Source organism: Pecten maximus, chromosome 5 (genome assembly GCF_902652985.1).
Source record: "Pecten maximus chromosome 5, xPecMax1.1, whole genome shotgun sequence".
Classification (NCBI taxonomy): domain Eukaryota; kingdom Metazoa; phylum Mollusca; class Bivalvia; order Pectinida; family Pectinidae; genus Pecten; species Pecten maximus.
Window position 1 is genome coordinate 46,074,948 of NC_047019.1, and position 144,179 is coordinate 46,219,126.

At 36.2% G+C, this 144,179-nt stretch overlaps 2 protein-coding genes across 3 annotated transcripts; both read right to left on the bottom strand.

Annotated features, from left to right (window-relative positions):
• Window positions 1-31,754: 31,754 nt before the first annotated feature.
• Window positions 31,755-105,608, bottom strand: LOC117328184 (single-minded homolog 2-like). 2 transcript variants are annotated; one of them, XR_004532913.1, is made up of 11 exons: window positions 104,285-105,608; window positions 93,974-94,158; window positions 59,017-59,096; window positions 47,392-47,481; window positions 46,919-47,027; window positions 41,888-41,973; window positions 40,013-40,212; window positions 39,793-39,899; window positions 35,380-35,527; window positions 33,436-35,147; window positions 31,755-33,381 (listed from the first exon to the last, which is right to left on the bottom strand). XR_004532913.1 is itself a non-coding variant. In XM_033885597.1 (10 exons), exons 2-10 carry the CDS (start codon window positions 94,146-94,148, stop codon window positions 33,914-33,916), a joined length of 2,229 nt encoding a protein of 742 aa, XP_033741488.1. In that variant the 5' UTR covers window positions 94,149-94,158; window positions 104,285-105,608; the 3' UTR covers window positions 31,755-33,913. The 2 variants fall into 2 exon arrangements, 1 of the variants encoding a protein (XP_033741488.1); XM_033885597.1 differs by having other exon boundaries at window positions 31,755-35,147.
• Window positions 105,609-137,279: 31,671 nt separating this feature from the next.
• On the bottom strand, window positions 137,280-138,500 carry LOC117328483 (putative uncharacterized protein DDB_G0286901). The gene has a single exon (XM_033886018.1). It carries the CDS (start codon window positions 138,498-138,500, stop codon window positions 137,280-137,282), a length of 1,221 nt encoding a protein of 406 aa, XP_033741909.1.
• Between the last annotated feature and the right edge of the window lie 5,679 nt (window positions 138,501-144,179).

Consider the following 144,179-nt stretch of genomic DNA (forward strand, 5'->3'; position numbering starts at 1 on the left):
TACCATGAACCCCACAATGTACATGACAACTTAACCATGAACCCCACAATGTACAGGATAACTTACTATGAACCCCACAATGTACATGACAACTTACCATGAACCCCACAATATACAGGACAACTTACCATGAACCCCACAATGTACAGGACAACTTACCATGAACCCCACAATGTACATGACAACTTAACCATGAACCCCACAATGTACAGGATAACTTACTATGAACCCCACAATGTACATGACAACTTACCATGAACCCCACAATGTACAGGACAACTTACCATGAACCCCACAATGGAACTTCACAATGTACAGGACAACTTACCATGAACCCCACAATGTACAGGACAACTTACTATGAACCCCACAATGTACAGGACAACTTACCATGAACCCCACAATGTACAGGACAACTTACCATGAACCCCACAATGTACAGGACAACTTACCATGAACCCCACAATGTACAGGACAACTTACCATGAACCCCACAATGTACAGGACAACTTAACATGCACCCAACAATATACAGGACAACTTAACATGAACCCAACAATGTACAGAACAACTTACCATGAACCCCACAATGTACAGGACAACTTAACATGAACCCAACAATGTATATAGTCGATTTCTTTTTGACAGTTAATATATATGTTTTAGTTTTTGTAAAACACAATGAAGTGGCTTGTTCTAACCAAGCACAAGTATTACTACCGTTAACCATACCGGATTAGTCCACGTTTGTATCTGGTGGCGATGTACTATATTTAGGATTACATACATAGAGTCGTTAACTGTTTACATTGTAGTATTTACAGGCAAGGATAATGTGTCTACAAGCTTGTAGAGGATAGGTACATATTCTACCAGTTTGCTGTTGAGCGGGTGACCAACTCATATACGTCATGAGTTGTTCATCCTCTCAACACTATTTACACAATAGAACACAAACTTGTACTTGATACTTGTATTCGCGATAGCTTTGCATACACGGAAACATGGCTGTCCGTTTTTGCAAAAGGCTGATCTGCGTGGAAATCTGAAGTAGTAGGGTTTATAATGTAAATTTAAAAGTAATATAAGTACCAACATTTCAAACGCGCGCCCAAATCGAATACGGCGATATTCCAATATAAATCATTTTGACATACAGTCCTGATTTTTGCCTTCCTTTGATTGTTTTCCCCCCTGATCTTTCTTGTTATCTCTAAGTTTGGTTTACCGACTTGGTGGTCTCTGTTTTGGACTTAAATTGTTTATCTTTTTGTTTTTGACTTTCTATTGTTTTGGCGTCTTCCTGTTTTTGGTTTTCCTTGTTTTGGAGACTTGTTTGTCCCCGTTGTCTGTTTTTTGTCTGTTTTTATGACCAGTATTACCCTGTGTATCTAGCTTGTTTTGGAGACTTGTTTGTCCCCGTTGTCTGTTTTTATGGCCAGTATTACCCTGTGTATCTAACTTCTTTTGGAGACTTGTTTGTCCCCGTTGTCTGTTTTTATGGCAAGTATTACCCTGTGTATCTAGCTTGTTTGTCCCCGTTGTCTGTTTTTATGGCCAGTATTACCCTGTGTATCTACCTTGTTTTGGAGACTTGTTTGTCCCCGTTGTCTGTTTTTATGGCCAGTATTACCCTGTGTATCTAACTTGTTTTGGAGACTTGTTTGTCCCCGTTGTCTGTTTTTATGGCAAGTATTACCCTGTGTATCTAGCTTGTTTGTCCCTGTTGTCTGTTTTTTTGGCCAGTATTACCCTGTGTATCTAGCTTGTTTGTCCCTGTTGTCTGTTTTTTTGGCCAGTATTACCCTGTGTATCTACCTTGTTTTGGAGACTTGTTTGTCCCCGTTGTCTGTTTTTATGGCCAGTATTACCCTGTGTATCTAACTTCTTTTGGAGACCTGTTTGTCCCCGTTGTCTGTTTTTTGTCTGTTTTTATGACCAGTATTACCCTGTGTATCTAGCTTGTTTGTCCCTGTTGTCTGTTTTTTTGGCCAGTATTACCCTGTGTATCTAGCTTGTTTGTCCCCGTTGTCTGTTTTTATGGCCAGTATTACCCTGTGTATCTAGCTTGTTTTGGAGACTTGTTTGTCCCCGTTGTCTGTTTTTATGGCCAGTATTACCCTGTGTATCTAGCTTGTTTTGGAGACTTGTTTGTCCCCGTTGTCTGTTTTCATGGCCAGTATTACCATGTGTATCTAACTTGTTTGTCCCTGTTGTCTGTTTTTTTGGCCAGTATTACCCTGTGTATCTAACTTGTTTTGGAGACTTGTTTGTCCCCGTTGTCTGTTTTCATGGCCAGTATTACCCTGTGTATCTAGCTTGTTTGTCCCTGTTGTCTGTTTTTATGGCCAGTATTACCCTGTGTATCTACCTTGTTTTGGAGACTTGTTTGTCCCCGTTGTCTATTTTCATGGCCAGTATTACCCTGTGTATCTAGCTTGTTTGTCCCTGTTGTCTGTTTTTATGGCCAGTATTACCCTGTGTATCTACCTTGTTTTGGAGACTTGTTTGTCCCCGTTGTCTGTTTTTATGGCCAGTATTACCCTGTGTATCTACCTTGTTTTGGAGACTTGTTTGTCCCCGTTGTCTATTTTTATGACCAGTATTACCCTGTGTATCTAACTTCTTTTGGAGACTTGTTTGTCCCCGTTGTCTGTTTTTATGGCGAGTATTACCCTGTGTATTTAGTTTGTTTTGGAGACTTGTTTGTCCCCGTTGTCTGTTTTTATGGCCAGTATTACCCTGTGTATCTAGCTTGTTTTGGAGACTTGTTTGTCCCCGATGTCTGTTTTTATGGCCAGTATTACCCTGTGTATCTAACTTCTTTTGGAGACTTGTTTGTCCCCGTTGTCTGTTTTTATGGCGAGTATTACCCTGTGTATTTAGTTTGTTTTGGAGACTTGTTTGTCCCCGTTGTCTGTTTTTATGGCCAGTATTACCCTGTGTATCTAGCTTGTTTTGGAGACTTGTTTGTCCCCGTTGTCTGTTTTTATGACCAGTATTACCCTGTGTATCTAGCTTGTTTGTCCCTGTTGTCTGTTTTTTGGCCAGTATTACCCTGTGTATCTAGCTTGTTTGTCCCCGTTGTCTGTTTTTATGGCAAGTATTACCCTGTGTATCTAGCTTGTTTGTCCCCGTTGTCTGTTTTTATGGCCAGTATTACCCTGTGTATCTAACTTCTTTTGGAGACCTGTTTGTCCCCGTTGTCTGTTTTTTGTCTGTTTTTATGACCAGTATTACCCTGTGTATCTAGCTTGTTTGTCCCTGTTGTCTGTTTTTTTGGCCAGTATTACCCTGTGTATCTAGCTTGTTTGTCCCCGTTGTCTGTTTTTATGGCCAGTATTACCCTGTGTATCTAGCTTGTTTTGGAGACTTGTTTGTCCCCGTTGTCTGTTTTTATGGCCAGTATTACCCTGTGTATCTAACTTGTTTTGGAGACTTGTTTGTCCCCGTTGTCTGTTTTCATGGCCAGTATTACCATGTGTATCTAACTTGTTTGTCCCTGTTGTCTGTTTTTTTGGCCAGTATTACCCTGTGTATCTAACTTGTTTTGGAGACTTGTTTGTCCCCGTTGTCTGTTTTCATGGCCAGTATTACCCTGTGTATCTAGCTTGTTTGTCCCTGTTGTCTGTTTTTATGGCCAGTATTACCCTGTGTATCTACCTTGTTTTGGAGACTTGTTTGTCCCCGTTGTCTATTTTCATGGCCAGTATTACCCTGTGTATCTAGCTTGTTTGTCCCTGTTGTCTGTTTTTATGGCCAGTATTACCCTGTGTATCTACCTTGTTTTGGAGACTTGTTTGTCCCCGTTGTCTGTTTTTATGGCCAGTATTACCCTGTGTATCTACCTTGTTTTGGAGACTTGTTTGTCCCCGTTGTCTATTTTTATGACCAGTATTACCCTGTGTATCTAACTTCTTTTGGAGACTTGTTTGTCCCCGTTGTCTGTTTTTATGGCGAGTATTACCCTGTGTATTTAGTTTGTTTTGGAGACTTGTTTGTCCCCGTTGTCTGTTTTTATGGCCAGTATTACCCTGTGTATCTAGCTTGTTTTGGAGACTTGTTTGTCCCCGTTGTCTGTTTTTATGACCAGTATTACCCTGTGTATCTAGCTTGTTTGTCCCTGTTGTCTGTTTTTTGGCCAGTATTACCCTGTGTATCTAGCTTGTTTGTCCCCGTTGTCTGTTTTTATGGCAAGTATTACCCTGTGTATCTAGCTTGTTTGTCCCCGTTGTCTGTTTTAATGGCCAGTATTACCCTGTGTATCTACCTTGTTTTGGAGACTTGTTTGTCCCCGTTGTCTGTTTTTATGACCAGTATTACCCTGTGTATCTAGCTTCTTTTGGAGACTTGTTTGTCCCCGTTGTCTGTTTTTAATACCAGTATTACCCTGTGTATCTAGCTTCTTTTGGAGACTTGTTTGTCCCCGTTGTCTGTTTTTAATACCAGTATTACCCTGTGTATCTACCTTGTTTTGGAGACTTGTTTGTCCCCGTTGTCTGTTTTTATGGCCAGTATTACCCTGTGTATCTAACTTGTTTTGAAGACTTGTTTGTCTCCGTTCTGTTTTTATGACCAGTATTACCCTGTGTATCTAGCTTGTTTTGGAGACTTGTTTGTCCCTGTTGTCTGTTTTTATGGCCAGTATTACCCTGTGTATCTACCTTGTTTTGGAGACTTGTTTGTCCCCGTTGTCTGTTTTTATGGCCAGTATTTCCCTGTGTATCTAACTTCTTTTGGAGACTTGTTTGTCCCCGTTGTCTGTTTTTTGTCTGTTTTTATGACCAGTATTACCCTGTGTATCTAGCTTGTTTGTCCCTGTTGTCTGTTTTTTTGGCCAGTATTACCCTGTGTATCTAGCTTGTTTGTCCCCGTTGTCTGTTTTTATGGCAAGTATTACCCTGTGTATCTAGCTTGTTTGTCCCCGTTGTCTGTTTTTATGGCCAGTATTACCCTGTGTATCTAGCTTGTTTTGGAGACTTGTTTGTCCCCGTTGTCTGTTTTTATGGCCAGTATTACCCTGTGTATCTAGCTTGTTTTGGAGACTTGTTTGTCCCCGTTGTCTGTTTTCATGGCCAGTATTACCATGTGTATCTAGCTTGTTTGTCCCTGTTGTCTGTTTTTATGGCCAGTATTACCCTGTGTATCTAGCTTGTTTTGGAGACTTGTTTGTCCCCGTTGTCTTTTTTTATGGCAAGTATTACCCTGTGTATCTAGCTTGTTTGTCCCCGTTATCTGTTTTTATGACCAGTATTACCCTGTGTATCTAGCTTGTTTTGGAGACTTGTTTGTCCCTGTTGTCTGTTTTTATGGCCAGTATTACCCTGTGTATCTACCTTGTTTTGAAGACTTGTTTGTCCCCGTTGTCTGTTTTTATGACCAGTATTTCCCTGTGTATCTAACTTCTTTTGGAGACTTGTTTGTCCCCGTTGTCTGTTTTTTGTCTGTTTTTATGGCCAGTATTACCATGTGTATCTAGCTTGTTTTGGAGACTTGTTTGTCCCCGTTGTCTGTTTTTATGACCAGTATTACCCTGTGTATCTAACTTCTTTTGGAGACTTGTTTGTCCCCGTTGTCTGTTTTTTGTCTGTTTTTATGGCCAGTATTACCCTGTGTATCTACCTTGTTTTGGAGACTTGTTTGTCCCCGTTGTCTGTTTTTATGGCCAGTATTACCCTGTGTATCTAACTTCTTTTGGAGACTTGTTTGTCCCCGTTGTCTGTTTTTTGTCTGTTTTTATGGCCAGTATTACCCTGTGTATCTACCTTGTTTTGGAGACTTGTTTGTCCCCGTTGTCTGTTTTTATGGCCAGTATTACCCTGTGTATCTACCTTGTTTTGGAGACTTGTTTGTCCCTGTTGTCTGTTGATTGATGGACAGTATTACCATGTGTATCTACCTTGTTTTGGAGACTTGTTTGTCCCTGTTGTCTGTTGATTGATGGACAGTATTACCATATGTATCTAGCTTGTTGAGGATCATTGTGTCCTTTTTACTTTGTTTCCTAATGACAGCAAATCTTGATTTTTAATCATTGGTGCTTTCTTTTGCACCTGTCAAATGCAAGGTACCATCATTTAGAAGCTTGTTGAACTTAATGTCGCAATGATACTGATGAATATACCTTTTTATTCCCCGCAGTAAACAAGGAACTAAGTCAATTACATACGAGTACCTGTACGTATGTAATCGGCCATCGAAGGTAATGACACGATATTATGTAAGTGGGATCTGTGTGTGTCAGAACTACCTCTACACACATTTCGGATCTACGTTCCTGGGAACGCTTTCGTATCTACTTTGGTTAATTTGCATATACATCAAATCTGGAGATTAAATCAATCGTTTCTTTTGACATGACATTCCGCTTGTGAGGGTTTCCGGGACGTTTGTGTTTGAAATACAACACTCACCTGTAACGTGGCTGGTTATTTGTACAAACTTATCGTCTCGATGGCTCTGGCCAGTCAATGAAAACTAAGCCCCTTTATGGTCGAGTGTGGGTACTTTTCAATAAAGGGACTTTCCTCAAGGGCCTATTGGGGTCCCATATAGCCGATCCTGGAGCTGTATATCACAAGCCACTTTGTCGTGAGGATCAGAGGCGATCCCAATAGCCAGATCAAGATGATCGCTCGCCTGGGACATGGATTAAGTATGATCCGCCATGATGGAGTAATACTGCCCTTCTCGGTGAAGAGTAAGCCCTACTATATTTCTGACAGTCCCAATTGTTATCTTTTTGTTAAAAAAACCCTACAAATGGTATCAGTATTACCAAAACGATACTACATATAAGGATAAAAGAACTGTACTATAAGCGGTGAGGCTAAAGACATCCATGACATGTAAACTCTATGACGGTGAGGCTAGAGTCGTCCATGACATTTGAACTCTTTGTGCAGTGAGGCTAGAGTCATCCATGACATTTGAACTCTTTGTGCAGTGAGGCTAGAGTCGTCCATGACATTTGAACTCTTTGAGCAGTGAGGCTAAAGTCATCCATGACATGTAAACTCTTAGAACTGATATATGTAAACTTTATGAGTAGGAAAGACAGATCGAGTCATATATGATATGTAAACTTTGTGAGCAGAGAAACTAGAATTAGCCAATTACCTCTATGAGGGAAAGACTTGAATTAGTCAATTACCTCTATGAGAGAGAGACTAGAATTAGCCAATTACCTCTATGAGAGAGAGACTAGAATTAGTCAATTACCTCTATGAGGGAGAGACTAGAATTAGTCAATTACCTCTATGAGGGAGAAGCTAGAATCAGTCGGAACAAGCACTGAAATAGTTCTTTCTCTGTAGCCCCCACCCCCTCCCCCAGAAGTACAGAAATCAAACGTTAGTATGTCTGTGACGCCCTGGCCAATCACAATTATATACCGACAGTCTGGCAAGGATATAGTGTTTCTGCTTCATAAATGTATTAGTTTCATTCAATTAAATTGACATTATCGTTCTTCAACAGAAACCCGTAATTCTAATCCCAATAGGAGTAAATTCTTTGCAGCCCTGAGAAATTTAAGCTTAAGTCACTATTTGACATTCCAATTAATATTTGGTTTCATATCCCCATAACAGGTTCCTTTCACTATTGACGCATGCGTAAGTCATATCTTTGCACGCGACCCCAAAAACAGTTATAGGATCAAGATCGGCTCTATATTGGGATTTGATGAACTATTGCTAGCTCAATATCTATCAATTTTCAAAATGCGGTCCGAGTTTGCTTTTAATTAAAACTGAGCTTTGTCAATCAGTTGTGATAGGGTCGTCTTGTTTTATCGTTAAGTGGCACCGCGGGGATTATTTGCTTCAAAATAATAACAATCGATCCAGATATCTGTCCCATCACCACAAGGAGCACGCTATCGTTACTAATAAGACAAGGCTGCACAGGGGACCAGCTGATATTGACAATAAGACATTGTTGGGCCAGCTCCTATGTTGTGTTAGTTTACTCTGACATGTAGGTTGAGCCTCTAATTACTGAAAACATGTGTCTGAAACACAATACAACATCATTTAGTTACACTTAGAATATGATGTCACACTGCTGTAATCTATACCCGTACAAAGTGTGATGTGATGTCACACTGCTGTAGTCTTAATACACTTGGTATGGTGTCACCTGCGTATCTTAAAGTGGTTTTGGTGAGTAAACACTGCTCAGTCTATACAACGTAAAATGGATTGATTCACACTGGTAGTCTAGACACGTCCCAGTGGGATGTGATTCACACTCGTAGTCTTTACCTTATGTGATGTGAGCCACTGCTTAGTCTATCCCTGTATAAGTGGATGGATGTCACACGCTCTAGTCTATACATTATAAGTGGAGTGATGTCACCTGTGTAGTCTAATACACGTACAAAGTGGTTGTGAGGGCCAAAAACTGCTGTATCTATACACGTATAAGTGGGATGTGATTCACACTGCTTAGTCTATAATTATATGGGGGATTGATTCAAAAATTCTCTAGTCTAGTACATTATATATGAGTGATGCACACTGCTGTAGTCTTTTACACTTACAAATTTATTGTTCACAATATGCTTACTATACCACGTATATAGTGGGATGTGATGTCACACTGCTAGTCTATACACGTATATAGTGGATGTGATGTCACACTCTGTAGTCTATACACGTATAAGTGGGATTGTGATGTCACACTGCTGTAGTCTATACACGTATAAGTGGGATGTGATGTCCACTGCTTTAGTCTATACACGTATATAGTGGATGTGATGTCACACTGCTGTAGTCTATACACGTAAAAGTGGTATGTGATATCACACTGCGTTAGTCTATACACGTAAAAGTGGTATGTGATGTCACACTGCTGTAGTCTATACACGTAATAAGTGGGATGTGATGTTCACACTGCTGTAAGTCTATACACGTACATAGTGGATGTGATGTCACACTGCTGTAGTCTATACACGTATATAGTGGGATGTGATGTCACACTGCTGTAGTCTATACCGTATAATAGTGGATGTGATGTCACACTGCTGTAGTCTATACACGTCTATAGTGGTATGTGATGTCACACTGCTGTAGGGGGGGGTTCTATACACGTATATAGTGTATGTGATGTCACACTGCTTGTAGTCTATATACGTATATAGTGTGGGATGTGATGTCACACTGCTCTAGTCTATACACAGTATATGAGTTGGATGTGATGTCACACTGCTGGTAGTCATATACACCCCGTACAAAAGTGTGGATGTGATGTCACACTGCTGTAGTCTATACCACGTACATATAGTGTGATGTTGATGTCACACTGCTGTAGTCTATACACGTATATAGTGGGATGTGATGTCACACTGCTGTAGTCTATACACGTATATAGTGTATGTGATGTCACACTGCTGTAGTCTATACCCGTACAAAGTGGGATGTGATGTCACACTGCTGTAGTCTATACACGTACAAAGTGGGATGTGATGTCACACTGCTGTAGTCTATACACGTATATAGTGTATGTGATGTCACACTCCCTAGTCTATACCGTAAAGTGGATGTGATGTCACACTGCTGTAGTCTATACACGTACAAAGTGGGATGTGATGTCACACTGCTGTAGTCTATACACGTATAAAGTGGGATGTGATGTCACACTGTTGTAGTCTATACACGTACAAGTGGGATTTTGATGTCACCCTGCTGTAGTCTATACACTATATAGTGATGTGATGTCACCACGCTTTAGTCTATACACGTTACAAATGGTATGTGATGTCCACTTGCTGTATTCTATCCCCGTATATAGTGGGATGTGATGTCAAAACTGTTAGCAATACACGTACAAGTGTATGTGATGTACACTGCGAGTCTATACACTATATAGTGTGTGATGCCCAAAAACCCCTGCTTAGTCTATACCATTAGGGGATTGTGCCCACACTGCTTAGTCAAACGTAAGTATTGAGCACCTGCTGTAGTCTATACACGTAAAAGTGGGTGTGATGTCAAAACTGCTGTGTCTATACACGTATATAGTGTGATGTGATGTCACACTGCTGTAGTCTATACACGTATATAGTGGGATGTGATGTCACACTGCTGTAGTCTATACACGTATATAGTGGTATGTGATGTCACACTGCTGTAGTCTATACACGTATATAGTGGGATGTGATGTCACACTGCTCTAGTCTATACACGTATATAGTGGTATGTGATGTCACACTGCTGTAGTCTATACACGTATATAGTGGGATGTGATGTCACACTGCTGTAGTCTATACACGTATATAGTGTATGTGATGTCACACTGCTGTAGTCTATACACGTATATAGTGTATGTGATGTCACACTGCTGTAGTCTATACACGTATATAGTGTGATGTGATGTCACACTGCTGTAGTCTATACACGTACAAAGTGGGATGTGATGTCACACTGCTGTAGTCTATACACGTACAAAGTGTGATGTGATGTCACACTGCTGTAGTCTATACACGTACAAAGTGGATGTGATGTCACACTGCTGTAGTCTATACACGTAAGGGGATGTGATGTCACCGCTGTAGTCTATACACGTAAAAGTGGATTGATGTCACACTGCTGTAGTCTATACACGTCAAAGTGGGATGTGATGTCAAACTGCTCTAGTCTAACCGTAAATGGGTTGTGATTTACACTTGCGTAGTCTATACACGTAAAAAGTGGGATGTATGTCACACTGCCTAGTCTATACAGTATATAGTGGATTATGTCACACTGCTGTAGTCTATACACGTATAAGTGAAATGTATTCCACACTGCTTAGTCTTATACACGTATAAGTTTAATGTGATGTCACATGCTGTAGTCTATACCGTACAAGTGGTATGTGATGTCACACTCTTTATCTATACACGTATAAGGGGGATGGGGATATAAACCTGCTTAGTCTATACACGTAATGTGGTGTGATGTCACAAACTGCTGTAGTCTACACTATATATGGATGTGATGTCACTCTGTATCTATACCGTAATAGTGGTGTAGTACCTGCTTAGTCAACACGTACAAAGTGGGATGTGATGTCACACTGCTCTAGTCTATACACGTATAAAGTGGGATGTGATGTCACACTGTTGTAGTCTATACACGTACAAAGTGGTATGTGATGTCACACTGCTGTAGTCTATACACGTATATAGTGGGATGTGATGTCACACTGCTGTAGTCTATACACGTACAAAGTGGGATGTGATGTCACACTGCTGTAGTCTATACACGTACAAAATGTATGTGATGTCACACTGCTCTAGTCTATCTACGTATATAGTGGGATGTGATGTCACACTGCTTTAGTCTATCTACGTATATAGTGGGAATTGATGTCACACTGCTGTAGTCTATACACGTACAAAGTGGGATGTGATGTCACACTGCTTATTCTATACCGACAAAGTGGATTGATGTCACCTGCTTAGTCTATACACGTAAGGGGATGATGTCCAACCTGCTGTAGTCATACACTAAAAGTGGATGTGATGTCACACTGCTGTAGTTCTATACACGTATATAGTGGGATGTGAGGTCACACTGCTGTAGTCTATACACGTATATAGTGGTATGTGATATCACACTGCTGTAGTCTATACACGTATATAGTGGGATGTGATGTCACACTGCTGTAGTCTATACACGTATATAGTGGTATGTCATATCACACTGCTGTAGTCTATACACGTATATAGTGGTATGTCATATCACACTGCTGTAGTCTATACACGTATATAGTGGTATGTCATATCACACTGCTGTAGTCTATACACGTACAAAGTGGGATGTGATGTCACACTGCTCTAGTCTATACACGTACAAAGTGGTGATGTGATGTCACACGCTTAGTCTTATACCACGTACAAAGTGGGATGTGATGTCACACTGCTTAGTCTATACACGTATATAGTGGGATGTGATGTCACACTGCTGTAGTCTATACACGTACAAAGGGGTATGTGATGTCACACTGCTCGTAGTCTATACACGTATAAGTGGGATGTGATGTCACACTGCTGTAGTCTATACACGTATAAGTGGGATGTGATGTCACACTGCTGTAGTCTATACACGTACAAAGTGGGATGTGATGTCACACTGCTGTAGTCTATACACGTATATAGTGTATGTGATGTCACACTGCTCTAGTCTATACACGTATATAGTGGGATGTGATGTCACACTGCTGTAGTCTATACACGTATAAAGTGGGATGTGATGTCACACTGCTGTAGTCTATACACGTATATAGTGGTATGTGATGTCACACTGCTGTAGTCTATACACGTATATAGTGGTATGTGATGTCACACTGCTGTAGTCTATACACGTACAAAGTGGGATGTGATGTCACACTGCTGTAGTCTATACACGTATATAGTGGTATGTGATGTCACACTGCTGTAGTCTATACACGTACAAAGTGGATGTGATGTCACACTGCTGTAGTCTATACACGTATAAGTGGGATGTGATGTCACACTGCTGTAGTCTATACACGTATAAGTGTGTATGTGATGTCACACTGCTGTAGTCTATACACGTATATAGTGGGATGTGATGTCACACTGCTCTAGTCTATACACGTATATAGTGTATGTGATGTCACACTGCTCTAGTCTATACACGTATATAGTGTATGTGATGTCACACTGCTGTAGTTTATACACGTATATAGTGGGATGTGATGTCACACTGCTCTAGTCTATACACGTATATAGTGGGATGTGATGTCACACTGCTGTAGTCTATACACGTACAAAGTGTGATGTGATGTCACACTGCTCTAGTCTATACACGTACAAAGTGTGATGTGATGTCACACTGCTGTAGTCTATACACGTATATAGAGTGATGTATGTCACACGGCTGTATCTATACCGTTATAGTGGTATGTGTATGTCACACTGCTGTAGTCTATACACGTACAAAGTGGTATGTGATGTCACACTGCTGTAGTCTATACACGTAAATAGTGGATGTGATGTCACACTGCTGTAGTCTATACACGTATATAGTGGTATGTGATGTCACACTGCTGTAGTCTATACACGTACAAAGTGTGATGTGATGTCACACTGCTGTAGTCTATACACGTACAAAGTGGGATGTGATGTCACACTGTTGTAGTCTATACACGTACAAAGTGGGATGTGATGTCACACTGCTGTAGTCTATACACGTATATAGTGGGATGTGATGTCACACTGTTGTAGTCTATACATGTATATAGTGTATGTGATGTCACACTGCTCTAGTCTATACACGTATATAGTGGGATGTGATGTCACACTGCTCTAGTCTATACACGTACAAAGTGGGATGTGATGTCACACTGCTGTAGTCTATACACGTACAAAGTGGGATGTGATGTCACACTGCTGTAGTCTATACACGTATATAGTGGTATGTGATGTCACACTGCTCTAGTCTATACACGTATATAGTGGGATGTGATGTCACACTGCTGTAGTCTATACACGTATATAGTGGGATGTGATGTCACACTGCTGTAGTCTATACACGTACAAAGTGGGATGTGATGTCACACTGCTGTAGTCTATACACGTATATAGTGTATGTGATGTCACACTGCTGTAGTCTATACACGTACAAAGTGGGATGTGATGTCACACTGCTCTAGTCTATACACGTATATAGTGTATGTGATGTCACACTGCTGTAGTCTATACACGTACAAAGTGGTATGTGATGTCACACTGCTGTAGTCTATACACGTATATAGTGGTATGTGATATCACACTGCTCTAGTCTATACACGTATATAGTGGGATGTGATGTCACACTGCTGTAGTCTATACACGTATATAGTGGTATGTGATGTCACACTGCTGTAGTCTATACACGTATATAGTGGGATGTGATGTCACACTGCTGTAGTCTATACACGTACAAAGTGTGATGTGATGTCACACTGCTCTAGTCTATACACGTACAAAGTGTGATGTGATGTCACACTGCTGTAGTCTATACACGTATATAGAGTATGTGATGTCACACTGCTGTAGTCTATACACGTATATAGTGGTATGTGATGTCACACTGCTGTAGTCTATACACGTACAAAGTGGGATGTGATGTCACACTGCTGTAGTCTATACACGTATATAGAGTATGTGATGTCACACTGCTGTAGTCTATACACGTATATAGTGTATGTGATGTCACACTGCTGTAGTCTATACACGTACAAAGTGGGATGTGATGTCACACTGCTGTGGTCTATACACGTACAAAGTGGGATGTGATGTCACACTGTTGTAGTCTATACACGTACAAAGTGGGATGTGATGTCACACTGCTCTAGTCTATACACGTACAAAGTGGGATGTGATGTCACACTGCTGTAGTCTATACACGTACAAAGTGGTATGTGATGTCACACTGCTGTAGTCTATACACGTATATAGTGGGATGTGTTGTCACACTGCTGTAGTCTATACACGTACAAAGTGAGATGTGATGTCACACTGCTGTAGTCTATACACGTATATAGTGGGATGTGATGTCACACTGCTGTAGTCTATACACGTACAAAGTGGGATGTGATGTCACACTGCTGTAGTCTATACACGTACAAAGTGGGATGTGATGTCACACTGCTCTAGTCTATACACGTATATAGTGTGTGATGTCCCACTGCTGTAGTCTATACACGTGTATAGTGTATGTGATGTCACACAGCTGTAGTCTATACACGTATATAGTGTATGTGATGTCACACTGCTGTAGTCTATACACGTACAAAGTGGGATGTGATGTCACACTGCTCTAGTCTATACACATATATAGTGTGATGTGATGTCACAATGCTGTAGTCTATACACGTACAAAGTGGGATGTGATGTCACACTGCTGTAGTCTATACACGTATAAAGTGTATGTGATGTCACACTGCTCTAGTCTATACACATATATAGTGTATGTGATGTCACACTACTCTAGTCTATACACGTATATAGTGGGATGTGATGTCACACTTCTGTAGTCTATACACGTATATAGTGTATGTGATGTCACACTACTCTAGTCTATACACGTATATAGTGGGATGTGATGTCACACTGCTGTAGTCTATACACGTATAAAGTGTATGTGATGTCACACTGCTCTAGTCTATACACGTACTATAGTGGTATGTGATGTCACACTGCTCTAGTCTATACACGTACAAAGTGGGGTGTGATGTCACACTGCTGTAGTCTATACACGTATATAGTGGTATGTGATGTCACACTGCTGTAGTCTATACACGTACAAAGTGGGTGTGATGTCACACTGCTGTAGTCTATACACGTATATAGTGGTATATGATGTCACACTGTTGTAGTCTATACACGTATATAGTGGTATGTGATGTCACACTGTTGTAGTCTATACACGTACAAAGTGGGATGTGATGTCACACTGCTGTAGTCTATACACGTATATAGTGGTATATGATGTCACACTGTTGTAGTCTATACACGTATATAGTGGTATGTGATGTCACACTGTTGTAGTCTATACACGTACAAAGTGGGGTGTGATGTCACACTGCTCTAGTCTATACACGTATATAGTGGTATGTGATGTCACACTGCTGTAGTCTATACACGTATATAGTGGTATGTGATGTCACACTGCTGTAGTCTATACACGTACAAAGTGGGGTGTGATGTCACACTGCTCTAGTCTATACACGTACAAAGTGGGATGTGATGTCACACTGCTGTAGTCTATACACGTATATAGTGGTATATGATGTCACACTGCTGTAGTCTATACACGTATATAGTGAGATGTGATGTCACACTGCTGTAGTCTATACACGTACAAAGTGGGATGTGCCGTCACACTGCTGTAGTCTATACACGTACAAAGTGGTATGTGATGTCACACTGCTGTAGTCTATACACGTATATAGTGGTATGTGATGTCACACTGCTGTAGTCTATACACGTACAAAGTGGGATGTGATGTCACACTGCTGTAGTCTATACACGTACAAAGTGGGATGTGATGTCACGCTGCTGTAGTCTATACACGTATATAGTGGTATGTGATGTCACACTGCTGTAGTCTATACACGTACAAAGTGGGATGTGATGTCACACTGCTCTAGTCTATACACGTACAAAGTGGGATGTGATGTCACACTTCTGTAGTCTATACACGTACAAAGTGGGATGTGATGTCACGTTGCTCTAGTCTATACACGTATATAGTGGGATGTGATGTCACACTGTTCTAGTCTATACACGTACAAAGTGGGATGTGATGTCACACTTCTGTAGTCTATACACGTATATAGTGTATGTGATGTCACACTACTCTAGTCTATACACGTATATAGTGGGATGTGATGTCACACTGCTGTAGTCTATACAAGTACAAAGTGGAATGTGATGTCACACTGCTCTAGTCTATACACGTATATAGTGTATGTGATGTCACACTGCTGTAGTCTATACACGTACAAAGTGGGATGTGATGTCACACTGCTGTAGTCTATACATGTATATAGTGGGGTGTGATGTCACACTGCTCTAGTCTATACACGTATATAGTGTATGTGATGTCACACTGCTGTAGTCTATACACGTATATAGTGGGATGTGATGTCACACTGCTGTAGTCTATACACGTATATAGTGGGATGTGATGTCACACTGCTGTAGTATATACACGTACAAAGTGGAATGTGATGTCACACTGCTGTAGTCTATACATGTATATAGTGTATGTGATGTCACGTTGCTATAGTCTATACACGTATAAAGTGTATGTGATGTCACACTGCTGTAGTCTATACACGTACAAAGTGTGATGTGATGTCACACTGCTGTAGTCTATACACGTACAAAGTGGGATGTGATGTCACACTGCTGTAGTCTATACACGTATATAGTGGGATGTGATGTCACACTGCTGTAGTCTATCTACGTATATAGTGGGATGTGATGTCACACTGCTGTAGTCTATACACGTACAAAGTGGGATGTGATGTCACACTGCTCTAGTCTATACACGTACAAAGTGTATGTGATGTCACACTGCTGTAGTCTATACACGTATATAGTGGGATGTGATGTCACACTGCTGTAGTCTATACACGTATATAGTGGGATGTGATGTCACACTGTTGTAGTCTATACACGTATATAGTGGGATGTGATGTCACACTGCTGTAGTCTATACACGTACAAAGTGGGATGTGATGTCACACTGCTGTAGTCTATACATGTATATAGTGGGGTGTGATGTCACACTGCTCTAGTCTATACACGTATATAGTGTATGTGATGTCACACTGCTGTAGTCTATACACGTATATAGTGGGATGTGATGTCACACTGCTGTGGTCTATACACGTACAAAGTGGTATGTGATATCACACTGCTCTAGTTTATACACGTACAAAGTGGGATGTGATGTCACACTGCTGTAGTCTATACACGTATATAGTGTTTGTGATGTCACACTGCTCTAGTCTATACACGTACAAAGTGTGATGTGATGTCACACTGCTGTAGTCTATACACGTACAAAGTGGGGTGTGATGTCACACTGCTCTAGTCTATACACGTACAAAGTGGGATGTGATGTGACACTGCTGTAGTCTATACACGTATATAGTGGGATGTGATGTCACACTGCTGTGGTCTATACACGTACAAAGTGGTATGTGATATCACACTGCTCTAGTCTATACACGTACAAAGTGGGATGTGATGTCACACTGCTGTAGTCTATACACGTATATAGTGTATGTGATGTCACACTGCTCTAGTCTATACACGTACAAAGTGTGATGTGATGTCACACTGCTGTAGTCTATACACGTATATAGTGTATGTGATGTCACACTGCTCTAGTCTATACACGTACAAAGTGGGATGTGATGTCACACTGCTGTAGTCTATACACGTACAAAGTGTGATGTGATGTCACACTGCTGTAGTCTATACACGTACAAAGTGGGATGTGATGTCACACTGCTGTAGTCTATACACGTACAAAGTGGGATGTGATGTCACACTGCTGTAGTCTATACACGTATATAGTGTATGTGATGTCACACTGCTCTAGTCTATACACGTACAAAGTGGGATGTGATGTCACACTGCTGTAGTCTATACACGTATATAGTGGGATGTGATGTCACACTGCTCTAGTCTATACACGTACAAAGTGTGATGTGATGTCACACTGCTGTAGTCTATACACGTACAAAGTGGGATGTGATGTCACACTGTTGTAGTCTATACACGTATATAGTGTATGTGATGTCACACTGCTCTAGTCTATACACGTACAAAGTGGGATGTGATGTCACACTTCTGTAGTCTATACACGTATATAGTGGGATGTGATGTCACACTGCTGTAGTCTATACACGTACAAAGTGGGATGTGATGTAACACTGCTGTAGTCTATACACATACAAAGTGTGATGTGATGTCACACTGCTCTAGTCTATACACGTATAAAGTGGGATGTGATGTCACACTTCTGTAGTCTATACACGTACAAAGTGGGATGTGATGTCACACTTCTGTAGTCTATACACGTACAAAGTGGGATGTGATGTCACACTGCTGTAGTCTATACACGTACAAAGTGGGATGTGATGTCACACTGCTGTAGTCTATACACGTACAAAGTGGGATGTGATGTCACACTGCTCTAGTCTATACACGTATATAGTGGTATGTGATGTCACACTGCTGTAGTCTATACACGTATATAGTGGGGTGTGATGTCACACTGCTGTAGTCTATACACGTACAAAGTGTGATGTGATGCCACACTGCTCTAGTCTATACACGTATATAGTGGTATGTGATGTCACACTGCTGTAGTCTATACACGTACAAAGTGGGATGTGATGTCACACTGCTGTAGTCTATACACGTATATAGAGTATGTGATGTCACACTGCTGTAGTCTATACACGTATATAGTGTATGTGATGTCACACTGCTGTAGTCTATACACGTACAAAGTGGGATGTGATGTCACACTGCTGTGGTCTATACACGTATATAGTGAATGTGATGTCACACTGCTGTAGTCTATACACGTACAAAGTGGGATGTGATGTCACACTGCTGTAGTCTATACACGTACAAAGTTGGATGTGATGTCACACTGCTGTAGTCTATACACGTATATAGTGGGATGTGATGTCACACTGCTGTAGTCTATACACGTACAAAGTGGGATGTGATGTCACACTGCTGTAGTCTATACACGTATAAAGTGTGATGTGATGTCACACTGCTGTAGTCTATACACGTATATAGTCTATGTGATGTCACACTGTTGTAGTCTATACACGAATATAGTGTATGTGATGTCACACTGCTGTAGTCTATACACGTATATAGTGGGATGTGATGTCACACTGTTGTAGTCTATACACGAATATAGTGTATGTGATGTCACACTGCTGTAGTCTATACACGTACAAAGTGGGATGTGATGTCACACTGCTGTAGTCTATACACGTATATAGTGGTATGTGATGTCACACTGCTCTAGTCTATACACGTATAAAGTGGGATGTGATGTCACACTGCTGTAGTCTATACACGTATAAAGTGGGATGTGATGTCACACTGCTGTAGTCTATACACGTATATAGTGGGATGTGATGTCACACTGCTCTAGTCTATACACGTATATAGTGGGATGTGATGTCACACTGCTGTAGTCTATACACGTACAAAGTGGGATGTGATGTCACACTGCTGTAGTCTATACACGTATATAGTGGGATGTGATGTCACACTGCTGTAGTCTATACACGTACAAAGTGGGATGTGATGTCACACTGCTGTAGTCTATACACGTACAAAGTGGGATGTGATGTCACACTGCTCTAGTCTATACACGTATATAGTGGATGTGATGTCACACTGCTGTAGTCTATACACGTACAAAGTGGGATGTGATGTCACACTGCTGTAGTCTATACACGTACAAAGTGGGATGTGATGTCACACTGCTGTAGTCTATACACGTATATAGTGGGATGTGATGTCACACTGCTGTAGTCTATACACGTATATAGTGGGATGTGATGTCACACTGCTGTAGTCTATACACGTATATAGTGGATGTGATGTCACACTGCTGTAGTCTATACACGTACAAAGTGGGATGTGATGTCACACTGCTGTAGTCTATACACGTACAAAGTGGGATGTGATGTCACACTGCTGTAGTCTATACACGTATATAGTGGGATGTGATGTCACACTGCTCTAGTCTATACACGCACAAAGTGGGATGTGATGTCACAATGCTGTAGTCTATACACGTACAAAGTGGGATGTGATGTCACACTGCTGTAGTCTATACACGTATATAGTGGGATGTGATGTCACACTGCTGTAGTCTATACACGTATATAGTGGGATGTGATGTCACACTGCTCTAGTCTATACACGTATATAGTGGGATGTGATGTCACACTGCTGTAGTCTATACACGTATATAGTGGGGTGTGATGTCACACTGCTCTAGTCTATACACGTACAAAGTGGGATGTGATGTCACACTGCTGTAGTCTATTTAAGCATTAAACTGTCTTTTTATGGATTATATGGTCTATATAGATGCCAGAGCTTTGCAGACAATCATTTCATAATGCGCTAGCGCGCATTATGAAATGATTGTCTGCAAAGCTCTGGCATCTATATAGACCATATAATCCATAAAAAGACAGTTTAATGCTTATATTTACGTTTTCTATATTAGTTTCTTTTCGATTTCAACTTTAATTTTCATTATAATTTAAAATCTTACTTTTACCGACGTTTCCATTGTCAGAGGTCATCAAATTGAACAGCCTATTGTGATTCACGTGCTGATTGGCAAAAAAAATAAATAAAAAAATAGTGCGTGGAAATAATTAAAAAAATACTGAAAACATCATCAGATATTTTAATAACAATATCAATAATATTGGTAGTCAGTATTTCAGAATATACGGATGAATTATTCAGTTTGTTAACGATTTCGGATTTAAAAAAAAAAAAATTACCATCCGGAACAATTATGCGGATGGAAATTTCACCCGTCACCACGCGCACGCAACGGCTGACAGCATTGACAGAGTTTAGCTATGAAAGTTGAATATGCAGTGGGAGAAAGTGGAATTCGCCAAAAAATCAGGTGTAAACATGTTCTTTGATTGCATGGAAACAGCATTACAGTTTATAGTAGCTACACAACAGCACCGGTGTCAGGGATACGACCAATGAGAGAAGTGACAGTGGCCGAGGGAGTTAGACGAGCTTCAGCGACAACGTTGCTTGTGACGGGTACCATGGCTGTTTCAAGTTTAGGATGCGTTAGACACGATAATGCACCACGTGATGCTTTCTTTTGTGAAGAAGAAGCTGTTCTATTGTACGACCGGAGAGAAGCCTCGTTCTTATGATTTGACATAAACATGATGTGTCGGGTTTCAAAATTTTTGTCATTCAAACACTGGGTGGCGGTGGCGCGCAAACAATGTGGTGTGTAATGATTTTCCACTCTGGCCCCGGAACAAATATCTTTTATTAAATCTTGTTTTATTTCCATTTTCGTGATTGTTAACCATTCTTACCTTTATTTTCGTTTTACATTTTAAGAATTTGTTTTCTGGTCTCTTACTCTATCCGATAGCATGATGAGCAATGATAAGATGCCATTTGTTTACATTGGTTGCAAGTAGTTCCGGGGGATCCGGTCGCGTATGAATAACACCTGAATGCACGATTTGGGTGTCAGTTATGCATAGAATGGTGTCACGCTTTGGGTGTCAGTTATACTCTCATAGACTGCAAATTTGTTTAGTTTGTTTATATCATGGCTTTGCCATCCAAATGTAAATATACACGTATATAGTGGGATGTGATGTCACACTGCTGTAGTCTATACACGTACAAAGTGGGATGTGATGTCACACTGCTGTAGTCTATACACGTACAAAGTGGGATGTGATGTCACACTGCTCTAGTCTATACACGTATATAGTGAGGTGTGATGTCACACTGCTGTAGTCTATACACGTATATAGTGGGATGTGATGTCACACTGCTGTAGTCTATACACGTATATAGTGGGATGTGATGTCACACTGCTGTAGTCTATACACGTACAAAGTGGGATGTGATGTCACAATGCTCTAGTTTAAAGTACAAAGTACACCTGATGTTTATGCCTGGTATCGTTTTGATAAGACGGATATTTCTTTTATCTGATGCTTGCCCCAATTTAGTTTGCTTTCTTATTTTGCAATCTTCGAACTAACATATTTTTGTTGAATATAATACTGATACAGGACTAAATATGCTAAGCTCATACTAAATGGTGAAAATGTTATCGTAAATCTGTAGTTGTAACTCATCTTCTTAATCTTGTAATGTGTTAGCTTTATCTTGAGAAGTTTCCCTGCATTCGCAGAGTAGCTACATCCCGAGAAATAAGTTTCCCCTGCCTTCGTGGAGTAGCTATATTCCGAGATGTAAGTTTTCCCTGCCTACGTGGAGTAGTTATATCCCGAGATGTAAGTTTTCCCTGCCTTCGTGGAGTAGCTATATCCCGAGAAATAAGTTTTCCCTGCCTTCGTGGAGTAGCTATATCCCGAGAAATAAGTTTCCCCTGCCTTCGTGGAGTAGCTATATCCCGAGAAATAAGTTTTCCCTGCCTACGTGGAGTAGCTATATCCCGAGATGTAAGTTTTCCCTGCCTTCGTGGAGTAGCTATATCCCCAGATGTAAGTTTTCCTACCTTCGTGGAGTAGTTATATCCCGAGATGTAAGTTTTCCCTGCCTTCGCGGAGTAGCTATATCCCGAGATGTAAGTTTTCCCTGCCTTCGTGGAGTAGTTATATCCCCAGATGTAAGTTTTCCCTGCCTTCGTGGAGTAGCTATATCCCCAGATGTAAGTTTTCCTACCTTCGTGGAGTAGTTATATCCCGAGATGTAAGTTTTCCCTGCCTACGTGGAGTAGTTATATCCCGAGAAATAAGTTTTCCCTGCCTTCGTGGAGTAGTTATATCCCGAGAAATAAGTTTCCCTGCCTTCGTGGAGTAGCTATATCCCGAGATGTAAGTTTTCCCTGCCTACGTGGAGTAGTTATATCTCGAGAAATAAGTTTTCCCTGCCTACGTGGAGTAGTTATATCCCGAGAAATAAGTTTTCCCTGCTTACGTGGAGTAATTACACCCCGAGAAATAAGTTTTCCCTGCCTTTGCGGGGTAGTTATATCCCGAGAAATAAGTTTTCCCTGCCTTTGCGGGGTAGTTATATCTCGAGAAATAAGTTTTCCCTGCCTTTGCGGGGTAGTTATATCCCGAGAAATAAGTTTTCCCTGCCTACGTGGAGTAGTTATATCCCGAGATGTAAGTTTTCCCTGCCTACGTGGAGTAGCTATATCCCGAGAAATAAGTTTTCCTACCTTCGTGGAGTAGTTATATCCCGAGAAATAAGTTTTCCATGCCTTCGTGGAGTAGCTATATCCCGAGAAATAAGTTTTCCCTGCCTTTGTGGAGTAGCTATATCCCGAGAAATAAGTTTTCCCTGCCTTTGTGGAGTAGTTATATCTGGTGTTATACCGACATGGTAAAATCTAAACAAGAGGCCCATTGGCCTTAACGGTTACCTGACATTTCTGTAAATTTGATCCTTTTGACCCCGGCTGTCCGCCCCTTGGTGTCAGTTGGGGCCAATAATCGCATACCAGCAAACTGCCTTTCACAACTGCTAATTGCAAAAGAAATGAAACAAATGATAGTAAAAACTGTGATCTCCTATAATTATAAACTATAGTAAATATTTTCTCCTCACCAGGGGCAAACACGAGACCCAGGGTAATGGAATTCACAGTTTTAGTGAAGCACATTAGGACCCCTCCATCTATGAAGAATGTTTATTCCACATTATGCGGTCCTTGAGAAGATCTTTTTAATTTAAGCCGTTTGAGCCCTCTAGCTTCTTCATCGGTTAATATTTGATTCAGCTATGTTAACATAACACCATATTAACCTCACTATAGGTTCATAATTGATCATTATCATAAACGTCATCATTAATTATATTGTAAAGCAAAGTAACAGATAAGAATGTGTATATACCTGAATATTAGATTTCGTCTCTGGAAGTATGTAACTTTTACTGCTGTTTCTTTTAGATGGACGTGATCAGCATAAAGCAGACGCTTAGCAGGCTGAACATGGTATTGGTACATAACGCAAATACAGCAACTAAAAAATGGACTGAAATAGAAATGGCATTGTGTGAGTCATGATATCATGCAAAGGGATCTGGTATATCATCGAACAGGTTTGATGGTCAGAGTTTGCGTGATCGCTTCCAAATGATATTTAGTTAGTTTTGCTTCATTTTTCGTCGCTGTTGGATGTTTGCTTCACTAGCTTTTCATTGATGCTAGAGTTTTACTTCATTTTTCATCACTGTTATATCTTTGCTTCTTGTTTTCGTCACTGTTTTATTATTGCTTCATTTTTCATCTTCACTGTTTGATTTTTGCTTCATTTTTCATCGCTACTAGAGTTTTTGCTTCATTATTGCCACTGTCAGATTTGTATTCTATTTTTTCATCACTGCTAAAGTTTTGCTTCATTTTTCGTCACTGTTACGTTTTTGCTTTATTTTTCGTTCCTGCTATATTTTTGTTTCAATTGTCATCGCTTCTAGAGTTTTGCTTAATTTTTCATCAGTGCTAGATGTTTGCTTCATTTTTCGTCATTATTATATATTTTTGCTTTATTTTCATCGCTGCTAGAATTTGCTTTATTTTTTATCATTGCTAAAGTTTCGCTTCATTTGTCGCCACTGTTTGTCTTTTACTTCATCATTAATTACCGTTAGATTTTTTTTATTATTTTCATCACTGCTTAATTCGTTTAATCAATTCTAAAGTTTTGCTTAAGTTTTCATTAATGTTAGAGTTTTGTTTTATTTTTCATCACTATTATATGTTTGTTTCTTGTTTCGTCACTGTTAGATTTTTGTTTCATTTTTGTCACTGTTATAATTTTGCTCAATTTTCATCACTGTTATGATTTTGCTCATTTTTCATCACTGTTATAATTTTACTTCGTTTTTCTTCACTGTTATTTTTTTTTTTTTTTTTCGTTTTTCATCGCTTCTTGAGTTTTGCTTCATTTCTCATCAATTCTAGATTTTTACCTCATTTTCTTGTCCCTAATATATATTTATTTTGCTTCATTTTCATCGCTGCTAGAATTTTCCTTTATTTTTAAATTTCTTAATTGTCATCAATGTTAAAGTTTTGTATCATTTTTTCATCAGTGCTAATATTTTGCGTCATTTTTCGTCACTGCTAGATTTTTGTTCTATTCTGTCATCACCGCTAACGTTTTGCTTCATTTTTCGTCACCGTTAGGTTTTTGCTTCATTTTTCGTCCCTGCTATATTTTTGTTTCATTTTTCATCGCTTCTAGAGTTTTGCTTCATTTTTCATTAGTGCTAGATGTTTGCTTCATTTTTCGTCAATATTATATATTTTTTCTTTATTTTCATCGCTGCTAGAATTTTACTTTATTTTTCATCACTGTTAAAGTTTCACTTCATTTGTCGCCCCTGTTTGCCTTTTACTTTATTATTAATCACCGTTAGATTTTATTTTTATTATTTTCATCACTGCTTAATTCGTTTAATCAATTCAAAATTTTGCTTCACTAGCTTTTCATTGCTGCTAGAGTTTTTTTTGATTTTTCATCAATACTAGAGTTTTGCTTCATTTTTCTTCACTGTTATAATTTTGCTCATTTTTCATCACTTCTAAAGTTTTGCTTCATTTTTGTCACTGTTATAATTTTGCTTCATTTTTGTCAGTTATAATTTTGCTCATTTTTCATCACTTCTAAAGTTTTGCTTCATTTTTGTCACTGTTATAATTTTGCTCATTTTTCATCACTTCTAAAGTTTTGCTTCATTTTTGTCACTGTTATAATTTTGCTTCATTTTTCATCGCTACCAGAGTTTTTGCTTCATTTTCGTCACTGCTAGATTTTTGTTCTATTTTGTCATCACTGCTAAGGTTTTGCTTTAGTTTTCACCAACGCTAGAGTTTTGCTTTATTTTTTCATCACTGCTAAAGTTTTGCTTCATTTTTCGACAATGTTAGGTTTTTGCTTCATTTTTGTTCCATTTTGCCATCACTGCTAAAGTTTTGCTTTAGTTTTCACCAATGCTAAAAATTTGCTACATTGTTCATCACTGCTAAAGCTTTTGCTTCTTTTTTCTTCGCGAAGTTTTGAAAGAAAGCATAATTCCAATAAATGAATAGACATCTAATGCTAGAGTTTTGCTTCATTTTTTCATCACTGCTAGAATTTTGCTTCATTTTTTCATCACTGCTTAAGTTTTGCTTTATTTTTCGACAATGTTAGGTTTTTGTTCCATTTTGTCATCACTGCTAAAATTTTGCTTCATTGTTCGTCACTGTTAGATTTTTTCTTCATTTTTCATCGCTCCTAGAGTTTTTGCTTCATTTTCGTCACTGCTAGATTTTTGTTCTATTTTGTCATCACTGCTAAAGTTTTGCTTCATTCTTGTCACTGGTAGGTTTGTGCTTCATTTTTCGTCCCTGCTATATTTTTGTTTCATTTTTCATCGCTTCTAGAGTTTTGCTTCATTTTTCATCAGTGCTAGATGTTTGCTTCATTTTTCGTCAATATTATAAATTTTTGCTTTATTTTCATCACTGCTAAAGTTTCGCTTCATTTTTCGCCACTGTTAGCCGTTTACTTCACTAGCTTTTCATTGCTGCTAGAGTTTTGTTATTATTTTTCATCAATACAAGAGTTTTGCCTCATTTTTTATCACTGTTATATTTTTGCTTCCTTTTTGTCACTGTTATAATTTTGCTTCATTTTTCATCACTGCTAAAGTTCGTCACTGTTAGATTTTTGTTCCATTTTGTTATCACTGCTAAAGTTTTGCTTTAGTTTTCACCAACGCTAGAGTTTTGCTTTATTTTTTCATCACTGCTAAAGTTTTGCTTCATTTTTCGACAATGTTAGGTTTTTGCTTCATTTTCGTCACTGCTAGATTTTTGTTCTATTCTGTCATCACTGCTAAAGTTTTACTTCATTTTTCGTCACTGGTAGGTTTTTGCTTCATTTTTCGTCCCTGCTATATTTTTGTTTCACTTTTCATCGCTTCTAGAGTTTCGCTTCATTTTTCGCCACTGTTAGCCTTTTACTTCACTAGCTTTTCATTGCTGCTAGGGTTTTGTTTTATTTTTCATCAATACTAGAGTTTTGCTTTATTTTTTATCACTGTCATATTTTTGCTTCCTTTTTGTCACTGTTATAATTTTGCTTCATTTTTCATCACTGCTAAAGTTCGTCACTGTTAGATTTTTGTTCCATTTTGTCATCACTGCTAAAGTTTGCTTAGTTTTCACCAATGCTTAAGTTTTGCTTTATTTTTCGACAATGTTAGGTTTTGCTTCATTTTTCGTCACTGTTAGATTTTTGTTCCATTTTGCCATCACTGCTAAAGTTTTGCTTTAGTTTTCACCAATGCTAAAAATTTGCTACATTGTTCATCACTGCTAAAGCTTTTGCTTCTTTTTTCTTCGCGAAGTTTTGAAAGAAAGCATAATTCCAATAAATGAATAGACATCTAACTACAATCTTTGTATCAATGGTTTTCGCACCAGGTGATGCCGTCAGTTTATGTTGCTGTAGTATGATCACGTGTTACGTTTGGTAGGCGTGGGTTCAACAAGGACAACGCATGAAATTTTTTTAGTACTTGTTTATTAATTGTAAGATATGACCACATTTGATTGTACGTTCTGTTTAGAGATGACCATACATATCTCCCTGATTAAAACACGCCTTAAACATGTACATCTTACACAATACACATACCTACATAACATACATACTTACACAACACACATACCTACAGACGTATACATACCATCGCACCCCTACACAACACACATACCTACATAACACATATACCTGCTACACAACACATATACCTCCTACACAACATATATACCTCCTACACAACACACGTACCTACACAGCACACATACCTACATAACATACATACTTAAACAACACACATACTTACACAACACGCATACTTACACAACACGCATACCTACAGACGTACACATACGAACTCACCCTCACACAACACACACATAGACTACACATACGTACTCACCCTCACACAACACACACATAGACTACACATACGTACTCACCCTCACACAACACACACATAGACTACACATACGTACTCACCCTCACACAACACACACATAGACTACACATACGTACTCACCCTCACACAACACACACATAGACTACACATACGTACTCACCCTCATATAACACACACATAGACTACACATACGTACTCACCCTCACACAACACACACATAGACTACACATACGTACTCACCCTCACACAACACACACATAGACTACACATACGTACTCACCCTCACACAACACACACATAGACTACACATACGTACTCACTCTCACACAACACACACATAGACTACACATACGAACTCACCCTCACACAACACACACATAGACTACACATACGAACTCACCCTCACACAACACACACATAGACTACACATACGAACTCACCCTCACACAACACACACATAGACTACACATACGAACTCACCCTCACACAACACACACATAGACTACACATACGAACTCACCCTCACACAACACACACATAGACTACACATACGTACTCACCCTCACACAACACACACATAGACTACACATACGTACTCACCCTCACACAACACACACATAGACTACACATACGAACTCACCCTCACACAACACACACATAGACTACACATACGTACTCACCCTCACACAACACACACATAGACTACACATACGTACTCACCCTCATACAACACACACATAGACTACACATACGTACTCACCCTCACACAACACACACATAGACTACACATACGTACTCACCCTCATACAACACACACATAGACTACACATACGTACTCACCCTCACACAACACACACATAGACTACACATACGTACTCACCCTCACACAACACACACACATAGACTACACATACGTACTCACCTCTCACACAACACACACATAGACTACACATACGTACTCACCTCTCACACAACACACACATAGACTACACATACGTACTCACCTCTCACACAACACACACATAGACTACACATACGTACTCACCCTCACACAACACACACATAGACTACACATACGTACTCACCCTCACACAACACACACATAGACTACACATACGTACTCACCCTCACACAACACACACATAGACTACACATACGTACTCACCCTCACACAACATACACATACGAATACGCTTTTTTTATTGTAGCCGACCTTTACCCTTTATCTCAAATAACAACCGGTTAATCTACTTTAAACCTGTTTTGTTTTCAGTTCTGCATATTCTTGTTATCGTCAATAGAGGCTAATATAAAAAAAAAAATAGGTATGGATAATAGAGTTGGATATTAAGAGATAGATGGAGCTGACTTGAATGCTATTGTTAGTATTAAAAGATCAGGTGAAGCTGACCTTTTTATTATGAATAATACAGTTTTTGATTGAGAGATCTAGTAGAGCTGATCTCCTTTTCGCGACATGTAAGTAACACAGCAAATACAGTTTAAAAATACCCCGATTGAATTATAAATAGATGACACGACAGTTTTATCTCAGAAGAAAATAAAGACATTTAATAAGTTTCTTTTTTTTCTTTATCGATAGAAACTGACGACATTACTAGAAATCATCAATTGAAATCAATGATAAGACTTTACACGGCGAGCCTATACATAATCAAGGTGTTTCACAAACCCCTCAATATTCAGCTTTGTTCAGCATTTGTCAACCATATTAAAAACAAATCTGTAAGTGCTTCAATTAACAATTAAATAATATACATGAAAATATATCGCTCATAGAGGTTATAAAAAACAACCAAAACACTAGTAATACAATGTAACCAAACACTATTCAAGCAATGTAACCGAAACACCACTCATACAATGTAACCAAAACACCACTCATACAATGTAACCAAAACACCACTCATACAATGTAACCAAAACATCACTCATACAATGTAACCAAAACACCACTCATACAATGTAACCGAAACACCACTCATACAATGTAACCAAAACACTACTCATACAATGTAACCAAAACACCACTCATACAATGTAACCGAAACACCACTCATACAATGTAACCAAAACATCACTCATACAATGTAACCAAAACATCACTCATACAATGTAACCAAAACACCACTCATACAATGTAACCGAAACACCACTCATACAATGTAACCGAAACGCCACTCATACAATGTAACCAAAACATCACTCATACAATGTAACCAAAACATCACTCATACAATGTAACCAAAACACCACTCATACAATGTAACCGAAACACCACTCATACAATGTAACCGAAACACCACTCATACAATGTAACCAAAACATCACTCATACAATGTAACCAAAACATTACTCATACAATGTAACCGAAACAACACTCAAACAATGTAACCAAAACATTACTCATACAATGTAACCGAAACACCACTCATACAATGTAACCGAAACATCACTCATACAATGTAACCAAAACACCACTCATACAATGTAACCGAAACACCACTCATACAATGTAACCAAAACATCACTCATACAATGTAACCAAAACATCACTCATACAATGTAACCAAAACACCACTCATACAATGTAACCGAAACACCACTCATACAATGTAACCGAAACGCCACTCATACAATGTAACCGAAACACCACTCATACAATGTAACCAAAACATCACTCATACAATGTAACCAAAACATTACTCATACAATGTAACCGAAACAACACTCAAACAATGTAACCAAAACATTACTCATACAATGTAACCGAAACACCACTCATACAATGTAACCGAAACACCACTCATACAAAGTAACTAAAACATCCCTCATACAGTGTAACCGAAACACCACTCATACAATGTAACCGAAACACCACTCATACAAAGTAACTAAAACATCCCTCATACAGTGTAACCGAAACACTACTCATACAATGTAACCAAAACACTATTCATACAATGTAACCAAACCACTATTCATATAATGTAACCAAAACACTATTCAAACAATGTAACCAAAACACCACTCATACAATGTAACCAAAACACCACTCATACAATGTAACCAAAACATTACTCATACAATGTAACCTAAACATCAATCATACAATGTAACCGAAACACCACTCATATAATGTAACCAAAACAACACTCATATAATGTAACCAAAACGCCACTCATACAATGTAACCAAAACATTACTCATATAATGTAACCAAAACGCCACTCATACAATGTAACCAAAACACCACTCATACAATGTAACCAAAACATCACTCATACAATGTTACCAAAACATCACTCATACAATGTAACCAAAACAATTTTCATATAATAAAACCAAAACACCACTCATACAATGTAACCAAAATATCACTCATAAAATATAACCAAAACATCCCTCATACAATGTAACCAAAACACTACTCATACAATGTAACCAAAACATCCCTCATACAATGTAACCAAAACATCCCTCATACAATGTAACCAAAACATCACTCATACAATGTAACCAAAACATCACTCATACAATGTAACTAAAACACCAATCATACAATGTAACCAAAACACTTCTCATAAAGCAATGCTGCAATATAACCACACACTTATGTATCTACATACTCCTCTCATACAACTACTTTTATCACCAATCATATCCACAGGATGGATTTCGTGAATAGAATACTAAACAATAAACACATTGTCACATACATATATTGTTACGCAATATGTAATAAATAGACATTAAACATATATTTTCACCAACCTGAAACTGTTTAAGTCTACACTGATGCTGTGTTTTCAGATTAAGATCACCAGGATATTTTGCGGGTAAATGCTTATTTTGAGAACTGATAATAAGATGGCGTAGCCATCATCATTATTACAAATTGAAAACAAGTATTAGTCCTCTAATATAAAGCACCAATTAAATACAATGGTATGAACATGCTTCTCAGTAATACTATATATCAGAACTAGACTGTTACGATATACCAGGAATCTGATGAAGCAAGCGTTCTTACACAAGGCGACGTATGTCCCAGTCCCAGACACACAGCGACGTATGTCCCAGTCCCAGACACACGGCGACGTATGCCCCAGTCCAAGACACACGGCGACGTATGCCCCAGTCCCAGACACACAGGGACGTATGTCCCAGTCCCAGACACACGGCGACGTATGCCCCAGTCCCAGACACACGGCGACGACGTATGGTCCAGTCCCAGACACACGGCGATGTATGCCCCAGTCCCAGACACACGGCGACGTATGCCCCAGTCCCAGACACACAGGGACGTATGTCCCAGTCCCAGAACCACGGCGACGTATGCCCCAGTCCCAGACACACAGCGACGTATGCCCCAGGCCCAGACACACAGCGACGTATGCCCCAGTCCCAGACACACAGCGACGTATGCCCCAGTCCCAGACACACGGCGATGTATGCCCCAGTCCCAGACACACGGCGACGTATGCCCAATTGCCAGACACACAGCGACGTATGTCTCAGTCCCAGACACACAGGGACGTATGTCTCGGTCCTAGACACACGATGACATGGTCCTCATTTCTACTGAGACTGGTATGACAGTGTGGATGTATATTCCCCTCGAAGTGAATGATTAAAAGACTTTACGACTATTATCTATCAACCATCGATGGCATCTGGTAACATTACCAAGTATAAATGAATCATAAACATTCCAGAAATTGTGCGCCATTATGATGTAATGTTCATTGGTTTTGAAATAAATCAACATGTACATGTATTTTCAATAAAAGCATAATAAGTGCTTACACACAAAATAAGTTAATATTGATTATAAGTATTGCCAAAACCATTTTCTATCATTGATAACATTGCAATCATACTTTTCCAACGATTATTTGAAAATGCATTTTGGGTGATTCTAACAGATGAAATACATAGTTTGGTCAGTATTAGTTACTATGGATTATGACTGCAATGAATTCTATAACAAAGCACCGTTTAAGACAAGCATGTTTATAATGTCCGAATGATTACAGACATGGATCTGAAGTATATAGCAACGATAGACAATACACGAGCATCAAATCACGTTGATGTACCTCGTAAACACAGATTTGTTGATGTACCTCGTAAACACAGATTTGTTGAGGTACCTCGTAAACACAGATTTGTTGAGATGTCCGGCTAATATCAAGAAAATATTCAACAACACAAACAACCACTAACAGATATCTTACAAACACCTTATGTTCTAGTATCCGGCTTTTCATTTTATACACTGCATTAATTGACTTCTTTCTAACCAATCGTGTTTGTGATAGACAATGGTTTGTAGTAGACAGGGGGGAAACTTGGAGCCTCCACCAAGCCGAGGGTGAATGCTCTGCAATTCGAACATGACATAGTCTGTCGTCTTGAGATGGGCTTCACTCCGTTAGTTATCCAGCAGTATATTTTACCAAATAAAATATGATAATAATTATGTTCATGTATAAAATATACCAACAATTTTTAAATGAATCTAACGTCTAAATTGGTGTAAGAAATGTACTGTAACCATGAAACATTTCCTAAATACTTGTAAATACCATAAATCTGCTGTGACTAGTTGTACGGTTGTGTACTCGGGACTTAGTGTACATAGCCATTAGCTAGATGATACTGCTGGGTGTCCACTATAACACTGGTGTAGCCAGCCTGAGGACCCACAGTGTACGGTCTAGGACTGGAGGCCGTCGCTGTGTGGTTTACGTTAGTTTGATTGTAATTGTCATAAACACATGCAGCACGAAGACATTGCGTATAAAAGTTTTTCTCGTGCATCATTCGAACGTCCATGATTTTGTCGTTGTCCACGGCACCGTCTGGTATATATACGTCGTCGGCGGGTGTGGATTCTGTAGCACACTTTGTAAAGTCTGTTTGACCAGGCAGTTTGTCAGCACTTGGAGAACGTTCCATGACGGCCTGACAACAGTCCTCTGAACTCCTTACAGACAACGTGTCTGAAGGGTACATAGGTCTGGAGGGCCGTAACATGATCACTGATTGTTGAAGGTTATCACGTAAAGGAGACACAATTTTCGTCTGATCACCCAGCCGTGACGGTGACTTGTAACACTCTTCTTTTATATTCAAGCTATTTGCTTCCAAAATATTGTCAAATTTAACTTGGAGGGTGTCAGATCGAGGCTGATGTTGCTTGTCATACTCGTCACTAACAACGTCGACGTCAGATGCTGACGATTCAGACCTATTGCTAAAAGGACATGCATATCCCTGAGGAGTTCCGAATGTTGTGTCTCGAGAACTACTTCGAGAACACGGACCGGAAGTCCTGTAATCAAACTGTGGTGACACTGTTTGTCGGTCGTGGTGGTCGATATGGGTAAGCCGAGGGCTACAATGTCCGTTGTGAGCAGGGATATATCCAGGATATGCCTCTAGGTTCCTCATGGGATAAAACTTTTCCTCTTCATTCTCTCGGTACTGTAACCTCTCATCCAGGTATCTCTGTTGCGCCTGGAACTGATATATATCGGAAATTATTCCTTGTGAGTACTGGGGTGAGTACATGTTGGCCAATTTGTCCCCACAATCCAGTACTGCCTGAGGCGTGTTGTTAGCACACAGCAGTTCCTGGGTGGCGGGATCGGACATAAAGTCTAACTGGGACCTCTCCACGGCCATGTCGCCATGGTTGTACTCGGGATTTTCCGCGATATGAGGATAAGGTGAACGTCTAGATTTTGGCTTCGAGGAACGAAGCTTGTTCGTCGATCTGTTTGGTATATTGGAGAAAGGTGACGGCTCTTTGGTGATGGTCTGCTCCAATTGTATCTGAAGTCCACGTGCTTCCAAATCACTGAAACATACATCAAATGAACTACACAGTGTATCTATGTCTCCAAAGCTTACTTGAAAATGAAGGTATTCTTAAAGATTGCATTTATGAACGAATTGTATATATCCGAATGATTTAAAATGAAATTATTTCTGTGTATTATTGTTATTCACAGTTACACAGCAACCACTATAGAGCAGTATCTCGATTTACACCTACAACAAAGAACATATTGTAAATCTTCCTGGCATACCTGAGGACATAGTTCACACTGACGATACAGTGAGGACGGGAGGACCGACTGTTATGGACGATAGTTGCATGACTCTGCATCCAAATCCAGCCACCATCTTTGGTCAGAAAGCGGTAGTATTTTGTGGTAACCTGACCCTTCAGCAGTACTGGAATATGATGTGTAGAAAACACTGTATTATAGACAGCTACAAAAGGATATCCTTAACAGCAATCGCTGAATAAAACAATATGCCATAGACTTGATAAATGGACAAACACGGAGATGAAAAACAAAACAAAAAAACAAAAAAAAGCATGCATATTAACACTAAATGGCGTCTGTCCATGAGCCTGTCACCATTCATTTCTAAAAAAAATTGATTCAGGGGAATTTCTTGGAAGTGCAATTTAGAAATGTTAAAAATATAACGTTGATTTAGAGGGAGCCTTCACAAACGTTTTAAGGAAGGAACACGACCTAAGTTTATCGATTTAACAACTGATAACCAGTGACTTCGGTCGATAACTCGATAGAATATTTCTTTATTTTGTTGTTTCCTTATAATTCTATATAATTATGAAACTACCAATGAAAACTGTACCGAAACATACTAGAATATTTCTAACAATAACCAGTCGCATATTTCTGAGTAAAGACGCAGAAAATTGTTCTGCAAATGAAATGTTAATGGATTACAACGTATTGTGAAGTCAACTATTATTAGACAAGTTGACATAAACAGTGGCATTTTGGGGAGAAATTGGTCGTTTATGTATGATTTGGATGTTAGCACTAGCTGATAAAGGAACTATGTTAACACTGGTTAATAAATGAACGATGTTAACACAGGCTGATAAATGAACGATGTTAAAACTGGTTAATAAATGAACGATGTTAACACAGGCTGATAAAGTAACGATGTTAAAACTGGCTGATAAAGTAACGATGTTAACACTGGCTGGTAAAGGGACGATGTTAATACTGGCTGATAAAGGGACGATGTTAAAACTGGCTGATAAAGGGACGATGTTAAAACTGGTTAATAAATGAACGATGTTAACACAGGCTGATAAGTAACGATGTTAAAACTGGCTGATAAAGTAACGATGTTAACACTGGCTGGTAAAGGGACGATGTTAATACTGGCTGATAAAGGGACGATGTTAAAACTGGCTGATAAAGGGACGATGTTAAAACTGGTTAATAAATGAACGATGTTAACACAGGCTGATAAAGTAACGATGTTAAAACTGGCTGATAAAGGGACGATGTTAACACTGGTTAATAAATGAACGATGTTAACACTGGTTAATAAATGAACGATGTTAACACTGGTTAATAAAGTAACGATGTTGATACTTGTTGATAAAGGAACGATGTTAATACTTGTTGATAAAGGAACGATGTTAACACTGGTTAATAAAGGAACGATGTTAACACTGGTTAATAAAGTAACGATGTTAACACTGGCTGATAAAGTAACGATGTTAACACTGGTTAATAAATGAACGATGTTAACACAGGCTGATAAAGTAACGATGTTAAAACTGGCTGATAAAGGGACGATGTTAACACTGGTTAATAAATGAACGATGTTAACACTGGTTAATAAATGAACGATGTTAACACTGGTTAATAAATGAACGATGTTAACACTGGTTAATAAAGTAACGATGTTGATACTTGTTGATAAAGGAACGATGTTAATACTTGTTGATAAAGGAACGATGTTAACACTGGTTAATAAAGGAACGATGTTAACACTGGTTAATAAAGTAACGATGTTAACACTGGCTGATAAAGTAACGATGTTAACACTGGTTAATAAATGAACGATGTTAACACAGGCTGATAAAGTAACGATGTTAAAACTGGCTGATAAAGGGACGATGTTAACACTGGTTAATAAATGAACGATGTTAACACTGGTTAATAAATGAACGATGTTAACACTGGTTAATAAAGTAACGATGTTGATACTTGTTGATAAAGGAACGATGTTAACACTAGCTGATAAAGGAACGATGTTAACACTAGCTGATAAAGGAACGATGTTAACACTGGCTGATAAAGGGACGATGTTAACACTAGCTGATAAAGGGACGATGTTAAAACTGGCTGATAAAGGGACGATGTTAACACTGGTTGATAAAGGGACGATGTTAACACTGGTTAATAAAGTAACGATGTTGATACTTGTTGATAAAGGAACGATGTTAATACTGGTTAATAAATGAACGATGTTAACACTGGTTAATAAAGGGACGATGTTAACACTGGTTAATAAAGTAACGATGTTGATACTTGTTGATAAAGGAACGATGTTAACACTGGCTGATAAAGGGACGATGTTAACACTAGCTGATAAAGGGACGATGTTAAAACTGGCTGATAAAGGGACGATGTTAACACTGGTTGATAAAGGGACGATGTTAACACTGGTTGATAAAGGGACGATGTTAACACTGGTTGATAAAGGGACGATGTTAACACTGATATTAATTTCATCAAACTTGTACGAAGTTACATCTATTCTGAGGACACAGACTAGTATAGATTTTGTATCTAAAGTAACAGCGACCTTGACCTGTAAAGATTTACATTTATATGTAAAGAGTAGAAATGATTTATAATATGAAGTATGCTTTTTCCGAACATCGATGTTAGAATTATTAGAAATTCGGTTATTGATATGGAGTCACAGGAGGGATGTTTTTAAGTTACAATGGGTATCACCTTTCAATTTTTTACCTTAAACAAAAGTTTCTATCCTGTTAAAGGTAATATAAACTAAAGTAACTGTTTTCATGACAGTATTACGTGTAACTGGACTCGGTCGTCATACAGACTAAATGTCTGGTGTCATCGCGCTGTGTGTTGATGCTGACTGTTGACAGCCTGTGTATTCCACCCTGGTAATCGTTGCTGCCCTCCTAATCCCTTTGACTACCACACACCTCGACACCCTTATGTAACAAGACTTTCACTGTCCCATAACTATTCACGGCACAGATGTGAACTTCACCCTGTGGTTTGTCAAGCAAACTCAACGTAATCCGGATTATCTAGCCGAACACTGAGGCACAACTCACCAACCACTGAAGACTGACAGCTGAACACTTATTGGCTGAGCAAATTCTGTGTAGCATTAGTCGATATGTCAAATAGGAAATCGCGATAACTAGACCGATATTACATGTGATTAAAAAATTCAAACCCAAATCTATAGTAACATGCACAAGTATTACCCGTCATGTAATCCTTCAGGAAATAGCACAGTGTTCTGCCAAAGAAACCTTCTTTTTACTAAAAGGGTGTGGATACAGAACTACATCTAAGTAGAGGTTGGGCAAGTAGACTCGAATCTGCCACCATAATACAAATGGCCGAGTTAATGCAGGATGTAGCTTATGTGTTCGAAACTTGAAAGAGGGCGCTTAGATATAATCTGAGTAGAATAGGTTGATGATAAATACAGCTCTAGTCAGGGCTATCTGCAAATTGTCCCCCACGAGAGTCGTGGCGAAGAATGTGTCCAGGTGACAGTGCACCACGCTTGTGTCTGAACAAGACATAATCCAATCTTTATAGTGGGATGATAAAGTTCTCAAAGCTGCACCAAGATCCTGACACGTTTGTGGGATCAAGGTGTATGATAAATCGTCTTAGCGCGGTCTGAGGACGATTAGCTCAGATAGTTCAGGGAAATTTAGACGACTATGTGAAATGACCGATCTCTTTGATTGTTGAGATATTTACAGCCCTTATGCAGTAGATGGGCATGGGTGTACACCTTGTGCATAGGAGGCGTAACCCAGGCCGACACTGGGGTATGTCGATAGGGTGAAAGCGGGCGGGAGGCCGTGAATCATTAGGTAGGCACTAGGGTGGATTATCGTCAGGACGATAGGAATCCGATTTACGGACAGGACACACGACAAACTACATCAGGAAACATTCAAACAATCACGAATTGCTGCATATTTCTTCAGGAAGCTTGACTCCATCTTTTGATGTGACAAGAGATAGGTCAGCAAAGGAAATTAAATGTAAGGGATTTTACGGTTAGGAGCAAAGCTACTATGCCTGTCGCATCAATAATGAGCGCAAACATTGCATTCCTTGACGGTTATGCACATGTTACAATATTATGTTGGCCTATAGTTTCTTATTAGTCCAATGATCACGGATTTTGGCATTTTTAAAAACTGAGAAAAATGATTCGGATCGTTGCACGGAATTATATTACAAAGCAGTGATCTAAAATAATATTTATGCAAAAGGCATCAACGTATAAATGTGACCTATAATGTATGTTATAATACAGTTCATATTATAGTTTATTGTATAGCACCACTGTAATAGATTAAAGTCAACAAAATTAATTGATGAAAAAAGTAACCGTATGTGCTGTTGTAAAGATGTACTTACGGGTTGTGTGAGCAAATCTCATTGGCATAATATCACAGGCGTGGATATAGTGGTAGAGGGTGCGTTCGATTAGGTCCTGTGGTTCGTACCCGGTCAGTTGTCCTACTCTGTACACACAAAAAGGCAGCAATTAAAGGTATGCAAGTATTTTACATAACGAACTTAATTAGATACAAATTTACTACTGTAATGAACGGCATTCAACTTCTCATTTACGTACCTGGCATCAAGGAAAATGAGTTTGAGATCGAGGCTGGCCCTGAACATGAACATGTTGCTGAACATTTTGATTTCCGTTATAGCACTGGGTGGGAGGGAGTGTCCGACGGCTACCAAACCCATGTTCTGGAAACATCCCTCATACGGCGCCATATCCATGGTATATTGTTTAATCTTCATATAACCGCTACAGTGTATTACCTACAAGTTATAATATACATAGATAATGAGTATGATAAATCAGTATTATATTACATATAACCGAGTTATAATATACATTTATTGAGTATGATAAATCAGTATCATATTACATATAACCGCTACAGTGTATCACCTACAAGTTATAATATACAGTTATTGAGTATGATAAATCAGTATTATACTACATATAGCCGATTTATATTATACACAGTTATTGAGATGTATGATGAATAAGTAGTATGTACATACAACCGATTTATAATATACGCATTTCGTTATTGAGATGTATGATGAATAAGTAGTATGTACATACAACCGATTTATAATATACGCATTTCGTTATTGAGATGTATGATGAATAAGTAGTATGTACATACAACCGATTTATAATATACGCATTACGTTATTGAGGTGTATGATAAATCACTATTATATTACAGCCGATTTATAATATACACAGTAATTGAGATGTATGATAAATAAGTACCGGTATATAGTGCACTTACTCCAACCAATATTATATTATAATCATACACAATTCGTTTATAATGATAAATAGGTATTATATAGCCTTCAACCATTCATAATGCTACATTTTTCAAATATATTCACTAACTCGTGATATGGAGTACCTTTCATAGAAAATGTCCCAATATTCACGAACTCAGACAGTGGTGATGTGGATATTATCACGATGTTTGTATTATGTTTGACTCGCTGGTGGACACAGACAGTGGTGATGTGGATATTATCACGATGTTTGTATTATGTTTGACTCGCTGGTGGACACAGACAGTGGTGATGTGGATATTATCGCGATGTTTGTATTATGTTTGACTCGTTGGTGGCCACAGACAGTGGTAATAATATTATCGCGATGTTTGAATTATGTTTGACTCGTTGGTGGCCACAGACAGTGGTGATGTGGATATTATCTCGATGTTTGTATTATGTTTGACTCGCTGGTGGACACAGACAGTGGTGATGTGGATATTATCGCGATGTTTGTATTATGTTTGACTCGTTGTGGACACAGACAGTGGTGAAGTGGATATTATCACGATGTTTGTATTATGTTTGACTCGTCGGTGGACACAGACAGTGGTGAAGTGGATATTATCACGATGTTTGTATTATGTTTGACTCGCTGGTGGACACAGACAGTGGTGATGTGGATATTATCACGATGTTTGTATTATGTTTGACTCGCTGGTGGACACAGACAGTGGTGATGTGGATATTATCGCGATGTTTGTATTATGTTTGACTCGTTGGTGGCCACAGACAGTGGTAATAATATTATCGCGATGTTTGAATTATGTTTGACTCGTTGGTGGCCACAGACAGTGGTGATGTGGATATTATCTCGATGTTTGTATTATGTTTGACTCGCTGGTGGACACAGACAGTGGTGATGTGGATATTATCGCGATGTTTGTATTATGTTTGACTCGTTGTGGACACAGACAGTGGTGAAGTGGATATTATCACGATGTTTGTATTATGTTTGACTCGTCGGTGGACACAGACAGTGGTGAAGTGGATATTATCACGATGTTTGTATTATGTTTGACTCGTTGGTGAACAGTCAGTGGTGATTGTCGGCATGTTTGTACGATAGTATATGGTTTTATCTGCGTTGACATGTTATCGTTAGTAGGAATCTTCTACGTACCTTGTAGCCGCCATTCGTTAGACCAGAATTCCGTTTAGCTAGAACACATTTCATGCGTATAAAGAACACTCTTTCTATTTCAATATCTGAAAAAAAACCAAAAAAAAAAACCTCATCAAACTTTTAGCATATATATAAATGTTTTACATAAATTTTGATTGTCATAGCAACCAATTAAGTTAATTTTTTGTCGTGTTTGTAAATATTCCCATTGCATGTCGACACTAGAATGTAAATTTCCGTTTACATTACAGATATACCTAACATGTGACAGTGTTACAGTAAATGTTGATTTCCGTTTACATTAGATACACCTAACATGTGGCGTTACAGTAAATGTTGATTTCTGTTTACATTACAGATATACCTAACATGTGACAGTGTTACAGTAAATGTTGATTTCCGTTTACATTACAGATATACCTAACATGTGACAGTGTTACAGGAAATGTTGATTTCTGTTTACATTAGATACACCTAACATGTGACAGTGTTACAGTAAATGTTGATTTCTGTTTACATTACAGATATACCTAACATGTGACAGTGTTACAGTAAATGTTGATTTCTGTTTACATTACAGATATACCTAACATGTGACAGTGTTACAGTAAATGTTGATTTCTGTTTACATTACAGATATACCTAACATGTGACAGTGTTACAGTAAATGTTGATTTCTGTTTACATTACAGATATACCTAACATGTGACAGTGTTACAGTAAATGTTGATTTCTGTTTACATTACAGATATACCTAACATGTGACAGTGTTACAGTAAATGTTGATTTCTGTTTACATTACAGATAAACCTAACATGTGACAGTGTTACAGTAAATGTTGATTTCTGTTTACATTACAGATAAACCTAACATGTGACAGTGTTACAGTAAATGTTGATTTCTGTTTACATTACAGATAAACCTAACATGTGACAGTGTTACAGTAAATGTTGATTTCTGTTTACATTACAGATATACCTAACATGTGACAGTGTTACAGTAAATGTTGATTTCTGTTTACATTACAGATATACCTAGTATGTGACAGTGTTACAGTAAATGTTGATTTCTGTTTACATTACAGATATACCTAACATGTGACAGTGTTACAGTAAATGTTGATTTCTGTTTACATTACAGATAAACCTAACATGTGACAGTGTTACAGTAAATGTTGATTTCTGTTTACATTACAGATAAACCTAACATGTGACAGTGTTACAGTAAATGTTGATTTCTGTTTACATTACAGATAAACCTAACATGTGACAGTGTTACAGTAAATGTTGATTTCTGTTTACATTAGATACACCTAACATGTGACAGTGTTACAGTAAATGTTGATTTCTGTTTACATTACAGATTCACCTAACATGTGACAGTGTTACAGTAAATGTTGATTTCTGTTTACATTACAGATATACCTAACATGTGACAGTGTTACAGTAAATGTTGATTTCCGTGTACATTACAGATTCACCTAACATGTGACAGTGTTACAGTAAATGTTGACTTCTGTTTACATTACAGATTCACCTAACATGTGACAGTGTTACAGTAAATGTTGATTTCTGTTTACATTAGATACACCTAACATGTGACAGTGTTACATTAAATGTTGATTTCTGTTTACATTACAGATATACCTAACATGTGACATTGTTACAGGAAATGTTGATTTCTGTTTACATTAGATACACCTAACATGTGACAGTGTTACAGTAAATGTTGACTTCTGTTTACATTACAGATATACCTAACATGTGACAGTGTGACAGTAAATGTTGACTTCTGTTTACATTACAGATATACCTAACATGTGACAGTTTAACAGTAAATGTTGATTTCTGTTTACATTACAGATACACCTAACATGTGACAGTGTTACATTAAATGTTGATTTCTGTTTACATTACAGATACACCTAACATGTGACAGTGTTACAGTAAATGTTGATTTCTGTTTACATTACAGATATACCTAACATGTGACAGTGTTACAGTAAATGTTGATTTCTGTTTACATTACAGATACACCTAACATGTGACAGTGTTACAGTAAATGTTGATTTCTGTTTACATTACAGATATACCTAACATGTGACAGTGTTACAGTAAATGTTGATTTCTGTTTACATTACAGATATACCTAACATGTGACAGTGTTACAGTAAATGTTGATTTCTGTTTACATTACAGATATACCTAACATGTGACAGTGTTACAGTAAATGTTGATTTCTGTTAACATTACAGATATACCTAACATGTGACAGTGTTACATTAAATGTTGATTTCTGTTTACATTACAGATAAACCTAACATGTGACAGTGTTACAGTAAATGTTGATTTCTGTTTACATTACAGATACACCTAACATGTGACAGTGTTACAGTAAATGTTGATTTCTGTTTACATTACAGATACACCTAACATGTGACAGTTTAACAGTAAATGTTGATTTCTGTTAACATTACAGATATACCTAACATGTGACAGTGTTACATTAAATGTTGATTTCTGTTTACATTACAGATACACCTAACATGTGACAGTTTAACAGTAAATGTTGATTTCTGTTTACATTACAGATATACCTAACATGTGACAGTGTTACAGTAAATGTTGATTTCCGTTTACATTACAGATATACCTAACATGTGACATTGTTACAGTAAATGTTGATTTCTGTTTACATTAGATACACCTAACATGTGACGTTACAGTAAATGTTGATTTCTGTTTACATTACAGATATACCTAACATGTGACAGTGTTACAGTAAATGTTGATTTCTGTTTACATTACAGATATACCTAACATGTGACAGTGTTACAGTAAATGTTGATTTCTGTTTACATTACAGATAAACCTAACATGTGACAGTGTTACAGTAAATGTTGATTTCTGTTTACATTACAGATAAACCTAACATGTGACAGTGTTACAGTAAATGTTGATTTCTGTTTACATTACAGATATACCTAACATGTGACAGTGTTACAGTAAATGTTGATTTCTGTTTACATTACAGATATACCTAACATGTGACAGTGTTACAGTAAATGTTGATTTCTGTTTACATTACAGATAAACCTAACATGTGACAGTGTTACAGTAAATGTTGATTTCTGTTTACATTACAGATATACCTAACATGTGACAGTGTTACAGTAAATGTTGATTTCTGTTTACATTACAGATATACCTAACATGTGACAGTGTTACAGTAAATGTTGATTTCTGTTTACATTACAGATAAACCTAACATGTGACAGTGTTACAGTAAATGTTGATTTCTGTTTACATTACAGATAAACCTAACATGTGACAGTGTTACAGTAAATGTTGATTTCTGTTTACATTACAGATAAACCTAACATGTGACAGTGTTACAGTAAATGTTGATTTCTGTTTACATTAGATACACCTAACATGTGACATTGTTACAGTAAATGTTGATTTCTGTTTACATTACAGATATACCTAACATGTGACAGTGTTACAGTAAATGTTGATTTCTGTTTACATTACAGATATACCTAACATGTGACAGTGTTACAGTAAATGTTGATTTCTGTTTACATTACAGATACACCTAACATGTGACAGTTAAACAGTAAATGTTGATTTCTGTTTACATTAGATACACCTAACATGTGGCGTTACAGTAAATGTTGATTTCCGTTTACATTACAGATATACCTAACATGTGACATTGTTACAGGAAATGTTGATTTCTGTTTACATTAGATACACCTAACATGTGACAGTGTTACAGTAAATGTTGATTTCTGTTTACATTACAGATACACCTAACATGTGACAGTGTTACAGTAAATGTTGATTTCTGTTTACATTACAGATACACCTAACATGTGACGTTACAGTAAATGTTGATTTCCGTTTACATTACAGATATACCTAACATGTGACATTGTTACAGGAAATGTTGATTTCTGTTTACATTAGATACACCTAACATGTGACAGTGTTACAGTAAATGTTGATTTCTGTTTACATTACAGATACACCTAACATGTGACAGTGTTACAGTAAATGTTGATTTCCGTTTACATTAGATACACCTAACATGTGACAGTGTTACAGTAAATGTTGATTTCTGTTTACATTACAGATATACCTAACATGTGACAGTGTTACAGTAAATGTTGATTTCTGTTTACATTACAGATATACCTAACATGTGACAGTTAAACAGTAAATGTTGATTTCTGTTTACATTACAGATATACCTAACATGTGACAGTGTTACAGTAAATGTTGATTTCTGTTTACATTACAGATACACCTAACATGTGACAGTTTAACAGTAAATGTTGATTTCTGTTTACATTACAGATTCACCTAACATGTGACAGTGTTACAGTAAATGTTGATTTCTGTTTACATTACAGATATACCTAACATGTGACAGTTTAACAGTAAATGTTGATTTCTGTTTACATTACAGATATACCTAACATGTGACAGTGTTACAGTAAATGTTGATTTCTGTTTACATTACAGATTCACCTAACATGTGACAGTGTTACAGTAAATGTTGATTTCTGTTTACATTACAGATATACCTAACATGTGACAGTGTTACAGTAAATGTTGATTTCTGTTTACATTACAGATATACCTAACATGTGACAGTGTTACAGTAAATGTTGATTTCCGTGTACATTACAGATACACCTAACATGTGACAGTTTAACAGTAAATGTTGATTTCTGTTTACATTACAGATACACCTAACATGTGACAGTGTTACAGTAAATGTTAATTTCTGTTTACATTACAGATACACCTAACATGTGACAGTTTAACAGTAAATGTTGTAGTTACGTAGTCCGTTGTGTTAATCGCGTATTGGTGATAAGAAATATTATGTTCAATGTACATATGTACATAGACACAAAATGTATAAATATTGTACATTACACGATTAACACAATACACATAATTAAAACATAAATATATAATGAGAGACCTATTGTTATGGGTCGCTGATGAATGTTACCTTGTAGGAGATGTGAGTGGTAGGGATTATGGAGGGACAGGACGGCCGTCATTTCATCGTGGTCAGACGGATGGATATACTCAAATACGCTACTTCCTGTCAGCTCCACCTGGAAGATACATTAACATAAAATAATTATCGATTTACGTCTTAATTCGTGTTAGTTTATTTAAATTGGAAATTTTGAATAGCATGTATGAATTAATTAAACGCTAAACAAACCTGAGTGGTAACCAGTAAATGCAATAAAAAAGGTTCTTAATTACACATGTACCTGTGTAAGGATTCGGCATTACAGAACATGCAGGTAATATAAGATAGATCGGTAATACATATACAGGTAACATAAGATAGATCGGTAATACATATACAGGTAATATAAGAAATAGTTACCTGTGTAACATTATTTACAGGTAATATAAGGAATAGTTACCCGTGTAACATTATTTACAGGTAATATAAGTAATAGTTACCTGTGATAATCCCAGGTGTACTGACGCTGTCTCTGATATATACAAAATTTTACCGTCAGGAGCCACAACAAATATAAAGCCGTCCAATGTCTGAAAAACAAAAGTTTGTAAACAACACAGTTCTTATAATGTCATAATAACAAGAGGTTAACTTAACAATGCGGTTACTATTAATAGGTAATTTACACCACATAATGATCATTCTGATCCATCAGAGAAGATACAGACTTCTCTGGTTTTTCTTAGTTTTCTTGGTTTTCGTAAGTAAGGGGAAAGTAGCGTACTCTTGCGTTTACACAAAATGACAAAATATCCAACAGTGTCAACAACGACGTCATCAGAAGTGAATAATAACTGAGGGTGGGGGTGGGGGCGTGAAAACATGGATAACCGAAGGGGTCGGGAGGGGGTATGAAAAAATGGATAACCGAGGGGTGGAGGAAGGAGGAATGAAAACATGGATAACCGAGGGGGGGGGGGGGGGGGGGGGGGGGGGGGCGTGAAAACATGGATAACCGAGAGGTCACTCGGTCCATCACTGTGAGTTATTATAAGTTAGTACTGATAAACAGGACCATTTAACATATACTTCAGAATGAATAATAAAGAAGATATTTCCTTGTGTATCCAAATTTAATATACATTTCCTAACATTGTCATTACAGATACGGTTTAACGGATATAATAGGTCATTACAAAGTCCGACTTAATTAAAATCTACTTATTGTTCAGTTATTTTATCGTCACCAAGGATCCTAATAATCTTTTGAACCGAAAGGACAAAATCGGCCTAGCCATGCCCACGCCAGTAATTATTATAGGACAGTGGAAACCCTCCTCGCCAGCCAGTCAACCAATTCTCAGGCAAATCAATTAAAACGGTCAAAATCGTTTTTACAAATGGCATCGGAGAGCAAAGTAGGGCTGAATGTTAATAAGGAAGTGTAATGACGGGACAAGGAAAGCTACTTTATGTCGGGTATCAGCGTGCCGAGAAAAACGCGCGGATAAGCATGTAATTGGATGTAGCTTTTACGCTTAAAAGTGTAATAGAAGACAAATTCTCCCTGCCAAACCCGATTACAATTAACTTCGGAGAAACAACTACGTGAAGGAAATGAAAAAAGGAGCAACTATTCCGGATGATTTTTCAGACAATATTTAGCGAGATATCGGACTAATCATTTGATGCGATGTTCGTGTTATCAGAAACACGTTAAGTGGCAGATAAGAGACGCGTATTGTCGCCTGATGTAATCAAGATGAAGCATTGCTACATCAAGGGGAGGGTTGCAGCTTCCTCTCTGTCAAAGATCCTAGGACCAAGAAATGCTGTTAAATGTCTTGACCTCATATCACCGATGATTTCCTTCACACCAGCTCCGTTGATAAGCATTGTTATTACTTCTGTGTATGTTAATTTCATGGTGGCTGGCTGTAATTCGTCTACGGCCTTTCATTATGATAACACACTAATGTAACTAACTGGTGCATTAGGTCCTTATGTAAATCATACTGAAAGGTTTTCAAAGACATTTTACTCAAACAGATGTTATATGTGACCTTTATCAATTTATATCTGTAAGTAACTGTAAGATGTACTCTCTACATAAACCAATAACCTGGATCGGTTACCATATGGTACTGAAAAAATCATGAATTACCCTGACATGGTGTATTGTTATTTAAAACTAAATAATTATATAAATTTATTTTTATATAACACGTTTAACATCGTGATATTAAGATACATTGAATTCTTATTCATATATAACTACAGTCGTATATAGGAAAATTGTCAACAGATATTTACTATGCTACAGATGGTTGCATTTATATGTATATAAAATGGGAAGATGTTCCCATTCAAGGGTAAGTCGGCACGAAGTGTTAAAGGTTCCAGACTACATTTTAATATATACTTGCATTGTTATTGATTAATTCATTTTCTGTCATTGAGGTTTTTTGAAAGTGTTCATTACCACAATTTTTATGAATACATGTCAGCATTGAAAATGAAATATTTTGTATTTGAAAGAATAAACCAACACAAACTATAAAAAGACTCTTCTTACATATATTTAGACCATTAATATCATTTAATAGGCTTGTCTGGTTATTTTTTAAATAAATGTTTATTGCTTTTGTGAGACCATCAAATGATCTAATTGAAAAAAAAAAAACAGATTCCGGGCTTTATAATTCACCTCCCATTCTATATCTTAACGTGTTTATTTTGTATTTGCTGTTTAGTGTTGTATCCAGGCGGCCTCATGTAACCAGGGTTTGCCCTCGTGTATCTAGGGTTTGCCCTCGAGTATCTAGGGTATGCCCTCCTGTATCCAGGGTATGCCCTCATGTATCAATATTTTTATACAACCCTTTCAAACATCCATTTTCCTTATTGTCATAATTTTGTTTTATCTTTATATAAAAAGAGATCCCACTAATCTGATGAACGCCGTGATAACGTTATTTCTTTTGATAAAGCATTGTTATTCTCTTTCGTAAACCACTTTATTTCTCTTCCATTAATCATATCAATTCTGTTCTATACATGTTTAAACAATTGTTATTCTGTTCAATAAACCCTTGTTATTCTGTTCAATAAACCAATGTAATTATGTTTGATAAACCATTGTTATTATGATCTATAAACCATTGTAATTATGATCGATAAACCATTGTAATTATGATCTATAAACCATTGTCATTATGATCGATAAACCATTGTAATTATGATCTATAAACCATTGTTATTATGTTTGATAAACCATTGTTATTATGTTTGATAAAATATTGTTATTATGTTTGATAAACCATTGTTATTATGTTTGATAAACAATTGTTATTATGTTCGATAAACCACTGGAATTATGTTCGATAAACCATTGTTATTATGTTCGATAAACCACTGGAATTATGATCTATAAACCATTGTAATTATGATCGATAGACCATTGTAATTATGATCTATAAACCATTGTTATTATGTTCGATAAACCATTGTTATTATGTTTGATAAACCATTGTTATTATGTTCGATAAACCACTGGAATTATGTTCGATGAACCATTGTAATTTTGTTTGATAAACCATTGTAATTATGATCTATAAACCATTGCTATTATGTTCGATAAACCATTGTTATTATGTTTGATAAACCATTGTTATTATGTTCGATAAACCACTGGAATTATGTATGATAAACCATTGTTATTATGTTCGATAAACCACTGGAATTATGATCTATAAACCAATGTAATTATGATCTATAAACCATTGTTATTATGTTCGATCAACCATTGTTATTATGTTTGATAAACCATTGTTATTATGTTCGATAAACCACTGGAATTATGTTCGATAAACCATTGTAATTATGATCTATAAACCATTGTAATTATGATCTATAAACCATTGTAATTATGATCGATAAACCATTGTAATTATGATCGATAAACTATTGTAATTATGTTTGATAAACCATTGTTATTATGATCTATAAACCATTGTAATTATGATCGATAAACTATTGTAGTTATGATCTATAAACCATTGTAATTATGATCTATAAACCATTGTAATTATGATCGATAAACTATTGTAATTATGATCTATAAACCATTGTAATTATGATCTATAAACCATTGTAATTATGATCGATAAACCATTGTAATTATGATCGATAAACTATTGTAGTTATGTTCCATCACCATTGCAATTATGATCTATAAACCATTGTAATTATGATCTATAAACCATTGTAATTATGATCTATAAACCATAGTAATTATGATCTATAAACCATTGTAATTATGATCTATAAACCATTGTAATTATAATCTATAAACCATTGTAGTTATGATCTATAAACCATTGTAATTATGATCTATAAACCATTGTAATTATGATCTATAAACCATTGTAGTTATGATCTATAAACCATTGTACTTATGATCTATAAACCATTGTAATTTTGATCGATAAACTATTGTAGTTATGATCTATAAACCATTGTAATTATGATCTATAAACCATTGTAATTATGATCTATAAACCATTGTAATTATGATCGATAAACCATTGTAATTATGATCGATAAACTATTGTAATTATGATCTATAAACCATTGTAATTATGATCTATAAACCATTGTTATTATGATCGATAAACTATTGTAATTATGATCGATAAACTATTGTAGTTATGTTCCATCACCATTGCTCGTGTATAAATCAACATTTGATTTGTTCTATAATCTATATTAGTTAACTATTGTTATCCTGACTACATATATTAGTCACATTGTGTTTGGCCATCATTGTTATCCTGACTACCTGTATTAGTCACATTGTGTTTGGCCATCATTGTTATCCTGACTACCTGTATTAGTCACATTGTGTTTGGCCATCATTGTTATACTGCTCGTTACCAAACGTATTTTCTATAAATCAGCGCCGTACTATTTCATTTGTAAACGTTGATATTTTATTTAATTAACTGGTAGTGGTATAACTTTGTTAGCAAATATTCTTTGGTATGCTCTCCTTTGATATGTAGTGTCGTTTTGTTCTATAAATCTTTATTATGATAATTTATAAATATTCTATTTCATAAACTGTAGCTATATCATTTTTTTAAAATCTTTGTTAAGATATTTGATGTTCTATTTTATAAACCATGCAGTTATTATTTTCTATAAATCATTTTCTTTCTACAAAAACTGTACATGTATCAATTTATATATATAACCTTTAATTTCTATTTTTTAAACTGTAGCGATATTCTTTTCTATAAATCTTTGTTAAGGTATTTGAATGATGTCTAGCTTTTAATATTCTAGTTTGTAAACCACAGTGATATTATTTCCTATCAATCACTTTCATTGTTTTATATTTAAAACCTTTGATATTCTATTTGATAAACTGTAGTGTATTTTGATCTGTATTTCTTATATGTGATGTATAACAGGACTTACCATATTATAAACCATAGCGTTATTATTTTCTATAAATCTTTTTGAATACATTGATTTATAACTTTTACTTTTAGTTTATTTTACATTCATTGTATCGATACTATTTTCTATAAATCTTAGTTATTGCATCATATTTAAAAACCTTTAATATTTTATTTTATAAATTGTAGTTTGTTTTTGTTCAATAGATCTTTAAGATATTTGATAGAAATTTGACGTTCTATTTTGCAAACCACATTGTTATTATTTTCTGTAAATCATTTTCATTCTACGTGTATTAATCCTTATATAACACCTGTAATTTCTATTTTATAAACTGTAGCGATATTCTTTTCTATAAATCTTTGTTAAGGTAATTGAATGATGTACAGCTTTTGACATTCTAGTTTATAAACCACAGTGATATTATTTATTTTTATCTGTAATCTATAGTTTATATTTTATTAACTGTTTCGATATTATTTTCTATAAATCTTTGTTAAGGCATTTGATGTATAACTTTTGACGTTCTATTTTATAATCCATAATGTTATCATTTTCTATAATTCTTTGTTAAGGTATTTGATGTATCACTTTTGACGTTCTATTTTGTAATCCATTATTTTATCATTTTTTATAAATCTTTGTTAAGGCATTTGATGTATAACTTTTGACGTTCTATTTTATAATCCATAATGTTATCATTTTCTATAAAACATTATTATGATATTTAATCAATACGCTTTTGTGTATATATAAATATTTGTTTTTGTTTTTTGTTTTGTATTATTATTATTATTTTACTTTATAGATGTAGTGTTAGTTTGCTCTGTAAATCGTTGTCATCTTCTCCAAGGAGAAATGGACAAATAAATGTAATAGTTAGTTTAAACCCTTTTGAACCCATTTTACAGTGGATTTGAGAATACCTGGCTATGTTTTAGTAGCAACAGAGCAATTATAAAGCTCTTTTACATTTTGACCTCGTTTAATCGATTCTAATTTTGAATTATGGTTTCGTTTGCATGTCGTTATTCACTCTTCCTTTTTACATACTGAGCTCGAAATCCTAATGGCGTGACGTGACAATTCATCACAATCACGGATTAAACTTGCAAAACGAATTTATGGGGAAAAATTGTTCTTGTTCCATTAACAAAAGCAAAATCTTCTTCGTTAATGTTACCATTATTTGGACTCTCATTTCGTCGTATTGTTTAAATCTATCTATAGTTAAAACAGTTGTGACGACAGTGTTTATCGCGGTTCATCTAGGATTATCTGTGCATCACTTTTCTGAATTCCTTCAATATCATCATGATGGACGTGTTTCAGGTCTGAGCAGAAATTAATTATTTTTATCAACCACATGCCAAAACAATTAACAATATTTCCAATATGGTAACGTATGGGGGACGTCATTAAACACTAATTATACTGCCACCCATTAGGATGTAGGGAGCTTCTAGGTCAATGATCGTAAAATATCACCATTAGTTATCACATATTTCGGTAGTCGTCAACAAATTACACAGTAGTTGGAACTGACATGCTCTTCGCGCACTCAGTCTCCCGCCACTAGTTATGTCACGAATGCGTTGTCACGAACACAAGGCCTCTGCGGGGTGAAGATAAACCACTGATCGGACCTCCGTCACTGGAGAGTTCTGTACGGATTTTATTTTAGTTATGCATGGACTACATATCCTGTTACATGGTATACGGCAGACAGAATCACACACGATCTTCAGCCAACGGAAATAAATATTACTTCAGGTTCTCTCGCTTCGAAGGACATGTCCACTCTGATAACAGACGTCAGGCTGACGAGGGACGTGTCCACTCTGATAACAGACGTCAGGCTGACGAGGGATATGTCCACTCTGATAACAACCTCCGTAAGACTGACGAGGGACATGTCCACTCTGATAACAACCTCCCTAAGACTGACGAGGGGCATGTCCACTCTGATAACAGACGTCAGGCTGACGAGGGATATGTCCACTGTGATAACAGACGTCAGGCTGACGAGGGACATGTCCACTCTGATAACAGACGTCAGGCTGACGAGGGATATGTCCACTCTGATAACAACCTCCGTAAGACTGACGAGGGACATGTCCACTGTGATAACAGACGTCAGGCTGACGAGGGACATGTCCACTCTCATAACCTCCGTAAGGCTGACGAGGGGCATGTCCACTCTGATAACAGGCATTGGGCTGGCAAGGGGCATGTCCACTCTGATAACAACCTCCGTAAGGCTGACGAGGGACATGTCCACTGTGATAACAGACGTCAGGCTGACGAGGGACATGTCCACTCTGATAACAGACGTAAGGCTGACGAGGGACATGTCCACTCTCATAACCTCCGTAAGGCTGACGAGGGACGTGTCCACTCTCATAACCTCCGTAAGGCTGACGAGGGACGTGTCCACTCTGATAACAGACGTCAGGCTGACGAGGGATATGTCCACTCTGATAACAGACGTAAGGCTGACGAGGGACATGTCCACTCTGATAACAACCTCCGTAAGACTGACGAGGGACATGTCCACTGTGATAACAGACGTCAGGCTGACGAGGGACATGTCCACTCTGATAACAGACGTCAGGCTGACGAGGGATATGTCCACTCTGATAACAGACGTCAGGCTGACGAGGGACATGTCCACTGTGATAACAGACGTCAGGCTGACGAGGGACATGTCCACTCTGATAACAGACGTAAGGCTGACGAGGGACATGTCCACTCTGATAACAGACGTAAGGCTGACGACGGACGTGTCCACTCTGATAACAACCCCCGTAAGGCTGACGAGGGACATGTCCACTCTGATAACAGACGTTAGGCTGACGAGGGACATTTCCACTCTGATAACAGACGTCAGGCTGACGAGGGACATTTCCACTCTGATAACAGACGTCAGGCTGACGAGGGACATGTCCACTCTGATAACAGACGTCAGGCTGACGAGGGACATGTCCACTCTGATAACAGACGTAAGGCTGACGAGGGACATGTCCACTCTGATAACAACCCCCGTAAGGCTGACGAGGGACATGTCCACTCTGATAACAGACGTTAGGCTGACGAGGGACATTTCCACTCTGATAACAGACGTTAGGCTGACGAGGGACATTTCCACTCTGATAACAGACGTAAGGCTGACGAGGGACATGTCCACTCTGATAACAGACGTTAGGCTGACGAGGGACATTTCCACTCTGATAACAGACGTCAGGCTGACGAGGGACATGTCCACTCTGATAACAGACATTAGGCTGACGAGGGACATGTCCACTGTGATAACAGACATTAGGCTGACGAGGGACATGTCCACTCTGATAACAGACGTCAGGCTGACGAGGGACGTGTCCACTCTGATAACAGACGTCAGGCTGACGAGGGACATGTCCACTCTGATAACAGACGTAAGGCTGACGAGGGACATGTCCACTCTGATAACAACCTCCGTAAGGCTGACGAGGGACATGTCCACTCTGATAACAGACGTTAGGCTGACGAGGGACATTTCCACTCTGATAACAGACGTTAGGCTGACGAGGGACATTTCCACTCTGATAACAGACGTCAGGCTGACGAGGGACATGTCCACTGTGATAACAGACGTCAGGCTGACGAGGGACATGTCCACTCTGATAACAGACGTCAGGCTGACGAGGGATATGTCCACTGTGATAACAGACGTCAGGCTGACGAGGGACATGTCCACTCTGATAACAGACGTCAGGCTGACGAGGAACATTTCCACTGTGATAACAGACGTCAGGCTGACGAGGGACATGTCCACTCTGATAACAGACGTTAGGCTGACGAGGGACATTTCCACTCTGATAACAGACGTCAGGCTGACGAGGGACATGTCCACTCTGATAACAGACGTCAGGCTGACGAGGGACATGTCCACTCTGATAACAGACGTCAGGCTGACGAGGGACATGTCCACTCTGATAACAGACGTCAGGCTGACGAGGGACATGTCCACTGTGATAACAGACATAAGGCTGACGAGGGACATGTCCACTGTGATAACAGACATTAGGCTGACGAGGGACATGTCCACTCTGATGACAGACGTTAGGCTGACGAGGGACATGTCCACTGTGATAACAGACGTTAGGCTGACGAGGGACATGTCCACTCTGATAACAGACGTTAGGCTGACGATGGACATGTCCACTGTGATAACAACCTCCGTAAGACTGACGAGGGACATGTCAACTGTGATAACAGACGTAAGGCTGACGACGGACATGTCCACTCTAATAACAACCTCCGTAAGGCTGACGAGGGGCATGTCCACTCTGATAACAGACGTCAGGCTGACGAGGGACATGTCCACTGTGATAACAGACGTCAGGCTGACGAGGGACATGTCCACTCTGATAACAGACGTCAGGCTGACGAGGGACATGTCCACTCTGATAACAACCTCCGTAAGACTGACGAGGGACATGTCCACTCTGATAACAGACGTTAGGCTGACGAGGGACATGTCCACTCTGATAACAGACGTAAGGCTGACGAGGGACATGTCCACTCTGATAACAGACGTAAGACTGACGAGGGACATGTCCACTCTGATAACAACCTCCCTAAGACTGACGAGGGACGTGTCCACTCTGATAACAGGCATTGGGCTGGCAAGGGGCATGTCCACTCTGATAACAACCTCCGTAAGGCTGACGAGGGACATGTCCACTCTGATAACAACCTCCCTAAGACTGACGAGGGACATGTCCACTCTGATAACAGGCATTGGGCTGGCAAGGGGCATGTCAACTGTGATAACAGACGTAAGGCTGACGAGGGACATGTCCACTCTGATAACAACCTCCGTAAGACTGACGAGGGACATGTCCACTCTGATAACAGACGTTAGGCTGACGAGGGACATGTCCATTCTGATAACAGACGTAAGGCTGACGAGGGACATGTCCACTCTGATAACAGACGTAAGGCTGACGAGGGACATGTCCACTCTGATAACAACCTCCCTAAGACTGACGAGGGACATGTCCACTCTGATAACAGACGTAAGGCTGACGAGGGACATTTCCACTCTGATAACAGACGTCAGGCTGACGAGGGACATGTCCACTCTGATAACAGACGTAAGGCTGACGAGGGACATGTCCACTCTGATAACAGACGTAAGGCTGACGAGGGACATGTCCACTCTGATAACAGACATAAGGCTGACGAGGGATATGTCCACTCTGATAACAGACGTCAGGCTGACGAGGGATATGTCCACTCTGATAACAGACATAAGGCTGACGAGGGACATGTCCACTCTGATAACAGACGTTAGGCTGACGAGGGACATGTCCACTCTGATAACAACCTCCGTAAGGCTGACGAGGGACATGTCCACTCTGATAACAGACGTAAGGCTGACGAGGGATATGTCCACTCTGATAACAGACGTTAGGCTGACGAGGGACATGTCCACTCTGATAACAACCTCCGTAAGGCTGACGAGGGACATGTCCACTCTGATAACAACCTCCCTAAGACTGACGAGGGACATGTCCACTCTGATAACAGGCATTGGGCTGGCAAGGGGCATGTCAACTGTGATAACAGACGTAAGGCTGACGAGGGACATGTCCACTCTGATAACAACCTCCGTAAGACTGACGAGGGACATGTCCACTCTGATAACAGACGTTAGGCTGACGAGGGACATGTCCATTCTGATAACAGACGTAAGGCTGACGAGGGACATGTCCACTCTGATAACAGACGTAAGGCTGACGAGGGACATGTCCACTCTGATAACAACCTCCCTAAGACTGACGAGGGACATGTCCACTCTGATAACAGACGTTAGGCTGACGAGGGACATGTCCACTCTGATAACAACCTCCGTAAGGCTGACGAGGGACATGTCCACTCTGATAACAGACGTAAGGCTGACGAGGGACATGTCCACTCTGATAACAGACGTAAGGCTGACGAGGGACATGTCCACTCTGATAACAACCTCCGTAAGGCTGACGAGGGACATGTCCACTCTGATAACAACCTCCGTAAGGCTGACGAGGGACATGTCCACTCTGATAACAGACGTTAGGCTGACGAGGGACATGTCCACTCTGATAACAACCTCCGTAAGGCTGACGAGGGACATGTCCGCTCTGATAACAGACATTAGGCTGGCAAGGGGCATGTCCACTCTGATAACAGACGTAAGGCTGACGAGGGACATGTCCACTCTGATAACAGACGTTAGGCTGACGAGGGACATGTCCACTCTGATAACAACCTCCGTAAGGCTGACGAGGGACATGTCCGCTCTGATAACAGACGTCAGGCTGACGAGGGACATTTCCACTCTGATAACAGACGTTAGGCTGACGAGGGACATGTCCACTCTGATAACAACCTCCGTAAGGCTGACGAGGGGCGACGTTATGTCAAGTTGTACTCAATGTAAAAACGTAAACATAATACATATAAAGCGATGGTTGGCATTGTAATTTTACCATTTAATTTGAAGTTATGTCCCTTAAGTACCCTCATTAATCTGACACCTGTCGACAATGTTTTATGAATATGTGACCCAAATAAACATGCCCCCCTTTTACTGAGGTTAACAAGGTCATTCTTTTTTTTGCTGCCGAGGTACCAACCTGTAATAGATGCGAGCCCAGTTCCTTGTCGAGTCTTGTCCTATGTCCCATTTGTCTCTGTCCCCAGCCATCACCGAGACCTGCAATCAATCATACCGCCCAGGATTATCTCATATGGTTTGGGGTTTAAATACTTAAACAACTATTTAAAACACACACAAAAAAATATGCAATCATCAGTTTTAAACCTTGCTCCGAAACAGATATTAGTTACAATCATCAATTTTAAACCTTGTTCCAAAACAGATATTAGTTACTATCATCAATTTTAAACCTTGCTCCAAAACAGATATTAATTACGATCATCAATTTTAAACCTTGCTCCAAAACAGATATCAGTTACGATCATCAATTTTAAACCTTGTTCCAAAACAGATATTAGTTTCGATCATCAATTTTAAACCTTGCTCCAAAACAGATATTAATTACGATCATCAATTTTAAACCTTGCTCCAAAACAGATATCAGTTACGATCATCAATTTTAAACCTTGTTCCAAAACAGATATTAGTTACTATCATCAATTTTAAACCTTGCTCCAAAACAGACACTGGTAACAAAGAGTGTGCGGTAACTTTGTATATGACGTAAATATTATATTTAATATATATGTAATATCATATTTTCATAATTATGATATATGTTTATTACAAATCAAAGATAAGATCTAGTAGAATTTAGATATAGTTGACAAGGAAGTGTTTATGTTAGGTGACAAAGAACTAGACATCTCCTGTAGCAGTCATATCGACAATCCTCTTATTATAAACAGGCGCTTGAGGACTTGATGGTGGCAAATAATGGTCGATTTGACATTTCCAAACGAATAATTTCATTCATTTGAGATACTATTAAAGCAGAACTGGGTAAAGTTAGGGGTACAAGGGAGTCATGCTGTTCAGACTCCGCCCTGCATGGTATTTCCTTACAACCACTGTCACGTGTAATGGCAGAGGAGCGAAACGACCAACTTACAAAGCCCCCTTAATTATCGAGTTTTCTTTAGCTCTCTAAATAGCATATTATAGGAACAAAGCACAACGGGAAATCCGCTTAATGAGATTTTAATCAATTAGGAGAAAATGTTCGATACTGGTTTCAATTCTGACCGTATAATGGAATCCGGATTTTTACCAGTTCCGTGCCAGTAATTAATATTGACGTTCTTTTGGCCTACAGCAAAAAAGCAATGGAAAGCCGTTAGTCGACAGGAGGGGGCTAGTTTGTGAATAGCGTTTGGTTTCAATGTTGCGACAAGAGGGCTGCTCATAAACACCCAATTTGTCCATCAATCCGAATGATCCATTATAAGGGGGGTCGCCGGGGGTGTTAGCAGGCGCAACTAAAGTGGTGGTGTTGATGATAACAATATGTTTTCGGTAAGGAGGCTTCGTTTGGGGAAATTGGCGGAATTATCAGAGAAACGAATCGTATATACGAGACACGCAGACCAACGTAAATAAGTGAAAGACCTATATTTCTGCGCCACCTAAAGGTTTGTCGTTATAACCTGCTAATAATCTTTGGGAAACATGTAATTAAATAGTTAAAGAGTAAAAACACACAGTTATTCTTCCGTTTATTGCAATAATAACGGATTACATGTATATATAGACAGGGAACAGACTTTCATATATATTTCCAGCGTTGAAATGCTGAAAATATAATTACTGCAGATAACACCATGAACCATAAAAAGAATAGTAGTACGATTTGTGTGTTTTCTGGCCGCTGAAGACGTCCTTAATTGACAATAGATGTTTATAGGACGTTAGACAATATTAAACCAACCCAAACTGATCCCTGAAGTCAGGTAACTAAACAAAGCATGGCACATTTAAACTGCTCACGACATTAGAACTGCTCATGACATTAGAACTGCTCATGACATTTAAACTGCTCACGACATTCAAACTGCTCATGACATTTAAACTGCCCATGACATTAGAACTGCTCACGACATTCAAACTGCTCATTAGAACTGCTCACGACATTAGAACTGCTCGCGACATTCAAACTGCTCGCGATATTCAAACTGCTCGCGACATTTAAACTCATTCTACAGTGGTAAAATTTCAGCCTTAAGCAGTAACAACAGCAAGTAAGGACGTCCGGAATTTCCAAAATAATGCAGATCCAGGTACCCGTGAAGGGTGAGCGTCATTCCCTCGGTTATAAACGGTATCCATGTATCCCGGTTTTCTGTTGTACACTGTACATTTTGTGTTATATTGTTTTTACTGTTCTATAAAGTAACAATTTAGCCATACTTCCTTACTTGAATAATGGTGATTATTCTCATACTTGTCGGCTTTAACGACTAGATTTTACTACAGATTAATCAGAAATAACATTTTGTTCAGTCCAATGGTGTTCCCTAGTTACAAGTGGCTGTTCTAACATGGGTGTGTGTGTGATTTGTTGAATTATTCATCAGTAAGATTAATTTACTTGTAGATGTGGTAAAAGGTTTAAAACATATGTATTTATATTTATGTTATAACCATACCAGTATTTATGTACGATATTTTTACGCTGATGACATATTACCAAAATAATGAAATATTTACTTCTGTCGTATATTCAGTGTGTCTAACCAACTACTACAAACGGTACTACAGGTAATGCATTATTACTCTCCATTATATTTAGTGAAATGACTTTTCGTGCGTTCGTTGTTAAGGAGATATCACGGGAGGTCAAAGGTTAACTGTGGTGTCAAGAGGTCAACACACACGTGTTCCGAGGTAAACATGGCACCGGTGATGATAGCTATTGTCGGAGTTTCAGGTAGCGAGTAGGAGACAGATGTTGCCTCGCTCTTTGACGTATTTTATTAATTTGCAAAGTAAACAAACAGTTCTTGTAAGGTGATAACAGTGTTATCGGGGTCATTATCCTTTGTTTTCTTTCCATCACTCGTCAAGATGGCCGGTGTTGGAATATCTTTTACACCTCATTGACGTATATCACTTTGTGGGACCATGTACCGACCAATTATTTCTGGTCTTGATAATGAGATATCGAAAGGATGTGATACAAGCATAAGAGTAAACCATGGGCCTAATAATGTAAACTTGTCGTGTCATCGGGGCCCGCCTTACCTGGGCCTAATAATGTTAACTTGTCGTGTCATCTGGGCCCGCCTTACCTGGGCCTAATAATGTTAACTTGTCGTGTCATCGGGGCCCGCTTCTTGGCCTAATAATGTCAACTTGTCGTGTCATCAGGGTCCGCCTTACCTGGGCCTAATAATGTTAACTTGTCGTGTCATCGGGGCCCGCTTCTTGGCCTAATAATGTCAACTTGTCGTGTCATCAGGGTCCGCCTTACCTGGGCCTAATAATGTTAACTTGTCATGTCATCAGGGCTCGCCTTACCTGGGCCTAATAATGTTAACTTGTCGTGTCAGCAGGGTCCGCCTTACCTGGGCCTAATAATGTTAACTTGTCATGTCATCAGGGCTCGCCTTACCTGGGCCTAATAATGTTAACTTGTCGTGTCAGCAGGGCCCGCCTTACCTGGGCCTAATAATGTTAACTTGTCGTGTCAGCAGGGCCCGACTGGCTGTAATTAGCACCCCCTGTACCCTCTGGGGAGACACCGCCACTGTTTAGACTCTAATTATTGATTACATACTTATACAATTGTACATGGAATTTCTATCGTTATAAAAAGTACAGGTATATAAATAACTAGTATTGGCGAATTTCTCACTCTAGTTATTAACATAAACGATCCGGGTTTGTTGACCAGTCGTCTTCCTGGATTAACATAAGTAAATACTGTAGACATAAGTATGGGTTGAACTAGTCGACAGCAGTCGGTATACTTTTTATCCAGCAAGTATATCGATAATGTGGGGTGTTTATTGAAACTACGGTAATTTTTGATTAAGCACATTGAGTTTTTATCATTAGCTGTGATTGTTTACATTGAAACAAATATCAAAATGTATGCAACATTTCAGTTTTTATGGTCAGATTACAAACAGAGCCCATCAAATAAACTTCCCACGCGAATAATGCTATACAGCAGTGTTTCTGGTATTAGAGATTATTTTTCATCTTCCTGTGAGGTTTATGCTAAAATTTTAATTGCATTATAAATTGCTTTCATCAAATATTTGGAATCGTTTTAAATTAGACGAGGCCGATGTACTGTTATTTACCTCCTATAGATTTCGCTTTCCTCATTAATATTCTCTCTCCTCATTAACTTGAAAGCCCCGACCATCTCCATTCTTTCCCTGGGTATTATATCCATCTGAGGCGGAATTCCGGTCCGCCTCCAAGTCATCAACAATAATTAGCATATCCGCGACAGATCGGGGTATATTTACTTTTCCTACCCAAGTACCATCCCGGTGTGACAAAATCTATTGAGATGTCCAATTTGACATTTCCGTGTCGGACGTTAGCAAACGCTATCCATTGTGCAATTAGATGAAAACGATTTGAAGGCGGTTGAATTACAAACTTAATTGTTTTAATGAAATTCACGTTAGTATACTTTTCGAACGACAGAATATATCAAAACGAACTATATAAGGCTGAGCATATTTAATTAAAAACACACATATATCATTGAGAATTTTTATTCCCGCAATATAACCAGGAAAAGATGCGAAGGACGCAACTGTAGCACCACGAGCAGGATAACCAATGAGGTATCCTGTTAACAGTGTGTCAGGATAACCAATGACGTATCCTGTTAACAGTGTCAGGATAACCAATGACGTATCCTGTTAACAGTGTCAGGATAACCAATGACGTGTCCTGTTAACAGTGTGTCAGGATAACCAATGACGTATCCTGTTAACAGTGTGTCAGGAAAACCAATGACGTATCCTGTTAACAGTGTCAGTAACCAATGACGTATCCTGTTAACAGTGTGTCAGGATAACCAATGACGTGTCCTGTTAACAGTATGTCGGGATAACCAATGACGTATCCTGTTAACAGTGTCAGGATAACCAATGACGTATCCTGTTAACAGTGTCAGGATAACCAATGACGTATCCTGTTAACAGTGTCAGGATAACCAATGACGTATCCTGTTAACAGTGTCAGGATAACCAATGACGTATCCTGTTAACAGTGTGTCAGGATAACCAATGACGTATCCTGTTAACAGTGTGTCATGATAACCAATGATGTATCCTGTTAACAGTGTCAGGATAACCAATGACGTATCCTGTTAACAGTGTCAGGAAAACCAATGACGTATCCTGTTAACAGTGTCAGTAACCAATGACGTATCCTGTTAACAGTGTGTCAGGATAACCAATGACGTGTCCTGTTAACAGTATGTCGGGATAACCAATGACGTATCCTGTTAACAGTGTCAGGATAACCAATGACGTATCCTGTTAACAGTGTCAGGATAACCAATGACGTATCCTGTTAACAGTGTGTCAGGATAACCAATGACGTATCCTGTTAACAGTGTGTCATGATAACCAATGATGTATCCTGTTAACAGTGTCAGGATAACCAATGACGTATCCTGTTAACAGTGTCAGGATAACCAATGACGTATCCTGTTAACAGTGTCAGGATAACCAATGACGTATCCTGTTAACAGTGTGTCATGATAACCAATGACGTATCCTGTTAACAGTGTCGGGATAACCAATGACGTATCCTGTTAACAGTGTCAGGATAACCAATGACGTATCCTGTTAACGGTGTCAGTAACCAATGACGTATCCTGTTAACGGTGTCATGATAACCAATGACATATCCTGTTAACGGTGTCATGATAACCAATGACATATCCTGTTAACAGTGTCAGTAACCAATGACGTATCCTGTTAACGGTGTCATGATAACCAATGACGTATCCTGTTAACGGTGTCATGATAACCAATGACATATCCTGTTAACGGTGTCATGATAACCAATGACGTATCCTGTTAACAGTGTCAGTAACCAATGACGTATCCTGTTAACAGTGTCAGGATAACCAATGACGTATCCTGTTAACAGTGGTTCAGGATAACCAATGACGTATCCTGTTAACAGTGTGTCAGGATAACCAATGACGTATCCTGTTAACAGTGTCAGGATAACCAATGACGTATCCTGTTAACAGTGTGTCAGTATAACCAATGACGTATCCTGTTAACAGTGTCAGGATAACCAATGACGTATCCTATTAACAGTGTCAGGATAACCAATGACGTATCCTGTTAACAGTGTGTCAGGATAACCAATGACGTATCCTGTTAACAGTGTCAGGATAACCAATGACGTATCCTGTTAACAGTGTGTCAGGATAACCAATGACGTATCCTGTTAACAGTGTGTCAGGATAACCAATGACGTATCCTGTTAACAGTGTGTCAGGATAACCAATGACGTATCCTGTTAACAGTGTCAGGATAACCAATGACGTATCCTGTTAACAGTGTCAGTAACCAATGACGTATCCTGTTAACAGTGTGTCAGTAACCAATGACGTATCCTGTTAACAGTGTGTCAGGATAACCAATGACGTATCCTGTTAACAGTGTCAGGATAACCAATGACGTATCTTGTTAACAGTGTCAGTAACCAATGACGTATCCTGTTAACAGTGTCAGTAACCAATGACGTATCCTGTTAACAGTGTGTCAGGATAAGCAATGACGTATCCTGTTAACAGTGTGTCAGGATAACCAATGACGTATCCTGTTAACAGTGTCGGGATAACCAATGACGTATCCTGTTAACAGTGTCGGGATAACCAATGACGTATCCTGTTAACAGTGTGTCAGGATAAGCAATGACGTATCCTGTTAACAGTGTGTCATGATAACCAATGACGTATCCTGTTAACAGTGTGTCAGGATAACCAATGACGTATCCTGTTAACAGTGTCGGGATAACCAATGACGTATCCTGTTAACAGTGTGTCAGGATAAGCAATGACGTATCCTGTTAACAGTGTGTCAGGATAACCAATGACGTATCCTGTTAACAGTGTGTCAGGATAACCAATGACGTATCCTGTTAACAGTGTCAGGATAACCAATGACGTATCCTGTTAACAGTGTGTCAGGATAACCAATGACGTATCCTGTTAACAGTGTCAGTAACCAATGACGTATCCTGTTAACAGTGTCAGGATAACCAATGACGTGTCCTGTTAACAGTGTGTCAGGATAACCAATGACGTATCCTGTTAACAGTGTGTCAGGATAACCAATGACGTATCCTGTTAACAGTGTCAGGATAACCAATGACGTATCCTGTTAACAGTGTCAGTAACCAATGACGTATCCTGTTAACAGTGTCAGGATAACCAATGACGTGTCCTGTTAACAGTGTCAGGATAACCAATGACGTGTCCTGTTAACAGTGTCAGGATAACCAATGACGTATCCTGTTAACAGTGTGTCATGATAACCAATGACATATCCTTTTAACAGTGTGTCAGGATAACCAATGACGTGTCCTGTATACAGTGTGTCATAATAACCAATGACATATCCTTTTAACAGTGTGTCAGGATAACCAATGACGTATCCTGTTAACAGTGTGTCAGGATAACCAATGGCGTATCCTGTTAACAGTGGTTCAGGATAACCAATGACGTATCCTGTTAACAGTGTCAGGATAACCAATGACGTATCCTGTTAACAGTGTCAGGATAACCAATGACGTATCCTGTTAACAGTGTGTCAGGATAACCAATGACGTATCCTGTTAACAGTGTGTCAGGATAACCAATGACGTATCCTGTTAACAGTGTGTCAGGATAACCAATGACGTATCCTGTTAACAGTGTCAGGATAACCAATGACGTATCCTGTTAACAGTGTCAGGATAACCAATGACGTATCCTGTTAACAGTGTGTCAGGATAACCAATGACGTATCCTGTTAACAGTGTCAGTAACCAATGACGTATCCTGTTAACAGTGTGTCAGGATAACCAATGACGTATCCTGTTAACAGTGTCAGTAACCAATGACGTATCCTGTTAACAGTGTCAGTAACCAATGACGTATCCTGTTAACAGTGTGTCAGGATAACCAATGACGTATCCTGTTAACAGTGTCAGGATAACCAATGACGTATCCTGTTAACAGTGTCAGGATAACCAATGACGTATCCTGTTAACAGTGTCAGGATAACCAATGACGTATCCTGTTAACAGTGTCAGGATAACCAATGACGTATCCTGTTAACAGTGTGTCAGGATAACCAATGACCTATAGCCCGAAACGGAATGCAGTTTATTACTTGTATTTCCATGTTCACTACTACCATATAAATAAGTAGAATATATCTCTAAGGGCATCTGGAATGGTGTATTGGCGGAACAGCGCTTTATCCTGGAACGGAGACTTTGAAATAAAGTCCGTGGAAAAATAGCTAGCGTAAAAGGATCCATGAATCAGTTGAAATATTTTTTTCGATAACAATTATCTTGAAATAAATGCTGTTATTTAAAATTGGATTCTTCTTTATTACGTCCTACACCGGATGAATGGTCCAAAATTTTGAAACTGCGTGATGCGGTCGCCAACTTCCTGCATTTTGTAAGGCTGCTAGTGATTGCGTCGCACGAGACCCCGAATGCATGATATCGTTGGCTGACTACACTATTTAGGTACGAGTCTGTATGTATGTTGTGTTACTAGGTGGCAATCTGATAATCGGGGGGGGGGGGGGGGGGGGGGGGGGGGGGGGCATGCATCGGACTACCTGTTGTTTACACTGTCTACCTGTTGTTTACACCGTCTACCTGTTGATTACACCTGTGAAGTCTATAGGAAAGACAGTTGTATTGGCCTTGTCACTGTGACCACGACTCTTCGTCAATCAGCTCCACTCGTTAATTATCTATATCAATACCAATACGCTATATATCTAAATACTCGTCTACAGATTCAATTAGATAGCAATTCATTGATAACCACTTAAGGTCCATGTAAATAACAAATCCAGTGATATTCTTTAAGCCTTTAAATCACAATTCTGTTGCAATTAAACAGAAGTAACTTGACCAATTATTAATATGTATCATTGCTATCCATTGGTCTTGCTTTTGACATTTAATTTCTTAAGCTACCGGTTTATTTTCGGCAAAACAAATGCGTAAAATGCAAGTTTCATGAATACACAGAAAGCTGAGCTCATGTGGATCAGGCATATTGCAAAAAATAGGTTTGGTTTTGTTTAAAGTCCTATTAACAGCTAAGGCCATTTAAGGACGGCCTCCCGTGCGAGCGACATGCATGCGTGTGGTGAGTGGGTATGCGTGTTTTGGGAGGCTACAGTATGTTCGTGTTAAGTTTCCTTGTGATAGGCCGGAACTTTTGCCGGTTTATAGTGCTATCTCACTGAAGCATACTCCCGAAGACACCCAGCAGGACAAAGTAACCATACCGTAATCCTCACAAGTCTCTATAACAGGCGTTTGTTTGACCAGATATGACAATTTTATAAAAGCATAAACATCGATTCTCTGTTGACCTTGTAATGTAATGATTCTTCGTTAAAAAGGGTTTCATAATAATAATAATAATGTACATGTAATTGATTAGTTCAGATATGTTCCGAGCACCAGACAGCATTGTTACCTTTTACCTTACGATTCCAATTTTTCAAAATATATTCGCAAAAACGAAATAATTAGAGGATTCGCGATTCCTCGCCGACAGATATAACAAGTTTCCTATGACTATAATTGAGTCTGCCTTCAGATTTGTGTACAATATCAGTATATTCGCCCCCGTCAAGTTTCCTATGACTATAATTGAGTCTGCCTTCAGATTTGTGTACAATATCAGTATATTCGCCCCCGTCAAGTTTCCGTAGTATAGCACTGTGTGTGACAATCGGTAAAGCGCAGAGCAAGACAAACACACATGTGAGGTGGTCAAACAAACCCTACTCTCAATACGGGTATCCATTCCACCCGGGGCGGACACAGACACCCGCCGTATTGATCTAACAGTCCATTCCCCGCCACATCACACTTAATTAGTAACCTACACAGAGGTTTTAACACCCGTAACCATTCTATAGTAGGAGCCGTCCTAGGTCCATTCCTCAATCTTCACCAAATGCCAGAATAACAAGATACATACTTTCAGATTAAAACCGAATCTACCAACATCTCCTCGGTGAAAAGCAACACATATCTAACAAATTATATATTTTGTGAGCGTTAAATCTTTATATGGCAGATTTGTTTGTTGTTGTTTTTTTATTATCATCATTATTATTATTTATAAAAGTCAGGTGAACCATTATATTGTTATCTATATTATGGTATTCCATTTAATTATGGTTTAATCAATGAGCTCGTCAGTGTATTACCAGGTAGTTTAATTAATGACGTCGTCATTGTATCACCAGGTAGATTAATTAATGACGTCGTCATTGTATTGCCAGGTAGATTAATTAGTAACACAGTTAAGGTAAAGTGATAACACAGAAATATAAAACACATATTACTAACCAGATCAGATATATAAAACACATATTACTAACCAGATCAGATATATAAAACACATATTACTAACCAGATCAGATATATAAAATCCATATTACTAACCTGGATCAGATATATAAAACACATATTACTAACCAGATCAGATATATATATAACATATTACTAACCAGATCAAAATATAAAACACATATTACTAACCAGGTCAGATATATAAAACACATATTACTAACCAGATCAGATATATAAAACACATATTACTAACCAGATCAGATATATAAACACATATTACTAACCAGATCAGATATATAAACACATATTACTAACCAGATCAGATATATATAACACATATTACTAACCAGATCAGATATATATAACACATATTACTAACCAGATCAGATATATATAACACATATTACTAACCAGATCAGATATATAAAACACATATTACTAACCAGATCAGATATATAAAACACATCTTACTAACCAGATCAGATATATATAATACATATTACTAACCAGGTCAGATATATAAAACACATATTACTAACCAGATCAGATATATATAACACATATTACTAACCAGATCAGATATATATAACACATATTACTAACCAGGTCAGATATACAAAATACATACTTAGTATTACTAACCAGATCAGATATATATAACACATATTACTAACCAGATCAGATATATATAACACATATTACTAACCAGATCAGATATATATAACACATATTACTAACCAGATCAGATATATATAACACATATTACTAACCAGATCAGATATATATAATACATATTACTAACCAGATCAGATATATAAAACACATATTACTAACCAGATCAGATATATATAATACATATTACTAACCAGATCAGATATATAAATACATATTACTAACCAGATCAGATATATAAAACACATATTACTAACCAGATCAGATATATATAACACATATTACTAACCAGATCAGATATATAAATACATATTACTAACCAGATCAGATATATAAAACACATATTACTAACCAGATCAGATATATAAAACACATATTACTAACCAGATCAGATATATAAATACATATTACTAACCAGATCAGATATATAAAACACATATTACTAACCAGATCAGATATATATAACACATATTACTAACCAGATCAGATATATATAACACATATTACTAACCAGATCAGATATATATAACACATATTACTAACCAGATCAGATATATAAAACACATATTACTAACCAGATCAGATATATAAAATACATATTACTAACCACTCAGATATATATAACATATATTACTAACCAGATCAGATATATATAACACATATTACTAACCAGATCAGATATATATAACACATATTACTAACCAGATCAGATATATAAATACATATTACTAACCAGATCAGATATATAAAACACATATTACTAACCAGATCAGATATATATAACACATATTACTAACCAGATCAGATATATATAACACATATTACTAACCAGATCAGATATATAAAACACATATTACTAACCAGATCAGATATATAAAATACATATTACTAACCACTCAGATATATATAATACATATTACTAACCAGGTCAGATATATATAACACATATTACTAACCAGATCAGATATATATAACACATATTACTAACCAGATCAGATATATATAACACATATTACTAACCAGATCAGATTTGCTATGTTTAATTTCCTGGTTTATTTTCATAGTAACTGAATAATGAAAATTGAAGCAATAGAAAGAAATATGCTTGATACTATTTACATCCCGAAATTCTTACTTTGCCGCTGTGCATATTGAAAAATATCAGGAATAATGCATATCAATCATATTTTTAATTGTAAAAGAAATATGTAATTATCTTTAACTTGGCTGTAAATGTCAGAAATCATTAGGCAGCTGTAACAATCAATTTATAATCATCAAATTTATTAAAAACAATTTTAACAAAACAAGAAATTTGTGTTTATAATAACATTTTCTTATACTTAGAATGAATTCTATCAAATACCACTAATTTAGCGAGGGTGAGGATAGTCAGTGAATTAAATGTTTAGAATAACACCAATAGATTTAATAGGTAAACGCACGTGTCAGATAAACCGGTCTAGATTAGATTGGATGTCTGAGTGGAGATTACAGACGGCCATTACACACCTGTACTGTCCTTACATAGGTAAATGTTGAGGTATTCTATTTATTTTTTATTTCCACCTCGAATCTGTTCACAGCAGTATGCTAATTCCTCGCTCTGTCCGACTTTGGCGGGGCACCAAATTAAGGCAGAAATGTCCCCGTCTTAACAGCCAGAGAAAAGATAAGAAAACAATCTTTTGAAATGAAATTGTCCGAAGCCCTGGACTCAATTGATTGCGATTCGCAGGTGTGAATTTCTATCCCTAGAGTGACAACTTTAATATGACTTAGGGTCGTAATCACTGGCCCTTCTGCTAAACACATAAGGTAAAATAAAGACCGTTATCGGCAGCTAACACTATTGGGCAATTTATCACTGCGCGGTATCGCGGGCCCTCCCGACCCCGACCTACACATGACTAAATATTAAAGGGCCAACCCGGCGATGACCATCGCCACGCTCACACATTAACTATCGAAACATTCTATAGCTGCGATGATATGATAATGATAATAACGATATTCATTCGACCCTTGAAATAACCAATATAAATCAGATATATCGTTACATCCTACAGTCATGTTTTGTGATTGCTTGATTTCATTCCATACTGAGATTGTTTCCGAAGGAGGAAGCTCGAAAAATTCAAAATATACTTTCTAACGTGATAGTTGATATTAACTAGACTGGTGTATCTGAAGTAAGTAGTTGATATTAATTAGACTGGTGTATCTGAAGTAAGTAGTTGATATTAATTAGACTGGTGTATCTGAACTAAGTAGTTGATATTAATTAGACTGGTGTATCTGAAGTAAGTAGTTGATATTAATTAGACTGGTGTATCTGAACTAAGTAGTTGATATTAATTAGACTGGTGTATCTGAACTAAGTAGTTGATATTAATTAGACTGGTGTATCTGAAGTAAGGGACGTATAGTTATGACTGTATGTCCGTGATCTAACAAATACCTGTATTAATGTCAATCGTTTAACACTTATATCTACGAAATTCTCTAACGAGTCAATTATACTCAGATTTCTACTAGAATAAGTGTTTTATAAAAATAAGGAAGTTTACTAAGATTTGTACTATAACAAGTGTTTTATACAAATAAGGAAGTTTACCAAGAAATGTACTAGCATAAGTGTTTATTTTGAATAAAGAATTTTTACTAGAATAATTGTGCTTAGAAAACTAGTGAAGGTTACACGGATTTGTACTAGAATAATTGTGTTGATAAAACAATTGAAGTTTACCCGGATTTGTACTAGAATAAAATTAATGTATTTATGAAATCAGTGAAGTTTACCCGGATTTTTACCGGTATAATTGTATATATTAAACAAGTGAAGTTTACTAATATTTTACTGGTATAACTGTATTTATCAAACAAGTGAAGTTTACTAATATTTTACTGGTATAACTGTATTTATCAAACAAGTGAAGTTTACTAATATTTTACTGGTATAACTGTATTTATCAAACAAGTGAAGTTTACTAATATTTTACTGGTATAACTGTATTTATCAAACAAGTGAAGTTTACTAATATTTTACTGGTATAACTGTATTTATCAAACAAGTGAAGTTTACTAATATTTTACTGGTATAACTGTATTTATCAAACAAGTGAAGTTTACTAATATTTTACTGGTATAACTGTATTTATCAAACTGGTGAAATGTTAACATTATTTATTTTACAACAATTGCGAAAACAAGTTATATCATCTGATATTAATCACTATTGTTGGCCCGGATGGAAGCGTGCGAGGGTTGTACTGTGGGAGGAATAATATATAAGACCAGGCAATATCAGCTCTATCACATCTGATTACATTTCGGATGTATACTGTATGTAAACAGTAAACAACAAACAGTAAACAGTAAACAGTAAACAGCAAACAGCATTGCCTAACAACACATTTATCTGACAAGACAGGCCAAAATGTTTAGGTTCCTTATCAACATATTTTAAGATTTTTTATAATTATAACAAATTCTTTTTACATAAATACCAGGGGGATGTTTGTATCATTTAATTTTGTATGAAACACGCATTTTCATTGGCTGAATTAATTTTGTTATACCTCCATAACAAAATGTTTGACGTTGCGAAATGTAACGTCATTTTTGATTGGCTGATGACGTTGCGTAATAATTTATCACAGAAAAGAGTTCGCCAAAGAAAGTGAAATATCTTGGTGTGTATAAGACGAAATTAAATTATAAGAATTAACATTAATTATTTTTTTCTGTTATACAGTCATAACACAAAAAACTGGACTGTACTCTCTTCATAAACCGCTTCGCGGTTTATTTAGAGTACACTCCAGTTTTTTCTGTTATGACTGTATGACAGACCCCAGGGTCATGAAATTCACAATTTTGGTAAAGAACCTTCAAACCCAGCCATCTATGAAGTGTATTTGATTCTATGATATCTTAGAGTAGAGAAGAAGATTTGTGAAATTTCAGTCAATTTGGCCCTTTTTAGCCCCGCCCATCAGCCCCTGGGGGTCAGTCAGGGCCAACATGTGCATGCCATCAAACTGTCATCCCATGCTGACAATGTTTACAAAATTAGAACGAATTCCAATAGAAATAAAATAAATTAAAGTCAAAAATGTGATTTCCCAATATAAACTATAGTAAAGTTTAGCCCCTCTCCAGGGGCAAACGTGTAACCCCTGGGTCATGAAATTTACAATTTTGGTAAAGCACCTTAAGGCCCTTCCATCTATGAAGAGTGTTTGATTCCAGCATATCTGAGAGTAGAGAAGAAGATTTTTGAAGTTTTAGTCAATTTGACCCTTTTTGGCCCCGCCCCTCAGGCCCCTGGGGGGTCAGGACCATATAATTTACAATTTTGGTTGACCTTTAGCCATAGAAGCTTCCTGCCAAATTTCATAGAATTTGGTTTGTGGGTTTTGGAGAAGAAGTTGAAAATGTAAATTGTTTACGGACGCACGACGGACGACGGACGACGCACGACGCACGACGCACGACGCACGACGACGGACAAAAGGGGATTAGAATAGGTCACTTGAGACTTTGTCTCAGGTGACCTAAAAATAATTGATGTTAATCCTTAAATAATATAACAACCTGTAATGACTGTCCACTGTACAACCTTACTAGATAGTTACTGGAGTAACAACCTTACTAGATAGTTACTGGAGTAACAACCTTACTAGATAGTTACTGGAGTAATGCCTGTCCACTGTACAACCTTACTAGATAGTTACTGGAGTATTTAGACTGGAGTAACAACCTTACTACATAGTTACTGGAGTAACAACCTTACTACATAGTTACTGGAGTAACAACCTTACTACATAGTTACTGGAGTAACAACCTTACTACATAGTTACTGGAGTAACAACCTTACTAGATAGTTACTGGAGTAACAACCTTACTACATAGTTACTGGAGTAACAACCTTACTACATAGTTACTGGAGTAACAACCTTACTAGATAGTTACTGGAGTAACAACCTTACTACATAGTTACTGGAGTAACAACATTACTAGATAGTTACTGGAGTTACAACCTTACTACATAGTTACTGGAGTTACAACCTTACTACATAGTTACTGGAGTAACAACCTTACTACATAGTTACAGGAGTAACAACCTTACTAGATAGTTACTGGAGTAACAACCTTACTACATAGTTACTGGAGTAACAACCTTACTAGATAGTTACTGGAGTAACGACCTTACTAGATAGTTACTGGAGTAACAACCTTACTAGATAGTTACTGGAGTAACGACCTTACTAGATAGTTACTGGAGTAACGACCTTACTAGATAGTTACTGGAGTAACGACCTTACTACATAGTTACTGGAGTAACGACCTTACTAGATAGTTACTGGAGTAACAACATTACTAGATAGTTACTGGAGTAACAACCTTACTACATAGTTACTGGAGTAACAACCTTACTACATAGTTACTGGAGTAACAACCTTACTACATAGTTACTGGAGTAACAACCTTACTAGATAGTTACTGGAGTAACGACCTTACTAGATAGTTACTGGAGTAACGACCTTACTACATAGTTACTGGAGTAACAACCTTTCTACATAGTTACTGGAGTAACAACATTACTACATAGTTACTGGAGTAACAACATTACTACATAGTTACTGGAGTAACGACCTTACTAGATAGTTACTGGAGTAACAACCTTACTACATAGTTACTGGAGTAACAACCTTACTACATAGTTACTAGAGTAACAACCTTACTACATAGTTACTGGAGTAACAACCTTACTACATAGTTACTGGAGTAACAACCTTACTAGATAGTTACTGGAGTAACGACCTTACTACATAGTTACTGGAGTAACAACCTTACTAGATAGTTACTGGAGTAACAACCTTACTAGATAGTTACTGGAGTAACAACCTTACTACATAGTTACTGGAGTAACAACCTTACTACAAAGTTACTGGAGTAACAACCTTACTACATAGTTACTGGAGTAACAACCTTACTACATAGTTACTGGAGTAACAACCTTACTACATAGTTACTGGAGTAACAACCTTACTACATAGTTACTGGAGTAACAACCTTACTACATAGTTACTGGAGTAACAACCTTACTACATAGTTACTGGAGTAACAACCTTACTACATAGTTACTGGAGTAACAACCTTACTAGATAGTTACTGGAGTAACAACCTTACTACATAGTTACTGGAGTAACAACCTTACTACATAGTTACTGGAGTAACAACCTTACTACATAGTTACTGGAGTAACAACCTTACTACATAGTTACTGGAGTAACAACCTTACTACATAGTTACTGGAGTAACAACCTTACTACATAGTTACTGGAGTAACAACCTTACTACATAGTTACTGGAGTAACAACCTTACTACATAGTTACTGGAGTAACAACCTTACTAGATAGTTACTGGAGTAACAACCTTACTAGATAGTTACTGGAGTAACAACATTACTAGATAGTTACTGGAGTAACAACCTTACTACATAGTTACTGGAGTAACAACCTTACTACATAGTTACTGGAGTAACAACCTTACTAGATAGTTACTGGAGTAACGACCTTACTAGATAGTTACTGGAGTAACAACCTTACTAGATAGTTACTGGAGTAACAACCTTACTAGATAGTTACTGGAGTAACGACCTTACTAGATAGTTACTGGAGTAACGACCTTACTAGATAGTTACTGGAGTAACAACCTTACTAGATAGTTACTGGAGTAACAACCTTACTAGATAGTTACTGGGTAACAACCTTACTACATAGTTACTGGAGTAACAACCTTACTAGATAGTTACTGGAGTAACGACCTTACTAGATAGTTACTGGAGTAACAACCTTACTAGATAGTTACTGGGGTAACAACCTTACTACATAGTTACTGGAGTAACAACCTTACTAGATAGTTACTGGAGTAACGACCTTACTAGATAGTTACTGGAGTAACAACCTTACTAGATAGTTACTGGAGTAACGACCTTACTAGATAGTTACTGGAGTAACAACCTTACTAGATAGTTACTGGAGTAACGACCTTACTAGATAGTTACTGGAGTAACGACCTTACTACATAGTTACTGGAGTAACAACATTACTACATAGTTACTGGAGTAACAACCTTACTACATAGTTACTGGAGTAACAACCTTACTACATAGTTACTGGAGTAACAACCTTACTACAAAGTTACTGGAGTAACAACCTTACTACAAAGTTACTGGAGTAACAACCTTACTAGATAGTTACTGGAGTAACAACCTTACTAGATAGTTACTGGAGTAACAACATTACTAGATAGTTACTGGAGTAACAACATTACTACATAGTTACTGGAGTAACAACCTTCCTAGATAGTTACTGGAGTAACAACATTACTAGATAGTTACTGGAGTAACAACCTTACTAGATAGTTACTGGAGTAACAACATTACTACATAGTTACTGGAGTAACAACCTTACTAGATAGTTACTGGAGTAACAACCTTACTAGATAGTTACTGGAGTAACAACCTTACTACATAGTTACTGGAGTAACAACCTTACTAGATAGTTACTGGAGTAACAACCTTACTACATAGTTACTGGAGTAACAACCTTACTACATAGTTACTGGAGTAACGACCTTACTAGATAGTTACTGGAGTAACAACCTTACTACATAGTTACTGGAGTAACAACCTTACTACATAGTTACTGGAGTAACGACCTTACTAGATAGTTACTGGAGTAACAACCTTACTACATAGTTACTGGAGTAACGACCTTACTACATAGTTACTGGAGTAACAACCTTACTACATAGTTACTGGAGTAACAACCTTACTACATAGTTACTGGAGTAACAACCTTACTAGATAGTTACTGGAGTAACAACCTTACTACATAGTTACTGGAGTAACAACCTTACTAGATAGTTACTGGAGTAACAACCTTACTACATAGTTACTGGAGTAACAACCTTACTAGATAGTTACTGGAGTAACAACCTTACTACATAGTTACTGGAGTAATGACTGTCCACTGTACAACCTTACTAGATAGTTCCTATTGAACCATACCATCAGGTAAATAGTGACGTCTATAATACGTCATCACAGACCCGTAACACCTGGAGTATAAATATCAAAACGACTTGAAAATATTGCATAATCAAGTATGTCTACAATCCTTGATTTATAACATTAACAACATGATAAAGTCAACAGTTAAACATTCCCTCTAGTATCAGAAATATATACTCAATTATAAATCTTCATTTTATGATAAAACACGTTCATAGGTATTGATCACATGACCAATATGATTCTATAAAACCTCTGAATTGAAAATATGCTGATAACATTTTATGACAAATAGTATATTGTACATGATTTTAACTGTATTTATAAATAAATTACAAAATCACACACAAGAGTTCTGACACCGAGTCTCTTACGAAATAGATAATAACATTGAGTTGGGATATTTCTAAATAATTCTTTTCTTCTTTTTTCCCTTAGAGACTTGAGTCTGATTGTTGGTGTACGATAGCTGTGTACTATCAAAATAAAATTATGTTTTAACAATGTCATGTTTGGGTTACAATCAGAAAGAGGTTATTTCAGAATGTAGAATTAAACCTTAAATAGAAATATTATTCTCAAGGATGTGTCTGGTTAAACTTCATCCATCCATTATCACCGAATATTAGACCGTCACGGATCATACGGAGAAGATAGAGAGGCGAGGAAAGATGTCCAATTAAAGTCTCGAGGATTTACGGTAAGGAGGGCGTGTCTCTGGGGAGGCCGCCATAGAACGTCTCCTACACCAAGTCGTTAGGCTTAAATTACGTGTTTGATGTTAATTAATCCGCCAGAAAACAAATGACTGGGTCGGTCTGGATCACATCGAGGTCGACCATGATAGATATAGGGGCGGGAGTGTCTGAAATTAGGGATTTATAATGTAACGTTATAATCAGAGTTACAGGACGGGGTATGAGTTACAGGACGGGGTATGAGTTACAGGACGGAGTATGAGTTACAGGACGGAGTATGAGTTACAGGACAGGGTATGAGTTACAGGACGGAGTATGAGTTACCGGACAGGGTATGAGTTACAGGACGGGGTATGAGTTACAGGACGGGGTATGAGTTACAGGACGGAGTATGAGTTACAGGACTGGGTATGAGTTACCGGACAGGGTATGAGTTACAGGACAGGGTATGAGTTACAGGACGGAGTATGAGTGACAGGACTGGGTATGAGTTACAGGACGGGGTATGAGTTACAGGACTGGGTATGAGTTACAGGACAGGGTATGAGTTACAGGACGGAGTATGAGTGACAGGACTGGGTATGAGTTACAGGACGGGGTATGAGTTACAGGACTGGGTATGAGTTACAGGACGGAGTATGAGTTACAGGACGGGGTATGAGCTACAGGACGGAGTATCTGAGGGAGTTTCAGTTTAATAGAAGCACCCGTAAATCCTTTTGGTGAACTACATGTGCTTTATAACAAACGCAGTTGTAACAATCTGCAAAACGAATCATTTTCACTTATGTTAAGATATATTTGGTGCCTGTACCCCCTTCATCTGCTGAAACATTCACAGGATCGTCTCTCCTCTCTCGATGATAGATGGACCACTCCAGGTGCAACATTCATTGAACATTGAAAATCAAACAAGTTGTGAACTACCCTAACCCTGCTCTATCTGGTCCAATCAGCACTAAGGCACGTTTCCTTTGTTGAGTGACATATCTCTCCGTCCTTTGTACCCATCATACGACAAACAAATAACTCTCTCTGGTAAAGTTTATATGCCTACATGTATTCAGAATTAATCAATCTGTTTTAACCTTCATATATTTGCTGTCACTTTTTTACTTAACATAACTTGATCTGCTTTAATGTTATCGAAGTGTGTATCATTACCTACTCTGTAATAGAATCTTTGTATAATGAATACTTGCTCTGCAATATCATTACTCCGCTAAAAGATCATTATAACGTGTATAATATGATTGTGTATAATATATTGATTGTGTATTCCGTACAGATCCTTATAACGTGTTAAATAGACTCCTTATTCCGTATAAATCCTTATAACTTGTGAAATAAAATGTAAACTTTATTTATTTTACAACAATTGCGAAACAAGTTATACGCTTGTTGGCCCGGATGGAAGCGCGCGAGGGGTCTTACTGTGGGAGGAAACCGGAGTACCCGGGGGAAACCCACGTGGTCGGGCAGGTGACCTCATACCTTTCACGTCCGATCGGGGAATCCAACCCCGGTCGCCTAGGTGAAAGGCAAGAGTGTTACCACTGTGCCACCCGACCACCCAACTTCTGAAATAGACCGATTGCTTATTCCGTAAAGATTATTACAACCTTATAAACCGTCAGGAAATACCTGATACTAAACAGGTTATTCCTGACATATAAATACCTCATACTAAACAGGTTATTCCTCACATATAAATACCTGATACCAAACATGCTTCTCCTCACATATAAATACCTGATACTAAACAGGCTATTCCTCACATATAAATACCTCATACTAAACAGAATATTCCTCACATATAAATACCTCATACTAAACAGGCTATTCCACACATATAAATACCTGATACCAAACAGAATATTCCTCACATATAAATACCTGATACCAAACAGGTTATTCCTCACATATAAATACCTGATACTAAACAGGCTATTCCACACATATAAATACCTCATACTAAACAGAATATTCCTCACATATAAATACCTCATACTAAACAGAATATTCCTCACATATAAATACCTCATACTAAACAGAATATTCCACACATATAAATACCTGATACTAAACAGAATATTCCTCACATATAAATACCTCATACTAAACAGGCTATTCCTCACATATAAATACCTCATACTAAACAGAATATTCCTCACATATAAATACCTCATACTAAACAGAATATTCCTCACATATAAATACCTCATACTAAACAGGCTATTCCTCACATATAAATACCTGATACCAAACAGGCTATTCCTCACATATAAATACCTCATACTAAACAGGCTATTCCTCACATATAAATACCTGATACTAAACAGGTTATTCCTCACATATAAATACCTGATACTAAACAGGCTATTCCTCACATATAAATACCTGATACTAAACAGGCTATTCCTCACATATAAATACCTGATACTAAACAGGCTATTCCTCACATATAAATACCTGATATCAAACAGGTTATTCCTCACATATAAATACCTGATACTAAACAGGTTATTCCTCACATATAAATACCTGATATCAAACAGGTTATTCCTCACATATAAATACCTGATATCAAACAGGCTATTCCTCACATATAAATACCTGATATCAAACAGGCTATTCCTCACATATAAATACCTCATACTAAACAGGCTATTCCTCACATATAAATACCTCATACTAAACAGGCTATTCCCCACATATAAACACCTGATACTAAACAGGCTATTCCTCACATATAAATACCTGATATCAAACAGACAATTCCTCACATATAAATACCTGATATCAAACAGGCTATTCCTCACATATAAATACCTGATATCAAACAGACAATTCCTCACATATAAATACCTGATACCAAACAGCCTATTCCTCACATATAAATACCTCATACTAAACAGGCTATTCCTCACATATAAATACCTCATACTAAACAGGCTATTCCCCACATATAAATACCTCATACTAAACAGGCTATTCCCCACATATAAATACCTGATACTAAACAGGTTATTCCTCACATATAAATACCTGATACTAAACAGAGTATTCCACACATATAAATACCTGATACTAAACAGAATATTCCTCACATATAAATACCTGATACTAAACAGGTTATTCCTCACATATAAATACCAGATACTAAACAGGCTATTCCACACATATAAATACCTGATACTAAACAGGTTATTCCTCACATATAAATACCTCATACTAAACAGAGTATTCCTCACATATAAATACCTCATACTAAACAGAATATTCCTCACATATAAATACCTGGTACTAAACAGGCTATTCCTCACATATAAATACCTGGTACTAAACAGCCTATTCCTCACATATAGATACCTGATACTAAACAGGTTATTCCTCACATATAAATACCAGATACTAAACAGGCAATTCCTCACATATAAATACCTCATACTAAACAGGCTATTTCTCACATATAAATACCTGATACTAAACAGGCTATTCCTCACATATAAATACCTGATACTAAACAGGCTATACCTCACATATAAATACCTCATACCAAACAGGCTATACCTCACATATAAATACCTGATATCAAACAGGCTATTCCTCACATATAAATACCTGATACTAAACAGGCTATTCCTCACATATAAATACCTGATATCAAACAGGCTATTCCTCACATATAAATACCTGATACTAAACAGGTTATTCCTCACATATAAATACCTCATACTAAACAGAGTATTCCTCACATATAAATACCTCATACTAAACAGACAATTCCTCACATATAAATACCTGATACTAAACAGGTTATTCCTCACATATAAATACCTCATACTAAACAGGCTATTCCTCACATATAAATACCTCATACTAAACAGGCTATTCCTCACATATAAATACCTGATACTAAACATGCTATTCCTCACATATAAATACCTGATACTAAACAGGCTATTCCTCACATATAAATACCTCATACTAAACAGGCTATTCCTCACATATAAATACCTGATACCAAACAGGCTATTCCTTACATATAAATACCTGATATCAAACAGGCTATTCCACATATATAAATACCTGATACCAAACAGGCTATTTCTCACATATAAATACCTCATACTAAACAGGCTATTCCCCACATATAAATACCTGATATCAAACATGCTATTCCTCACATATAAATACCTCATACCAAACATGCTATTCCTCACATATAAATACCTGGTACTAAACAGGCTATTCCTCACATATAAATACCTGGTACTAAACAGGCTATTCCACACATATAAATACCTGATACTAAACAGACAATTCCTCACATATAAATACCTGATATCAAACAGAATATTCCTCACATATAAATACCTGATACTAAACAGGCTATTCCTCACATATAAATACCTGATATCAAACAGGCTATTCCACACATATAAATACCTGATACTAAACAGACAATTCCTCACATATAAATACCTGATATCAAACAGAATATTCCTCACATATAAATACCTGATACTAAACAGGCTATTCCTCACATATAAATACCTGATATCAAACAGGCTATTCCTCACATATAAATACCTGATATCAAACAGGCTATTCCTCACATATAAATACCTGATATCAAACAGGCTATTCCTCACATATAAATACCTGGTACTAAACAGGCTATTCCTCACATATAAATACCTGATATCAAACAGGCTATTCCTCACATATAAATACCTGATACTAAACAGGCTATTCCTCACATATAAATACCTGATACTAAACAGGCTATTCCTCACATATAAATACCTGATACTAAACAGGCTATTCCTCACATATAAATACCTGGTACTAAACAGGCTATTCCTCACATATAAATACCTCCTACTAAACAGGCTATACCTCACATATAAACACCTGGTACTAAACAGGCTATTCCTCACATATAAATACCTGATACTAAACAGGCTATTCCTCACATATAAATACCTGATACTAAACAGGCTATTCATCACATATAAATACCTGGTACTAAACAGGCTATTCCTCACATATAAATACCTCATACTAAACAGGCTATACCTCACATATAAACACCTGGTACTAAACAGGCTATTCCTCACATATAAATACCTGATACTAAACAGGCTATTCCTCACATATAAATACCTGGTACTAAACAGGCTATTCCTCACATATAAATACCTGGTACTAAACAGGCTATTCCTTACATATAAATACCTGGTACTAAACAGGCTATTCCTCACATATAAATACCTGATACTAAACAGGCTATTCCTCACATATAAATACCTGGTACTAAACAGGCTATTCCTCACATATAAATACCTGGTACTAAACAGGCTATTCCTCACATATAAATACCTGGTACTAAACAGGATATTCCTTACATATAAAAACCTGGTACTAAACAGGTTATTCCTCACATATAAATACCTCATACTAAACAGGCTATACCTCACATATAAATACCTGATATCAAACAGGCTATTCCTTACATATAAATACCTGGTACTAAACAGGCTATTCCTCACATATAAATACCTGATACTAAACAGGCTATTCCTCACATATAAATACCTGGTACTAAACAGGCTATTCCTCACATATAAATACCTGGTACTAAACAGGCTATTCCTCACATATAAATACCTGGTACTAAACAGGCTATTCCTTACATATAAATACCTGGTACTAAACAGGTTATTCCTCACATATAAATACCTGGTACTAAACAGGTTATTCCTCATATATAAATACCTGGTACTAAACAGGCTATACCTCACATATAAATACCTGATATCAAACAGGCTATTCCTTACATATAAATACCTGGTACTAAACAGGCTATTCCTCACATATAAATACCTGGTACTAAACAGGCTATTCCTCACATATAAATACCTGATACTAAACAGGCTATTCCTCACATATAAATACCTGGTACTAAACAGGTTATTCCTCACATATAAATACCTGGTACTAAACAGGTTATTCCTCACATATAAATACCTGGTACTAAACAGGCTATACCTCACATATAAATACCTGATATCAAACAGGCTATTCCTTACATATAAATACCTGGTACTAAACAGGCTATTCCTCACATATAAATACCTGGTACTAAACAGGCTATTCCTCACATATAAATACCTGATACTAAACAGGCTATTCCTCACATATAAATACCTGGTACTAAACAGGCTATTCCTCACATATAAATACCTGGTACTAAACAGGCTATTCCTCACATATAAATACCTGATACTAAACAGGCTATTCCTCACATATAAATACCTGGTACTAAACAGGTTATTCCTCACATATAGATACCTGGTACTAAACAGAATATATCTCACATATAAATACCTGATACTAAGCAGACAATTCCTCACATATAAATACCTGATACTAAACAGGCTATTCCACACATATAAATACCTGGTACTAAACAGGTTATTCCTCACATATAAATACCTGATACTAAACAGGCTATTCCTTACATATAAATACCTCATACTAAACAGAGTATTCCTCACATATAAATACCTGATACTAAACAGGCTATTCCTCACATATAAATACCTGGTACTAAACAGGTTATTCCTCACATATAAATACCTGATACTAAACAGGTTATTCCTCACATATAAATACCTCATACTAAACAGAGTATTCCTCACATATAAATACCTGATACTAAACAGAGTATTCCTCACATATAAATACCTGATACTAAACAGAGTATTCCTCACATATAAATACCTGATACTAAACAGAGTATTCCTCACATATAAATACCTCATACTAAACAGAGTATTCCTCACATATAAATACCTGATACTAAACAGAGTATTCCTCACATATAAATACCTGGTACTAAACAGGTTATTCCTCACATATAAATACCTGATACTAAACAGGCTATTCCTGACATATAAATACCTCATACTAAACAGAGTATTCTTCACATATAAATACCTGATACTAAACAGCCTATTCCTCACATATAAATACCTCATACTAAACAGGCTATTCCTCACATATAAATACCTGATACTAAACAGGCTATTCCCCACATATAAATACCTGATATCAAACAGGCTATTCCACACATATAAATACCTGATACTAAACAGGCTATTCCTCACATATAAATACCTGGTACTAAACAGGTTATTCCTCACATATAAATACCTGGTACTAAACAGGTTATTCCTCATATATAAATACCTGGTACTAAACAGGCTATACCTCACATATAAATACCTGATATCAAACAGGCTATTCCTTACATATAAATACCTGGTACTAAACAGGCTATTCCTCACATATAAATACCTGGTACTAAACAGGCTATTCCTCACATATAAATACCTGATACTAAACAGGCTATTCCTCACATATAAATACCTGGTACTAAACAGGTTATTCCTCACATATAAATACCTGGTACTAAACAGGTTATTCCTCACATATAAATACCTGGTACTAAACAGGCTATACCTCACATATAAATACCTGATATCAAACAGGCTATTCCTTACATATAAATACCTGGTACTAAACAGGCTATTCCTCACATATAAATACCTGGTACTAAACAGGCTATTCCTCACATATAAATACCTGATACTAAACAGGCTATTCCTCACATATAAATACCTGGTACTAAACAGGCTATTCCTCACATATAAATACCTGGTACTAAACAGGCTATTCCTCACATATAAATACCTGATACTAAACAGGCTATTCCTCACATATAAATACCTGGTACTAAACAGGTTATTCCTCACATATAGATACCTGGTACTAAACAGAATATATCTCACATATAAATACCTGATACTAAACAGACAATTCCTCACATATAAATACCTGATACTAAACAGGCTATTCCACACATATAAATACCTGGTACTAAACAGGTTATTCCTCACATATAAATACCTGATACTAAACAGGCTATTCCTTACATATAAATACCTCATACTAAACAGAGTATTCCTCACATATAAATACCTGATACTAAACAGGCTATTCCTCACATATAAATACCTGGTACTAAACAGGTTATTCCTCACATATAAATACCTGATACTAAACAGGTTATTCCTCACATATAAATACCTCATACTAAACAGAGTATTCCTCACATATAAATACCTGATACTAAACAGAGTATTCCTCACATATAAATACCTGATACTAAACAGAGTATTCCTCACATATAAATACCTGATACTAAACAGAGTATTCCTCACATATAAATACCTCATACTAAACAGAGTATTCCTCACATATAAATACCTGATACTAAACAGAGTATTCCTCACATATAAATACCTGGTACTAAACAGGTTATTCCTCACATATAAATACCTGATACTAAACAGGCTATTCCTGACATATAAATACCTCATACTAAACAGAGTATTCTTCACATATAAATACCTGATACTAAACAGCCTATTCCTCACATATAAATACCTCATACTAAACAGGCTATTCCTCACATATAAATACCTGATACTAAACAGGCTATTCCCCACATATAAATACCTGATATCAAACAGGCTATTCCACACATATAAATACCTGATACTAAACAGGCTATTCCTCACCTATAAATACCTGATATCAAACAGAATATTCCTCACATATAAATACCTCATACTAAACAGCCTATTCCTCACATATAAATACCTGATACCAAACAGGCTATTCCCCACATATAAATACCTGATACTAAACAGCCTATTCCTCACATATAAATACCTGATACTAAACAGGCTATTCCTCACATATAAATACCTGATATCAAACAGGCTATTCCTCACATATAAATACCTGATACTAAACAGGCTATTCCTCACATATAAATACCTGATATCAAACAGGCTATTCCTCACATATAAATACCTGATACTAAACAGGCTATTCCTCACATATAAATACCTGATATCAAACAGGCTATTCCCCACATATAAATACCTGATACTAAACAGGTTATTCCTCACATATAAATACCTGATACTAAACAGGCTATTCCACACATATAAATACCTGATACTAAACAGGTTATTCCTCACATATAAATACCTGATATCAAACAGGCTATTCCTCACATATAAATACCTGATACTAAACAGGTTATTCCTCACATATAAATACCTGATATCAAACAGGCTATTCCTCACATATAAATACCTGATACTAAACAGGCTATTCCTCACATATAAATACCTGATATCAAACAGGCTATTCCTCACATATAAATACCTGATACTAAACAGGCTATTCCTCACATATAAATACCTGATACTAAACAGGCTATTCCACACATATAAATACCTGATACTAAACAGGTTATTCCTCACATATAAATACCTGATATCAAACAGGCTATTCCTCACATATAAATACCTGATACTAAACAGGTTATTCCTCACATATAGATACCTCATACTAAACAGGCTATTCCTCACATATAAATACCTGATACTAAACAGGCTATTCCTCACATATAAATACCTGATACTAAACAGGCTATTCCTCACATATAAATACCTCATACTAAACAGAGTATTCCTCACATATAAATACCTGATATCAAACAGGCTATTCCTCACATATAAATACCTGATACTAAACAGGCTATTCCTCACATATAAATACCTGATACTAAACAGGCTATTCCTCACATATAAATACCTCATACTAAACAGGCTATTCCTCACATATAAATACCTGATATCAAACAGGCTATTCCTCACATATAAATACCTGATACTAAACAGGCTATTCCTCACATATAGATACCTCATACTAAACAGGCTATTCCTCACATATAAATACCTGATACTAAACAGGCTATTCCACACATATAAATACCTATAATTTACACGATTAATTAATAAATGTCCATTGTAACGCCAGCTATTGTGTTTTAACTATGGATGCACTTTAAAAAAAACACATTTGAACTAAACTGTCTTGTTTCTCCTATTCTAATGTCATTATTTACATATTTCTTCATCAACATGGTATATTCTATAAAATGTGTGAGCTGTACAACTATCAAGTTTGTTACTGAATTATGTACAACTGGCAATGGATAGAAATAACTGGAATTCCGATTACTTTAATTAATTCGCAATTCACTGTGAACTCATGCAGTAAATGTAGCGAATTAATTTAAATGTCTGTTTTATAGAACTCATATAACATGCTTGACTTTTCAATAATTCTTTTTCATAAATATTTAATTAGACTTTCGCCACATTCTTGAGCCTAGTCAGCGGTATTGGCTGGAGAACCCCCGTCAATAATACACGGCAGCTTTACATGGTAAAACACAGCTAAATACCCCGTCAGAGCCTCGCTAGATCTCACAGGTGCGAACTGATAAATTGAGGGATGGCCCTTTTTCAATAAAATGACTTTTTATTTAGAATTCGAGAACGTAAATAGTGACAACCGAATTGAGTAAAGTGCTGTGTGAATACATTAGCCCGCCTCTAGAATCCTACCATTCAACCGCCGACACTGAGTTGTACTCACGGAATTCCTTCGCAGAGAAAAGGGGTAGTTTATGAAATGTACAAGCTTGTAAGTTTCATGGTGTTAATTTCAATTGCTGACATTCTTTCAATTATAACGATACACACTCGAATCTGATTTCCTTAGAATGTAAACAGTGTCGTGGCGGGCTAGTGTTCGGTACCTCGTCATTAAAACCTCTTGAGAATACTGTATACCTCTCGAATATTACATCTCGTCCACAAAACCACCCGGGAATATTGTGGACTTCTAACACTTACATCTCGTCCACAAACCACCCGGGAATATTGTGGACTTCTAACACTCAAATATTACATCTCGTCCACAAAACCACCCGGGAATATTGTGGACTTCTAACACTAAAATATTACATCTCGTCCACAAAACCACCCGGGAATATTGTGGACTTCTAACCCTCAAATATTACATCTCGTCCACAAAAACACCCTGGAGTAGTGTGGACTTCTAACCCTCAAATATTACATCTCGTCCACAAAACCACCCGGGAATATTGTGGACTTCTAACCCCTCAAATATTACATCTCGTCCACAAAACCACCTGGGAATATTGTGGACTTCTAACCCTCAAATATTACATCTCGTCCACAAAACCACCCGGGAATATTGTGGGGACTTCTAACCCTCAAATATTACATCTCGTCCACGAAAACACCCGGGAATATTGTGGACTTCAAATTTAAAAATACATATTGATCCCGTTTCATCCTGATCATCAATCAAATCCCCTAAAGATTATTTCTTATGTTTTAATATCAATTAGAAATTAACCAGATTTCATTAAAATGTTTGCAAAAGCAGAAATGTTCAAGTGCGTAGGTGGACGCTGGTATCAAAGGAAGGAAAATAAGCAGTTCTGATATTGACGCCATCACGTTGCTCATGTAGTTTTGGTAGCAAAGTCAGATTTTTTGTAAAAATTCTTATTGCATGAATCCTGAAAGCATTGGCAAATTATCTTTCATCGTTATCACATTTGTTTTGGATAATGAACATCTTATTATAATTACAAGGGTTTTACTACATGATTTTACGTGAAATATATCTGTTATAAACTGCACACTGCAGGTTGAGGAAGACAATGGGAAAGATTGATGGTCTATCATCTCACTAGGAAAGTTGGTTGTGTTCGATATTTGTATTCCCTTGTCACAACTCATGTTCTCGTTAAACACTGTGACATAACCTAGATTTTACTTAGATTGATATGGCGGATGAGGAGGACGGTTATTATTCAGGAACACGTGGTCTACTCTGGTAATGTGCCAATGCTTTCCGTGTAATTGTGTTGTTTGTGTTGACGATTTTGTGTACACGTTCTCTTGTAGCCTTCATATGCTTAGGTTTCGGTAGGTTTTTCACTTACTATAACTTCTACTTTATAACAACACAAAAGTAACGATAATCTGAATGTCTTCCACATCAACGTGGAATGTAACTACTCATCGTCTGTATATCGATTACATGTCAGCTGTCTTACACTCCACTAAATAATGACAAAATAACACACAATTTACAGCGTATATTTATCAATATTTGTACCGTTTCGTTATAAGAGCATAGTTATACCTGTGGGTAAACTCAACAGGAACAGAAAGGAAAATACATTTATAGGAACGGAAAGAAAAACATAAATTAAGACACTGCCAGGGATAGAAAAACATAAATTAAGACACAGCCAGGAATAGAAAAACTGAAACTAAGACACAGCCAGGGATAGAAAAACATAAACTAAGACACAGCCAGGGAAGGAAAAACATAAACTAAGACACAGCCAGGGATAGAAAAACATAAACTAAGACACAGATAGGAATAGAAAACATAAACTAAGACACAGCCAGGGATAGGAAAACATAAACTAAGACACAGCCAGGGATAGAAAAACATAAACTAAGACACAGCCAGGGATAGAAAAACATAAACTAAGACACAGCCAGGGATACGAAACCATAAACTAAGACACAGCCAGGGAAAGAAAAACATAAACTAAGACACAGCCAGGGATAGAAAAACATAAACTAAGACACAGCCAGGGATAGAAAAACATAAATTAAGACACTGCCAGGGATAGAAAAACATAAATTAAGACACAGCCAGGAATAGGAAAACATAAACTAAGACACTGCCAGGGATAGGAAACCATAAACTAAGACACAGCCAGGGATAGGAAACCATAAACTAAGACACAGCCAGGGAAAGAAAAACATAAACTAAGACACAGGCAGGGAAAGAAAAACATAAACTAAGACACAGCCAGGGAAAGAAAAACATAACCTAAGACACAGCCAGGGATAGGAAACCATAAACTAAGACACAGCCAGGGATAGGAAAACATAAACTAAGACACAGCCAGGGATAGAAAAACATAAACTAAGACACAGCCAGGGATAGAAAAACATAAACTAAGACACAGCCAGGGATAGAAAAACATAAACTAAGACACAACCAGGGAAAGAAACATAAACTAAGACACAGCCAGGGAAAGAAAAACATAAACTAAGACACAGCCAGGGAAAGAAAAACATAAACTAAGACACAGCCAGGGAAAGAAAAACATAAACTAAGACACTGCCAGGGAAAGAAAAACATAAACTAAGACACAGCCAGGGATAGGAAACCATAAAAATATTGTTTTCATTTAAGATGAGCTTAAGAAATAGAAGTAGATCCATGGGGAAAATGCATAACAATTTAATATGCTTAAATGTAAAAAGAAAACATTCAGTTACTTAGTATAATTGATAATTCGCGAAAGAACAAAATATTTTTAATTTTTATTAGATATTTGTAGTGCGTTATTATTGATGGGAAAGCAAAGAAGGCACATTGACTTATAATCCATACTGGTGATGGGAAATCAGAAGGATGTAGTATATTAAAATTAAATATATTAAATCGAAATATGCCTGAAGTTTTTAATTAGGAGGTGATAATCTATTTTATAAAAAATCATATAATCAATTCATCGCAAAAATGTTAGGGGCGATGGCCATTCTAAACGACATCTTACACACTTTATTATTGTAAATTACCACCACATCTTACACACTTTATTATTGTAAATTACCACCACATCTTACACACTTTATTATTGTAAATTACCACCACATCTTACACACTTTATTATTGTAAATTACCACCACATCTTACACACTTTATTGTTGTAAATTACCACCACATCTTACACACTTTATTATTGTAAATTACCACCACATCTTACACACTTTATTATAGTAAATTACCACCACATCTTACACACTTTATTATTGTAAATTACCACCACATCTTACACACTTTATTATAGTAAATTACCACCACATCTTACACACTTTATTATTGTAAATAACCATATCTTACACACTTTATTATTATAAATTACCACCACATCTTACACACTTCATTATTGTAAATTACCACCACATCCTACACACTTTATTATTGTAAATTACCACCATATCTTACACACTTTATTATTGTAAATTACCACCACATCTTACACACTTTATTATTGTAAATTACCACCATATCTTACACACTGTATTATTGTAAATTACCACCACATCTTACACACTTTATTACTGTAAATTACCACCACATCTTACACACTTTATTATTGTAAATTACCACCACATCTTACACACTTTATTATTGTAAATTACCATAATATTATTTCATACCAATATTCATTGTGCAGATTTTTGTGTAATAATTTTCATAACAATTTGTGATTTAAGTCGGATCGAAGCGCGTAATTCTATTTTTAGTGTGCAGTATTTGGTACAAGCTTCCCCATGCTGTGGTGTTAATTAATGTGAACGCCTACTCCATTTGAACAAGACATTGTGACAGAAATACCAGTGTATGGACTCCTAGTGACACAACTAGTAAGGTCTCAGATAGCGCCACCGGTACAGGGTATTATTCGGTAACGTTACCACCGTCCTGTTGTCTTGGGCCGTGGGACGGGGCCAAATGTCGTCCCTATCGGGGACCAACATAATGTGGTCAGTCAGAATGACCAGCTGGTTTAAGCCTTTGTATTTACATAACTATTGCTAACTGGAATCGGCTTGAAATGTGAAATAGTTTGGATCTAACATCTACTTATTCTGTCGTTATCGTGTTTCCATGTTTAGTTACAATTTCACGTCTGTTTGTAACAAAGCCAGGTCGCGTGACTGGGCCTGCCAATGGTGTACACCAAATTCAGCCTATCTGATAAAGATTGTTTGTTGGAACCAAAACCAGACACCCTTCTCTGTTAGCCTTGTGGTACACAAGACTATAATTAGCCATCGACTTCCGGTTAAGGGTATAGAATACCTTGTATCAATGTCGACTTCCGGTAAATCATATTCTTTACAGTAGAGTTCCTGTTTAGTATGTTTTAGATAGCAAATGGATATATTAAAAAAAGATGTACACTTACCATCGGGGAATACTGTCCGCATCTTGAGATAACTTGTGGACAGTCGTATAATGGAAGCTTTATCCAACTGACTTGTGATGGCGGAGGGCAAAGGCAACATCTTCGCCAACTCGTAAAATTCCGCATTTTCCTTCTCCCTCCGGGTCCGGGCGGCGGTTTTAGATTTGTCCTTCATCTTCCGGCAACTGTGTGTAAAATGAATGAATTGTTATGGAAGTGCCCGGAATACATGACGACACAACGTCACTGTGTACCATGTTCATTTCAGACTCCGTAACGTCGTCGATAGCAAAGTGAATGTCAGTGTGTGTACATTGTCGTTCCCGACACTGATCAGAAACCCACAAAGAAAGACCCTCGTATATAAACATATAGGTAAAACGGACAGCTCCCGTCAGCTCATCTTACCACTAAAATAGGTCTTAGTGAACGATATCTTGTATTGTTTACACTTGAAATCCATTCTTTAACAAACAGCCGGGTACGACATTCGAGCTCCCATACTTTCACATTTCAAACTAGTGTGAATATGAGTTATATAGCTGTTCTATTTATATGAATAATTTGAATGTTTAATCTCCATCAGAAGGGTGTGTATTTTCCGTGAGTCATCCCGTCCCGTTTGAGACCGATTTAGTTTTTTGTTAGAGAAGTAAAAGGTCGATATCTGTAAAACAAACAGTGCAAGTGACAGACGAAGGATTGGATTTCGTTCGAACGGTTTAACATATCAGTCGTGTTCTTCTTCATTCCACTCGGCTAGTTAAATAAAGACAGATTTCTAATTCTGTCACTTACCGAACATCTATGGCGAAAATCCTGCAGTGCAGCAGTATTAGATCATTCGTAAATCGTAAATTAAGTACCCCAAATCGGGTTTAGTTCATCTGTATATAAGTTTCGCTAACCGAAGTTAGTTAATCTTTATATAAGTATCGCTATCCGAACTTAGTTAAGTTTCGCTAACCGAACTTGGTTCATCTAAGTATCGCTAAACGAATTTACATGTAAGTATCGCTAAACGAATTTACATGTAATTATCGCTAAACGAATATACATGTAAGTATCGCTAAACGAATATAAGTATCGGGTTGTTGTTTTTTTTATCGCTAACCGAAGTTAGTTCATCTGTATATAAGTATCGCTATCCGAAGTTAGTTCATCTGTATATAAGTATCGCTAACCGAAGTTAGTTCATCTGTATATAAGTATAGCTAACCGAAGTTAGTTCATCTATATATAAGTATCGCTAACCGAAGTTAGTTCATCTGTATATAAGTATCGCTAACCGAAGTAAGTTCATCTGTATATAAGTATCGCTAACCGAAGTTAGATCATCTGTATATAAGTATCGCTAACCGAAGTTAGATCATCTGTATATAAGTATCGCTAACCGAAGTTAGATCATCTGTATATAAGTATCGCTATCCGAACTTCGTTCATTTTCCGTAATCAAATATCGTAAATAGGTGTCGGTTCATAATGTACCTGGTCAGAATATACATGTTGATTTTAAAAGACAATCAAATTACCAACATGTCGTTTGTGTTCACCTAAAACAACCAGGAGTCAGTGTTAGTGACAGAAGATGTATCCGAGTTCAGATGTTTTTTAATCGTCAATTACCAGCTGTCGTCAGCATGTAAGTATTTTTCCTGTATACCCCCAAACATGTCTGATATATTTGTATTTGAGGTGACGTATGTAAGTATTTTCCCTGTATACCCCCAAACATGTCTGATATATTTGTATTTGAGGTGACGTATGTAAGTATTTTCCCTGTATACCCCCAAACATGTCTGATATATATGTATTTGAGGTGACGTATATAAGTATTTTTCCTGTATACCCCCAAACATGTCTGATATATATGTATTTGAGGTGACGTATATAAGTATTTTTCCTGTATACCCCCAAACATGTCTGATATATTTGTATTTGAGGTGATGTATATAAGTATTTTTCCTGTATACCCCCAAACATGTCTGATATATTTGTATTTGAGGTGACGTATGTAAGTATTTTCCCTGTATACCCCCAAACATGTCTGATATATTTGTATTTGAGGTGACGTATGTAAGTATTTTCCCTGTATACCCCCAAACATGTCTGATATATATGTATGTTATCGTAGTGGTATACAATTTGTTATTAATTCAAATGCGTTGTATTTCTTTAGAAATCTAATCCTTTACTGTAAAACTTTATGCGCGGATTAAAGTGAGCATTATCTCTGTATAAAGGTAACTACTCAGAAAATATTACCCGTGAAAAATCGCAGATGATTGGAGAGAAAACTATCATGTCGCAAATGTGTTGTGGGGGGAGGGTTTCTCGGTTAGAATGCGTGTCAACCAATTTGGAGTTCACAGAATATCATCGTCGGCAATTCATTGAAAATTCTACGCTCAGCAAGTGTGTCGAATCGCGGAAATGGACTGGAAACGCCGCGCGCCCTCCGCGAGCTATCCTCATTTGCATCTCATTATATATTCATCTCCCGACCTGAGCGGATTAAGTCTAGTCCCCCAATACGTACGGATAATAACGGACCAATATTTGTATTTCATATTCGTAACTGATTTTTGTTTCTTTTAAAATCTGTTAATTGAAAACAAATACACTCTCTGAGATATAAAACAACAATAAACTAATACAGATTCATATCCCACATTTTAACACTCTATCAAGTCTGGAACAACATGACGTAATTATTTTAGTTTTTTTTTTAACTCAACGTGTGTAAACATAGTGATTTAAATGCAAATGGCATTGGAAACTTGAAAGGAATATTTGATTTGCTGTTTCCGTTCGACCATTGTGGGACGAATTGAAAATACCAGAAATGGGAAACACTCATATTAACGTGTGTGTGGCATTGAGTAGCTGTATTAACGGTCGGGGAAACATAATCGGGGTGTATATTAATGAGTAGACATTTACAAGGAAAGGATGGTTTAAAACGTAAGAGGAATTATTTTTAATTCCAAAAATTGATGACGGCATTAAAGACGACATTGACTAAGGTATTTACCCGATAAACTCGTCACCATCTCGCTAAATATTCCGATAAAGTAAGATATATAGATATACTCCTTTGTACGAGGTGTTGGTCAGATCATTTAAACAAAGGTTATAGCTGACCAATACCCTTGTGTCAGTCCCGACCTGGGGATGACAGTGTCCCGACTGTCTACGGTATGTACCGATGTTTACCGATAACTGTTTGTTGATTTACCTATACAATAGACTTTGATGTCCCGACACGTCTGATTAACCTACAATAGACATTGTTTAGGAGTGTACCTAACCGTAAATACGGCTATTGTTACTGGCTATATAGATTTGGTCTGGAGATAGTTTATAAGATCACCAGGAATGGTCAGAGCAAACTTGACCACCGCCGACACGAAGGTGTCCGGAGTAAGTTTATTTAATACAAGATCAAGAGGATAAGTGAAAGGTTAGCTTTTAAATCCTCTTGAAGGACCATTCAATGATGTCGAGAAGGGTGTTAAAGGGTTTCAACAACAAGGGGCCAGTGAACACTTGAGAATTTAGGAACGATACTAGCCCCGATATTCCAGCCCTATACAGCCAAGCATCACTAGGGATTAGCTAGACTTGGTCGGCTGGGCGAGACAAGTTTCCGCATTTCTACAATTCTCAAAAGATGAAATATGAATTAATATTTAGTGATTCACGATAACAGAATTCAACTGTTACCGTCATCCAATGGAAAGTGTGTTTTCATACGGCTATTTTTTGTATTTGTGACAAAAAAAAGATTCTGTAGGCGAAAGTTAAACTTAAAACATTAATGTAATAAAAACATTTTTTTATGTAATAAGGTCAAAGGTTTTACGGATTTTGTCTTTAAGGTAAACATCATTGCTACATGATGATATGAGAGATGTACATTAGGTAATTTGAGTAATCAACATATAAGTAGATTTTCAGATTTTCGATCGTAGGGCAATTATCATACTGATATAAACAAGTCTTATTGATTACCAGGGTTGAAGAATTGGAAAAGATGGTCAATTTTATAACTATAATTTACACAAACCACATCGAAGGCTGCGTGTGCTTCTATCCACTTTAACAATATTTTATTATTTATTTATTTTGAAATTAACTACATGTGAATGTGTTGTGTCACTTTATTAATACTATGGATGTTAAACCTTGGCCCGAACGCTAGAGTCTGGGTCAGAATTACGGACTCTCTGAGAGCTGACTGTACATATCATTGACCTAGCCATTGTGTTAGGGAAGACTTACGTAATCCGGCCACCTCTGGCCACCTCTGGTCAGACACACACACCAAAACAGGTGCGTTTGTGGATCAAAATATTCCGTTTATTGTCAATTTTGACACGCGTCATTTTGATTTTAAATCACTGTAACTCATTGATATTCAATATACAAGTAGCGATAGCCGACATAATGATATTCCAGGCACATCATACTTACCGTTCAACAGAATTAATTTCATCAATGGTAATATTTCCATAATAATCAGAGCGCTGGAGATTCCGAGATTTCATAGAAAGGCTCTGTCCTGGCCGCGATAGACAAATACGTAAATGTATTTTGAATAAATTAGAAATTAATACAGAGTTGATTCCCAGAGTTGATTCCCAGAAGTTGATTCCCAGAGGGGTCGAATATATTATTTAAACAGTCCCAGTTAAAAAAGCTACCAATAGTATGTCAAGGGAACATATAGATAAGGACTAAGATATCGATTGGATTTTAATTTATGAAAAATAATGGATTTCACTGTTAAATCACATCTATACTTAGATATGTAATAAAGTGCTTGAATATTCGCCTTTTGTTCGTTATATCATTGTATATGTATATAAAAAGTTAAAACATTGAAAAACACGGTAAGTTGTAACTTTACAAGTTGTAAGCTTACGACTTATTATGTTTTCTAGTCTTTTAACTGTTTGTTTTTTTTTTACAAATTCTAGGCACGGAGATTTCAAATATAAATATATTAAATTCAGGAATATCTCTTGATAAAGATATAATTCTAAAATGATCAATATACAAAGTTGTCAAATTCACGGTCTTGGTAGGTATTTAGTGGTTTTCTGATATTGGAGATAAATTGACTGCAAAACATTGATTATAGGTCTTTACTGAAGTTTTTACTTGTGATTATCATCATAATAGCCACCATTTTTATCTGAGAATTCTGATGTCATAAATCATCAAATCTCAATTAATTTTCTTGTTTAAGTCGACAGAAGCAATTACTGATCGGCGGCCTCTGCGATACACGTCAAATCGATACGTGTTACACGAAATCGATAGGTTTTAATCTCAGCTTATTAAAGATCGCCAGTATAGATCGCTGATAAATATAACTAAATATGATCTCTGATCAATAAATAAATTAGCTAATAAATATAAATAAATATAAGATCTTTGATAAATATACCTAATAAGATTGCTAATAAATATACCTAAATACGCTCGCTGATAAATATAACTAAATAAGATAGCTGATAAATATAACTAAATAAGATCTCTGATAAATATAACTAAATAAGCTCTCTAGTAAATATAACTAAATAAGCTCTCTAGTAAATATAACTAAATAAGATAGCTGATAAATATATCTAAATAAGATCGCTAACGAATATAACTAAATTAGATCGCTGATAAATATAACTAAATAACAGCTCTTATAAATATAACTAAATAAGATAGCTGATAAATATAACTAAATAAGATAGCTGATAAATATAACTAAATAAGATCTCTTACAAATATAACTAAATAAGATAGCTGATAAATATAACTAAATAACAGCTCTTATAAATATAACTAAATAAGATAGCTGATAAATATAACTAAATAAGATAGCTGATAAATATAACTAAATAAGAAAGCTGATAAATATAACTAAATAAGATAGCTGATAAATATAACTAAATAAGATAGCTGATAAATATAACTAAATAAGATCTCTAACAAATATAACTAAATAAGCTCTCTAGTAAATATAACTAAATAAGATAGCTGATAAATATAACTAAATAACAGCTCTTATAAATATAACTAAATAAGATAGCTGATAAATGTAACTAAATAAGATCTCTAACAAATATAACTAAATAAGAGAGCTGATCAATATAACTTAATAAGATAGCTGATAAATATAACTAAATAATATCGCTTAATTCCAGAAGAAGACCGTGTTCTGAACAGAGTATATTTATTAACAAGGAACTCCACATTATAATACAATGTTTGTTATTGGTCTATGTACGGGGTTATAGGTCAGGTATTGGTCTATGTACGGGGTTATAGGTCAGGTATTGGTCTATGTACGGGGCTATAGGTCAGGTATTTGTTTATGTACTGGGTTATAGGTCAGGTATTGGTCTATGTACGGGGTTATAGGTCAGGTATTTGTCTATGTACGGGGTTATAGGTCAGGTATTGGTCTATGTACGGGGTTATAGGTCAGGTATTGGTCTATGTACGGGGCTATAGGTCAGGCATTGGTCTATGTACGGGGTTATAGGTCAGGTATTTGTCTATGTACGGGAATATAGGTCAAGTATTGGTCTATGTACTGGGCTATAGGTCAGGCATTGGTCTATGTACGGGGTTATAGGTCAAGTATTGGTCTATGTACGGGGTTATAGGTCAAGTATTGGTCTATGTACGGGGTTATAGGTCAGGTATTGGTCTATGTACGGGGTTATAGGTCAGGTATTTGTCTATGTACGGGGTTATAGGTCAGGTATTTGTCTATGTACGGGGTTATAGGTCAAGTATTGGTCTATGTACGGGGTTATAGGTCAGGTATCGGTCTATGTACTGGGTTATAGGTCAGGTATTTGTTTATGTACGGGGTTATAGGTCAGGTATTTGTCTATGTACGGGGTTATAGGTCAGGTATTTGTCTATGTACGGGGTTATAGGTCAGGTATTTGTCTATGTACGGGGTTATAGGTCAGGTATTTGTTTATGTACGGGGTTATAGGTCAAGTATTTGTCTATGTACGGGGTTATAGGTCAGGTATTGATTAGTTGACATGTTTAAGTTAAACATACAATGGTGGGAATTTAAATGAGGTTTGAAGTTTCCTCACCATATTATTTTTATATCTAATTAATATCCATTGTTATGTCAGCCATACAATAAACGATAATATACTTAAGATAAGGCTTCGTCAGATTAACTGGCTACTTTTTGACTGCGTGTGACCCAACATCCTGACGACTTTACAGGTGTACGAACTCAGGTGTGACTACCCGCAGCGACACCTATTTACACGTGAAAGGGATACACACAGCCTCACCAGCCCTTTTTGTACTCTTAAGAAACCCAGGGAAAGCCCTTCTCCTTATCCTCTGAGCTGGACGCCCCAAAGAAAAATACCTTGAAAAATAAAAATAATTAAGTTTTATGAATGCGGTATGATACGTGTATGTATATCTGGTTGAGTATATCGCAGGTGTCCCAGGCGGGGGAGATGTGGAGAGCGCATCATTCAATCACAAACAAGCGCATCCGATTGACACGAATCCAGGTTTTGATATCCAGCATGGTCGACATACCACCGGTACAGACACCGCAATGTTTGGCAACACTTATAAAACCTGTGTTAGAATACACAGGGTTCCCACAGCGCCAGTGTCACCAACAACAATCCGGGCAACAAACGGCAAAAGTGACATATGTAGAATTAGATTATTTAACAGATAGGCAACTTATAATACTGTGAAGAAAGGAATAACGCTTAATTTTGTATTTAATTTATAGTCCTGATTCAGCTGTAGAAGCTAACACCAGATTGTTTAATTTGAAATACCTATTAAAAGCTTTTACTTCTTGCCAGATCCCTTTTGTAAATAATTTTGGAAATAAGATGTGTTTCAAACTTATTTATTTTTTGAATAGTTTAAACTAAAAAAAAAATGTCCATTAAATAAATAAAAGGTTTCTCACTCACGTAAATTTTATTAAGAATAAAATTAAAGGTTTAGATAACTTTTAAAACAACAAATATGAGTACCGGTAAATACTTGCCAATATGTGTAAGAATATGTTCAGAATTATTTTGGAGGTGTGTTATTGAAGACTCACGTGTGTACAGGTTAAATTACTAAATGGTTACGAGCCGGAACATTACTCCAGAAACCAATTTAATTTACATATGATTATGATAAAACTCACAGAAACTGAAACTTGTAAAGGAAGTGATATTGTGAAGGCTAAAAGGTGTGGCGATAACCACTAAATTATGGTGTTTAAACTAATTACAGAACCAATTCCACACACAATCCGGACTCGGAGAATACGGCCCCTGGTATAGCATTGTCTTTACTTTTAATTATTACTTAAACAAGTAATCTGTAATGTTATGTCGTCTAAAAATAGACTGAAATATTTATAGGTTGGCTAAAATTGAAATGGTGACCAGAGGTCGTGAGAGGTTGTGTCCACTATAAATACTGACCAGTGTGTATCTAACTATGTAAACGCCAGTAATAAAAGGCACTGACCGCTTGTATTCCTTAGTTCTTGTTCTGAATTTTTTTTACTATTATTATTATGACTCTATTAGATTCTATAGAGTTAAGTGATAATGTTGTACTAACTGGAGAAAGTTGTGATAATATTGTACTAACTGGAGAAAGTTGTGATAATGTTGTACTAACTGGAGAAAGTTGTGATAATATTGTATTAACTGGAGAAAGTTGTAATAATGTTGTACTAACTGGAGAAAGTTGTGATAATGTTGTACTAACTGGAGAGAGTTGTGATAATATTGTACTAACTCGTGTCCAGTCCTCATCGAGTGTTTATATATATATATATATATATATACGTTAAACTTTAATGGTGTAGCAGTTTCGGGTACCCGGAATACATGTCACTGACCGCGCGTGCTAGCTACAGACACTAACACTCCTACACTTGGACTTGTATGGATTCATGTTAAATACTTATATGTGTGTGGTCGACAAATACAAATATTCTTGTAAATTTCAAAAACATATTTAAACATATTATAATCCACACTATTAAAGTGTCGAGTGTCAAAGTTCCAGTATGTAGAGTGCCGAGTGATACCTATGTTGTATATAATTTACTATAAATAGAGGATTATATGTACACTAAATGTGATATAAATATTACATAGACTTATGAATTTAAAATGTAATAGATTTGATATGTAAAAAATGGAATGACTGCAGTAGATAGAGGTAGAGATTGAAATAGAATCTAGAAAAAATACAGAAAACTAAAAAGAACTTAAACCTTTAGTTTTAAATCTGAATATGAAAATACAAAAATGTCCGTAAGTACGGTTTTACTTTTGAGTTTTCGGTGGTCAATTGTAAAGTTACTTTCTTTTTTATTTTGTATCTTTATCAAACGGATAATTCTTAAACATACGGACAGCGTTAACAAACTCATTCATTCTTTATCACTTACATGCCGAAATAATTTCCTGTTGACAAGAAAATAACGAAACTGTATATTATTTAAGACATTCCGAAGGAAAAAAAGTATTGCAATTATTTTAGAAATGATGTTAATCTTATTTAAGGAATTGCTTTTATCTCCTGAGTTGCTACGGTGTTAGAGTGTGGCTTGTTTATTCTGATATATAGATCTGACATTTTAACATCTATATGAGACACACACACATGCAGTCACCGGGTATAGTTACATCGTCTCGTCTGACACCCCCAACATCCTGAATATGTCAGAGGCGTATACTACAGTAATTAATTCTACAATCCGATATTGTCGGCTCGTGTTTCTGAGAATAACGTAGAGACATGCACTAAAACTCGGCAATGGACGATTAACTAGGCTAGCTTCAAATTAATTCACAGGTATTAGTCGCTATAATAACTTTATTTCTTTAAATGTTTATCGCAGATTTTAAAGTGTTTATAAATTTTAGATTTTTATGTTTGCCTAGACATAAAAACACCAAAGTTGAATTTCATCGCCATTAAAAAGTAAACATGTATTTATATTTATTGATTAGGTAAAGTTTAGAATATTATTATATGTCGTAAAAACATTACATCTAACATGCTTGTATTTATATTTATAGTAAAGGTACAGTTTAGAATATTATAATATGTCGTAAAGACATTACATCTACGTTAAACATAAAAAAACCCACTACAGTCTTGCGGTATTAGTTCTTGTAGGAAAATAAACTTGCAAAAATATTTAAAGTCCCTAAACAAGTGGTCGAGGAAATTCACATAATATGTATGCGCACACTGGGACCAGAATATGTGTAGTCTTACCGTTACTAATCATATTGTCCTCCTCCTCAGAACGTGCCGTATCCTTTGCTCAACTGATCCTGTATTTTTTCCAAGATAGGGAGAAATTTCCTTAATCTGATACAATGACCAGCAATAGTTTTGAGGGATATAGGAAAAGTTTTCCTGTGTTGAAATTCCGTGTTAATATCACGAACCGAGTGTGCAGTGATTAGTCCACGGTTCCAAACGTATACGATATCACGTTCTCGTGTTATTCTTACTGTACATTCAAGAGCACTCCATCTCACGAGGCAAATACTGGCCCAGCTCCATTCGACGAAAAACTTAAAATTGCTTGATTAAGCACGATCTTGGATGGGCGAGCAGACACGGACCGATGTGAGATGTCGATTATTGCGATTCGGTATAAAAGCTGTGAAAATCTTTGCTACAATCACTAGGACGGCAGTCACTCTCTCAGCTATCTGTTAGTTCCGCTGTTGTCTTCTCCCAAGAGGTCGATTTGAAGACGGATTACTGTTGACCTTTTGAGTTGAAATTATGTTTCCACAGAGTTCCATATAATGTGGACAGAGAGGACGAGTGTACAGGACTAAAGGACCCGTGTGTACACGGTGTGACAATATACTGATAACGGAGTGAACGGCTCTATACGATAACAAAGTAAAGGCCGTATGTGTGTAATCACCTAGAACATTTCACACAAACTTTAGATATATTTTTCTTACTAAATTGACACCACTCGCTGGAGTGTTTGACGAAACGCTCCTCGTGTTCTCGTCACATTCGTTTACTCCCACTCCACGCGAAGGACAAATGAAATTGCAATATGCAAATGTTAACGGTCTCTCAGCCCTGCCGAGTGTTGATAATGTGGTTTTTGATTGGCCAATTACTATAGAGACGTGTTTTGATTGGTCATTTATTTCCAAAGAGGATTTTATCGGTGGAAATGTCATTTGAGTGATATTTGTCGTGTATTTGTGAAACAATTACTGTCGATTTTCTGGAGGAAAACACAAGGTATACTCTATATTAGTCATTGGATATTAGAAATAATGTTATTGATTAAATTCAGCTATTTATTTATGTAAACAGATTTCACAAGATGTTATAAAGATTGGCACGGAATGCTGATATGATACTAGAGTAGTACAGTGGTCCACAGTCGGCGACAACATATTTTTTTCTGATAGAATAAATTTTCAGTGTAATACTGTACATATATTATAAACGTATATACCACTTTACTCGTGTAATTTCTGCATAATAAATTGGAATTTTCTTTTTCTTTGAAGTGCCACTGTTGGAAATTACACCTTGCAATATATTATTGTGAAACATCGACTTCTAATAAAAAAAATTCCTGATAATTTTTGCGATATGTACTAGGCTATTGAGAAAATTAATGTGACCATTTATAACTGAATTATTGTAAAACATCGACATTTAATTCTGGAGTTTGGTTTTTTTTCGGATGAAATTTTTACGATGTTTACTAAGCTGTTTAGAAACTTAATGTGGCCATATATAACTGAATTATTGTGAAACACCGACGTATAATTCTGTTGTTGTTTTTTGTTTTGTTTTTTGTTTTGTTTTTTTTCTGATAGATTTTGTGATAGGTATGCTGTTAAGAAAGTTAATATGGCCATTTTTAACTGAATTATTTTGAAACATCAACATTTAATTCTGTTTTTTTTTTTTTTAGATATGTACTAGGCTGTGTAGAAAGTTAGCATGGTCATTTAGTGTGTAATAGGGTCTGATTTAGTCCGCCATATTTCTATTTTATTGTGAATTAAACTACTATGGTGGTGTGCTGCATTACACCTCCTTACACCCGATTACACTGCCTGAATGGCATGGAGTCCCGTCACAATACATGGTACGTGTTTATCATTCACTTCCGACACACTGCCGAATTCTTCAACTCTCAGCCATAATGCATGCTCGTGTCCCCCTCCCAGACTCGAGATGGGGGCGAGGAGGGGCATCACTCAGCCGGCAACAATGGGGTTTTAACGCGACCGTTACGGTCCTTTGTCGATCTAAAGGACCTGAAGGGGGTGACAAAGGGCCGAGGTTGACCCCATCACATCGTGTGTAGGGGCTGGAGAGTTGATGTTTCTTCAGTGAGAGAGTATCGGTTGTAAGGTTCCGCAGATGGCAGGGGTTATATGGCCGAGCGTCTGACTAGATTGCCGATCATAATTACACTCATTAATTAAGCGTTCTAAATGTATTATTCTCATTAGGAAATGACACATTACATAAATTTTATAGTTCAGGATTTGTCACAGGTCTCGTGATGATACAAAACAATTTAACTTTGATAAATTGTGTCATATTCATTTATTGTAATTTTCAGTATGATCCAATTCCACGTTGCGGTTTTCTCGGTTAAGGAAATGTTTCTGACACGCGACCATCTTAGTTTGTAAATTTCTGCGTTTTGCTGTTTTGTAAATTTCACACCGAAAAGTAAACATTTGAGGGCAATGTCTGGCCACAGCTGATGGTGGATTGACAAATGACGAGATTCTTTGTGCCTAATTAGCTCGTCAATACTCCTCCAATCCGTGACACCAGAGTTCAGTGTACTGGCGAGCTGTGTGTGCAAACTCTTAAATCTATGGATTACAACTTGATTTCTACACTTAGCATGTACTTCAACTGTATGTATAAGGCCTGGTCGATGTAGAATTCCACGTGTTATTTGATTAGACATATTTGTGTATGTACAACTTCTAATCAGCAGCACCCGTAATAATATCTAAACAGCACTGCTATATTCCGGACAACGCTAATGCTATTTCGGATTACAAATTAATTGTCAAGAATTTCTGATCATGTCGAGAACCCCATGACATCATGGGGTCTACTCTGACATAACCATTATCTTCTTATCACCCAGAATTACGTTGTTTTTTTTTATTTCTTTTTCATTTTTCTTTCATGATTAAAAGTTATTTCGGACATTGCCTTATTCTTCTATCGATGTCAAAGCTGGGAGTGACGACGATTGCTCATCTCATTATTTCTCTGTCCGCAAAATTGTGAACATCAGTGAGGAAAGTATATCCTTTAAATATTGTGTGTACGAAAACTCGGGTCAGGACAATGTCTAGTGGGCATTTACAGTTTAAATAAAGATTTCTCTAGCTGTCCCTGACGAGTTAGTGACAAGTTTATGCGGATCGTTTAAGTATGGCAAGAAGAACGAAGATCTCTAATATTGACGTGGCATTGACAGGTCGGAATATTTAGAAAAAACGTCACAATGAACGAGTAACACAGGGACAGCCATTACATCGGTATCAGTAACATACCTCTGTCCTCTATATCCAAAACATGTTCGATATCTTTATAGCGTGAAATTTACAGTTATCCAATTAAATACAATTAACTTTAGAAACAATTTAAGCTTCTATCGTCTGAATTTTGGATATTCTAAATAGAAATACTTATCATTATCACATGGAAGCCCTAAGTGCCGAAGGACAAAATTTCCCCTTAATATACCTTAGTGACTAGCTAAATGGAGAGTATCGGAGATTCTGGTGTACCAGTTAAAACTCCTTAAACTGGTGAAATCTGTCTTGTCAGAAATCCTCGTCTTCGCCTGACCTATACTAGGAATGATAGGATAAACTGTTTATAAACATGGTATGATAACATGTTTATAAACATGATATGATAAACTGTTTATTAACATGGTATGATAACATGTTTATAAACATGATAAGATAAACTGTTTATTAACATATGATAAACTGTTTATTAACATGGTATGATAACATGTTTATAAACATGATAAGATAAACTGTTTATTAACATATGATAAACTGTTTATTAACATGGTATGATAACATGTTTATAAACATGATATGATAAACTGTTTATTAACATGATAAGATAAACTGTTTATTAACATATGATAAACTGTTTATTTACATTATATGATAAACTGTTTATTTACATGATAAGATAAACTGTTTATTAACATGATAAGATAAACTGTTTATTAGCATATAATAAACTGTTTATTAACATGATAAGATAAACTGTTTATTAACATATGATAAACTGTTTATTAACATGATATGATAAACTGTTTATTAACATGATACGATAAACTGTTTATTAACATGATACGATAAACTGTTTATTAACATGTTATGATAAACTGTTTATTAACATCGCGTGATAAACTGTTTATTAACATATGATAAACTGTTTATTAACATGGTGTGATTAACTCTTTATTTACATGATATGAAAGACTGTTTATAAACATGATAAGATAAACTGTTTATTAACATATGATAAACTGTTTATTTACATTATATGATAAACTGTTTATTTACATTATATGATAAACTGTTTATTAACATGATAAGATAGACTGTTTATTAACATATGATAAACTGTTTATTTACATTATATGATAAACTGTTTATTTACATTATATGATAAACTGTTTATTAACATGGTATGATAAACTGTTTATTAACATTATATGATAAACTGTTTATTTACATTATATGATAAAACGTTTTTAACATGATATGATAAAATGTTTATTATCACGATATGGTAAACTGTTTGTAAACATGATATGATAAACCGTTTATTAACATGGTATGATTAACTGTTTATTAACATGGTATGATCAACTGTTTATTGACATGGTATGATAAACTGTTTATTAACATGGTATGATTAACTGTTTATTAACATGGTATGATACACTGTTTATTAACATGATATGATAAACTGTTTATTAACATGGTATGATAAAACGTTTTTAACACGATATGTTAAACTGTTTATTTACATTATATGATAAAAAGATTTTAACATGATATGATAAACTGTTTATTATCACGATATGGTAAACTGTTTAACATGATATGATAAAACGTTTTTAACATGATATGATAAACTGTTTATTTGCATTATATGATAAACTGTTTATTTACATTATATGATAAACTGTTTATTTACATTATATGATAAACTGTTTATTTACATTATATGATAAACTGTTTATTTACATGATTGATAAACTGTTTATTTACATTATATGATAAACTGTTTATTTACATTATATGATAAACTGTTTATTTACATGATATGATAAACTGTTTATTAACATGATATGATAAACTGTTTATTAACATTATATGATAAACTGTTTATTAACATTATATGATAAACTGTTTATTTACATTATATGATAAACTGTTTATTAACATGGTATGATCAACTGTTTATTTACATTATATGATGAACTGTTTATTAACATTATATGATAAACTGTTTATTTACATTATATGATAAACTGTTTATTAACATGGTATGATAAACTGTTTATTAACATTATATGATAAACTGTTTATTAACATTATATGATAAACTGTTTATTTACATTATATGATAAACTGTTTATTAACATGGTATGATCAACTGTTTATTTACATTATATGATGAACTGTTTATTAACATTATATGATAAACTGTTTATTTACATTATATGATAAACTGTTTATTAACATGGTATGATAAACTGTTTATTAACATGGTATGATAAACTGTTTATTAACATGGTATGATAAACTGTTTATTAACATGGTATGATAAACTGTTTATTAACATGGTATGATAAACTGTTTATTAACATGGTATGATAAACTGTTTATTAACATGATATGATAAACTGTTTATTAACATGGTATGATAAAACGTTTTTAACATGATATGTTAAACTGTTTATTTACATTATATGATAAAAAGTTTTTAACATGATATGATAAACTGTTTATTATCACGATATGGTAAACTGTTTAACATGATATGATAAAACGTTTTTAACATGATATGATAAACTGTTTATTTGCATTATATGATAAACTGTTTATTTACATTATATGATAAAACGTTTTTAACATGATATGATAAAATGTTTATTATCACGATATGGTAAACTGTTTATTAATATGATATGACAAACTGTTTATTAACATGGTATGATAAACTATTAATAACATGATATGATAAAATGGTATTTAACATAAGATAACATGTTTATTATCATGATATGCTCATTCTTTTATTAACATTGATGATAAACAGTTTAACAATATGTGTGTATAACAGAGGAAATATGAGGACATGTTATATTCTATGATGTTCTCTATCTTTTAGAATAGTTTCCTATGAAGGGTAAAAACTTGAAAGGCCACGATTCTTGCTCTTCATTTCAGATTCTTAGCTCATACGAGCTGTTTTGGTTGTATTATTTATATTTTGCACAGAAGTAAAATGTGAATTTAGCCTTGTGTGGGTTTTTAAAAGGAGATAAATGTCATTTCATAGTACTACACTTTTGTAATTTGTATTTGTAAGTCACTTTTATCAAAATTTTAGTATTAAAACGGTTTCTTCTTATTGATGATAAGATAAATTGTACCAATTTCTTCTTAAAAAGATGATAAAAGGACGTTTTATAAGAATCTGTTTTGGGGTGGGCTATTAGTGTATTTTCCAGTCCAGTTCTGTAGTCTCACAAATATGGCTGAAGTAAAGGAGTACTCGTAGATAATTCCGCCTGTTGTGTGAAACATTTTTTGAAATTGATTAATTGTGTCCCTTTTATCTTATAATCCTACCCAGCCTGATCCTTTGTATATCTGTATTTACAAGTTTAGTTTGATCATATACTTGTCTATCAATCAAACATAATGGTAACGAACCCCACTCAACATTGACATACTGTAACATTGGTGTGATAAATGATATCAAGTTTATACTGAATATCTATCCTGTGCGATACATCGAAATGTATGGAGGCTTTATTAAAAATAAAGTGAATGCTTTCATAGAGGGGAAATTACACACATCACTGTATTGTTCCTTATTACTGACGGAGGATTGGACCTGTTTTTACTCACCTCAATATTAATGTGTTCGAGTCTAGTAAAGTGTTACAGTTAATGTTAGAATCACTATTGATATTACATCGTAATACTATGATTGTTGAGAATTAATGGAGATTATTGTTAAAAAATCAAGAGAAACAATCGGTATTTTGTATACCTTAAATGCTACAGAAAGGCACTATACAATGGAAACTTAGTTAAATTGTACAAAATACTAATAATAATCACAAAAATGATGTAAAACGGTACCAAATAATAATAATAATCGCAAAAATGATGTAAAAAGGTAGAAAATACTAGTAATAGTCACAAAAATGATGTAAAAAGGTAGAAAATACTAATAACAATCACAAAACTTATGTAAAAAGGTAGAAAATACTAATAATAATCACATAAATGACGTAAAAAGGTAGAAAATACTAATAATAATCACAAAAATGATGTAAAAATATAGAAAATACTAGTAATAGTCATAAAAATGATGTAAAAAATGTACAAAATACTTATAGCAATCACAAAAATGACGTAAAAAGGTACCAAATAATAATAATAATCACAAAAATGATGTAAATGGTACAAAATACTTATAACAATCACAAAAATGGCGTAAAAAGTTAGAAAATAATAATCACAAAAATCATACAAAAAGTTTCAAAATATCAAAATCTACAAAACGTGATGGATATTAAAAACATAATGATCAATTGTACAAAAAGATACCAATATATTGTTCAAAATTTTGCAATACAATTGTATAAAGACTGTCTCATATTGATAACATTCATTGATAGCATTTGTTTATAAAATTACAAATATTATTCAAACTTGTAAATCACAATGTACAAAATATAAAATGATACAGTAAGTGAAAAAGATATTATACCATTCGCGGACTTTCTACAAATCGGGTGTTTTATGTGTTCACATGTCGGCAAAACTACAAAAATACCAATGCATATGGGTAATAATAGTGATGTGAAAGTACGATGTATAGAATGTTCCCCAAATGAAAGAGGATAATATTGCTGGTGACTTTTGTCAGGTCTTGGTAAATACTTAATACAAGATTAACTTGGTAGATACTTTATTCCTAATTATCGTGGTAGCTAGTTTATTCATAAATAACTTAATAGATATTTTCTAAAAGATTTAGACTCGTTACAAGTCTAACATTATTATACATTAATGAAAAGTGTTGTTATTCGTTTATTTTTTTATTTGGTTTAGTTTAAACATATTTAACTGCTTCTTAGAAACAATCAAGAGTATTGGGCACAAGAAGAGTATTGGGCACAAGTCATGGCAATATATAGAAGCCCTCTTCTCCTCAATTTGATTTTAAAATGTAAGAGGTTGACATAAGTGTCTGTGACACGTGTTCCTATATCCATTATCGTCTTGTTTATTGTATGTGTATTGAAAGAAAGCTTAAACTAACAATGTGAGAGTAACAATAGACATATATGTACATTGTATAAAATGAAACGAATTTGGGAATCCGTGGAGTGAAGGAAGAGACAGGTTGGAGATGCAGGGAAATGGCAATGATATCATGAATTAATTAACATTTACAATAATAGTTGCATAATAATGTATACAATATCTATATATCTGCCTGGCTCATACTAGCCACACACATACCAGCTATATACTTCAGCTACTTTCTCTGTTCAAATTGTCCATGTGAATCTTGCTCTGATCTACACTCGTGCTCCTTCTAGGTATCATTTCATTGTGCCAGGCAGAAATTCAATTTCCATTGGTTTTCTTCTCTTTAAACATATTTAGTTTAGAGAAACATAAATACAAATATACATGTTATCTGGTTGATATCGCTTGTGGTAAGATTTTCAGAAAAAAAGGTAGTGATAGAATTGGTAAGTTATATAAAAAGACTGGGAATTAAAGGATAGTTTATAGGATAATCCCACCTGCTCTTCAAAACCACATTAACATCTATCACTTTTCCGAATAGATATTTGGACATTTTCAAAAATAGTTTTGTTCTAATGTTAGATCAATGCAAAATCATATCATGATGTAATAGTAGATAACGACGTGACTTAATAAACATCTCTTATGTTGTTATAAAGTGGACATTCCAACAAAACAAGAGCTTCTACAGGGATAACTACGGGCACAAGAATCTGTAACATTTACACAATAGAGATCATTGTTTAATCCACTGTAATTGTGTCTTAGCTTAGTTAGTAGAATATCCAGATGATGTTATCCGTGGTTTAAAAAGGAGCGGAGGATATTTGTGATTTTTATGTAAAGAATACTTTATTTTTAAAGGTATTCCGAGTTGGCTGGTTTCTAACAGTTTCCGAGAGGCTATTTCAGAGTCTGTTGGTTGTTGGTATACAATTAATCTAGTACTTGTAAGACTATAATTTGATTTAGTGTAATTGGTATTAAAGTATGGGTTTCTTTCTCCCACTAAACCAGCTAATAATCTATACAGGTATGAAGGTTATACATTCTGTACAATAAGTTTCTCTCTCGTCTCGTCTTCTTTTTAAAGAATCTCATCTTGTTTAGAAACAAAGATCATTTACTGGCATAACTAGGCAGTCCTGTTACAATTCTAGCTGCTTCTTGTTGAAATTTTCCAGTCAGTTAACATGAAATTGAAACCAACCACTCAAAAGTTGGAAGTATGAAACGTACATAAATTTTACCGAGTAGTTTACTATTTACTAAGAATTTTAACTTTCTCCATCGTATGGTGGTAGATGTACCATTAAAACTGTAAGATGCATTGCTATTTGTAAAATTACTGGTATGTTAGAAGAAATATCTAATATATATTTAAGTATCTTTGTATAAAGATGAACTGGAAATCTCATTACCAGTGTTAAGTTTGTTTTATTAGTCAATTTTAATTAAGATTTTTTTTACCATGATGTGTATGTTGGGAAGTGATATTGTCTTATTAAATGATTTTTTTTTTTAATTTAATTTTTTTATCATTATTATCATTTTTATGTAAGATCCCCTTATGTACTTATGTAATCTTTCAAATGCGTAACATATCGTATACACATTCTTAACGAATGAAAATAGTGCCGTTTTCATTAACTCTTTATTATTGTATCTATCATCTACCATTATTTTTGTCTTTATTAATGTATCTATCATCTACCATCACACTTCCTATATCACACCATGCATTTGTTGGTTTCTGTTTTAAATGGTATTACATTGTCTATCCTACTCAATCAATTAGTTAATTCCATAACAATATTGTCTTCCCTACTCAATCAATTAGTTAATTCCATAACAATATTGTCTTCCCTACTCAATTAGTTCATTCCATAACAATATTGTCTATCCTACTCAATCAATTAGTCAATTCCATAACAATATTGTCTTCCCTACTCAATCAATTAGTCAATTCCATAACAATATTGTCTTCCCTACTAAATTTGTTTATTCCATAACAATATTGTCTATCCTACTTAATCAATTCGTTTATCCATAACATTATTGTCTTTCCTACTCAAATAATTTGTATATTCCATGAAAATATTGTCTATCCTACTCAATTGATTTGTACTTGATGTGGGCTTAAATGAACATTTTTTAAAGTTTTATTGTCATACAAGTTTATAACACATCTTCATGGTATTTATAATTTCTGCTGTTTTTTCGTCATTCTACATTACTTATAGGATTTTGTTCGGACTGAATTTTAGTGTCGCCCTCACTACATATGTCTATTACATGGATGTAGAATCTTAATTTTTCTACCTTGAAATAGAAGGATAAGTTATCATGATCTAAGATATGTGTTATTATTTTAAAAGCATTTTTATTATTTATTTTCACCTCCAATATTAAAGGAAATAAGCTGAGATAAGGTTAATTTAACAAAATATCAGACTTGAATTATTTCACGGATCAATGTATCAAGTGCCATTCATAAAATGGTGAGAATGTTAACAAAGTTTGTACAATAGACACACCTGGGGATAGTACCTTTAAATTAGGATTTATAAAAATAACGATGAAAAAATACAAGTTTATGTACTTGTCGAATGTTTCTCCTTCCATCGGGCACAAATTCAGTAATAGGGACCAACCAACCAATGGTATCCCTGAACACTCCAGTGTAATGTTATTGAGTACTTCATTAAATTCTTGAATTTAGTTTGGTCATTATGATTCATAACACTTAATAAAAAAAAGGGCTGGGTTCTTCAGCTCAAGCTTTTCCCATGGTAGCTATTTTGAGATTTGGTCAATTCCGCAGGGGGGGGGGGGATCTGAAATTTTCATCTATTTATTGTGTATTAATTATGACCCGCACTTTTGAACAAAAACTCAATCTGACCTACCAGACTTATATCAACATTACCTATGACTAGTTATCTATCAGGCTACATATCAATTTTGGAACTGCATATCATACTGGACAATCGATGGCTGCCAAACATTTCATGCCTGGCTCAACTTTGTATACACGGGGGCAAGTTTCAAAAGTCTATTTTTCAATTGATTGGTTTTTCCCTAATATGAAAAACTAGACTGGGTGCTGTGCATACCGATTCTTCCATAAGGCACTTCAGAAATACTAAAGGTGCTAAAAGTGTGGCGATCTCGACGGGCTGTTAGGAAAATCAATATTGGTTTAGTTAGGAATTATGTGAAGGGAACGTAGTATTGCATAAGATCAGGTTATTTTATGTTCATTACAACACCGATATCATTTAAACATGGAATTGATATCAAATATGAAATATGTAACTGATAAACAGGGTATTGATGAAAAATATAGAATATGTCACTGATAAACAGTGTATTGATGCCAAATATAAAATGTCTAACCGATAAACAGGGTATTGATGACAAATATAAAATGTCTAACCGATAAACAGGGTATTGATGACAAATATAAAATGTCTAACCGATAAACAGGGTATTGATGACAAATATAAAATGTCTAACCGATAAACAGGGTATTGATGACAAATATAAAATGTCTAACCGATAAACAGGGTATTGATACCAAATATAAAATATCTAACCGATAAACAAGGTATTGATGACAAATATAAAATGTGTAACCGATAAACAAGGTATTGATGACTGATGACAAATATAAAATATGTAACCGATAAACAGGGTATTGATGACAAATATAAAATGTCTAACCGATAAACAGGGTATTGATGACAAATATAAAATGTCTAACCGATAAACAAGGTATTGATACCAAATATAAAATGTCTAACCGATAAACAAGGTATTGATGACAAATATAAAATGTGTAACCGATAAACAAGGTATTGATGACTGATGACAAATATAAAATATGTAACCGATAAACAGGGTATTGATGACAAATATAAAATGTCTAACCGATAAACAGGGTATTGATGACAAATATAAAATGTCTAACCGATAAACAAGGTATTGATACCAAATATAAAATGTCTAACCGATAAACAAGGTATTGTTACCAAATATAAAATATCTAACCGATAAACAGGGTATTGATGACAAATATAAAATGTCTAACCGATAAACAGGGTATTGATGACAAATATAAAATGTCTAACCGATAAACAGGATATTGATGACGAATATAAAATGTCTAACCGATAAACAAGGTATTGATGACAAATATAAAATATGTAACCGATAAACAGGATATTGATGACGAATATAAAATGTCTAACCGATAAACAAGGTATTGATGACAAATATAAAATGTCTAACCGATAAACAGGGTATTGATGACGAATATAAAATGTCTAACCGATAAACAAGGTATTGATGACAAATATAAAATATGTAACCGATTAACAGGGTATTGATGACAAATATAAAATGTCTAACCGATAAACAGTGTATTGGTGACAAATATAAAATGTCTAACCGATAAACAGGGTATTGATGACAAGTATAAAATGTCTAACCGATAAACAGGGTATTGATACCAAATATTAATATGTCTAACCGATAAACAAGGTATTGGTGACAAATTTAAAATGTCTAACTAATAAACAAGGTATTGATACCAAATATAATATGTCTAACCGATAAACAGGGTATTGATGACGAATATTAAATGTCTAACCGATAAACATCCTTCAGGTATTAATTCTGTATAAATGATTACAATATATCAGGGGTTCAGATGTTATCTTTTTTGTGAAGACATTTACCATTTATTGGCATAGGTTATTGATGACAACATTTTTTCTGACCGTCATAGTAAAATAACTGGCAAACTTGGTTAATTGGGAGTCAGTCTTTTGCACATGGTACTACATAATCGGTCGACAACTAAAGTACCTCCACGAGAAACCTGTATGTGTACCTGTACACGTGTTACCGGTATATTTACCTATGTCTATTTCACACCTGGTTATCGCCGGTAACGCATGTCCTTAGTTTAGACATTTTTATCTGCTTTATTACTGCAGGTACTCAATACTACCGTGAACACCTGTTACATCCCCAAATGTGACGCGGTCCCAGCGTACATACTTATGTAGGTAGAACTAAACGTGGATTATAATTGACAAAACCCAATTAAATAGGGACATTTTATAATGAACAGAATCGCGTGCTTTTTATAACATTATTATAGATATCATTATGAAGAACATTATTGTATATCTCATCAGGAAGTACATGTAATAGATATCATGATGAAGTACTTGATTGTATATATCATTATAAAATATCATCAGAAAGTGCATTATCATAGATATCATGATGAAGTACATAACATAGATATCATTACGAAGTGCATTATTATATATTTACATTTGGTGTGGCAATGCCCTTATATATTACTAGTAAATCCCTACCAAAAGCAGCTTCATCTATGAGAGTATAACTGAAGTTGCCCTGGTAGAAAGCGGGGAATTTGAATTTTGGAAGATTTTTTTCATATTTTTTTTATTTTTGCGATTCATTAATAGAACGTAAATATAAGCGATAAACTGCCTAGATGCGGCAGACCTACTGGTATAACTGCCACATGTGTCACAGACAAACAATCATGGTGCGCTAGCGCGCACCATTCAGTTTGTCTGTGACACATGTGGCAGTTATACCAGTAGGTCTGCCGCATCTAGGCAGTTTATTGCTTAAATAAATCATTATGAAGTACTGGTTTATATATATATCATTATGAAGAACACTATTGTATAGATCATCAGAAAATGTATTATTATGTTAATCATTACGAAGTACATTATTATATAAATCATTATGAAGTACATCATTATATATTTTTAGGAAGTACAATATTATAGATATTATGAAGTACGATACTTTATATATCATTATGAAGTACATTATTATATATAAATCATTTTCAATTACATTATTATAGATATTATGAAGTACATTATTATAGATGTCGTTATGAAATGCAATATTATGAAGTACGATTATATATATATCATTATATTATGAAGTACATTATTATCGATATCATTATTAAGTACTATATTAAAGATGTCATTATAAAGTACATTATTATATATGTTATGAAGTGCAATATTATATATATCATTATGAGGTACATTAATATATATATCATTATGAAGTACTTTATTATAGATATCGTTATGAGGTATATTATTATAGATATCATTATGAGGTACATTATTATGTGTATCGTTATGAGGTACATTATTATATATATCATTATGAGGTACATTAATATATATATCATTATGAAGTACTTTATTATAGATATCGTTATGAGGTATATTATTATAGATATCATTATGAGGTACATTATTATGTGTATCGTTATGAGGTACATTATTATATATATCATTATGAGGTACATTATTATAGATATCATTATGAGGTACATTATTATGTGTATCGTTATGAGGTACATTATTATGTGTATCGTTATGAGGTACATTATTATAGATATCGTTATGAGGTACATTATTATGTGTATCGTTATGAGGTACATTATTATAGATATCGTTATGAGGTACATTATTATGTGTATCGTTATGAGGTACATTATTATAGATATTATTATGAGGTACAGATTTTTAGTTTTGCAAGTCAAACCTATAACCAACATTAAAAAAAAGAATACGTGATATTTGTTCCTGGTATCTTGGCAGCAACAGTCCCCGTTGAATCGCTACTTAACGGCATCGTCTGTGTAGGAAACGTAAATATACCCTAACTTTTACCTCGTCATCTTGACTGAATATTCGAATGCGAAGAATACATGTTTCAGGAGAATACAAGTAGCTCGTGCGGATCACATACATTTCACGAAATAGCCATGCCGTTATGCTCACAAGTGTCTATATCATGCAATAGGGTTATTTGACCAGGTTTGACTTCATAAAAGCATGAATAATGTTTCTCTTTTGACCTTGAAATGCAAATGGTGGTTCTGAATAATATCACACATATATGGCATGAAAGGGGGCGTTTCAATCACCAGAAATGATCTGGTTAGTCACTATCAAAAGATCTCTAAATATTGCACGAAGACTATTTTTAGGGAAAACAGGTCAGCCTGATTTCCGAAAAAGTCTAAAGTCTGAAGTTTATCCTCTGGTCTTGTAAACATACTAGTATCGAAACATTACTTTTATAGAACCACCTTTGCTGATTTCGAATTTCGAATAACGGTTTGTATACACATCCAAATTCATTTGCTGTTTACCGTCTACAGATTTTTATTGATCTGAGATGTTTGACTGAGAACGCTGGTGTCTACAGACAGTCATTGACCACAGACGTTCAGTGTGACTGAGAACACTGGTGTCTACAGACAGTCATTGACCAAATACGTCCAGTGACTGAGAACGCTGGTGTCTACAGACAGTCATTGACCACAGACGTTCAGTGTGACTGAGAACGCTGGTGTCTACTGACAGTCATTGACCAAATACGTCCAGTGACTGAGAACGCTGGTGTCTACAGACAGTCATTGACCAAATGCGTTCAGTGTGACTGAGAACACTGGTGTCTACAGACAGTCATTGACCAAATACGTTCAGTGTGACTGAAAATGCTGGTGTCTACAGGCAGTATTGACCAAATGCGTTCAGTGACTGAGAACGCTGGTGTGTACAGACTGTCGTTCTACTTTTTCTTTTGTTTTTGTGTATATTTTTTAGCCAATTTTTGATATCGACTATTATTTCTGCGAAGACAGCGAAAAATTAGAAACCTTGAAAACAGCAACCACTAAGTGTACAATTACCTCCATTCTACCACGTGTCTGATTTCTTTCTCTCTTTAATTCTTTAATGTGTGTTTATTCGCTATTTTAGACATTATTGAGTGTTTTTCAAATGTTCATTGACAAGGAAAGTGAAATCTGGCACAGAACTAAGCAATTAGACAAGACCTAATCCGTCCAAAGTGAGTATTGCTGTTTACAGACTTAAGTAAACACTCCTGGATTGATTTATGATATCATATGCAATAGAAAGACCAATAAATAAAATATATTGAAAGAAATTGCTTTGACCTTCCACCTTTTCCAATACGTAAATAAAAACTGTTGAAAGGTAACCAAACATAGGCGAGATAAACCCACTCGTTAGTAAGTATAACAGGTACACGGATACTGGGGACAACCATTGTCGTATTGTTATACTCTCACCATGATAAAAAAAAATATCAAAAACATTTTTAACTCTTTTTATTTATACAATTTAAGATAATGATGCTACAGAAGCAATAGTGCTATCTGATAAAGGTAACTTAAGAGTTAATTGTTATCTCATCAAAACAAAAATGGCGGTGAAATAGCCATGCCGTTATGTTCACAAGTGTCTATATCATGCAATAGGGTTATTTGACCAGATTTGACTTTATGAAAGCATAAATAATGTTTCTCTTTTGACCTTGAAATGCAAACTTAAGAGTTACTTGTTATCTCATCAAAACAAAAAAGGCGGTGAAATAAATATGGCGCCATCAAAATACTAATTGTGCTTAATTGAATCTTATTATTCCATTGTGTGAACACTGCAGTATAACAAGAAACGAAATAGCTACACAGTAGCAGCATATATGATCTTCTATCACCACATACCGGATGAGATCTCATATAACCACATACCGGATAAGATCTCCTATCACCACATACCGGATACGATCTCCTATCACCACATACCGGATACGATCTCCTATCACCACATACCGGATAAGATCTCCTATCACCACATACCGGACGTGATCTCATATCACTACATACCGGATACGATCTCATATCACCACATACCGGATAAGATCTCCTATCACCACATACCGGACGTGATCTCATATCACTACATACCGGATACGATCTCATATCACCACATACCGGATAAGATCTCATATCACCACATACCGGATAAGATCTCATATCACCACATACCGGATAAGATCTCATATAACCACATACCGGATACGATCTCATATCACTACATACCGGATAAGATCTCCTATCACCACATACCGGATAAGATCTCCTATCACCACATACCGGATACGATCTCATATCACTACATACCGGATAAGATCTCCTATCACCACATACCGGATAAGATCTCCTATCACCACATACCGGATAAAATATCATATCACCACATACCGGATAAGATCTCCTATCACCACATACCGGATAAGACCTCGTATCACCACATACCGGATAAGATCTCGTATCACCACATACCGGATAAGATCTCGTATCACCATTACCGGACGTGATCTCATATCACCACATACCGGATAAGATCTCGTATCACCACATACCGGATAAGATCTCCTATCACCACATACCGGATAAGATCTCATATCACCACATACCGGATACGATCTCCTATCAACAAATACCGGATAAGATCTCATATAACCACATACCGGATATGATCTCATATCACCACATAACGGATAATATCTCATATCACTACATACCGGATAGATCTCTTATCACCACATACCGGATAAGATCTCCTATCAAAACATACCGGATAAAATCTCATATAACCACATACCGGATATGATCTCATATAACCACATACCGGATACGATCTCATATCACTACATACCGGATAAGATCTCCTAGCACCACATACCGGATAAAATCTCATCTCACCACATACCGGATAAGTTCTCATATCAACACATACCGGGCAGGATATCATATCACCACATACCGGGCAGGATATCATATCACCACATACCGGATAAGATCTTATACAACCACATACCGGATAAGATCTCATATAACCTTATACCGGATAAGATCTCATATCACCACATACCGGATACATCTCATATCACCACATACCGGATACATCTCATATCACCACATACCGGATACGATCTCCTATCATCACATACCGGGTAGCCAGTAATCGACATAACAAAATCAGATGTGAAATAACTCTGGAATAGAATGAACATCATGACTACATTTAATAGGATTTTAAAACAAAGCATTTGTTAAATGTCCGTGTTTTGTATTTTTGTATGTTATGGATGAGAAGAACATGTATTCTTCTTCTGGCTCACTTTAATTGTCTTGACTTCCCCTTTAGATTTCGACACTTTTGGTCCCTGATATCACTGACGAGTTCTAGTTCGAAGAAACAGCTGTATGGTGTCTCTGATATTACTGACGAGTCCTAGAACGAAGAAACAGTTGTATGGTGTCTCTGATATTACTGACGAGTCCTATAACGAACAAAAAAACAGTTGTATGGTGTCTCTGATATTACTGACGAGTCCTATACCGAACAAAAAAAACAGTGTATGGTGTCTTTGATATTACTGACGAGTTCTAGAACGAACAAACAACAGTGTATGGTGTCTCTGATATTACTGACGAGTCCTAGAGGGAAGAAACAGCTGTATGGTGTCTCTGATATTACTGATGAGTTCTAGAGGGAAGAAACAGATGTATGGTGTCGCAAATATTACTGACGAGTCCTAGAACGAACAAACAACAGCTGTATGGTGTCTCTGATATTATTGACGAGTCCTAGAGGGAAGAAACAGCTGTACGGTGACTCTGATATTACTGACGAGTCCTGGAACGAACAAAAAGCATATGTGATACTACATAATACTTGAGACTCTACACTACACCAGCCTGGTGTTACTACATTATACGTGAGTCTCTACACTACACCAGCCTGGTGTTACTACATTACACTACACCAGCCTGGTGTTACTACATTATACGTGAGTCCCTACACTACACCAGCCTGGTGTTACTACATTATACGTGAGTCTCTACTCTACACCAGCCTGGTGTTACTACATTATACTACACCAGCCTGGTGTTACTACATTATACGTGAGTCTCTACACTACACCAGCCTGGTGTTACTACATTACACTACACCAGCCTGGTGTTACTACATTACACTACACCAGTCTGGTGTTACTACATTACACTACACCAGCCTGGTGTTACTACATTATACGTGGGTCTCTACACTACACCAGCCTGGTGTTACTACATTACACTATACCAGCCTGGTGTTACTACATTATACGTGGGTCTCTACACTACACCAGCCTGGTGTTACTACATTACACTACACCAGCCTGGTGTTACTACATTACACTACACCAGCCTGGTGTTACTGCATTACACTACACCAGCCTGGTGTTACTACATTATAGTGAGTCTCTACACTACACCAGCCTGGTGTTACCACATTACACTACACCAGCCTGGTGTTACTACATTACACTACACCAGCCTGGTGTTACTACATTATAGTGAGTCTCTACACTACACCAGCCTGGTGTTACTACATTACACTACACCAGCCTGGTGTTACTACATTACACTACACCAGCCTGGTGTTACTACATTACACTACACCAGCCTGGTGTTACTACATTATACGTGAGTCTCTACACTACACCAGCCTGGTGTTACCACATTATACGTGAGTCTCTACACTACACCAGCCTGGTGTTACTACATTATACGTGAGTCTCTACACTACACCAGCCTGGTGTTACTACATTACACTACATCAGCCTGGTGTTACTACATTACACTACACCAGCCTGGTGTTACTACATTATACGTGAGTCTCTACACTACACCAGCCTGGTGTTACTACATTATACGTGAGTCTCTACACTACACCAGCCTGGTGTTACTACATTACACTACACCAGCCTGGTGTTACTACATTACACTACACCAGCCTGGTGTTACTACATTACATTACACCAGCCTGGTGTTACTACATTACACTACACCAGCCTGGTGTTACTACATTACATTACACCAGCCTGGTGTTACTACATTATACGTGAGTCTCTACTCTACACCAGCCTGGTGTTACTACATTACACTACACCAGCCTGGTGTTACTACATTATACGTGAGTCTCTACACTACACCAGCCTGGTGTTACTACATTATACGTTAGTCTCTACACTACATCAGCCTGGTGTTACTACATTACACTACACCAGCCTGGTGTTACTACATTATACGTGAGTCTCTACACTACACCAGCCTGGTGTTACTACATTACACTACACCAGCCTGGTGTTACTACATTACACTACACCAGCCTGGTGTTACTACATTACACTACACCAGCCTGGTGTTACTACATTACACTACACCAGTCTGGTGTTACTACATTATAGTGAGTCTCTACACTACACCAGCCTGGTGTTACTACATTACACTACACCAGCCTGGTGTTACTACATTATACGTGAGTCCCTACACTACACCAACCTGGTGTTACTACATTACACTACACCAGCCTGGTGTTAATACATTATACGTGGGTCTCTACACTACACCAGCCTGGTGTTACTACATTACACTACACCAGCCTGGTGTTACTACATTACACTACACCAGCCTGGTGTTACTGCATTACACTACACCAGCCTGGTGTTACTACATTATAGTGAGTCTCTACACTACACCAACCTGGTGTTACTACATTACACTACACCAGCCTGGTTTTACTACATTACACTACACCAGCCTGGTGTTACTACATTATACGTGAGTCTCTACACTACACCAGCCTGGTGTTACTACATTATACGCGAGTCCCTACACTACACCAACCTGGTGTTACTACATTACACTACACCAGCCTGGTGTTACTACATTACACTACACCAGCCTGGTGTTACTACATTATACGTGAGTCCCTACACTACACCAACCTGGTGTTACTACATTACACTACACCAGCCTGGTTTTACTACATTACACTACACCAGCCTGGTGTTACTACATTATACGTGAGTCTCTACACTACACCAGCCTGGTGTTACTACATTATACGCGAGTCCCTACACTACACCAACCTGGTGTTACTACATTACACTACACCAGCCTGGTGTTACTACATTATACGTGAGTCTCTACACTACACCAGCCTGGTGTTACTACATTATACGTGACTCCCTACACTACACCAGCCTGGTGTTACTACATTACACTACACCAGCCTGGTGTTACTACATTATACGTGAGTCTCTACACTACCCCAGCCTATTGGGTATCGGACATCCTCGTGATTTATCGTTACTAGTTCAGTGGTTGTCCCACTCGTCAGTAATCAATTAGGAGCTGTTTCGACCGCTGTACCATCAATCTCATTAATTCGCCTTTGATGCCGGTAACGTCTATTTCTAGGTCCATTTCCGTCATCATTTGTCCGAAAATCTGTGTCGCTGTCACTGTACCTCCTAAAAACTACGGTTTATTCTTTACGGGATTATAATGTGTGTAAAGTAAACAAGCGCGCACCTGTGTAAAAGTCTCGGAGTAAACAGCCATTGTCGGGATCTGAAAAGGCGCCCATTGTCACAGAAAATACCACCAGGGTTGTTCCGTACTCCGTATCTTCTGTTATAAATGATAATTTTGTGTGTGTAGAGCTTATCCAATCACATACAGCTCCAGTTAAAGGAACCTACCAGTTATTGTACCCGTATAGGTAAAAAATTCAGTGAAAGATACTGCACATACTAGCCTACTGATGTCACATTTATAACATGCTGACCTGTGCACGTGTGTGGGCCTCCATACCCAACATTGTGTGGATGTCCTAATAGGTTTGCCCGTGATAAGCTGTCCATTTGTTACCTCGGAACAGTAGAGCACGTGGTCTCAGGTCAGGCAACGTTTAAAGAAATTATGGGGACAATCTAAATTCTCCCAAACGACCCCCAATTGTCTTGGTAGTCTTTGATGGTATTGTGATAGGAAAAGCAATCCTCTATCCATGGTCCTTCTGGAATTTTTACTTTTCATACTACATACACGAGGTTATCCACTGTAGTAATCCCATCACAAGCACAGCTGACGTACAGACATTCCTCACATAGCAGTTCATGAAAACAGATACATTGTGTTGTCATACAAACAGAAACATTGTGTTGTTATACAAACAGATATATTGTGTTGTCCTACAAACTGATACCTTGTGTTGTTATACAAACAGATACATTGTATTGTCATACAAACTGATACATTGTGTTGTTATACAAACTGATATATTGTGTTGTCCTACAAACTGATACCTTGTGTTGTTATGCGAACAGATATATTGTGTTATTATACAAACATATACATTGTGTTGTCATACAAACTGATATATTGTGTTGTTATACAAACTGATATATTGTGTTGTCATACAAACTGATAGATTGTGTTGTCATACAAAATGACATATTGTGTTGTTATACAAACTGATATATTGTGTTGTCATACAAAATGACATATTGTGTTGTTATACAAACTGATATATTGTGTTGTCATACAAACTGATATATTGTGTTGTCATACAAACTGATATATTGTGTTGTCATACAAAATGACAAATTGTGTTGTCATACAAACTGATATATTGTGTTGTCATACAAACTGATATATTGTGTTGTCATACAAACTGATATATTGTGTTGTCCTACAAACTGATACCTTGTGTTGTTATACAAACATATATATTGTGTTGTCTTACAAACTGATATATTGTGTTGTCATACAAACTGATACATTGTGTTGTCATACAAACTGATATATTGTGTTGTCATACAAACTGATATATTGTGTTGTTATACAAACTGATATATTGTGTTGTTATACAAACTGATATATTGTGTTGTCATACAAACTGATATATTGTGTTGCTATACAAACTGATATATTGTGTTGTCATACAAACTGATATATTGTGTTGTTATACAAACTGATATATTGTGTTGTCATACAAACTGATATATTGTGTTGTCATACAAACTGATATATTGTGTTGCTATACAAACTGATATATTGTGTTGTTATACAAACTGATATATTGTGTTGTTATACAAACTGATATATTGTGTTGTTATACAAACTGATATATTGTGTTGTCGTGTAATGTCCTAACGAGTATACCTAATCAGCAACACAATAATAGAATGATAACGCTTGGTTTCTTTTTTAAAAGCAGTTAGAAATTCCATGTGAGTGGTAACCATAGTGATATGGTTACCATAGTGGCACGGTAATGGCCAATAAGATTCATCCAGCTTTAACGGTCGTTTGGTGTATATGGTAATTAATAAGATGAAACTTTTGTAGATCGAGCTAAAAGTGAACGTTTATAGAAAGTCTGACTACTACAGATTATATGAAACGAAAGAAAGGTATGGCCTTACTTCATCACTAGTAAACTTATCTCATTGTCTTGTAAAATGCTGTCTCCGACTGTGAACGGCAATCTGGCACAATTTACCGGCATCTTGAACTCAGAGGAAGATGTAGGATTGATAACAAGGGTATTCGGACGTTAACTCCATCAATCTATACCATGATTCGTGAAAACTGTATAGTTTATATCGTCCGAAACAGTAGACATATCCTGGTCACCTCAATATTCCAATACATTATATTGGAGAACAACAACTTTTGTCACTGATTTTACCTTCAATAATCTTTGATTTTTTATGGTATCAATTATTTCATTATTTTTTTTGCTCAATTGTCAGTTTTTGTTTTTGAAGGCTTTTTTTCTGGTATATACTGCTAGTAATTTTATTGACTCATGCACATTTTAAGGCTTAAGGTTGATAAAATAAATGACAAAATTGGGTCTAGCACAGCTTAAGTGATACAAAAATGTACACCATTGTATAAAAAAAACACCTGGATGTAGCCTATCTTGGGCAGAGATAAAGATGCAATATCGAATTGTTAGAAAATAGTTTGTGATGCTTTAGTTATATAAAGATGCAGACAGGGCACGCTACTATAATTGCGCTAAAAATTCTGTGGACACTGTGAAAGAAAATAAAAGTTTTTAAAAAGTTTTCGCCATTTGACAAAACTCGTCAAATCTCCATAAAACGTTTGCAATCATTTGTAAGAATGACTAAAACTGATCTGAAGTATCATTTTCCGATTACGTTACCAATGTTGGATTATCTTCGTTGTCAGTAATTCAACTAGCTCTTGGTTTGGTTTTCAGATCCGATGGTTTTTGAAAGAATAATTTTGGCGTGGTTTTGAGTATTAATGCAAAGGCGCTAATGCCAGCGACAGTACACAAACCAATGTGTCCTATAAATAGACATTGTACGTGTACACATGCGTGAAGAGGTCTATATACCTCGTATTATTATATATATATTTCTCAAACACGGAGGTCAGTTCTACTTTGATAGATTAGATATACATATGTAGAAAAACAATGAGGTTTATTTCAGGTTAAGCCTTTGATCACTTGTGATAGGTTCATTCTTTCCATGGAGAACGGCGCTTAGAAGCCACATTCTCAAATGAGAACAAGGTTGCTGCCAAAAAGATATTGATGCAGCAATTCAACAGAGATGTTGATGTAGAATCTCAACAAATATATTGATGAAGAAACCCAACAAAGATGTTGATGTAGAAACTCCCGGAACACCTGGTCCTATTCTCCTTCTCCCCGAACACCTGGTCTTATTCTCTTGCTCCCGAACACCTGGTGTAATTTTTCTTCCCCCGGAACACCTGGTCTTATTTTCCTTTCCCCGGAACACCTGGTGTTATTTTCCTTTCTCCGGAACACCTGGTGTTATTTTCCTTTCCCCGGAACACCTGGTCTTATTTTCCTTTCCCCGGAACACCTGGTGTTATTCTCCTTCTCCCGGAACACATGGTCTTTTTTCCTTCTCCCGGAACACCTGGTCATATTCTCCTTCTCCCGGAACACCTGGTCATATTCTCATTCCCGGAACACCTGGTCATATTCTCATTCCCGGAACACCTAGTCTTATTCTCCTTCCCCTAGAACACCAGGTCTTACTCTCCTTCCCCCGGAACACCTGGTGTTATCCTCCTTCTCCTGGACCACCTGGTCTTATTTATTCTTTGTTCGAATTTTCCCCTCGTTTTTTTTCGATTTTGTGTGAGAACTGGGGACCCGTTATTATGGCGGTATTCTCTGTTAAGTTATAAAGATTTGCACGGAAAACAGACATTTTTTTGGAAAGTAGCTTTAAATAACAAAACCTTGACTTGTTTCATCCACTAATGGCGACTTGCATCACTGGAGATTCGTGGTTGAACGGAACAGTTGTACATGTAATGCTTGTCGGTTATTGGTATCTACTGAATTCATATCTCATTGTTTTCCGTCCTCCACGCATCCCTATGAGATAGCAGGGAGGCAAGATCTACATGTGAATCTGGTTTACCTCTGTACGTGTTTAGTTGTGTTTAGTTGTTTCTAGTTGTTTCTAGTTGTTTCTAGTTGTTCCTAGTTGTTCCTAGTTGTTTCTAGTTGTTTCTAGTACACATTCCGTTTTATATATGTTCCGGTGAGTTATGATTAAAAACAAATTGCTTTAAGGATCTTCATACCTTTGATCCTTTAAGGATCTTCATCCCTTTAATCCTTTGAGGATCTTCATCCCTTTAATCCTTTGAGGATCTTCATACCTTTAATCCTTTGAGGATCTTCATCCCTAAATCCTTTGGGGATCTTCATACCTTAAATCCTTTGAGGATCTTCATCCCTTTAATCCTTTGAGGATCTTCATACCTTTAATCCTTTGAGGATCTTCATCCCTTTAATCCTTTAAGGATCTCCATCCCTTTAATCCTTTGAGGATCTTCATCCCTTTAATCCTTTGAGGATCTTTATACCTTTAATCCTTTGAGGATCTTCATACCTTTGATCCTTTGATGATCTTCATCCCTTTAATCCTTTGCACAACAGTAGAGTCCTACAATGACGAAACAGTCGCATATTTTAAGTACTTTTCGTTTTATGTCGTTTGTACAATTTGTTAAAGTTAAAGGATTAATAAAATAGCGTATTACCCTATAAACACTTCGCACGAATAATACATGTAAGTTACTACTTAAAGCCCCTCTATGTATTTGTTTATAAATACACAACTTTATCAAGTTTAACTTCATAATCCCCTATAGCTGGGTAGTATTCCGGATTTAATTCTAATCATACAGCACTGATCATCACGTTATATCAACATCAGGGTCTATATTCTATCATTTAACACATATTTGTAAATTGACAGAATATATTGTTTATGTCTATTTACTAAATAAATACCTATAGCATTCTCTACATGCATTTATACCCGTTTTCATTTCAAGTGAAACTTTATACATTCCGAGAGGATGACGTCACGGTGTAGGTGCCTTGCCGTCTGTGGCGGCCGGTCTATCTGAAGGGGATTCCCCAGTCCTCTGTAGGGCAGAATTAATCATAACCTCGACAATGAAGTCAACACAAAGGCATGTCGGGCCGGGCGGGGTTGCTAGGAGAGCCAGGATACCAACTTATCAAACGGACTACCTTCCACAGGTGTTCACTTCCACGTTTACTACCGGGCCAATTCTCCATAAACTTGTTTGCTAACTATTCCACCTATAGTAAGGAATTTTGGAGTCAATTTAAATGACAAACTTGGGGAGGTATAAGACGATATCGATTACGCGTACATTTCACGGGGATCCCTCTTTAAGAATTCGGTTTACAAAACATTTTATTAGAAACGTCAGAAAGATATTGAGGAGAAAATTGAGATTATACTTTGAATGGGCTCTATGTAGTAATAATAGTGAAATCACCATTTTATTTGTGTGTTACGTTTTTCGCTAGAAAGAGAAAGCTGAATACTTATACAAACCGCGGCAAGCAAGCGGCCATCCGACTGTAAAGGGGCGCCCAGTGTTGGGAGTACCAGAGAGGCGTTGGGTCCAGATGTAGTCTATCAAGACAGCTATTCTTATTGAGACATTATAGACGTGAAGAACAGATTGGTGGGATCTGAAAATGCACTTACTTACCGAATAAACAGACCAATGGTGTTGGTGAAGAAATATTTATTTGAACTTTTAATATTAACATTTTCATTTGAGATCATTGAGATGATAATCAGTAACTTTTTACGGATATATACGGTAACTCAGACACCGGCACATTATACACAATACACTGGTTTGTACAGGTATTTACAGTAACTCAGACACCGGCACATTATACACAATACACTGGTTTGTACAGGTATTTACAGTAAATCAGACACCGGCACATAATACACTGGTTTGTACAGGTATTTACGGTAAATCAGACACCGGCACATTATACACAATACACCAGTTTGTACAGGTATTTACAGTAACTCAGACACCGACACACAATCAACTAGTTTGTTCAGGTATTTACGGTAAATCAGACACCGGCACATTATACACAATACACCAGTTTGTACAGGTATTTACGGTAAATCAGACACCGGCACATTATACACAATACACCAGTTTGTACAGGTATTTACAGTAACTCAGACACCGACACACAATCAACTAGTTTGTTCAGGTATTTACGGTAAATCAGACACCGGCACATTATACACAATACACCAGTTTGTACAGGTATTTACAGTAACTCAGACAACGACACACAATCAACTAGTTTGTACAGGTATTTACGGTAACTCAGACACCGACACACAATCAACTAGTTTGTACAGGTATTTACGGTAACTCAGACATCGTCACATAATACAGAATGCACTAGTTTGTACAGGTATATATGGTAAATATGCCACCTGTACATAATACATGCGTATAGTTTTTACAGGTATTTACGGTAAATCAGACACACCTGCGAGCTCTACACCTGGTGTAAGTCCTACGTCAATAGTCTATACAGACTTATTACATATTGACTAAATTGATTCTGATTTAATGACATTTTAGTATTACGACATTTACTGCAGAATAAAAAAGTGGAACTTGTATTTACCTACTGTGTATCGCTTATACGTCACACCATATGCTTGCTACCATATACTGGTTGATTTACCTGGTTGTGCCTGGTTGTTCGTGGTCAGGAGTAGGGGGAATGTGCCTGGTTGTTCGTGGTCAGGAGTAGGGTGGATGTGCCTGGTTGTTCGTGGTCAGGAGTAGGGGGAATGTGCCTGGTTGTTCGTGGTCAGGAGTAGGGGGGATGTGCCTGGTTGTTCGTGGTCAGGAGTAGGGGGGATGTGCCTGGTTGTTCGTGGTCAGGAGTAGGGGGAATGTGCCTGGTTGTTCGTGGTCAGGAGTAGGGGGAATGTGCCTGGTTGTTCGTGGTCAGGAGTAGGAGGACTGTGCCTGGTTGTTCGTGGTCAGGAGTAGGGGGGATGTGCCTGGTTGTTAGTTGTCAGGAGTAGGGGAGATGTGCCTGGTTGCTAGTTGTCAGGAGTAGGGGGGATGTGCCTGGTTGTTCGTGGTCAGAAGTAGAGGGGATGTGCCTGGTTGTTCGTTGTCATCTCCCTAGTTCCTGCAGGAGTAGAGGAAATATGTCTGGTGTAATCTAACTACATTTCGGATGACACGATTAATTGCTGGCGCTCCTGTAGGATCTGGTGTGGTTTACTGTAAAACCCTCCAAACATTATTCCTTCTACATCCCACAGAATGTTTATAGTAGGCTGTGTACCCTTCAGAATCGTCTTGCCTTCACCATCAGTAGCATCAGATATGTCTGTCTTCACCATCAGTAGCATCAGATATGTCTTTCTTCACCATCAGTAGCATCAGATATGTCTGTCTTCACCATCAGTAGCACCAGATATGTCTGTCTTCACCAACAGTAGCATCAGATATGTCTGTCTTCACCATCAGTAGCACCAGATATGTCTGTCTTCACCATCAGTAGCATCAGATATGTCTGTCTTCACCATCAGTAGCACCAGATATGTCTGTCTTCACCATCAGTAGCATCAGATATGTCTGTCTTCACCATCAGTAGCACCAGATATATCTGTCTTCACCATCAGAGTAGCATCAGATATGTCTGTCTTCACCATCAGTAGCTCCAGATATGTCTGTCTTCACCATCAGTAGCATCAGATATGTCTGTCTTCACCATCAGTAGCATCAGATATGTCAACATTGATTTGCTGCCCCAATTGCAACATTTCGTATCTATATCTTTGTATTATTTCTATGTCCCTTCTGTCAGCTCTTTCTTTCTGTGCGTCCTTGGTACCAGTCCTCACATGGCCTTGGCTGTTGAGAGGTGTAAACCATACAAATGAAATCACCGGTTCTATTTATGAGAACGCGACATTACCCGGATTTTACTTAGATTTACAAGGCGGATGTCTCTGGATTTTACGTAGATTTATATGACGGGTGTCTCTCGATTTTACCTAAATTTACATGGCAGCTGTCTCTGGATTTTACATAGATTTACATGGTAGATGTCTCTGGGTTTTACATAGATTTACATGGTAGATGTCTCTGAGTTTTACATATATTTACATGGGAGATGTCTCTGGATTTTACATAGATTACATGGTAGATGTCTCTGGATTTTACATAGATTTACATGGCAGCTGTCTCTGGATTTTACATAGATTTACATGGTAGATGTCACTGGGTTTTACATATATTTACATGGGAGATGTCTCTGGATTTTACATAGATTAACATGGGAGATGTCTCTGGATTTTACATAGATTTACATGGAAGATGCCTCTGGCTTTTACATAGATTTATATGGGAGATGTCTCTGGATTTTACATAGATTTACATGGGAGATGTCATTGATCAAACAGACGACGCTTACCCTTCCAGAACGCTAAGTCTTACTATCGTTGTACTTGTCGTATTGGTCGTCTTTCAGTTATCATTACGACTTGGTTGGTATTGTGATATTAACATTGTGTTGATACACGGGTAGGGAATTTTTAAGAAAAATGTCATATAACTATTGTTAGAAAAGCTGGCCTCAGATCTTGAGGGGGACAGTAACATTTCTTCGTCTTTCGGCATATTTACTTCGTCTGATAAAGGTCCTTCTTAATACATGTATATATCATACATTCTTCATTGAAACCCAATAACATCATATTTGTATAAATAGTTGTTTTGCTCTCATTCTGGCTTATTGCAGTTTTTCCTTCTTTTTCTTTATTTCAATCTTGTAAATTATTTCATTATATAGACATAAGATAGGACTTTTATACCAGAGTATCCATTACACAAGAATACCGTACTCCACATTACTGTATACCGTTTAAGTGTGCCGACAGTCCGTTGACCAGTACTATATGTATAACTAAGTAATCATTTGACTCACATTAGTCTGTTTGGAGGTGTTGGTAATCCACGTCGGCCCATAGTCTATCGACAAGCTTCCTTACAGGGCACCAACAGATAATGTGGCACTCTCCATACACAGAAAATGGCTGCTGACTACCGCTTCAGTTCAGTAAGGAAAAAAGAAATACGTTTCATAATTCAATACAAATTATAATTCCAAACAAAGTTAACTTCTGAACGCACTGACCCAGCATATACTGTTGGTCACCAGTATCACTGACCCGACATATAATGTTGGTCCCCAGTATTACTGACCCGACATATACTGTTGGTCCCCAGTATTACTGACCCGACATATAATGTTGGTCCCCAGTATCACTGACCCGACATATAATGTTGGTCCCCAGTATTACTGATCCGACATATACTGTTGGTCCCCAGTATCACTGACCCGACATAATTATAATGTTGGTCCCCAGTATCACTGGCCCGACATATACTGTTGTCCCCAGTATTACTGAACCCGACATATAATGTTGGTCCCCAGTATTACTGACCCGACATATAATGTTGGTCCCCAGTATTACTGACCCGACATATACTGTTGGTCCCCAGTATTACTGACCCGACATATATTGTTGGTCCCCAGTATCACTGACCCGACATGTAATGTTGGTCCCCAGTATTACTGACCCGACATATAATGTTGGTCCCCAGTATCACTGACCCGACATATACTATTGGTCCCCAGTATCTCTGACCCGACATATACTGTTGGTCCCACGTATTACTGATCCGACATATACTGTTGGTCCCCAGTATTACTGACCCGACATATACTGTTGGTCCCCAGTATCACTGACCCGACATATAATGTTGGTCCCCAGTATTACTGACCCGACATATAATGTTGGTCCCCAGTATTACTGACCCGACATATACTGTTGGTCCCCAGTATTACTGACCCGACATATAATGTTAGTCCCCAGTATCTTTGACCCGACATATAATGTTGGTCCCCAGTATTACTGACCCGACATATACTGTTGGTCCCCAGTATTACTGACCCGACATATAATGTTGGTCCCCAGTATCACTGACCCGACATATAATGTTGGTCCCCAGTATCACTGACCCGACATATAATGTTGGTCCCCAGTATCACTGACCCGACATATAATGTTGGTCCCCAGTATCACTGACCCGACATATAATGTTGGTCCCAAGTATTACTGACCCGACATATACTGTTGGTCCCCAGTATTACTGACCCGACATATATTGTTGGTCCCCAGTATCACTGACCCGACATGTAATGTTGGTCCCCAGTATTAGTGACCCGACATATAATGTTGGTCCCCAGTATCACTGACCCGACATATACTATTGGTCCCCAGTATCTCTGACCCGACATATATTGTTGGTCCCCAGTATTACTGACCCGACATATAATGTTGGTCCCACGTATTACTGACCCGACATATACTGTTGGTCCCCAGTATTACTGACCCGACATATACTGTTGGTCCCCAGTATCACTGACCCGACATATAATGTTGGTCCCCAGTATTACTGACCCGACATATAATGTTGGTCCCCAGTATTACTGACCCGACATATACTGTTGGTCCCCAGTATTACTGACCCGACATATAATGTTAGTCCCCAGTATCTCTGACCCGACATATAATGTTGGTCCCCAGTATTACTGACCCGACATATACTGTTGGTCCCCAGTATTACTGACCCGACATATAATGTTTGTCCCCAGTATCACTGACCCGACATATACTGTTGGTCCCCAGTATTACTGACCCGACATATAATGTTGGTCCCCAGTATTACTGACCCGACATATAATGTTGGTCCCCAGTATCACTGACCCGACATATAATGTTGGTCCCCAGTATTACTGACCCGACATATAATGTTGGTCCCCAGTATCTCTGACCCGACATATACTGTTGGTCCCCAGTATTACTGACCCGACATATACTGTTGGTCCCCAGTATCACTGACCCGACATATAATGTTGGTCCACAGTATTACTGACCCGACATATAATGTTGGTCCTCAGTATTACTGACCCGACATATAACGTTGGTCCCCAGTATTACTGACCCGACATATACTGTTGGTCCCCAGTATTACTGACCCGACATATAATGTTAGTCCCCAGTATCTCTGACCCGACATATACTGTTTGTCCCCAGTATTACTGACCCGACATATACTGTTTGTCCCCAGTATTACTGACCCGACATATAATGTTGTCCCCAGTATTACTGATCCGACATATAATGTCGGTCCCCAGTATCACTGATCAGACATATCCTTTCCCCACTGGATGTTTATGTCCCCTTCAAGATCGTATTTGTCCCTGTGTCTTCAGTTTAAGTAGCATTATATATGCCAACATTTGTCTATTTATATTCGCAGCATAGTTTTCACCGATTGTTCTCTTCGCAGCATTGTTATCACCCAATGTTTTTTTCGCTGCGTTGTTTTCACCGATTGTTCTTTACAGAGCATTGTTATCATCGATTGTTTTTTTCGCAGCGTTGTTTTCACCGATTGTTCTTTTACCAGCATTGTTATCACCCATTGTTCTTTTCGCAGCATTGTTATCACCCATTGTTCTCTTCATAGCATTGTTATCACCGATTGTTCTTTTCATAGCATTGTTATCACCCATTGTTCTCTTCATAGCATTGTTATCACCCATTGTTCTTTTCGCAGCATTGTTATCATCGATTGTTCTTTTCGCAGCATTGTTATCATCTATTGTTCTTTTCGCAGCATTGTTATCACCCATTGTTCTTTTCGCAGCATTGATATCACCGATTGTTCTTTTCGCAGCATTGTTTTCATCGATTGTTCTTTTCGCAGCATTGTTATCACCCATTGTTCTTTTCGCAGCATTGATATCATCGATTGTTCTTTTCGCAGCATTGTTATCACCCATTGTTCTCTTCGCAGCATTGTTATCATCGATTGTTCTTTTCGCAGCATTGTTATCACCGATTGTTCTTTTCGCAGCATTGTTATCACCCATTGTTCTCTTCATAGCATTGTTATCACCCATTGTTCTTTTCGCAGCATTGTTATCACCCATTGTTCTTTTCGCAGCATTGTTATCATCGATTGTTCTTTTCGCAGCATTGTTATCACCCATTGTTCTCTTCATAGCATTGTTATCACCCATTGTTCTTTTCGCAGCATTGTTATCACCCATTGTTCTTTTCGCAGCATTGTTTTCATCGATTGTTCTTTTCGCAGCATTGTTATCACCCATTGTTCTCTTCGCAGCATTGTTATCATCGATTGTTCTTTTCGCAGCATTGTTATCACCGATTGTTCTCTTCATAGCATTGTTATCACCCATTGTTCTTTTCGCAGCATTGTTATCATCGATTGTTCTTTTCGCAGCATTGTTATCATCTATTGTTCTTTTCGCAGCATTGTTATCACCCATTGTTCTTTTCGCAGCATTGATATCACCGATTGTTCTTTTCGCAGCATTGTTATCATCGATTGTTCTTTTCGCAGCATTGTTATCACCCATTGTTCTTTTCGCAGCATTGATATCACCGATTGTTCTTTTCGCAGCATTGTTATCACCCATTGTTCTTTTCGCAGCAATGTTATCACCCATTGTTCTCTTCGCAGCATTGTTATCATCGATTGTTCTTTTCGCAGCATTGTTATCACCGATTGTTCTCTTCATAGCATTGTTATACATTGTGGTTATGTTTGAATAACTCTGACGTCACACCAATAGAATTCGACGTCAACTATTGAGATGTGTTACTGATTTCGACTTTTTTTCAATACCAGTGTAACAAATAGAAACTTGAACGGTTTCCCATTAAATACCATGTTTGGTACGGAGAATCCAGTCATACTGGTGTATGTATTATTTACAGTGAATCCCGTGATTAATTACCACTAACGTCCGACAGGTACACTAAGGAATCTTACATTATCTATTCAGCAGAAGATTCCGAAGTCTGTATCGTTGCCAGGGAAAACCACAGGTATTTCCGGATTCGCCTTGGAAGAGTTGGCATCACGTTCTTAGACACCGACCTTATCAAACTGTTTTAAACATATTTGTTCGAATTGTTTACCGGAATCCGAAGCTGTCACCGTAAAATTTGCAGTGTACAGTCAATAATAGACGTTATTAACGTGATAAATATAACTAAGAACTTTGTGTTGATATGCCGTGTGTTATAACTTCTGTGTGATGACGTAATAAACTTGATATATATTTAAGCATTGAACTGTTAAACAGATAAATATTTTATGTCGCCCTACATTCTATCTATCTGTCACCCAAATTGTATGTATATCGACTGTATACTACCATTTGGTAACAGTTCAAATACCGGAACAGCCGAAATTTCCAGAAGGAATAATATAGTCACTCATGTCGTTATTTATAGCAATCACATAGAATGGTTTTTGCACAAATTTGGCTTTATATTATATTTTATAAACGTTTGTAGATATCGTCAAATTGGTCACAATTGCATAATTTCTGATTGTTTGAAATAAAAGCCGTTTTTCTTGGCAATGATATACGGTTAACATTTAGAAGTGATTCGGCGTTGAACGGGTATTGCACAGGACAGACCCGATTCCTCGGAAACACTTAGGCCTATGTATCTATCGACTGGATTTACGTTATTTCCGGAGGATATAAGCTCGTAAATTCTAAATAAAAGTCGTCTTGATAGTAGATGAAAACGATTCCAAGGATATTTCGTTCGATACAGATTCCAGTCTAACTCGTCACATCAGTGTCGCTAACTTAGCAGACGATGTTCAACTTCATAGGGGCATCGATTTTGGAGTAAGGTAGGCCTTTAACCACAAAACTAAAATTCAGTAAGCATACACAACCGGAAGCCAAGTCGATACCTCCGGTTTTTCACAAGATTTGTTTACCCTAAATGCTGGACTTTTAATGTTGTCGTGTCAAGCATTTCTGAAAATTCGGAAACGAGCCCCTGTGAGTGTGACAACATTGATAATTTGATTACTTCATATCGATCAAGAATAGCGCTTATAATTATTTTGTGTCGACTTCATTTTTTTTATTATTAAATTTTATTCTCATAACTGATGTTGCTTTATTTTATTGTGATGGTTTATGTAAAAAAAAATGCCAGCATTCGAAAGCTCTCTAGGCCGGAAGTAACTGGCGGCCATTTTTAACCTACAACACTTGGAGCTGTATTCCTCCACTGACCGAATCACTGTAAATTGTAGTATACAGTATCATGAATACAATCTGGTCTACTTACGACATATAGGCAAATGCAACACAGAATGTAAATATATATATATAGGAACCTTTGTGGTGATATGTCGTGTGTTATAACTTCTGTGTGATGACGTAACACCTAACCCGAACGTGCAAAAAAGCAATAATATGTTTTTGATTGTGTAATACTTAATTTGCAGGACATTGGTTGTGTCGATGTATTAATGTGGGCGTGTCGATGTATTGGTGTGGGTGTGTCGATGTATTGATGTGGGTGTGTCGATGCATTGATGTTGGTGTGTGAATGTATTGATGTGGGTGTGTCAATGTATTAATGTGGGTGTGTCGATATATTAATGTAGGCGTGTCGATGTATTGATGTGGGTGTATCGATGTATTAATGTGGGTGTGTCGATGTATTAATGTGGGTGTGTCGATGTATTGATGTGGGTGTGTCGATGTATTGATGTGGGTGTGTCGATATATTAATGTGGGTGGGTGTGTCGATGTATTAATGTGGGTGTGTCGATATATTAATGTGGGTGTATCGATTTATTAATGTGGGTGTGTCGATGTATTAATGTGGGTGTGTCGATGTATTAATGTGGGTGTGTCGATATATTAATGTGGGTGTGTCGATGTATTAATGTGGGTGTGTCGATATATTAATGTGGGTGTGTCGACGTATTTTAAAATGAGGGTGTACCGATGTATCAACGTGGGTGTGTCGATCTTTTGATGTTCACCACTTCAGTGAATTTTGTTAAGATCCTTTTCTTCGTGTTTAGCTAATGAAAGTTCGTAGTTTTATTTATTAAACTTTTCATTTGATATTTTGTTTAGTATTTTGATATTCTATTTGAAATATTTGATATTCAATTTGATATTTGATATTCTATTTGATATTTTGATATTCTATTTGATATTTGATATCATATTTGATATTTTGATAATCTATTTGATATATTTGATATCATATTTGATATTTTGATATTCTATTTGATATTTTGATATTCTGTTGATATTTGATATTCCATTTGATATTTTAAAATTCTATTTGATGGCTTTGATATTCAATTTGATATTTTGATATTCTATTTGATGTTTTGATATTCTGTTTGATATTCTATTTGATATTTTGATATTCTATTTGATATTCTATTTGATCTTTTGATATTCTATTTGATATTTTGATATTCTGTTTGATATTTTGATATTCTATTTGATGTTTTGATATTCTGTTTGATGTTTTGATATTATGTTTGATATTGTGATATCCTATTTGATATTTTGATATTCTATTTGATATTCTATTTGATATTTTGATATTCTGTTTGATATTTTGATATTCTATTTGATATTCTATTTGATGGCTTTGATATTCAATTTGATATTTTGATATTCTATTTGATATTTTGATATTCTATTTGATATTCTATTTGATATTTTGATATTCTATTTGATATTCTATTTGATCTTTTGATATTCTATTTGATATTTTGATATTCTATTTGATATTTTGATATTCTGTTTGATGTTTTGATATTATGTTTGATATTGTGATATTCTATTTGATATTTTGATATTCTATTTGATATTCAATTTGATATTTTGATATTCTATTTGATGTTTTGATATTCCATTTGATATTTTAATATTCTATTTGATGGCTTTGATATTCAATTTGATATTTTGATATTCTATTTGATATTCTATTTGATATTCTATTTGATGTTTTGATATTCTGTTTGATATTTTGATATTCTATTTGATATTTTGATATTTGTTTGATAGCTTTGATATTCTATTTGATATTTTGATATTCTGTTTGATATTTTGATATTCTATTTGATGTTTTGATATTCTATTTGATATTTTGATATTTTGATATTCTGTTTGATATTTTGATATTCTATTTGATGTTTTGATATTCTGTTTGATGTTTTGATATTATGTTTGATATTGTGATATTCTATTTGATATTTTGATATTCAATTTGATATTCTATTTGATATTTTGATATTCTGTTTGATATTTTGATATTCTATTTGATATTCTATTTGATATTTTGATATTCAATTTGATATTTTGATATTCTATTTGATATTTTGATATTCTATTTGATATTCTATTTGATATTTTGATATTCTATTTGATATTCTATTTGATCTTTTGATATTCTATTTGATATTTTGATATTCTATTTGATATTTTGATATTCTGTTGATATTTGATATTCCATTTGATATTTTAAAATTCTATTTGATGGCTTTGATATTCAATTTGATATTTTGATATTCTATTTGATGTTTTGATATTCAATTTGATATTTTGATATTCTATTTGATATTTTGATATTCTGTTTGATAGCTTTGATATTCTATTTGATATTTTGATATTCTGTTTGATATTCTATTTGATATTCTATTTGATATTTTGATATTCCATTTGATATTTTAATATTCTGTTTGATGTTTTGATATTCTATTTGATATTTTGATATTCTATTTGATATTTTGATATTCTATTTGATATTTTAATATTCTGTTTGATGTTTTGATATTCTGTTTGATGTTTTGATATTCTGTTTGATATTCTATTTGATATTCTATTTGATATTTTGATATTCTGTTTGATATTTTGATATTCTGTTTGATGTTTTGATATTCTGTTTGATATTTTGATATTCTATTTGATATTCTATTTGATATTTTGATATTCTATTTGATATTCTGTTTGATGTTTTGATATTCTGTTTGATATTTTGATATTCTATTTGATATTTTGATATTCTGTTTGATATTTTGATATTCTATTTGATGTTTTGATATTCTATTTGATATTTTGATATTCTGTTTGATAGCTTTGATATTCTATTTGATATTTTGATATTCTGTTTGATATTTTGATATTCTGTTTGATGTTTTGATATTCTGTTTGATATTTTGATATTCTATTTGATATTTTGATATTCTATTTGATATTCTATTTGTTATTTTGATATTCTGTTTGATATTTTGATATTCTATTTAATATTCTATTTGATATTTTGATATTCAATTTGATATTTTGATATTCTATTTGATATTTTGATATTCTATTTGATATTCTATTTGATCTTTTGATATTCTATTTGATATTTTGATATTCTATTTGATGTTTTGATATTCTATTTGATATTTTGATATTCTGTTTGATAGCTTTGATATTCTATTTGATATTTTGATATTCAATTTGATATTTTGATATTCTATTTGATATTTTGATATTCTATTTGATATTCTATTTGATATTTTGATATTCTGTTTGATAGCTTTGATATTCTATTTGATATTTTGATATTCAATTTGATATTTTGATATTCTATTTGATATTTTGATATTCTATTTGATATTCTATTTGATCTTTTGATATTCTATTTGATATTTTGATATTCTATTTGATGTTTTGATATTCTATTTGATATTTTGATATTCTATTTGATGTTTTGATATTCTATTTGATATTTTGATATTCTGTTTGATAGCTTTGATATTCTATTTGATATTCTATTTGATATTTTGATATTCTGTTTGATATTTTGATATTCTGTTTGATGTTTTGATATTCTGTTTGATATTTTGATATTCTATTTGATATTTTGATATTCTATTTGATATTCTATTTGTTATTTTGATATTCTGTTTGATATTTTGATATTCTATTTAATATTCTATTTGATATTTTGATATTCAATTTGATATTTTGATATTCTATTTGATATTTTGATATTCTATTTGATATTCTATTTGATCTTTTGATATTCTATTTGATATTTTGATATTCTATTTGATATTTTGATATTCTGTTTTATATTTCATTTGGTATTTGATATCTATGATTGATAATTGCATTTGTGCTTTAGTCATGTTCAATTTGCATATTTAAGGATTGAATCTTGATTTGGTCGATTTCATGGGGTCATGAATTGAGTTGCTCTTGAGACAAATTTAATGAACTGCGAAGCAGTTGAGTACAAATTGAAATATATGTACATATAATTAATTTTTCTTTGTTTTCATGGTAAATACTCAAAAGTGATTGGTCGAACAATTCTTTTCATTCTTCTATGAAAGAAATGTCGAGAATGGCGCGAAAAATGTGACGTCA

Excerpts from the sequence above, each read along its gene's own strand:
- LOC117328184 (XM_033885597.1), bottom strand. The coding sequence starts at position 94,148 with ATGAAGGACAAATCTAAAACCGCCGCCCGGACCCGGAGGGAGAAGGAA. Across the intron at positions 39,900-40,012 it reads CTCATTTTCCTTGATGCCAG|AGTAGGACAACTGACCGGGT; the intron begins GTACGTAAATGA and ends TTGTGTGTACAG. Across the intron at positions 35,528-39,792 it reads GAGATTTGCTCACACAACCC|TACTGCTGAAGGGTCAGGTT; the intron begins GTAAGTACATCT and ends ATCATATTCCAG.
- LOC117328483 (XM_033886018.1), bottom strand. The coding sequence starts at position 138,500 with ATGTATAACAATGCTATGAAGAGAACAATCGGTGATAACAATGCTGCG.